General features: G+C 39.4%; 5 protein-coding genes across 5 annotated transcripts; 2 read left to right on the plus strand and 3 right to left on the minus strand.

Moving 5' to 3' along the window:
• Positions 1-23723: 23723 nt before the first annotated feature.
• hs3st3b1a (heparan sulfate (glucosamine) 3-O-sulfotransferase 3B1a) lies at positions 23724-35261 on the minus strand. Its single transcript, XM_014987794.2, has 2 exons — positions 34405-35261; positions 23724-25524 (listed from the first exon to the last, which is right to left on the minus strand). Exons 1-2 carry the CDS (start codon positions 34896-34898, stop codon positions 24906-24908), a joined length of 1113 nt encoding a protein of 370 aa, XP_014843280.1. The 5' UTR covers positions 34899-35261; the 3' UTR covers positions 23724-24905.
• Positions 35262-57426: 22165 nt separating this feature from the next.
• On the plus strand, positions 57427-74911 carry arhgap44a (Rho GTPase activating protein 44a). The gene is made up of 21 exons (XM_088007890.1): positions 57427-57531; positions 59397-59516; positions 59618-59694; positions 59802-59913; positions 59995-60071; positions 60211-60325; positions 60464-60532; positions 60977-61058; positions 61357-61484; positions 61673-61784; positions 62686-62767; positions 62943-63023; positions 63400-63513; positions 63598-63689; positions 64904-65093; positions 65878-65895; positions 66002-66190; positions 67278-67790; positions 70311-70474; positions 70558-70944; positions 73516-74911. The coding sequence occupies exons 1-21, from the start codon at positions 57427-57429 to the stop codon at positions 73668-73670; spliced, it is 2982 nt and encodes a 993-aa protein (XP_087864016.1). The 3' UTR covers positions 73671-74911.
• A 3868-nt stretch (positions 74912-78779) lies between these two features.
• rnf222 (ring finger protein 222) lies at positions 78780-79948 on the minus strand. Its single transcript, XM_015000454.2, has one exon. The coding sequence runs from the start codon at positions 79701-79703 to the stop codon at positions 79077-79079; it is 627 nt and encodes a 208-aa protein (XP_014855940.2). The 5' UTR covers positions 79704-79948; the 3' UTR covers positions 78780-79076.
• A 1466-nt stretch (positions 79949-81414) lies between these two features.
• On the plus strand, positions 81415-90854 carry ndel1b (nudE neurodevelopment protein 1-like 1b). Its single transcript, XM_015000452.2, has 9 exons — positions 81415-81584; positions 83471-83567; positions 86058-86211; positions 87456-87604; positions 87692-87828; positions 87928-88095; positions 88175-88266; positions 89057-89202; positions 89286-90854. Exons 2-9 carry the CDS (start codon positions 83482-83484, stop codon positions 89365-89367), a joined length of 1014 nt encoding a protein of 337 aa, XP_014855938.1. The 5' UTR covers positions 81415-81584; positions 83471-83481; the 3' UTR covers positions 89368-90854.
• Positions 90855-92139: 1285 nt separating this feature from the next.
• Positions 92140-98057, minus strand: LOC106925888 (medium-chain acyl-CoA ligase ACSF2, mitochondrial). The gene is made up of 16 exons (XM_088008400.1): positions 97450-98057; positions 96921-97146; positions 96706-96834; positions 95452-95505; positions 95240-95358; positions 94322-94484; positions 94128-94223; positions 93901-94052; positions 93734-93822; positions 93587-93663; positions 93406-93513; positions 92996-93147; positions 92773-92914; positions 92564-92674; positions 92413-92481; positions 92140-92305 (listed from the first exon to the last, which is right to left on the minus strand). Exons 1-16 carry the CDS (start codon positions 97545-97547, stop codon positions 92255-92257), a joined length of 1836 nt encoding a protein of 611 aa, XP_087864526.1. The 5' UTR covers positions 97548-98057; the 3' UTR covers positions 92140-92254.
• Positions 98058-103497: the final 5440 nt, after the last annotated feature.

Below are 103497 nucleotides of genomic sequence, written 5' to 3' on the forward strand. Positions count from 1 at the left end.
TCAGAAAAAAAATGTTTAAAGGAGTGAAGATAAGGCTTTCACAGGTTATACAATATGACAAGCATCGTGGTGAGGTCACCATAATGTGGGACAGCATCACTGTTAGAGATATTAATGTGTTGCATAAAGGAAACAAATCTGATGAAGGAGGACAATCAACATTGGTTGACTCCACCTCAAATCTCTAACTAGATCTTTCAAATTTGAACATCAGTGATTCTGGTAAACCATAAAACAATTAGGAATGTATAAAACAGACTAGCATCAAGTTGAATTAGTGTTCCCCAAGCTCTGACTTTGAAATTATTTTAAATTTAATTGCTTAATTACTGTTAAAAACACATGGCTAGAGAAAGGAATACTCTTGTTAAAGGACAGTTGTAGATGTGATTATGCGTGTCCACATCTGAGCTTCTTTTTGGATCTGCTTGGATGAGGGGAAAATCCACAAGAACTTCAAAATTTTGAACCATCTAATTTTTTGTTTAAGTTGAAGTTATGTAACCAATCAAATCTGGAAAAATAATTACATACATAATGCAATTTGACAACAATTAATTGTATCAATTTGTAGAGGTTTTGGATTAAAATGAATTATTTACCTATGAAATTTATCAATGATTGACATTTTGGTGATGACATATTGAAATAAATTGCAATTAAAAACTACATTTTAACATGTGATGCCACACTATGAGATATAACAGAGACAAGATTCAAACTTTGAATTTTCTAACAGCGCCCCCTGGCGACAGACATACAGTCAACATGCTCATCAAATGCAGATCCAACTTGGAATCAAATGTGAAAACATTATTTCATCAAAATAGCATCAATCAATGAAGATATACAAATGTGATTCACATAACTGCAAACAAGGTATTTTGATGTATTTGGAGCTCTGGCAGTTTCACAGATGTCCAAACCTTATCTTTAAAAGCTCCGATTTATATGATATAGTTCTAAATTTACATCTTCAACATTTGCAAACGTTTAATAGCATTACTTGTAGTTATTGCGACCTGTCTCTACTGTTAGTGTAAAATCACTTAATGCTGACTTTCCCCAAATCTCATTGGTGTGTAGATTCATTCACAACAGAAGAATTTGCTGGATAATGCACACATGCACACGTATAATGCACAGTCTCCTTTAAATCAAATTTGCCAATTTAAAAATACATGGTAAAGGAACCATAATCCAGTTTATAAATGTGGACGTAATGCAATTTTCTGAAGAAAGCCTGTATTTCCACTAGATGGTGCCTACAGCACACATTTGCAGACATTACAGCTTCTTTAATTAAAAAAAACAACAACAAACCATTTGCTATAAATATTTGACATTTTTTACAACATGGAGCACAGGAATTAAACCAACCATTATGTAATGTGGTTGTTGCATCTGACCATAACATTTTTTAAAATCTAAGAAAATCTTTAAAATCACCACAAAGAAAATCAAACAAAGTAAATAAATCATTAGGGACTAATAACTCGCAATTCTGGGTAGATCCAAAGCTGATCCTCTCATGCTAACACAAGGTGGCACTACAATATGTTGGTATATTTGGTTTCTAAATAAGACTAAGGTTAATTAAGTCTGATTAGAGATTTATGGATGTCAGTTCTCAAATGTTCAAATGTTCCACTGGCTAAAATGAGAGTAAAATGACAAAAAAAAAAAAAAAATCTAACAATAGTAAGAGTTTATGTTTCTTTCTAATTAGCTATTATGAAGCTAGCTTCGCCCCCAGGCGGAAGTATAGCAAACCTCCAACAGTGTTAGCGGGAAACAATGGCGAAATCCGAGGAAGAAAGAGGGGCACATACACTCCTTACCAGTTGGTGGCGGTAATGCTCAGCTTACGTTTCTTGCCAACCGCCAATAAATTTCAAGAAGAAGAAGAATTAAGGCGTAAGATTTCAATAATATCGGCTTGTGAAAATCTGCCTTCTGGAAAATGCTTAAAAATAAATAGTAGCATGAAAAGCTTAACTGTAACTTTACTGCGGCACATGGTTTCATGCTACCATAGAGCTACCATTGGAATTTACACACAAATAAAGCATAACTGCCTTCACTTATGAATGTCTAACAGGTAGCACCACAAGGTGTCACATCTTCCTTATAGCCTGACCTTCGATAAAAGGGAAGCTGGCAGGGTTGTGACCAATTTCCTGTTTGTGTTACCAGGTGTGTTTTGGGCCCATGCGTTCTCCATTGTTTGGCGACCATGTTAGGTTTGGAGGAAAACGGTTTTAAATCCACAGTTTTTATAATTTAGCATGTTTTTGCATGTATGTTTTTTATAATTTTTATATAATTATATAATTTATATATACAGAGCCACACTATTAGTGACGTTCCGGATGGTAGCATTGCCTGGTTGTGTAGCTGTTCGACGCTGCAGGTAAGCTTTATTGATTTGTGTTTTAATCTGATTGCATTGTATGTTTTTGTTTTTATACTGCTTTGTTTTTTTGTTTTTTTTTTGTTTGTTTTTTTTTTTTGTCAGGTAGTGCTACACCAGATCCTTTGGATTTGATTTTCAGTGTTGGCTTATGAGACACAGGTATGCAAGTGTTTTTCATTTGTCTTAGAATGATTATATTAAAGTGTTCATTATAAGCATTTAGTAATTTTTGTATTTTGTTTTTACAGTTTTATTACTTCCTGCTGTCCTTATAGAGTTTTGTTTTTTTTTTGTTACACTGCCCGGCTTCTGGATTGTGTTTTCTCCTTAGTAAATGTAAAGGTGGACTAACCATTCATTTTTTGTATTTGTATGTCCTTGCCTCGTTTTTGGGTCACTTCCCAGAATATCAGCACATCGTGATTAATCTTAAATCTTAATGATATAAGTTTTATACATTAATAACTTTAGTGTGGCTTTAAAGGGAAATCAAGCTGTTTTCAATAAAATAATATTTAATGGAAGAACAAAAAGGGGAGAATGTAATTTTGCATCACATGAGTTACATCAAAGCGTTCAGTGTATAGCCTATAACATATCCAATTGAGCATCTTCAGAGATGTTCACCACACAATCTGGCTAAGCTGAAGCTATATAGTTTTTTTTTTTAAATAACAATATAAAAACATTTCTACTTTTTAAATGTAGAAATGTATCCCAAATCAAGTCCTCGAGTGCCGCCGTCCTGCAACTTTTGGTTGCATCCCTGCTCCATCGCATCCGAATTGAAAACTTAAGTAACCTCCATGGCATGTCATCAAGTTTTGTCATTAACGTTTTATTTGAGTATTGGAGCAGCATTCATCCCAAAATTGCAGGACAATAGAGGATCACATTTTTCAGATTAGTTGTAGAAAGTTACTATATGAATTCTGTTGAAATTTAGCATTAGCTATACATTTTCTGTATAGCACTGAGGTTAGGGGTTGAACTTGAAAAGTAGAGGGAGTGCGAATACTTTTTCAAGGCACCTAATGTTAGATTACACAGCTACAAGCTGAGGCAGCTGAACATGGATCCACCAGATTAACATTGTTTTCACTGCTTGATGGTTAAAGAGGTTCTCTCTTGAATTTATCAGACCCGACAAAAAGAGCGAAGCCAGCTAATGTTGGTCTGGTAAAAGTCCCTGGGCTCACAGATAACATATTGAGGATGTCAAGAAAACTCTGGAGGCCGATAATGGCCTCCCTGCTCCATTTGAAATGTAGTTAACCTTAAGGGTTATTTATCACTGTGTGGGTCGCAGAGGGGCACTTGGTATTTACTGCAGGACATGGAGGATGGAGGAAAGGAAATTGGGAGAAAGACACCCTTATCACCATCCTCTGGGTGTTGTGATGGCTGTATACACATACATCAGCGCTGTTTTACTACTTGATAAAGGCCAGCATTTTTCAACCACATGGCTGACTCTCCTTAGAGTAAGATTGTTAAACAGCAGCTACTGACATTTATCTCTTGGCTGCCAAGTGTTTTCTTGGTATCCCAGGAATCATTTTGTCTACACATGGGAATTTTTTTCAGGAAGGCAAGGATAGCTGAGAAGCAGGACTCACAATGAGGTGGGAGAGTAGATGAGTCTCTGAATGGGACATGAGGAACTTCAAAAGGGGCTGCAGCACACCCTTTTCTTTTTTTCTCTTTAGATTTGCTGTCTTTTTGGAGGGGGATGTTTGCCTCCTTGAACAAATCCAAGTGACTTCAGATGTAGCTAAACGATTGAACAAATGGGCAGGCCCAGCTTATTCAGAGCTGATTTCATCACGCCTATAAATCTCAGAGAAATCAAAGCCCATCTTATGCCTTCCTCTCTTCTCACCTTTTGTCTTGCTAATACACATTAGAGTGCGGCTGGCTGCCCACTTTGACTGCAGTCGGCACAGTCTGGGCGAAGCTACAGATGTGTACCTTTGACCTAAGAACCCTGCCATTACATCCTGTCACTGGACCCTCGCCGCTCACAGAAGACTCCATTCAGAATTCACAGCCATATGGAGACATAAGCATATATAAAAGTTGACAATTACAGTTTTTTTTTCTTTTTAAATCCTCAAACTGGCAAAACTAATTGCACAGACATGCACTCAAATGTGCAGAGCTTACCTCATGTCACTTATCATTCATAATCAGATGTCAAAACAAACGCAGCCAGAGGAAATGAAAGTTTGCTTTACATGTTCTGTGACATTTGTGAATAAAGGTCAAAAATCTGTGCTACGTTGTGCAGTCGGTCACCTCAACTGGAGTAAAAGTTGATTCAATGCATTGCTTCTGAAACTCTAGACTTAATTAAAACAAGATGTTAATTTAGCACCTGTGGCAACATCCCACCTGTCATAATCACAGAATGGGAAAATAATAAATGGAAATCAATTGTAAAATTACATTTTTGCACAATAAAATTAAATATTATAGTTTGTACTGTTTCAAATGGGTCTGCCATCTTGATAGTTATTTGGACATATTATACGAATGCTCTGTGTAGGACCGGCACTCAGAGGTAGATCGTTTGGGTCTTTTTAATTTTTTTATTATTATTGGTCTTTTCAACTTATATTTTTAGTAACTAAATATTTGAATTTAAGAAAGTAATACTGACATTGTACTTTTCTATTTATTGATACTTGTAATTTGTAGGTTCTAATATGGAAATTGAAAAAGCATTCTTACATGGGTTTAGTCATTATGTTCTAATACCGTTGCAGCAAATTTAAAATACCTGGTTGTTATAAATCAGAAAAATCACTTAAAAATTGGACAAGTACAAAAAAAGTCTTGCTGGCTACTGGTTCTGAATTAGAATAACCTTATTTATGTACTCTTTTATTTATTTCAGATTGGATATACAGCATGGAAAAAAATATTAATTTGTCTTCTCCTGTCTGAAATAAATTAGTACAAATATAAATAATTTCATCCTGATTCAGAGCTAGAGCCTAGCAGCACTTTCCAAATTGGAGAAAACAAGTTACAGAGACAAATGTTACTTGTGTAGTTATAAACTCATAAGTCTGACATGTTGGTTTCACATCAGAGCCGACCTCCTCTAAATTAAAGAGCAACGCGAAAGTGAAAAGATGCTCCAGTTCAGGAATACTGGAGCAGTGGTTACACTGCTGCACATCCGTTTATGTGCTTCAGATGCTCTCCCCACATTCGAGCTGGAAATGAAAATATGTGGATAATTTAAGATGAGCTTGTGAGAGCATGCACATATGAGGATAATTACACAGATAAAATGGCAAGAAAATTATTTGAAACCATGGTACAGCTGAGGACACGAATGTTCAGATGAAAACGAGGATCTCAAAGTAAAGATGGTGAGTGGGTTTATTGGTTTTGTCCATTAAAATGTTTTTTTTTTTCTTTTTTTTTTTCTGTGGCATAAATTCTTCAGTCAGTGCCAGGCGACTGGATTATTGATTCATAAGAAACAAAAGGAAACAAACTTTGCATGAAATTAACAATTTTCTAGATTGTATCCATTAGTCACTGCAGTCAACTGAAGTAAGCCATGTCACATTTAATTCTGGCTTTGCTCCAAACCTGAAGTTGTTTTTTTTTTTTTTGCAGTCTCTCCGTGTGGCTTCTTGGGGGTGATTCCATGAGATGGGTTATAAGATAAACAATGAACACATTCTAAATCTATCACTGAATGGACAGAGACTTGGTATCTGGTGGGAGATCAAATGAGAAATGGCAGTCGTGCTTTAATTGGGTGGGTCAAACTGAAGTAGTGGTGTTATTTCAACCTCAGTGACCCCATCCGATGGCCCTGGACTTCCACAGTGGAGGGACTACGGGTAACCCAGGCGAGCTGAGCTAAAGGTGTTTGGAGTGGGTGTCTTTGTTTGCCTTCACAGGACGAGCGCTCCTTTCTTGATGGTGACTGATGACCAGAGACCTGGTGGTTGCTGAAGTATGGTGCAAGGAAAGCTAGAATTACACCTTTAGCAAACACTCCATAGCTCAAAGTTCACAAAAAAGGTGGATGGATCGAGGTTTACTTCAGCAACAAGCTTTTCAAGCTGATGCTGACGCAGATAAAATCTATGCTAGAGAGCATTTCTCATTTCCCCAAGCTTGTGACTGCATTTCCAGGCCTTGGTCTTAGGAGTAAAATCCTGCCTGTGACCCCTTGTCTCAGCTTAGACGCAGCAATCTTTTTCAATATATTCCTTAGTATGTCAATCAGCCACAATGGGCATGAATCAGATATTGTTTTTATATGTGAACTATTTTTTTCTTATCAAAAAACAAGCCTAGCTATATCAACAATGGGCTTGTCCACTACTGTCAGGGAAGACTGTCTTTTGAGCAAAGGGATTTATAGTGTACTTCAGTCAGCTTTGTTAAATTTAGATTTTTGTCAATGATGTTACAGCTGGTTTCTATTTTCTAAAAGAGTGCTAAATAAATAATAGTTTAAAAAAAATCAAATATTCCAATGTATATATGAGCAAAAACAAAAAAAGCACATTAAGAGTAGTAAAGAGTGTTGATGTTACAGAGAATGGACAATGTAAGCAACATGAAATCCAGGAAATCCTTTTAAAACTGCTGGCAAACTTTGTAAACACTCAGCAGTCCTGGTCATAAGGAGTCAGTCTAAATATTGTTGTTCTGTAGTTAACCCTGTCAGCAAAGATGTTTCGATACCAACACACAGAGACGGAAAGAAATGGCTCAACAAGTGCGGACACCCCCGGTTCACATTTAGCGGATTAATAGGGTCCCCTTCATGTCTGCGTAGTGCAAATGTTGACAGTGACTCCATCCTCTCGTCTAATGACCTGGTGCATGTCGTGTCTCTCCTCTGTCATTTTGCTTGCAGTCTAAAGAGTTCAAACAGCTGCTCCATGTCAGCTTAGTCGGAGAGTGAGGAAATCCAGACATGAATCTATTGAGGCCATGTTGTAGGCAAAGCTTTTGAAACTTGTTTTCCAGAATCCTGTCTGCCTTGAAGTGTATGTGGACACTTCTTGGCGGGTTAGAATATCATTAAAATGTTCATGGATTTCAGAAATTCAAAAAAGGAAACTCGTATATTACATAAATTCATTAAACACAGAACTATTGCATATCTGGTGGGTTTGCTGATTATAGCTTGAAGTCGTAGTCATAATAATTTATCTGAAAATTAGATTTTTGCAGACTGCTTAAGCATGAATGTGCATAAAACACATTGGACCAACACCAGCATAAGACATGGCTCACATTTAGCAGATTAATAAGATGAAATGCAAAATGTACTGAAAAACCTTGGACCACTGGTCAACAGTTACATATTTTTTCTTTTTAGCTTACAGAAGATGATTCTGACATTGTCCCTGAAATGGCCTAACACAAGCAATGTGAAAGTTGTAACCTATATCCTAGATAACTGTGTGCCTCTTGAAGCACAGACACTGTAGTCCTAAACTGCTCCACTGTTAAATCTGTTGCTTTTGAATCTTTTCTACCATATCTTTTCCTTTCACTCAACTTTTTATTCATATACTTGAATACAGAATTCTGCAAAGAGAGTCAGTGAATGCATATCTACTCGCACATTTTAATTTGATGGCAACTACTTGATTATTTCTCCAACAGAACAGTATAACCTTTTGTTTATGTTTAATATTTTGAATAAGATTTGCAAATGTCTCTTTTAGTTTTTTCCCATGGATGTGAAATTGTTACAAATTTGTGCAAGCTGAAGCACATTTTTCATATAAAGTCTATAAAAACTTCTCACTCTCTCTCTCAGAATGTTGATTGGCTTTTAAAGAAATGCAAATCCAAACGACAAACTTTCAAATCTATTGTATTTTTTTTAATTGAACCCAAAACTGTAATTTATTTTTTTTCTGATTGATCTGATTTCATCATTTGAAGTATTATCTACCTAGTCAACCTTTATTTATGAGGTAAACGTTAGACTTTCATTATTGTTAACTGGACTGTGTCTGAGAGATTCAATTTCCATTCACACCTTTTATTTCTCCTTTAATTTTAAGTCTAGATTTGGATTCAGATATATATACATATATGTACTTTTTTATTTTATAGATTATGCTTATGGAAATGGAATATTTGCCATGTTGGACGCAACAAAGGCTAGGTAATCCTAGTATGCAGCTTTCACCTAAAGGAGGAAGACATGGAGAAACCATAAACTTCATAAATGATTGACAGAGCCATCTGTTTTTCGACACACAACAGAATGGCGTTATGTGAATAACAGCAATGTTTACAGAGTATAAGCTCCAAAACACCCCTGGCTATATAAAGCATAAGGAGTACAGACCATGTAACATGAATAAAGTTTAATCTATTCCAGTTTAGCTCAAGCCATATCTTAAAAGTTATTGTCCAGCTGGACCTCAGCCCCACTCTCAGTCTTTCTCCCTGGATCTTTCACTCCGATGGTTTTCCTTTATTGTCCTTGATGGACAAAATCCTCCTCACAGCTTGATCCTGCCAGCACTGTTTCAGTGAAGAGGTGCATTTATAAAGTTAAGCTTTCATCACACATGCCGTTTTGATCTGTAAGATCAGTGTCGGTCTCGTCTGGCCAGGGCGTCTCCCTCCACATATTGCGGTGTCCCCAACATGACTTATAAACTGCAAATGGGATTTTTTTATGGCTTTATTTCAAAGAAAGCTTTCTTCTTGGCCCTCTTCCATAAAGATGTGATCAGTGAATGCCAGACTAATAGCAGTGCTGACAGATTCTCCCGCCAGAGGAGTGGGCATGTTTGCCAATTAGATTACTGACCGAGATTTTATTTAGGTGCATCATAGTGAAGGGGAGTGGAGGGTGAATGCAAAGACAAATGCACTCCACACTTTTCCAAGTTTCATTTTGTGAAATATTTGGAATACCTTGCTTTATTTTCTGTCCCCCTCACAGTAACTTGGCACTTTGTGTCGGTCTCTTTTTTTTATCTTTCAAACTTCAAATTAGCCTAATGTGATGCACAAAAGAACATTTGGATCACCCTTTCAAGTATACATTTCCGTTTTGCAACAGCATTTAAACAAACCAGGTTTTTCAAATATCTATGTTGACTAAGTGCCTCCTGTTTAATTCCTCACTGATGGTGTCTGGCAGACAGAAGTGCCTCAGGCACACAAGGCTGTGAACCCTTGAAATGTGTTTTGGAAAAAGTCTGAACTGGTGAATGCATTGTGGGCTGCGCCAGAAAAACACTTAAAGATGCCTCTTACAATAAACAAGCACATGGCCTCTGCAGCTGGAATAAGTTTTAAAGCTGTCATATAAAACACTGATGACCAAAACGGAACCATTGGCAACCACTACTTCTCAATATCTAACAATACTGTACTGCAATAGTGTCTTTATTTAAACACAGAGATGGAAGTGGAGCATATAACAAGGATAACATGAACATAATGGCTATATTGATAAACATTAATGCCTCGTATGATTTATCAACTAACAATATAAATCAATATGTCTTTAGATATCTTACATAGCCTCAAGTGGTTAAACACAAACATTGGCAATCATTAGCTTAATCATAAAGACCATTGACTAATGAGGGTGTTAACCTGCTAACCTCTCAACTTTTCAACCTGGACAGAGGAAGTTGAGCATGAAATTTAAAGGTCACTTCAACTTGTAGATTTATGCGTCTCCGCCTCCTCCACCCTCCTTTTCGACTGCTTTTGTCTAAATTTAGAGAACATGAAGTTCATTCACTCATTTCAACTTGCTTTTGCTGAGCTTCATAATGCACATAGTGACTGATACAGTGCCCTCAAATGTATTGTAGTGCTTGTCATGTTGAAATGTTTCAATATCAAACACATTCCAGAATCAGACAAACTTATAAAAAAGGTTTTCAAATGATTAATGTATGATGGGGAAAATTGCCATCCAAATTCTATTTAAGTGATTTCTTTATTCTGCAGGACAGAAATCTAGCTTGGTTTCCCTTAATCATGGCTTGAAAACTGCTTTTTTTTTTTCTTTAATTGCATTACATTTTCTTTAATATAAATCTTTTGATGATCTGAAGCAATTAAGTGTGATATATGACAGCAAAAATGTAAAAGTAATCTATAATATGTTTTTTAGAGCAATGCAGTTGTTTCCCTCTGAGAGGGTCCTCAATATGAGGACATAATGACTTCATATTTTCAACATGTGCTTTCCCTTTTCTCTTTTCCTCTTGGCTTAAGTGTAATTGCAAAAAAAAAAAAAAAACTGGACTAAAAGCATCTTGTAGTTAAGCTCAAACAAACATCAAGCTTTTGAAATCACTCTTTTGTCAATTATCACCAAGCCCATTTTGAACTTTTTCTACAAGCTTGTCTACTGAAAAAGGTTGCAATTGTGTTCTCTTCAGCTAGTTGCAGAGACTAAAAGAAGTCAGAGCCTTGACCCCTTCATATTATCTGCACACATCCCTCTGACTCATCCTACAGCAGCACTTTATGTCTATAATTAAAGATTCTTTGTGAAGTTCAGGTGCAGTACGTGACTCACGTTTTTCAGTATCTTCCATTGACGAGCCAAAAACAGCCAGGACTTTTCTGCGTTACAAAAAAAATGTAAAACAAGTAAATATGTTTTAATGGCTTCCAGGAGTAGCTTTAGCAAACGAGGCTGACAAAGTAACTGAGGCTTTAACAGCTTCATTGACACCCTTAGTGAGCGTGAGACCCCGGAGGTTACGGGGTTTTTTTTTTTTTTATCTGTTGCTGTCAAGGTGTTGAGAGGCCTGACAGCTTCAAAGTTCGCATCAAGCTCATTTTGTCAAGCACAATCACATCTCCACCAACCCTCCACCCTGATGTCGGCAGCGCACTGAAACCCACGACCAAAAACAAAAAAACTAACAAAAAAAGCAGCTCAGTTTTTAATCAGAAGAGAGCTTAAGATGTGGTCCAGTTCTATTCAGATAGGTCCTTCAAATCTTATGTTTTAAGCAACAATAACTATTTATCATGGCATTGCATTGTTGAATATCGGTCACAAATATGCATATGAAATACTCATTATTTCATTTTTCATTCAGTGTATGAAAGTGGCTAGTAGTGGCAGGGCCGTGCAGAGACCAATAAAAGGGCAGGTCTATTTTGTTATAGGAAAGTATTGCAATATTCAAACCCGCAATTTAGCAAGATACGCAAATCAGAGCTGGCGGTTTAGCTCTGATTTACATATTTTGTCTTTACAGAATTACACTGTAAAGACACATTTATTACAAATGTAAACAAGGGCCCGATGCAACCTTTTAGTGTACTGTAATCTATAAAAAAAGAACTGCCCGTTTGCTGCAGTGGAGATGAAGATGGTCCATTCAGGAAAGCAGAGCTGCATCAAACTTTAAGGTGGAACTGCAGAAACAAAGAAAAAAACAAAAGCAAAAATTGAATGTCACTATGCATGTCACTACGGGAAAAGCCTACTGAGTTTTGCTTAAAACTTTTTTAAACATTTAAATCACACATTTGTCTCATGAAGGGAATTTTTTTTGCAAAACAAACTTATTTGTGCATGTCAGAAATCTTTTCTTGATATTCTAAGTTTTTGTTTGACTCAAAGTTTTGCTTGTGATCCTCACATAACGTCATGGGCAGGACCCAAAATCGCAACAAAAGATTTCTGATATGTGCAAATAAAAGTTTATGTTTGGCAAATAACTTTTTAAGTTCACAAGACAAAAATTAGTTATTTAATTTTAAAAAAGTTTTTTAAACAAAACAATTTGTTTTTTAAAAAGAAATCATTACAATTCCAAAAGTTTTGATTACAATTTTAATTTACTTAAGTGAGGTTAGTTTATTTTTTCCCATTTAATAATTGGGGGAAAAAATTAACTACATACTCTGCGAACCAGACCCTAAACTTAAAGTCTGGGTTGAGTTTTTTCCCCTTCATTAATGACACACATTACATCTATCATGGTAATTCAGGGTGAGTTATTTTTAATTCTAAATGAATATCCTTGTTGGACTTTTATTTAAGTGCTATTCTCCTTCAAGATACATTTACTTAACGCCAGAATAAATGCAATGTACATTATGCAGCAAAGGAAATTAGAAGATCCGACATTTATCCATTACGGAGATGATAAGTTTTGGACGGGCGATGTGCCTGGTACACAGGGAAGAAGCTTTTCAGTTATTTAGCTTTGCTAGCAAAGTCGTTAGCTAGCAGCTAGCTAATGGCACAACAACAACAGCCTATTGTCTGTATGATAAAAATACTGAATCGATAGATAAGAACAGTTTTTCCTCACCTGGCTGTCTCCTCTCGTTCAGTGGTTCTTCAGAGAAAAGCAGACGCAGAGGCCTGTCAGTGTCTGTTGTATTTCATTACCTCTCTGCTTAAACCGCTACTCCGTGCTGAAGCAGAAACGATACTACGACGTTTTCCGTCATCTGACAAGAAGCAGGTCTACTCCACTTTATTCACCAAAAACGTTTTTTTATATATAATTCACCAAAAACTGTTCTGTAATCTGGAACGTTCACTACGTTGAGCTCCAGTTAGCCGCCTCATCTCACTGTGCGAGAGGCAACTGCGTCATGCGTCACGGGCAAAAGGTCAAAGGTAACAAGGTGACCGGAAGGCTTATTATGTTGTACAAAAAAAAATAATTTTAGTACATGTCATTATGTGTCAGAAGAGGGCTTAGAAAATAATAATGCCAACAAAAAAAAAAAAAAAAATTGACCAAAAGGGCACTTTGGGGCAAGGAGCAAAAAGGGCAGCTGCTCAAGCACCCCCAGCCCCCTCTGCACGTGCCTGAGTAGTGGCTCAGTTCTCAAGTCTAACATCCCCTGACGGCTGTTGCTCACAACACTCTGCTCAGTGTGGTTTAAGCCTGCTTCAAACACTTTAAAGGATGTTACAGGATAAAACAAAGTGGTCTACATGTTGATGCCAAATGACATGGTGATAGAGCAAATTAGAGCTGTTTGTTGCTCGTTAAAATCTAACAAGATTACACTGGGTTTTTAAAAAGGTCTATCTGTAGATGTGATACTTACAGGGGCATGGGGAAGTTGTAGTTATACTACCTTGAGAGTTTAACATAGAAGAGTATAATTTGAACACATTACCTGGAGAAATTAAGTTTATTCGTCTTATTTTAAGATCTTGATTTATTAATCATTTGCACTACCTTCATAAGAGTCACTAGTTTGAAATCTAATGCATCTCCACTTTGCGACCTGTGTGATGTGAAAAGCAGAAACCTCTACTGTGCAGATAAATAATTCTGATTTATGATAATGTTTATATTCATTCATCTTCATCCCTTTCATACGGTGGATATTTTCAAACTTTTTCGCCTCACTTTGAATGCCAGTTCCATAAATGTTATGTTCTAATTATTGCATTTGATACAATGATCTAAACCAGACAAACTAAGAGAAAAATAGACTAGGTTTGAAGTTTCATGGAATGAATCATCTCTGATAGGTACATGTGTAAAATTAACAGTATGTGAAATGCTTCCTAAAGTGGATAACAGGTAAAAGACACAATAATCCTGTTATTTTGTTCTACATCCACACAGGATCTGTGGTGGCCTATTAATCACGCCTGGCTGATCCATGACTTTATTATAATCACCGACTTAATATTAACTGCAGTTAGTAATAAACAACCTTTCTAGTGTCTAAAGGGAGTTAAGCTCCTTTTTCCTGTACATGGAGTTGACATGTTCAGTTTCTTAACACAAAATCCCTTTTAAATGCGTTTCTGCACTGTGACTGTCCACTCGAGCTGCACACATGGAGCCACTCAGGCCCTCCTGGGACCGCATGAGGACTGACGTACCATTAAGGAATCGCTTTGCTGCATCCTCGTTGGTTGTTCAGGAGGCTCCACTTCTTCTGCTTCTGGGTCTGGCTCAAAGTCAGTGACTCGGTTGTGCAACAGCACATCTGTTTGCACCCATTTTCATGTGTATGAAGTGTAAACACTGAGTCGGAGGGTCACAGCTAGCAGCAGCTTATTTGCATTATAGTGCGCATCAGAATGAGGTGATGTCAAAACAACTCGTTTTAGAGGCAGAACTGACCTGGTGAAATCTCACCTTACCACATGATTTTTTTAAATTAATTTATTTTTTGCAAAGAAATGTAATGAACATAATTATTTTTGCATAGCCCACAGCCCTATCCTAACTTGTTCGAAGAAGCATAGGTCTCCCTTTAGTAGTGCACAAACCTTCCTGTTTTAAGAGGTTTCTTGAAAAATTAATTGGCTCCTGCCACACTGATGTAATTTAGAAAATATATAAGCTGATATTTTTATTCAGATTTTGCTAAAAGTAACATGGGAGGTAGAGGAGGGAAACTCGGACGGGAGGAAAGGAGGGAGCTTCTTAAAGGGAAGAGTGCCTCTGAAACTTCAGAGCTGCAGTTATCTTCTGCATGGGTGGAAACTAGATTCCCCGTGGACAGAAAATGATTTTTCAAAGATTGCAAGGCACAGAGCCATTTTTAAAGCTGACAGTTCTTTGATCCAGTGGTTCGACTTGATTCGTCTATGATTAATGTGGATTTTAGTTCTTCATGCGGATACATCACACACACCACACACACGCACACCCACACACACACCACACACACGCACACCCACACACACACACACACCACACACACGCACACCCACACACACACACCACACACACACACACACACACCCACACACACACACGCACACACACGCACACGCACACACACACACACACACACACACACAGCTCCGGCACTCATTTTGTACTCCAGCTCGGATTCCACACTGGGGGACTAAATAAGAGAGAGACACCCACACAAATCTCCTGAAAGCAGCATCCCCTTGCTATTGGAAGCAAAGTTTGTTTTTCTTCAACTTTCCTGTAGATCACGGAACGTGAATATCACCCTAAAGGCAAATGCAAGAAAGAAAAACTATTTTGGCAGTATTTTTTTATGTAGACATTCTCTTTTTATCTCAAATACCTTTCCCATCAAAACTTATTTTTTCACCAGCTGTATTTCTGTACAGAGTTGCAGGCCCTTTATGATGCATTCAAGTGCAATGAATATGTTTTATTATTATTATGAAAAGTCTCATCCAGCAATTGATAAATCGCATCCCCAACTATTTTGAATAACCTTACTGCTGCTGTTCAGCAATTTTGTCTAAAGATCAAATCCAAACTAAGCTCCAGTCTCTTCTACAATGGACACTTTAAAAATGATGCAATGCAGAAAATGTCCACAAAGTCTTAGTCTAAACCTCTGTGAAAGCAAAATACAAAACCAGGGAGGGGCTCTTTGCATCATAGTTTCTTTTTTTATTATTTTGTGTTCCTCTGCAGGTAATTCTTCTGAAGGTTTTAGTGTCCGGCTCTTCTGGATTCTTACTGACTATAGGCCAAAAAAAATTTAAGAGTAACTAAATAAGACATTTATGGGATGTGCTGATTCCTTCACAGTAGGTTTCCTTAGTAAATGGGGCATCAGAGTTGAAATAGTCATAAAGACTACTCATGTCTGGATCTAGAGACTTGCTGCATATGGTAAACATCAGCAGTCTTCCATTTAAATTTTAACCTGCCCTTTGGGATGCTGCTGTCTGAGGTACCGGACGGTGAGTTTGACCTTGGAGAGTAAAAAATTAAATGATGCTGCTGAAGGAAAAAAAATTCACAATAAAACCATGTGTGTTTTATGAATTATTGCTAAAGGCTGTTTTAAAGTCTTATGATAACTTGGTTTTATATATTAGAGCATTTTAAAAAGTGAGGTGTATTTGTACATCTCACTTCACATCACTGATCACTCAACTGACCAAAGCTCCAAGGACTCCTAAGATTTTCGGAGAGTTTTCCTGAAAGCCTTTATGATGGTGATCTCCAAGGCCTCTTGAGGTAGGAAAATATTGGTATAAAGTCCTTTTATGTTGGCCTCTTGGGATCACATCACAGAGGGCCGGCCACAGTTTAACTCTGATGGGAGATGCTCACGTTTTCAGGTGGAGCTTGGTTAGCTTCAATTATCGGCCAGGCAGAGTATTGTTTGGCAAAATCTCCCAACTTCAGGTGTCCCTTGCTTTTCTGCCACAATATTGTCAAACAAACTAGTGGTCAACTAATACCAGATATGTGTCTTAGACATAGGTTAGAGTTGTAAGTCCACCTCATCTAAACTCATCACACTTTCAAACAGAATCATAGTGGGGAAAAAATTCACTGCAGTCTTTGACCAATCAAAATAATTGCTCTTTTAAAGCTTTGCCATAGCAATGCACTATGACGTTAGGATTTAAATGATTCAGGTCAAATCAAATCATTAAATAGGGCACGACAAGAGTTTGACTAATTCAACCTTCAAGTTCATAAAAGTAAGATTGCACAATTTTGTCAACGAAGACGGGATATCTGCTTGGTCATCGTTTTGCGTCTATTCTGAGTGATCATTATTCTCCTGGTACTCCATTACACCGGAGGTGACATGGTGTCACATCCTGAAAATCTCTAATGATATACCTCTATCTTCTTTTCACACTTCACTATCAGTGCCATTGCCAGTAAAACATCAAATCTCCTAATGCATTAATTAGTTGAGGCTTTATTGATTTAATTGTCTCTGTTGCTGTTGTGGAAGTGTTTGACTAAAACACATCCTGATGGGTCCAAAGGTTCACTTTCTCAAGCTTGACCATCAAATGCAACACTCAGCAACTGAAGAGATAAACAAAAGGAGACACTTGAGCAAAACAAGGAAACAAAGACTGTTTTTTTTTTTTGGAGGAGGTGGGGGTTCGCCTTATAGATGTGATGTGATGGGATGGATGGCCTAGATAAATCTATCTCCTGTGGCAAATGCTGAAATTAATTCCATACCGCTTCGGCCTCTCTGTCCCAGTCGACAAGCTCGTACAGGAGAAGAAAGAATGAGGGCATCTTGACAGAGCTCCAAAGAGCAGTAAGCCAATTAACAGTAAACCAGCACTTTAACGCTACTGGAAGGAATAGTTAGGGGTTGACAATTATGCAGAGTTTCTGAGTATTTACGCGTTGTGAGCAGCTCATGGTGCTGTAAGGCAGGAAAGCAAAGGGGATCAGGAGAGGTTCTGTAACTCCAACCAGCTGCCGCACGCCCACCAAACGGAAAAGAAAACTGAGCTTTGGGGTAAAGTTTGTTGTCTCACATTGTGACTTAATCAAATTCATCAAAGGGGAAAGCGCGTAGACTGTAAAGTACTGAATGAATTACAAGATCATTGCTGAGGCTTTTAGATGTGGTAAGGTGCAATGCACTGACTTGCAATTGGGAAACAGGAAGACTAGTAGGAGTATCAGGAGAGCAAATTGTTGGTAATTTGGTGAAACTCCTCACCCCAGCGGTCAAATTGCTTATGGAAAAGACAAGTCGTTCTAGCTGCATTTCAATTAACCATAAAATTGCGCAAATGGGAACTACAACAGTAGGCTGAGTGGAAGCACGCCAGTTCTCGAAAGAATTTTGCTAAAAGTTGATACCGTAGATGAGGTGGTTTTTCAGCCATATCAAAAATTTGTGTTTTTGTGTAAAACAGTCAACGGCGTCCTTGGACAATGCACGGCTTGCTCCAGCAGAGGCTTCACATCATTGCACAGTTCATCAAAAGTCAAGTTTGTCATTTGAAAGTGTTGAATCCATAGCTCTTCTGTGAAATTGTTGTAGACAAATTCCCTAAAAGGCTTTATACAGAACTGCTTCCACGTACAAAGGGCTTCTTTCCATAGTCACATCGATATTGATTACTGCAGCTGCGTCTTCGTGGATCTGTCAATCAAAAAACTGCAGCTAATCCAAAATGTAGATACTTGCATTCTCATTAAAACTAGAAAAAATGATCACATTCCCCTGGTTTAAAGTTCTTACACTGGCTCCACATATTTCAGAGAATAGACTTTAAGTTATGCTTTTTAATTTATAAATTACTCAATGGCTTAGCACCAAAATACATAAGATTGGTTGTTTTTGTATCATTCAGAAAGAAATTGGAAAATGTAACGTTTGTGCTTAGTTGCTGTTTTATGTCCTCAACATAATTGTTTATTGTGTTATGCTTTTTATAGAGTCTTTCAAGGTGAGAAAGATGCTCGTTTCAGAATAAATTTTGTAACAATGAATGACAGTACTGCCTTGATACCATGGCAACACAGAGTCCAATGGTAAATCAACATCTGGAAGTTCAAAACATAACACATTTTGGTCATTGAAGAACAGATAATATGCTAATTTATTGACATATCAGTGTGGAAAGGGTTGCAGAGTTCTTTCTACGACTTTGGGACTCCAGAAAGTCACAGTCCGAGTCATTATCCACAAATGGAGAAATGGAGAAAACATGAAACAGTGATATATATATATATATATATATATATATATATATATATATATATATATATATATATATATATATATATATATATATATCAACTAAATAAAGTAATAAAACAGAACATGACCTGAAGCAATACTGGCTCCAGTGAATCACAGTGGTAATTATTCAATAACACTAACGAGAAAGAGCAAGAGTGATCAGCAAAAACCCTTGGGAGCCAAAGACAACTCATAAGGATGAACTCATATTTTCCAAAACATCTGGTGATCTTCCAGATTTTTGGGAATATTTTCCGTGGTCTGAGGAGGCAAGCATCAACTACAGGTAGTGTAAAACAAACACAAAGATTCTTGAATAAAACATCCTACTTACAGTCAAGCACGGCAGTGGTAGTATGATGGTACTTGACTTTGCCACAGGTCTCTCCTCTTGGTTTTCTTCTGTGGCATGGCATCCCATTTAATTTATATGTAGATGACTGTCAAATCTACTTCCCTTTAAAACATAATGGCACCACTGATCCTGTCCTGGACTTTCTTGATGACAACAGGAAATGAATGGCACTTAATTTCCTCTCAGTTAAGGAAAACAGATGAAAATGATCTTTAAATCTTGCACTCCTAGCAGTGTGAAAAATGTAGGCGTAAAAATGAATCCCAGCCTAAAATTCAACTGCCATGTCCACACTGTGGTTCAGTCCTCTTTCTTTCAGGTGAGGTCCCCATCAAACATTCAGCCCCTACTTTCTAGGCACTACGTAAAAGTTCCTCAAAAGGACTTTTCACTGATTTTCATTTCATTTTTCACACGTTGAACTTGTTTTATGATCTAAAACATTTATGTTCAACCAAAAAAAAAGCAAAAACGTATAAATCTAAATTTATTTTAAAGAAAAATTGAAACCAATGTTTTACAATTAGTTGCAGCACCACCATGCAAAAGGTGGTGCTGTGAGCAAAGTTTGTTTAAATAGTTTGCCAGTCTATACACAGTAATGTCTCAGGAACAGCTCAGGCTTTACAAATAGTTTTACACCATCAGCAGAAGGATCCCCCATATCATGAGCTGGTTTCAGACAGACAACAAGACATGCAACAGACAGTAAATCCTGCTAAGGGTCCTGCATATCTGCCCCCTCCCAACCCGTCATGGTCTGGATCTGGGATTATGACTGTGACATTGGTGCATAAATGGTGGAGGGTTACACGCACCTCATTAGAGAGAAAGCAGGATAAGACAGGAAAATCACTGACATGTCTGAGCTGGTCATAGTGTGTGAAACCTCAATGTTGATTTTTTTTTTTTTTCCATGTCTCAATCGATTGATTGTTATTCAGGAGAAGGAAAGGGAATGTTTACAATGGTTTGAAGCCATTAAAGGAGAAGTTGGAAACTCTGTTCATAAACAAAGTCATTCCAGTGTCATGCCATTGGGATTTGAAGAGGTCTGGTCAAATGATGAGTCCAAAGTGGTACCAGGCAGGCTGGCAACAGCAATAAGTAGTACTGGGAGACCACAATAAGAGCATTAATGACAAAACTGCTCGTATTGGTTCAATGGCACTCCTTCTTCCATAGCTCTCCTCCAGGAATTCTCTGGTTACAACAAGCGGATTTCAATGGCAGTGATGCAATTTCCAGTCTCTGCCACGTCAGTGTGTTTGTCCTCTCCAAAACATTGCTTCTTACATCACCGTGAAAGCATGAAATCAAAGTTATCAGTGAGAAAAAAAATATGTATATATATATTTATTTGTCTCGTCTGTTTGAAGTAATTTATAAAAATGTAAAAAGATTAAAAGCCAAACGTTTTAAAGAGTACTAGCAATATAGCAATATAATTAACATAAGGGTCAAATGAAAGAACAAAAGGTTTTACTCCTTGCACCAGAACAACCAAATACTCCCCCACAAACCACAAAAGAACATCGTTAGCTGATTTTAAAACCAACATATGGACGCTTTGACAAACAAAACAGGAAAATATGCCCGCATTTAAAGAGCTTATTAGAATCAAAGCAGTTAGAAAGTGAAACATGACTGCAGAGATCTGAAGAGCTTTTTAAGAATCTGTGTTTCATCGTAGTTTAAACAACAATTGCTCAGTTTCAAGTTGCGTATGATGTTAGCTGCATGCTAAAATGTTTAGCATGCAGCTAAATATTTTAGCGGATAAACGTTTAGGAGGGCTAAATGTTTAGCCCTCCTCCAGCAAAGTAAAATGAAAAATATGCCGTGTTATTTTAAGGTGATTGTGCTCACAAACATTTAGTCACGCCATGTGTTTTCAAAGAGTGTATTCAGATGCAGCAGAGCATCCACGGGCTAGATCCTGCCCTGCCCTAGCCAAGGTACAATAACAACGTATCAGAATCTGACAGCGGTTAATACGGTAATTAGATTTGACCTCGCTGGCCCTGGGCGTTCAGAGCTTGTGTGCTTTGAACGAATATGTCGTTTAGAGAAACATCTGTCTTGACGGCAGGTATTTGATCTCTTTTGTATTTGAAGTTACATAAGTCGATCCCACACAAAACCACAGGCTCTTTCAGAAGAAGGATTAGATTTGAAAGCTATGTCAGCACATACTGTCAACTCCACGTCTGCTGTCTCGGATTAATGCTTGTCCTTCTCACTGGATTAGGATTAAGGTTTTCACAATGGTTAATAAAAGATTAATGGACAGGGTAGGAGGCAAATGCATTTAACATTTCTGAAACAAGCCAAAGTGACTAATTGTTTTTGTCTTTTTGATTAGATTAGTCCAATGATTTTAAATTGATGGCTGTGTGTTGTTGTTGCACTTTGTAAAATTGTACAGTATTAATCTTCATCCATCCATCCATTTTCTTTACACCCTTGTCCCTTGGTGGGGTCGAGAGGGGTGCTGGTGCCCATCTCCAGCTAACGTTCTGGACAAGAGGCGGGGTCGCCCTGGACAGGTCACAAGTCTGTCACAGGGCAACACAGATACACACAGGACAAACAACCATGCACACACTCACACCTGGGGGCAATTTGGAGAGGCCAATTAACCTGACAGTCATGTTTTTGGACTGTGGGAGGAAACCGGAGTACCCGGAGAAAACCCACACATGCACAGGGAGAACATGCAAACTCCATGCAGAAAGACCGGGGCCGGGAATCAAACCCAGAACTTTCTTGCTGCAAGGCAACAGCTCTACCAACTGCACCACTGTGCAGCCTCAGTATTAATCTTTTAGAGCTTAATTAAACTTTGAACATTGAATCTTAACTCAAAAAAAAAAAACATTTAGAAAACAGTGTTTTACCTTCTGCAACACTAACTTTAATTTTAACCAGAAACAATTTATTCTAGGTAGTGCTAGGTAGTGAAAGTTTTTTTTTTCTTTTCTTTTTTTTTTTTTGCAAATTGCAGTGGAATTAACTGTTCAATTGAATAAACAGAACTATAAATGGATGGCTGACTTCAGCATCATTAAGTCCTAGAAATAGACAGACACATTAGGGATAAAGCTTTGGAAAAGTTCAAGGCTAAGGTATAAACAAGATCCCAAACTTTGAATATCTCAACAACTCATTGGTCCATCATCAACCAATGATTGATCAGTTACAAGCCTGCAAAGACATAAAGCCTCACCTAAACTGACAGTAATCAGACTGAAGAAGATTGTGAGATTCAGTTGGGATGACTTGTAAACATCTGTGCACACTCCAAAAAGAACTATCAGAAGTCCTCAGTTTGCAGTGATCTATTTAGAGTACATACCAAACATGTACAAGATGCTCTGGTCAGAAGGGACCAAATGTTTTGGAGAGGCTGGATACATATGCCACCCTTCATTCGCACAAAATGTTGAAAACTACATATCGCTTTGCTTCCACGCTATAATTATATAAGTATATATAAGGCACTGCACATAAAAGAAAACTTCTACTAAAATCCTAATGAGAATAGTTTGCTCCATTGCCCCAAAATTCTGCACCGCTGTTCTTTGAACCAAGCATTCTGTTGAGATACTTTATATCCCTTCACTTTTACTCAGAAGCTCAGATTTTAAGATGTTTAAAGCGACTTAATTCTCCAGGCTGCCAGATGTGTATTTCCCTTGTCTTCCCAGCCTTAAAACATGAGGAACCTTCCTTACAACAGCCTGAAGGGATGTATGCTAACATTGATTTCCCAGCTGGGAGCCTAGCAATTATAGCACACCTTCTCCATCCCTTTAATTGCAAAGGGAGATGCTTCCTGGGTGATCAGACAGCCTGCCCGACACCAGGGAAACTGGTTTCATCACCTTTGAGAGTCTCAGGTAAATGAAGGTGTTTTGAATGCCAGTTAAATAAAGATTGTTAACAGAGAAAGCTGATTCATATCTTCTTATAGCATCAGCTCTTCGTGATGGGAAGCACTTGCTTAAAGCAAGCCTCAGAAAACGCAAGACTCCTTCATGAAAAATGTCGGAGTATATTACAATAAAAAATATTTGTGAGATCAAAACAAATACTATGTTAGTCAGCAGCTCCTTAGAGGTCATTAGTGTTAAAGGACATGGCTGACACAATGTTACTGTGCAAAGTTAAGTGTCACCAAGAGGCATAAAGTGTGTTGTAATATCTCCTTGCTCTCCAGATGGGAAACCTGACACTTTTATTGTTTGTTGGGGTCATGGCAACAACATCCTTTCAGTGGCAGCAGTGGGAGGCTGAAACAGCTAAAAAGTAGTTAAAAGCACTCTGCTAATTAGCAAAATAATGTGCAAGACGGTAAATTAGACACAGCAGTCTGGTTTTCCCTGCAGGGATCCAGCAATGTAAACAGGTATTAAGAGGATAGCCCATTAGCAACACAGCAAATTTAACAAAGGCCCCATTTTGAAACAACATCACACATAAAAACATGACAAAGTATACTGGCAAAACAGATTTATTTTCTACTTCATAAAACCCACATGACTGCAGATTTGCATCAAGATCTCATTTGAAACCATTTGATTTCAGTGTTTGTGTTGTAAATCAGTTCATACAGCAAAAATAGTACCTTTCCCAAATGGCTGCAGATCATGAATAGTGAATACTGGCTGATGCCAAAAAAAAGCTCGCAAAGGCATGTCAATTGAGGCTGAATAAAACTCAGCCATAAAACCAAAGTTAACAGAAAAACCTCAGAAGTAGTAGAGCATGTATTAAATCCTGTCAGGTGTCTCCGAAGGTTGAGAAAGAGATGCTCGTTTTTTTTTGTTGTTGTTTTTTTTATGGGAACAGTGCATAATTAACACACTGCAGTAAAAAAAAAAAAAAAGCTGCACAGAGCAATCAATCCCAGCAGTTTCAGTACAGATCAATACATGTAACTGAGCGGTATGGCTTTTCTCATAAAATAATCTTGTGTTTAGGCATTATGAAAACTGAGGAGCAATTTCATGAAAAATTGATAATAATATCCCCCATAGTGTTGTGCCTGGACTCCCTTTTGGATAAATATAATAAAATAATAAAGTTAAAAAAAAAATCTGCTGTCACATATAATTTTATATCAACTTGACTTTGGCTTACGGCTCAACCAAAAGCATTGTGCTACTGATAGACAGATGTTATATTGACAAACTCAAGATCAAGGTGATGCCATCACTCAGGCCTAATTGACGTAATGAGGACCTATTACTGTATTGATCCACCTGGCGAGTTGCACAGGATCAGCTGAGGTCTATATCGACCCACCTAAGTGGGTGGACAGTCCTCTGAGGGTCAGGCTAATGTTAAAGGGATATTACCAGTTTGTTGGGGAGCTGAATCCTAATCTGATTAGGGTGAAACAAAAGGCAAACGACTTTTAGGTTAAAAATACCTTAAAATACCTGTGCTTCTGGAAAAAATAAAATAAAAATAAAAACACCTCATGGGACTTGAAAACACGAATAACCTGATCAGGCAGCTCTGTGACTTAATATCCTAGCAATAAATTATTATAAAATAGACTTCTGAACTTTTTACACACAACTAAATACTGTACATACACTGTATCGCAATATGTCCTGAATGATTATTAAAAAAACACAGACAAAGAACCAGCATTAGTCTGCCATATCTTGCTTAATCCCAACCAAAGTCGTGACCAGTCATCTTGTAAAACTTCCTATTGAACGGTTTATAGAAATCCCTTAAAGTCTGCACAACCTGCGGGTCAATATTTGGATGGGTCCTGCCTTTCGTTTTTCCCAGGCAGTGTGGCTTGGCGTTCACCTCCGGTCTTTTAAGGCAAGGGAATCCTTTTGTTGGGTTAAAGTGGAAATACTTCTCTGTGACCACCCTCCGAAGTCCAAGGAAGTCCTGAACACGAGCCATCTCACCTGCAGGGTCGGTAATGAGACGCTCTCCACTTACAAACAGCAGCTGCTCCATTGGGAAGAATTGGAGCCATCGTTCAAGGTGTCTGGCATACATGCCGATCTGAACAGCGCTCCATGTGGTGTCAATCAGACCTGCTGATATGTTCTTGAAAGTGAGGCTCTCGAAGGAGGGGATGTCCGGCTTTTTGGAGCGGGTTTGGGTGTAGTCCGAGATGGCTCGGGTGACAGGATTTCGTACAACAACGATCAGTTTGGTGTCTTTAGACATGGAGTAGATCCGAGACGGGACTTCCCTTGTAACAAAGTAGCTGGGGGTCTTCTCCATGGTCAACTGGTCCTCTGACGACTTGGGCATCAGTTCCCTGAAAAATGAAACAAAGAATGTCAAAGACCTATTCCTTTCAACAACACACTACGTGGGTCTTCCTCAACACCGTCAACTAATTCAAACACAGTACAAAACCAGAGGAAGACAAGATTAGCATTGACACAGTCGCTTTGTGTCAGGCTTTAAAAATGCTGCCACACCGGAGCTATCATCATCAAGTCAATCATCATCAAGATGACAATTGCTGACGTCATTAGCTGCATTAACCGAGTCTTTGAATGTACATAAAGAGACAGAAAGTGCCAAGAAGAGAAGAAGTCCTGTCAGTCATAACTGATTCCCTACAAACACAATTTGAAGTTGAAGATGAGTTCGACCTCCACTTATCTCTTTTTATTTATTCTATTTTAAGAGCTAAATTCTGTCTTAAAAGTTGACTATGAAAGACTCCCTACATTTATTAAAACTGACATTAGCCCAACTAAAAAGAGGCAGCATGCTTTGTAAGTCTCTAATGATAAACTTTTGCATTCCTTTGAAGAGAATGCAGAAAATAATTGAGTCTATACCTAAAACTGCTTAATCTATGCTCAAAGACAGCTCATGCTAGTCATAGCTAAAGCCTGTTAACTGCAGCCCTGACTGGATAATGGCTAAAGTGACCCAAAGGGGATTAGGACTAAATCTCACAAGGAAGAGTATTAAAGACTGTTGGACTGCCTTCCTGGCAAACTGGGTGGCTGGTTGGTCTCTAGAGAGAAAGAGAGAAGGATGGATGGCCACTATGATGAGAGTCAATGGTTTGTGAGTAATTCACTAGGGCAAGCAGAAAGAAATTAGCTGCACGGGTTGTATAAAGAATAAAACACGCTACAGGTACAGGTGCATTGTGCTGAAACGATGAGATGATCATTTAGCTTTTTCATTCCCCCAACCACAAAACTTACTTCCCGCAGGCCTTCATTAGAGGATGGTGGCTCACGCTGATTTGACGGATGTCTTATGCTAAGTGCTGTGTGCAGAATATTTAATGGAACGTTTTGAGTATTGGCTCCCAACATATCTCATATAGGCTTCACAGCAGGCAAAAATATAAATTCTCATATATTACAGCGCTTACCAGTATTCCAAGATTGTGATTGTTAGTGCTTGATCTAAATCAAGCGACAGGAAAACTGAGGAGCCATGTCATTAACTTGACTACCATCATTTCCAAACATCTGTTGGTATCCACGCCCTGAGTTGCATTACTCCTCTCCAAACCAAACCCAGCAGCTTTTATCTAAAAAATTTATGTGTATGTGGAGGAAAAAGACAGAAAACTGTCTATGTGATTTTGTGGGTAAGAGAGAAAAACTGATTGATTATCTTGGTATTGCATTTTTTATTATTTCCCCCTAAACTCAAAGGGATGATGACATGAAATCCACCCATTGCTTCATATGCACATGGTAAACTTGAGAGAATATAAACTTCCATTATAAGTTGAATGCAAATATTAAAACTGACATATAATGGTGAGAAGTGATTTTGTGATGATGTGGACGTGCCGTCATGAATGACATATCAACCTAAAGGTTTTAAAGATGCTTCAAAACTGTCTTATTTTGAGAGTTTGTTTAGTAAACAATTCATCAACTTCAATTATTTTAACACAAATTTTGAGTGTGCAATTTTGTATTCATTGTGAATTTTCTCTTTTGTGCACAAAGTCAAAGTTACTTAAACAGGCTGTGGCTCAAATACATACACACACCTTCTGCATGTCCATTAGTAGGTTGAGAAGAAACAATATGCTTTTTGTCATCAAGCATGGTCAGGTCTGTGTTAGTCCACATTAAACTGTTACAAAACTGTTTTCATGCGTGATTTGGTTCAATGTCTTGTAGTAACATTTAACAAAAGTTTCACTACTGGGAGTATGAGACTCCCAACACGATGCTGAACAGATGACACAGTGTATCTTGGATTAAAAGCTTCACCAAATACTTTATAAATATGGTCAGGTATTTCATTCTGATGCTCTACATAAGGCTGAAATTGTGTGTGAACAGATTTCCATTATATGTAGACAATAGCTAGCAATGTTCCCTGCTCCGTAGAGCCTTGGTAACCACTGTTTGTGTTGAAAACCACAAGCCTAATCAACGTAACAGGTACAAGTGACACACACAACTCGATCAGAACCATCTGCAATTATCTTCTGCCTCTCTTGGAAACACATGTCGTTACAGGCCTTTTCTGAAGCCAAAGGGACGCTAAAACCTTACAGTCAATGGCACGAACAAAGCGTGTGAAAAGTACAAGGAGTACTAATTTTGCTGCAAAACACGGCAACATCTCTGACTGGGCAAGCTGGGATAACGATGTTTTGAGAACGGCAATGTGGAAAACGGACAAGAGCTGATCATTATACGAAAAAAAAATCTGTTTTCCCAAATAAATCCACGTCAATTTTTACACTTTCAAGACAGGGGAAGAGGAATTACTGAAAGCTTTGGATGTTTTCTACCAATGAAAATTCTTCTAGACTTGTTGCAAATTAAGATGAAGGCAATAGGAGGGTAGTGAGGGCTCTTGGAAAAGGTGGACAAAAGGACTGACAAAAACAAGAGAGAAATGAGAAACAGCATGAGTAAAGAAAAGATTTTTAGAAACAGGTTTCCCACTAACACTGAAGCGAAGCTGTCATCCCAGACAATGCCTTTACTTTTTCCTTCCTTCCTTCCTTTAGACATAACCCTCAAGTGTAGTGTGTTGTCTTTATTTTGGCTCCCAGACATTCAGGTGTGTTCATTTATAAAAAGCTGCAGGAGAGATAAAACGAGTGTTGTTTACATTCGCGTTTATCAGGAAGCAGGTTCAAAGGTAGGAATTTACGACGTCAGTGCATGCAGCTTTATGCTTTTGTCAGCTCGATGAAGCACTAATTACCTGAGTAAGATCAAAACTGAAATAAGATCAAAACTAGCAGCGTTCTCCCTTTTTGTGCTGGATTCATCTGAACTTACTCTAATTGATATCTGCGTTACATCTTTTTAGAGACAAAGGGCAACACCATAAAACGATCCCCTATTTCCTCCTGCTATTGCACGTTCTTATCCTACCCTGCTGCTCTGTGAAGGATCAGGCTACTCTTGGAATCGTCTCTCTTCTCAAAGGCAAGACGAGAAGTGGTGGTATGCAGCCACTTGGAATAATCATACTATTTTACTGTGAGAAAATGCTCAGACAGAAAGGGATTACGTCTTGAGGAGGACCATCCTCTGGACACTGCAGCCAGTCTTATCAGGTACTGAAAGGCATCTTCATCACACCTTACTGAAATGACCTTCTTACTGGCATTGAAGTGTTCCAGAACAGCAAAGATAGAGACGTTTTTTGTTTTTCTTTTTTTCTCTCCAGCCTCTGCTATTACTGTCAGTAGCTAAAGGCCACATGGAAAGAAAGACATAAAAAGCACAAGAAGGAGAACAACGAGCACATAGGTCATCCTGGAAAAACAAATTAGAATCCTGGAATTTATTTACTTTTAAATGTTGTTGTTGTTGTTATTCTCAAAGAAAATTGAGACAATTTAGTGTTAAGTCATCATAAAGCTTAAAGCTTTAAATGTGTGCAAAACTAACACAAGTTTTGTAATGTAAACCAACACCTTCACCTCTGTTAATTTAGTACAGAGGTAGAGTATAAAGAGAAGCCTAGAACATTTTCCCATCCTGTTTTTACTTTATTTCTGCCTTTTGGTCAATTGTGCAGCATTCAGACTGAGGAATGTGGCATGTTAATGCACTACTTTTGAAGTGGATTATAAGAAGTCACATTCTCACTGAAATGTAATGACCATGCTGAGTTTAATGGCTTAAATTCAAAGTGCCACATCTCTAAATTTGTGTTTTGTATTTTCTCGTTCCAATGAAGAATGTGTTTGTTTTCTATGGCCAGTCAGAAGACATAACAATAAACAGAAAAATCTTGAAATATGAAGCATTTCTTGCTTGATATGAACATTAATATGGAGACCCAAGAAAACGAAGAAATTGCTATATTGCAATACATATCATGTACGTCTATTTACTGATCCACCATCAACTATATTTGAATTAAAAAAGACTTTGATCTTTTATCAAATATTGCTAGTTTATAAAAAATAGGATTTATCGCAAATGTTCAATATAATAGTGTCTATTTTCTAAAGCCTATAATTAATGAAATAAATGTAAAGTAAACGTAGGTTGGATGGATGGGTGGATGGACGGACGGACGGACGGACGGACGGACGGTAATTACCAATTATACATCAAGATCCCTGACTGACTGATTGTTGCATGACTATCAGTGAGTAAATAATTTTATGCACACAGACTTTCACAAAACATTTCTCTCATTTATCCAGAAAAATGTATGCTACATGTAGATGTTTTTTTTTTTGTCTAGTGCTTGTGTGGCCTTTTTTCTGATGCAGTAGGCAACTGTCCTAAATCCATATCAAAAACCACCACTGGACTACACATTTCTTCTGGTCTGGCAAAAATGTCAAGCTGACGTATTATTAAGACAAACAACAGTCTGCAAGTCTTTGTTACTGAGCTTGCGATGACTGAAAACACAAAAGCACTAAAATGCTGCTTGAAGTATCACATTGAATCATTTCAGATAGCGTTGCTGGGTTCTGCAGGAGTCTGAAAATGCATTACGATTGACTGAAAGACGAGAACAAAAAAACCTTCAGCTAAAATTTTAAAAATCTGTATTGTACGTCATAGTTTTTCCAAAATGTATCCTGTTGGAACTGTTACAGAGATGAATTGCAGTTTTTGCATGTGCATTTTCGACTTACGGAGTGGTTTGGAACCATTAAGTAATTCCCCGAGGATACATACAGGTCTGTGAAAGGACCAGCTCAGGGCAAAGCAAGGCTTCAAACAAGCACAACAGGGATGGCTTAAGCGAGCTGCTGCTTTCTCAAGATGCTCCGACTTTCTGTGCAGCGAGAGAGACAGACAGAAACTAGAGACCCATTTTCTCTGAAGACTCCACAAAGGCCTGACATGGAGAAGTGAAAACTCAAGGGGACATAATGGAGAAAGCTTGCTTTGTTTCAGTTCCTTTTTCTCTCAGAGTGCAGCAATAAGTGCAGCGGTTTGACAAATTGCTTCAAGACAGAGCCCAAAGGGGTTGAGCCACAAATGTCCACTGAAGTCTTTGAAATCAGAGGGAGAAGTGTTACTTTAGCAGAAATGACAATTGAAGACGCACCAATAAGGCTCTTACAGATTTCCTGATTTCTTAAAGGTCAGATTTTGACCAATTTCCATCCTTCTGAGGATTATCTGATGAAAAAGATTTTTTTTTCTGAATGATTTTGGTTTTAGTTACTATGCATTTCATGAATAGGGGAAAAATATTTTTTTCGTCAGTCAAGGGAAAACCTGACAGTTTCAATTAGTAACATCTAACTGCTGCATCTCTACTGATGATGTAGATCACATATCTTAAGGATGCTCCTAAAATACATCTAAAATTGGTTTGTACAGTAAAAACTAGTGGATCTGAAACCTGATTGTCTGAATTCCTACTTTAAAGCATCTCATTGTCATGCTGTTCCCCATTCTTTTCATGTCAGTGTGATGCTGATGCATTACTTTGAATCAGTTGATCTTAGTCTTTTCAGCTAAAATGGTCAAGTAAGCAAAAAAAAATAAATAAAAAAATAAAAAAAATAGAAAACTTCCTGGACTACAACTAACCTGCTTTGGGGAAGTCCAGCTCTTCAAACACTGTTTTCTGAAAGTCAACTTTGAGACTAAAAAGCTTTTGAGAATTTTTTTTTTTTCTTTTTTGGAGGGGCAGGTTCCAATGACTGCTTCTTTCTGATGAACTCCTACTGGGCTTCGTCAAAGGACACTTTCACCCTTCTGAACACATTTGCATACAAAGTGAAGGCAGAGAAAACATGTTTCACACTAATTGTCTGCTCCTTTATTGTCAGGGTTAATGCAGTCCTCAGGGGTCCTCCAGCATCCCCTCTCCCTTGAGCACCATAGCGCAGCAGTAAGAAAGGGCTCTGTTTAAATTTACTGCCCTCTATCTGCCACTGGCCTGCACTAAGCTCCCCTGGGGCTCAGAGGAGGATTAGGCCATCTTCTTTTGACACCCTTAGTGAATTTGCGAGAAAGCTTCTCTTTGTTCTTTTTTTGGAGTCTCGAGAGGAAAAACATGATTACAGCAATTAAGTCACATCTACTGTATAAAGCCCAGAGGAGCCTGATCTAAGACTTGGTTCACTAAATGAGTAGTTAATCTGTCCAAAAAAAGAAACATAGGAGGAAGTTATCCCATTGATGAGAAAAGGAGGGGGCGCCAGAGGGAGCCGTTCCCACGGCTTTTGAGAGTTGAGTCCTCCGCTCCTGTGTTAGTAAGCGTGCACAATCGCCTATCTGCTTCTGTTTTTCTTCCAAAGAGTGAAAACATTTTAGAATGTGCACAGCGTCCTGCTGTGTGAGGGCCCATCCTCCGTGTGGGGCTCTCCAACGAGGATGGACATAGAGGGCTGCCAACAGCAGACGCAACTCAATCCCACCGTAGGAGCCGACAAGCCCACCCAACAGACAGCTCCTCTCCCCAACAGATTCCTTATCATTAGTCTGGGAGGCAACAAAGTGAAACATGTCGGGGGACAAATCACTAGACATCTTTGTGGGGTTCCCATATTAATGACCGAAGGGGACATAGGACTTCAGGATGAGTAACTCCACCTTAAAGACAGCAAGGAGTCTTTTCTATATAGTTCTTATCAGATGGTTAATTTGTGAGAAAAAGGAGACTTCATTTAGAATGCATTGATATGATTTTAGTGATTTCATAACCTTATGTAAAAATATCACAACTTTAACGTGGCACTGTATGTTAGCCAGTACAGCATGATTTTATTAAATGTTGTTTTAGAATAATAATATTTTCTACATTATACAAAATAAAGTTATTTTGATTATGAAATAAAAAAGAAAAACTCTACACAATAAGACAGAACAAAGCCTCAAATTTGTCATTCTATTAAGCCAGCCTGCTGGCAATAGGAGCTACAACAGATGAGGAAGAGAATCCTCTGCAGCATAGACAAAACTCTAAAATCGCCTTTCCTATTTGCCATCTACAAGAACTTCATACTGTTTGAGTGGTATGACGGACAACAATAGTGTAGATGTAGCTATTATTTGCAGATGAAAAGTAGACGCTAAAAGTGATTGATTCCAAAAAGGTGACAAGTGTTTGAATTTGTCATTTAGCTAGAAATGCCATGGATATGAAAACAACTCTTAGAAGACTGGTGTTTATACTATGGATGTTTCCAATCTATTCTGGATGCCCAGCCAGCAGCACAGGTGAAGCATAGGAGTCACTTTTTCACACGCAGCAAATGTCCAAAACCGGAAATTCTTACAGGAGCTTAAGCGCGAAGTCCCTTGAACAATGCTTCACTTCCCCCATTGTAGCTGCATGGAGCCAGCTTTGAAACGGTGTCTAGATCCTTTGACACTGCCTTTTGATCCCTCGGCTCAGTCACCTGAGACAACTGTCTTTGATTATTTCTTAATAACAATGTGGCTGCTCTGGTGTGAGATCAGACCATTTGTGGGAACATTTTGTATACATGTTTCATCAACAATTTTCAGAAAATATAATTATTTTTCACTGAGCTCTTTGCAGCTAGCAAAGGGTCTGCACACTGAAATGCAGCACAAGGACACCCGTTGCCATGACAGGGAATAAAAATGTTGCATTACACAGTGTGGAACATGCAAGCAACTCCAGATTCCAGAAAAATGTTCTAAAGAAATTACTGAAGCTTCATTAATACCCTGTGACTTCTTGAATTAGATACACTCAAATAATCACATGTACAACTTATCTGATTCTCTGATTCTTCTCTCAGTGAGAGTTAGAGGCTAAACTTCAAGACACACGGTAAGAAAAAAGGGGAAAAAAAAAAGAAACCTACTACTGTGTTATTTGGTAATTACAAATCTGACTGAACAAATACCACATGTGGGATTCCTCCAGTGGTCCACTTTAATTCATTATCTAAAACTAAGGTTACTAAAATTTTGCACTGCTTCATTTTTTTACCATATGAATGCTGATGACTCAGCTTTATATTTCTATGTCATCACATGATCACAGACCATTGCAGTCACTATAAGACAATTTCTTCTTGCTTTTGATGAGTTCCTTCCTAAATGTATAAAAACAGAAGCTATTCTTCTACTTCTTCTTCTTCTTCTTTTTTTTTTCTTCCATAACTGGATGGTTAGAAGCCGGTGCTAAATTAGACTCAAAGAGGCTAAAGATGTGAGAAAATGCAAATACCTTGGTAATCAAACAACCAGCTGCAGGACATCCAAAATGCAGCTGTCAGGTTCCTGAGCAATACAAGCATTTCCCACTAGTCTTTAAATCACTGCACTGACTCCCCTGTTTGTGTCAGAATAACAGAGAACTAGAAGCAAGGAGAAACAGACTTTAATTTCTATGTTCCTCACCACTGGAATCAACTGTCTCAAAACATGGAAGTCCAAAAACATCTGTTTTCTAGAGCTTATTCGTGAAATTCGAAGATTGTCTTTTCAGTTTAATTTACGTCTTGGTTTAATTAACCTGTCTTTCTGATCACGTGATGGTTGGATTTTGCTTTCTTTTGTGCCCCGTTTATTCTAATTTTCTTTACTTCTGCTTCTTCTGTCTTCTTGAATAATGTTATGCAAACAAACATCTCTTTCCCGGGTGTTCGAATATACAGTCACTGAAAATTTGGGCCTGGACTTTGTTTTTTTTTTTTTTTGTTTTGTTTTTTTAGATCTAGTGCAGTAATAAGTCTAATGCTAATAATAATAAAATGATTACTAATATATACCTGTACCACTCCAGTCCCTTGTCGTAGTTGCGGTCGAAGAAGTGCGGCTCTGCTCCCACCGCCCTGATGTCTGGATGCAGCCGCAGAAACTCCAGCAGCGCCCGGGTCCCTCCTTTCTTCACCCCGATGATAATAGCTTGGGGCAACTTTTTGCTCTCCGTCTCATTAAGAAAACCTGACATGGCGCCATCGTCCACCGCCTTTGCCTCGCTTCTTACTTCGTCCCACTCGTCTCCCCTGCTGTCCAACTCATTCTCGTTATTCAGTAGGTCCCTGGACGCTCCCAGAGATGAGTCGCGATTGTCAGTCGCAGCGTCGTTCTCGTGTCTCCTCACCGAGCTGTACGTCAGGTTTGGGACTGTAGAGCAGTAGCCAACGCAGCAATATATCATGTAGACCCAGAGGGACAACATGATGCAGAAAACAAATAGTTTGTTCCTCACGTGGGATGATGGCACAACATGTAAGCTGTGTAAAAATGGACTATATTCCATAGGAACTCCGTGGAAAAGTTAAACTCCAGCTTTAAGGCATCTTGATGTCGCAGCCCGACTCCTTTTGACGCGGTTGAAATCCTGCACGATATTTTTTTCCAATCACAATTTCTGCTCAAAATGGAAAGGAAAATGGGGAAAACGTGTGATAGATGCGCCCTTTTCTTTAATCATGCCCCGAGAAGATACACGGGTTTTTTTTTCTTACTTTTTTCCCTTCTAAATATGCGAAAACAAACATTCAGGATACCACCAGTTGAGCGGCACCCTGAGCGCAAAGGAGTTTATCTCTCATCACTTGTTCTCAATGTATGAGCGCTCAACCTGAGAGGCACTAATTATCAGCTGCGTCAAATGCAAGAGAATGAGACGTGAAATTGTTTCCTGTGCAACCTATCAAAGTAAAAGCACCCCGACATGCGATTTAACAATAAATTAAAAATTATTCTTAGAAAAGCATTCCCTTGCAACAGTTATCCGTTTCAGTGACTCGTTCAACTGTGACTTTAATGTTATAATTAAAGTAATTAATGAAATAATAATAAAAACCTTTAATGCAATATAAAAAAAATGCTAGCACTTCATGCTAAATAAATTTACTCAGCTTTTAGAGTTCGAATTTGTGTGCGAAAGGTTCAATGATTAGAGTTATTTTATTTTGAAAGATGAATGTTAATTTTCAATTTTGCCTTTCTGTCTTTGCCTAATTATATCTGATTGATGCAATGACAAATGGCAGCAGCTGAATTGTACAGGACTTAAACATATAATGTCACGATGCATACAGCATTACACAGTTAATGTAAGTATTAGGATTTCTATTATTATTATTATTATTATTATTATTATTATTATTATTATTATTATTATTATTATTATCTTCTTCACTTTTTAAATAGAAATTTTAAACTTAAACAGGGTTATGTGTTAGACTTCTGCTTCTGCTAAATCCTCTTCAGCTATTTAGTGTGGGGTATACAAAGTACAGCTGAAAGTATTGCTTATAGAACGATATTGATGATAAAGTATTCTTTAAAGCTAATTATCAAAATTATTTTAAGTCATTCTAAAATGTCAGGATTTCTCTCTCTTCATGAAGAGAGTTAAAGTTCATTTTCACCTGGTATACAGTTGTTCCTTATAGGTAATCACACTACTTGTCTTGTTTCGTTTTTAAATTTGTGTTTAGTTTTAAATTACCAATATTTTGTTTTACTTCACCTTCATGATGCATTTGAAAAACCATTACAGTTGACTGCTTATGAAAAACATGTAGTAAACAAGTAAATTATAGACTACTTGAAACACTTCCAACATTGAATATTATCTCCATGCTTATCACTGGTTATTTGCCAATTAGATTATGTTTCCACAAAGACCTGAGGTTAATTGGAATTTAATGATCTGATACCTGCTGAGAGCAACGTGACACAGTAAAAAGGTGCCACGCATCAGCTGTTTGGTAACGTCACGCAGCATAGTACGATGACTGACTGACTGGGTCAGAGGGAACTGGGCGCGACGTTATCGGAGATTGCTCTCGTAATTTTGCCAAATGTGGACACGCAGTTCAACAAAAACAAACGTTATCAGCTGATTACCAGGTATCTACAAGGGTTTATCATTTACCAGTAGAGGCTGTGGACGTGCAACCTATGCAGTTTATGGTAAAGTTGCGGATGTTCTTTTTTGAATTTCCTTCAGATGACACCAGAAATGTTTGGCGGGTGCATCTGTGTTAACACCTCCTTTTGGAGCAGGGTCAAAGGCCTTCGGTCCCTCTGCACCCCTGAGCTGGCAGAGGATTAGCAGGATTACCCCAGAGCTGCCATGTCACTCACAGTTCCACCAGAAATCACCCTGCCCCCTCCTTCTAAGTCTCTTATCACATCTATGTCAGACGTTGCTATATATGACATACTACTGTGTGTGTGTGTGTGTGTGTGTGTGTGTGTGTGTGTGTGTGTGTCTTTTGTAAGCCTAATAGTTGCTTTTAGGCAGTGCATGAACACAGATAACCTGCAAAGAGAAAAGCCTGCGTCTACAGATTTATAAGACCCAGAGAACTCTTTAAAGGAACCTTTCTACCCTGCAAAAAAATAGAAACAAACAGTTTAATTGCTGAAGTTGTATAATTATATGATCAAGTCCAAAGAATTACTTTACCCACTGAGATTTCTGCAATCAGCACAATCTTGGTTCTTAACTCTTTATTTCAAATTAACCTCAAAATAAAAGAAAACGACTAGAAAATGCAGCAAAAATGACTAATTTAAATTTGTTTTAGTGAATGGAAATGTCATTAATAGCAATCTACCCAAACAACACCCAAAAATGGTATTGTCACAGAATTTTATTTGTAAAAAAAAAAAAAAACGATTGAAAATTATTGAGTATAACACATTTATTCTTTTTTTGATACATTAACATTTTTTGGTTACTAATTCAAACTGTGGCAGCGTTTCCAGGGTAATTTTCCCTTACAAAAGCATTTAAATTTAATAAATTATGTTTTTTGTTATTTTCACAATGTACCAAAATATAAATGATAATTAGGAAATAATTAGGTTACTTACTCAGAACTGACATGACACCTAAACATTTCACAGTGTCTACAAACCAATTAAACTATTTTGGGTGCATTGCTTCAAACACCAGGCTTTTGTTTTCAAGTGAGAACACAACTGACCCCGAGGCAGAAAAACTCCGAGACGGTTATAAACACGCACTAGCGTCATGTGAGAAGGCACGCCCTGTTTAGAGTTTCTGAACGGTGTGCCTTCACTTATTTGTTTCACCCAATCGTGAGCGTCAAGTCCCCGCGTCATCACACAAGGGCTGAGGAGAAGCCAACACTGGAGGAAGTGCTTGACTTTGACTGAGATTGCACACACTGAAATTACACACACTGAACTCTTTCAACATGCAGCACCTCAGGAGCCTAAACAGATGACATAAACAGCACTTAGCTCATACATAAAAGCCAGACAGTCAAATAAAGGCCCTGGAGCTGGACACACTGATCCTGTCGTCACAGACGCTAGTGTGTGTTGTCTGCTGTGCTATGTGACACAAACAGATAACCTCACCCTTTTGTGTTAGCCAATGCACAACTTGAATAGCATTTTGATGCAAGTTGCCTCAAAAATATTCAGGGATGTTGGTGTGAACTGCTTCCACAGGGATGTTTACTCATACCTGATCTTTCTTCTCACCTTTCCTCGTCATTATGCATTCTACGTTAAATTCTCAGCATCCCAGCAGCTGCGTGAATAGAGAGGAAGGCAGGTGGAAATGAAAGCCATCTGTGTTCCTGTGAGCTGCTGCGTGAGCAGTTAAGATATGCTGTAACTTCTGACTGGAACATATAGTCAAATATGCAAACAAGCATAAACAGTCCTCACGCTGCGCTGCAGCAGAGGCCTCCAGATGTAGGAGATCAGAACCAGCTAAAGGGGTAAAAGAGGATGGATGATCTCATCCTGTGCTCTGTCACAGAAAGACTAAACAAATGCAAACAACAGCAGGGACTGAGCCTTACACACGCAAAGCCTTGAACCTAATGACAGGGTTATTAGGTGAGCAGAGAGACAGATCAACGCTGTTCTGTCTACATTAGCCCTCCATCAAGGTCTTGAGCTCCAGCTAAAGCCATTTAAGATGCCTATAAATGCTCCAGAGCCCTGCTGCAGACCATCTTATCGTCTCTCAAGGAATGAATGTAGCCTGAGCGGATTTCCTTACTTGATCCTTTGGAAAAAAGTCTTATCCCTCTGGATATCGACAAAGCCATTTGGCAGGTTAGAAAGCTCAAAGTGGCTTATTTTCTGGCTTTGCTAAGTCTTGCACAATGTTTATTCTCTCAGCTTTTTTACAGGTTACTGGAAGAAGCATCCGCTTGGGAATGATGATTTGTATCCTGATCTGGCACAGTGTTGTTTGACTTCAATGTACTTTTCTATAGAAATGAAAACATGTGTTGCATAAAACTCAGATTTTGCCTGCTGGCAAACATTTACAAAACAACATATTTTTCTGTGTTTTTTTTTTTTTCTTTTTCTCCCTGGTTGCTCTCCAAAGTAGCTTCATGAGTAGCTTGTGCACTCTTGATGTGTTTGTTTGAATCTTATTTTTGCAGCATCCAGATGGTTCACAGGTTCACTCTCAAGGTTGGAGTGTCTGTTATGCTGCAACTTTATCGCCCCATTTTCATGTCTATTTTAGGTTACATTGGACACTTATGCCTATAAAAAGTGAAAAAACAACAACAATGGCCTCTCTCAACAGCTTTATGAGTCTAACTGAAATACCTTGAAGGGAGTTATTTTACTCGCTGTCTATTTTTTCATTATTATTTCTGTTCTGTCTCAACAGTGCCTTGCAAAAGTATCCATACCTCAGGAAATGTTCCATTTTTTCTGATGTCACCCAGGAGAGTTTTATTGCTTTGCAGTAGAACCAACAAAATTAGTGAGTAATGGTGAAGTAGAAAGATGAGGATGCATGGCTTTAACAGATTAACATTGTTTATGTTCTACACATAAAATGTGGTGTAAATTCTTGTTGGATCACCTTTTACTCTGATTACAGTAACAAGTCTTGATATTTATGTCTGTACAACATTTGTGAATTTCGGAACAGCGTCACCACAGAACAATGTCAAGACTGTGATTAGTATAAAGGATGTGTTCAAGCTGCAGCAGGTAACTTTTATAAAGAAAGAAAAAGAATATGTCTTTTACATATTTGCTAAAACTGTCACTATGTCGTGAAGCAGATCGAGCTCCTTTGTCGTCTCCCTGTGGTCCTACTATCGTCTGCAGAAGAAATAAACCACTCAGTCAGAAACAACCAATCAGAGCCAGGAAGAGGGTTTAACCTGCTGACAGCCTCAAAAAAAAAAAAAAAACATGCAATAATTTTATTGTTATCTTTCATTACTGGGTTGCAGAAATACAACAAAGCCTAATATGCGGTTGTGTGATTCAGAAATAATCATTTGATCTTTATCCTAAGCCGGTATTTATTTCACAGCAGAGAAACGCAGCAGATCAGCAGTCTTCTGAGCTCAGGTCTGAAAACAGGACTGTGGCCAAGAAAAATTTCCCACTGCAGCATGCCTGGGTGGAGGACCTTAAAAAGATGCATCTTTCGGCACATTCCCACCGTTTCTCCTTCCTGGTGCTTTTGTTTCAACATTCTTCTCATGCTTCGTCCCTCATTCCTCTTTTCCCATCTGTCCAGATTAGAAGACCTTGAGGAAACTTGGTCAAACGCCGCTGTATCTGAAGTTTCTTCATGCGTGGCGCCCAGTACAAAATCCCAAGGTGCCGAGCGGCAGCCACTGTCCAACTCCATGCTGTTCATAGCCGTTAATGGGAGCCTTGGCAGCTGTCAGACTGGAACAGGGTCCCTCTCATCTGGGCTAAAGTGAGGGGACTGCATGTTCCCAGAGCCTCAGGAGTCCTGCGTCACCAAAGGAAAACCCTGACAAGGTCAATCAGGGGAAGTCCGAGGGAATGTGATCATTATACCCAGTTGTGACTTTATAACTGGGATGTGTCAAAACAAAAGAAAAGGCATGAAGCCAAAAATACTAAATATGCACAACCACAGGAGAATACAGTTAAAACCCTGTATTTACACACACTCTATAAAAAGACATATTTTTCCACTATCTGACATTGAATCAGATTAAATATTTCCCATTTTAGATGAGTTAGCTGAATGTTAATAAAAGACAGAAACATGAAAAGTTCAATTTGATTTAATTTCCAAAAGTTAGAGAAAACACATGTGTTTTTTTTTTATACAGTCTGTAAATATCTAGTTAAGCTGTTCAGTATGTCGGAGTGAATGTAGTGCAATAGTTAAGCATATAAATGTCAAATGTGTCTGAATAATTGCACCAGTGTAGCCTTATTCAACAGTCTTTGCAAGCTCAGAGTTGCAAAAGCAATTATCTCAAAACTCAGTGTGCATGCAATCAAGGACTTCAAGACATTTCTAAGTTATCCACTTAAATAAATCAGAAATGACTCCCGGGACATGAAACAGATCCTTGAATAGTACAGATAGCAAAAATATAAAGAATCTACATTTAATCCCGTTTCAGTCACGTACTCATCCTATCTGTTGATTGTGCTTTCTGCAGAGGGTCCGCGCTGCTGAAATGAAGTAAAGCTGGTTTGTGGGCAAGTCGTCAACCCCCTGAGGAGGAAACAAGACAAACACGATAAGAGGCTGTCTGTAAAATTACAGATTTCAGGCAGCTCTTAATGGAGTTCAGCTCAGGGTTGAGAAAAATAAGGTCAGTCCATCACTTAAGCTCTTCCACGGAGGGTGATGCCTCCCGCATTCCTGCACGGGAAAAGAGGCTGATTATTGGGCTCAGTGTTTGCAAAAACAAATCCACAAAAGACCAGTTCATCTTTCCTGGAATTTATGTCCAGAAAAACATTAGTTTTCATAGGGATACACTGCGGCAGACTCAGCAAAGCAAGGGGAAACTCTTTGACGCCAGTGAAAGCAACATTGGATTCACTGGATTTTTGAATAAATCACTACTTTATGAAATTTACATCAAGTTTTATCATTTAAAATCCAGCATCTAAGCTGTATAACACAACCATTGCTGGTATATGGTAAAAAAAAAAAAAAAAAAAATGCCACACAGATGTCATTAGTTAAGTTCTGATAATAAGTTCATGGACTTTTTAACTGTCCTTTTGGCAGAACCGTCTTGTTGCTCAAGGATCAGACTGCAACAAATGAAACAAGATACAACCTTAAAAAGTCTGTGCAAGAAAACACTGTCTTTCCTTTTTCCTTTTCTTGATAGTTTATGAGCTATCGAAAACATGCAGGCAACATCTTGAGTGTAAATCTTTCCATTGCAAGTGGCTGCCACCGCATCACGGAGCTGGTTGGTCCCTCAGGTTGCTCAGTTTGCATCATAAATCCTTAAGCATCTGAGGTCAATCTGCCTTTCACATCTATGAAATGCCAAGGCTGCCTCAAGGCCGTAGTTTCCAAATGTTGGTCTCATATCAAATGTCCGGTGTGTGTGGCTGTGCATGTGTGAGCAATCTGCAGGAAGACATTTCTGTACAAGGATATTTTTTTTTTCTTTTTTTGGACTTAACACCTGCAACAATATAAGAACGAAGAGCTAATGGATGCCGTCTTTCTTAATGTTTATAGATCAGTAAAAAGCTACAAAAGAGAAGTGTGTGTTTGTGTGCCTCCAATTAACTCGAAGAGGCCCATTTGACCTATCAAAAGTTTCTAAAGTCATTAAATTAATAAAACAGTTTGTGTATGTTGGCAGAGATTTACTGCTGACGGAGGACGCACAAAGACTAAAACATCAAAAGAGATGCATGTCCTTTCCTGAAATGATAGTTCGACTGCTGACTTTACTAGAGCTATTTGTCATCACTGTGGTATGAACTGAGTGGTAAATTATTCTTTTAAGTCCTCCGTTTGTTAAAGCCAAGATTTTTTTTTTTTTTTTTTTTTTACATTTGTGCAGAAATAATTGTTTCATAATAATGGTTCAAACAGAGACCGCTTTTGGTGCGATGATGAGAAATCCAAACCTCTTCACCTATTTACTATCATAAAGCCCATCTGCTTCTCCTGTTCAACATAAAACAGTAAAACAAATACTAAACCAACAAAGGCACTGCATCTCAGTCTAAATTGGAAAAATATTGTTTATTGAACTGTGGGTCTCAAGGTTTTAACTCAGCACAAATAAAGGAAACCTCCTGGAAATGTCTGAGGGAACTCAACATCAAAGATGACAGATCTGGGTAAGAGAGAAATCAGACAAAGTTATAAATATAATAGCTCAAAACTTCTACAAATCTCCATGCATGGATACCCAGACGTAGATGGCACTTGCTCTGAATTCAGTCGTATCCGAGCCAAACCCCTTGCATTTATTCAATGTGTTTGCAAGTTTATACATGCGTCAGCTTCCATCTTAAAAGATTCAGCCTGCCGCACCCCAACAAACAGTCACCAAATTGGCTTTCAAAAGAGGGAGCAGTAGCATGCCAGGAACTTTGTATTATAATAAGTCTTGTTGCATCAAAGAGACAGCCAGAGGCAGAAACATGTCACTGCAGTGAAATATGAGGCCTTTTAATCACAGTAAGGTGGTAAAACATAATCAAGTTTCTTTGCATGATATTGAAAAGTTATAGCTGTCACTTCAGTCATCAGAAAGAGAGCTTTAGTTGTCAGTTTGAGCATAGAACAAAACCAAATCATTACAGTGTTTTCAATTTTTAATCATGCGTACACTCCAATAATCTTTACAGTTTTAATACTTTAATTTGCGATTGGTTTTGTGGGGGTTTGTAGTCTCATACATTGTCATAGATGCCCTGCAGCCTGATTTAATTATAAAACGTCGATAAGAAACTTTGAGAAACATTTGGGTGACATTGTTGGCAATCTTTGTGGTTTTATCCTCATATCGCTTTAAAGGTAACTCCTGCCCAGACACAGTCGCTAACTATCACAGCATAGTTATATCTTAGAACATCTGAGTTCTGTCCTGTGAAAGATAACACCTCAGTAGCTGATGTCAGCACCGTTCTGTCAAATCGGCATCATCACTTTACTGTAAAAATAGAATCCATGAATCTTAACACAAAAGCCAACAAAGTCTCCTCTTTGGTCCAAAGCAGGGCTTTTCTCTGTCCTTTGGTTAATTGTCTCTTTTGTTTACTTCTACACCATCCCAGTGTTTAATACCCAGTTTCAGTCTTTAAACTTCAGCGGCGTTTGCAAGCAGACCTGCATTTAGTGTGTCTGAAAGGTGTTTGTGATAACCATCATTTTGTGCCACTTGATGCACGTTAGACCTGTAATACCTCTGTCCCTCAGATGTCACAATTGTTTAAATTAGGACTGGCGCTGGGCTTGCTGGGACGTATTTTGGCTCCAGATAAAACGACTCTGCAAGTCTGGTTTCAGCTCTCAGACTCCACTGAAAGGTTCTTGTCGTTAATGCCTGTGGTGAACTTTGTTTTACAAAACGAGTCTGTGAGAAACGAGAATATCTTAAGAAATGACTTAAAATGTGTCTTTCAATAGTATTCATACCTCTTGAACTTTCGCACATTTTGTCACATTACAACATCAAACTTCAGTGTATTTTACTGGGTGCTTCTACATCTTGAGGGAGGGCAGCTATTTGGATGAATATAGACAGACATGCGTCGTACTTATTTCTACATAGCCAAACATATTATTTTCCTTCCACTTCATGGTTGTGCACAACACCATGTTTGAAGTGTGTGCTGGTTTCATAATAAAATGTAAAAAAGGTTACATTAACGATTTATTAAATGAAGGGTTTTCAAGTTCTCCAGCTCAGGCCTCCTTGTTTAATACATCACACTTCTCTTAGATGACAGACCAAAGGCTTGTCGTAACGCCCACCTTGCCTGTAAACTGATTGATCTGGGTAATATGATGCTACGTGTTTGAAGATAAAACACAAGCATGAGGTGACCACCCCACCAATCTTCCTTTTGTTGGAATTTGCAACTTTTAACCTGAGCTCACAATGTCCCATTAGGTCTTTCCCAGCTCTGCACGTTTGTTGGTTTTTTGAGCAGGTCTATCATGCACCATCATGACCAAACAAACTATAGAACTACATGTTGCCAGGAAAAACATATGGGTTACAGGCTGGGGACAGAGACCGACAGCCGTAACCCATATGTCATATTGGTAGTAGCCAAGGGTCACTGGAAGAGGCTATGACCTGGGCTTCATTAGGCAAATTGGAATCCAATTAGCCCCCAGCTCCCCAGCGAAGAAGCATTAGAGAACAAGGAACACAGTCATTCAAGCTAGTGTCAAAAACAAACAGATAAAGACCCGTGATGCAATCCTATTTTCTAGTAGCGTGGGGCAAACAGCTTATGAACATCAGAGCTTTGCTCCAACTGCTGTGCTAAAATGCAAGTCAACATTGTCTTTTAGCATAACTTAAGGTTAGTGTTTGCTGTCTTCCTACCAAAAGGCAAACAATTGATGCTGCAGAGCATGGACAAGGCTCACCCCTTTAATGATTTAGAAGTGTCCATTGCGACAGTCTGGACTGGAGCTATAAGTTTCAGAGGTTGGGTTTGGGTGAAGAAGCCCCCAAGAGATATTTGCAGAAATCCTCCCTACTTAAGGGGGCAGGGTGGGTGTCTTGGCTGGGACTGGCCAGTTCATCTGAGTGGGGACTAATGAAAACAAATGATCTGACAGGGTCCAGAGGTTGAGATCAAGGCTGAAGGTTTCCCCTGCCCCTCTCAATTTCCAGCTTTGGGAGATTAATGAGGGCAGAAACAGTCATTGCTCTATATCATTTACCCCCCCGGAGGCCCCTGAAACCTTATGGCTTCAGTGTGCAGCCCACCTGTTGGTCCATTATGACCTCATGACACTGACCTAGAGGGTATTGCCTCTGAATTGGGTGTGTAAGTCCTCTGTCCTGATCACAGTTCAGACAGCAGCATATTGTGTTAAATAGGCATGACCAAATAATTTCTTGTAACATCCTGATTCCAGCTCTTCTAATAATACAGATAGGGTAATAGTCATTAGCGTTCACTTTGAAAAAGGGTATATAAATAACTTGAACCGGTGATTAACATTATAGAAAGAAGCATTTTATGGCAATGTAAGTAAATTATATGTACACAAACTGATTTGTGATGAAATCAGTTGCAGTTTTGTTATGACATTTTGAAGGGATTGATGTTTTGATCGACATTTTCACAGATATTAGTATTAACAACACAGACACAGATATACAAATATTTTTTTCCTTGCTTGCTTTTCTTGTCATAAGGTAAAATTACCCCAGAAGGTCAGTGTGACTTGCTATATGAATAAAATTCTAGAGTAAGAAAGTTCCCGCCTAAAAAAAACTATTATTTGTCATTGACGTTGAAGATTTTCGTTGTAGTGCTGAGTTTTGTGGTTTAAAAAAAAAAGACGACTGCCCTCTTCTGGACAGTTTGCAGGAAAGCAGCAGCGTACAAAAATGCTGCCAAAAGCTCTAAAATTAACACTGGGTCGACATTTTTCTTCCTTAACATTTATTTTTCTTAATAAATTTCGTTGACACACAACGTCTGATTGTTAGAACAATATATCAGTCGTTCTAAAAATATTTTAAAACATACTATCTTCAGTACAATTCACAACCGATCAGCTGAAAAAAGTTTTATTCTGAGCGTTTGCATTAGCAAGTAAATGCCACTAGATGGGGCTGCTATCCAGGTTCAGTCAAAATAAAAAGAGGTTTTCGTTTAATTTTGCTTTTTGGTAATATACAACCCTGATTTTATAAAGATATGAGATAATAAAACAACTTCCAACATTGGATTAAATGATAAAACCACAGCAAATATATCAACTTCTTTATGAATTTACAGTGGTTTAGCATTTGTGAACTTGTTTTTTTGTGTGTTTGTTTTTTCTGATTTCAAACGTACCTAATAAATATATAATCATGCAAATGTTTTAAAAACGGAACTTTACTATATACCGAGCGATTGGAGGAGCAGCTCATTTGGAGAGACATCTTACTACATTTCCCATAAGGCATTGCTGCGCAGCCGCTTCTTGTCACTGCTGTCGCCCTCAGCCTGTGTGTGTGTGTGTGTGTGTGTGTGTGCCCACCGTGAATTGCTCCAGCATCCCTGCGCAGGCAGCAGGGCACATATTGATGTGGGGAGAAATATATATATATATATAAATATATAATCTAAAAAGATGTAACCGTGGCGTCCGATTTCGCGCTCGGCTGTTTGCAATGACGGACGGAGGATATGGAAGAGAGGATTTTGTGCTGCGCCTCTTTGGAGGACGGACCGACGCGCTGAGAGAAATAATGCGGAATATTCCCTCACATAGGTGTTAACGCAGAAAATACAAGATGAAGAAGCAGTTCAATCGAATGCGACAGCTCGCCAACCAAACGGTGGGAAGGTAAGCAAAGCCTCTCAGTGCGCTATTGTCGCCGGGCCAAGTGAAATTGAAAAGAGACCCCCCACCCCCCTCTTTTTGGCCCCGTTAGGATTTTCATAAAATCCAGGCAAATGGGATGTAATTATTTTATGCGTGCACTTATGCAGCCTGCTTGTGGATAATTTATTACTGATTGTGAGGCGCAAAAGTAGACCCCGTGTTCAAAACAACACCAGTGTTGCTATGCGTAATGTCCAACGGTATATGCTACTGCATAGGCAGCGTGTAGGCGCATTGCCCCAGTAGCTCCAACCTGCCCACGGAAAGACATTAAAAATAGACAATCGCAGGAGCGCAGTCAGCCTTACCGACACACCCCCGATCCTAAAGCAAGGTATCAACTCTGAATCGTTGCGAAAATCATATTGAGAGGATTATGCTGTGCTTAAAGATTCTGCCTGTCGCCGAACCTGTCAATAGGTGGACGTGATTCCGATGGATGGGGTTAGGGCTGCGACGTGAAGGAAGTGGCGGTGCGGGTGGTGGTGGGGGGGGAATGGAGAAAAGGCGCAATGTTGCCTTTACGCAGCAAAATCAGCTGTGAGGAGGGAAACACCTAAGCGTGGATCATCTGCTCTGGTAGACGTGGGCAACACCTTTTCTAATGCTCCTTTAGAAGATCCATGTTCCATTTTGTTAATTTAGCACATTAAGTTCTAAAGACTGCCCATGAGGACATGTAGGTGTCTCTGAAACTCCCTCCTGTCTTCAGGAATGGATGTGTTGTGACCTTTTGCACAGGTCCACTGAGCTTATCGCCTCCCTCCCCTTTCCCGTGCGCGCAGGGAGAGCAGCTTGTCAAGCAGCACTAGGCCAGAAGGTGTTTTCTGCTTAGCACAAGGGGATTAGGACCAGAAGGTTGGGTCATTATTACTACAAGGTTGTTTGAGTGAAAGGCTCTCCGGAGGAGGGGCACACCTTGCAAGGCTGTTTGTGCTATCTTTATTAATCAGCCTTTGGTTTGATTTTGCTTGCTGCAGTCTAAGGGTTTATGTGTGTGTTTGGTAGTTATAGGTGGTCAGGCTGGTTTTAGGATCTTCATATGACCAAAAAAGGACATCTTTCTTAAATTCTTTTTTTTTTTTTTTTTGCATTTTGTCATGTTACATTTTATCGGGACTTTTTACTGTAGCTTTATGCCAGTTTGTGGAATGCAATGTTGATATTTGTCCTTTAAAAATATTCTCACGCTTAAACTTTGGATCGCTGCAGTTCCTCCAGAGCTACCATCGGCCTGGCCTGTCACGTTAGGTACACAACCTTGTCCTGACAGGTCTGTAGCTGTTCCGAAAGCTCAAATGCTCAAACCTTCAGATACTGTCTTCCCATCTAGCCCTGTTTAAAACTTCTCCACAACTTTACACCTGCACTGTCCAGTGTGTTTCTTAGTTTCTAGGTGACTGTTTTCTCTCTAATGTTCTCTGTAAAGTTTTGGGGCCTTCAAACAGGAGCTGTATTTGTGCCGAGATGAAAATAAATTAATTATCCTAATTACATAAGATATGCAGGCAATGGATATGCATTTATTGCTCGTATTTTAATATGTCAAATGAAATCTAGAAAATATGTATCCTTATTCTCCCACAACACATTTGTTTACTTTAGCTTTGGTCTATAACATAAAATCCACACACACACACACACACAAAAAAAACTATATTTGTGACAAAAGGGGAAAAGTTCAGGGATATAAAAACTTTTACATGGCACCATTTACTGAACAGTGGTATTGCATTACTTTCTCCATCGTTGCAAGGCAGTTTAAACCAGCATAACGCAATGTATCAATTTCTCCAGAATGTTAACATGTTGGCGTGAAGTAAGCGTTTGATATAACTTTTTTTTTCCCCCTTTGGCTCAAAGATAAAAGTATCAAGGTTAATCCAAGATTTGACAAGAAACATTACATCAACTTAAAGGCTGAGACATGTCTGTTTGAAAATGAAAGCATGAGCGTACCTGAGAAAGGCCCCCCAGCATGTAATAATAAATCTGTAAATGAACATGAAATTGACATTTTAATGCGACAGTAAAGCACAAGAACCTACTGTTCTCTTTAATATTGACAAGAACAGTAATTTATGATGACAGCTTTGACATCTAATGCATTGAAAATTAAGTGCACCTAGAGGACAGGGTATGGAAGTCAATTTATTATTTCTGTGTATGTTTGCAGTACTTAAGTTTAACCATAAAGTCTAAAAAGCCATCAGTACGTTATCCAAAAAGTTTGTGTGCATGGATGGAGTTTCCTGTTGAAGCAGCTTTAATGGAGTTTAATGCTGCATATGCATGCACGGGTAATGTGCCCCTGCACCCACGTGCGGTACGCTGTAAGTGTGGATTCAGTGGGTGGGTAAAGATGAGCATTTGCAGATTAATCAGGCATTTTTAATGTAAGCTTTCACACCTCAAATAGCCACATGATGCTAGAGCTCTGCTGTCCTTCTGCTCATTTTCTAGAAGGTTTCTTTATTTTTATTTATTTATTTATTTATTTATTTATTTATTTATTTATTTATTTATTGCTCTCCAGAAATGACTGGATGTTTTTTATTTTAGCTTTTCCGTCATGATTTGAAATCCATGAGCGAAGCAAGACGAACATGAATTAGCAAGTCACAAGAGCAATTTAATGATTTTTATCTTCCCCTCCTCTGCTGACTCAGACTTCAGCCTTCTCCAAACTGTGTCACGATTGCTCCGCTGGTTTGAGCTTCCGACCCTCCTGAACTCCAGCAGTCTCTGTGGAGCAGCTAGCATAGATGCACAGTTCTCACTGTCTTTTCATCCAACTCAGGGGGCAATTGTACGCTTTCTAGACAAGAATATTAATCTCAAAATAGCTTTCAAACATTAATATTCATGGATTTGTTAAGTATGTGTCTATATCGACCTATTTGCCTCTACCTATTAGATCATAACATGAAGAGCCACCCCTGTCGGGGCACATCTTTCTGCCTTTACTGTCTTCTGTCTCATACATCGCAGACAGAAAAGGTCTCCATCTAGTGGAGTGGGTTGGTGTTCAGGTGTGCTGTGTCAGCAGCACTCTGACTCTCTAAACCTGCTGCTGCTGCTGCTCCTGCTGCAGTGGGTGAGATCCATGTTATCATCAGTTGGACCAATTACCTCTGCAAAACACAACTATACAGTGAAGAATGATCTGTCAGGCACACCTCACAATTTAAATGAAACTTAAAGTATTGTACTGTGAAAGAGACCAGACAGGACCAGATAGTGTCGAAGTGAAAGGAAATGATAACTGTTTTCATTTTGCTTTTTGCAGTTGCTCATAAAACTGTCTATGGAAGACATTGAATTTATTATGTCCTCATGCATGCAGACTGAACAAGCATTGTATTACACTGGTTCAGACAGCTCTCACCCTCCATTTGTCTTGACCTATTTTGCTGCTCCCCTCTCACAGTCCTATTTAGGTCCACAGCAGTATGGTAGGATATGTTTTTTTTTGTTTTTTTCAACTTAGTTAAAACCAAATATTGATACAAAATATATGAAGAGACAGTTTTTATTCTGACTTTAAAATAGACTTATATTTTCATGTTTTCAGTCAAGTAGGAGGACTGAAAACATGACAAGTTTCCATAAACTGTTCAGTCCAGTTCTAATTTTTTAAACATTTGAAGGAAGATAGTCATTGGTAGGTGACCCTGTGTTCATGGAAACAATAGAGATATCTGTATGCTCTATTTAAAAATACATGGATTATTACAAACTATTGGAAAATGTGGTTGTTACATAAGATCAGACGCCTCATCAGGCAGCAAACAGGCAGTTTTTGGTAACTTGGTTGACTTTGTTGTCCGCCTGAGACTCTGTAGTTTAGACAAGGGTAGCAACACCTTCCTTTATTCCATTATTGCTCACTAATAATGACATCTAGGCAACAAATCTACTTTCTAGACTCAGATTGATATCGGTATTGGTCCCTCAGACAAAGTTAACAACCAATATTTGCATCTGGTTGCTGTTTGTATGCGTGTTTCGGGGGAGAGAGTGGAGGGAGTTGGCCATTTGGTGTTATGTTTGGGAATGTGGTAGTGATAGTGCAGCAGCACAGGATTGTGGAATGTTTAAGTGAAGCAGAGAAGCAATGTCAGCTGTGTGGTCAAGTGGTACAAATGTGTGGTTCATATGGTGTCTGAGAGCTGGGGATCATATTACATATGCTACAGTATCAGGCAGGTTGAAAAGCCTTAAAAGTTACATATCTGCATTCGCTACAGGACGTAGTAGAAGGCTGAAGTCTGTCAATCATAAGTATTCACATATTTACAACATTACATGTTTTTTTTTTTGTTAACACCATTTTTGTGGTTGAGACCTAATGTGAGACAGACTTAAGTACGAGTCAAAAACACTCCAGCATTCTCACCCTGTTTATCTTTACCCTGCACCTGTACGACGTTCACCATAACACTGTGGTAATGCATTTTTTCTACTTGTGCCTTTAGGGGTAGGCCCGAATAGCTCCACACTCCACAATCCAATTATCAGAAAATGGCAGCTCTTTGTGGGCAGTAGATGTTCTTTCTCTGCTGCGTTGCCTCGCTCTAGGTTTCCTTTTCTGGTCTGACACATTATGGGAATGCATTACAGAACAGCTTGTACGCTGGCTCTGAAAGATGGGAGAGTGGCACGCAGAAAATCTGAAATAGAGGGTCACGGGAAGAGAAGGAATAGCTTGAACAAATGTTACTTAAAATATGTCTCAGATTTTTTTTTTCCATCTGTAAACAACAGCTTGTTGGCATCTTTCTCTCCAAATTGAAAGAGATTCATACTGGAAAACAAATACGTCAATCTACAGGTGAGATGCAGAAGGTTTCTTGTTGAGTTCCCATGAAGCAATTGTTTTCACTCTGTGTCCAGAGTTGACTTCTCTAGACTGTCCAGCTGAAACCATAACTAACTGTTAGGCGTCTTGTTGTTTTATAAGCCTGCAACATTAATAAAAAATAATTACATGACATTCTGTCTTATTGGCAAAGTTGTTGCTGCTAATGCATTGAGTAATTAGGTGATGACATATACAGTAGGATCCATGTTGCTAACTCTCTGTGCCTTTCAGGGACAGCATAATGGCGATGATAAAGAGCCTTTGTGAAGGGGCCAGGCATTTTGGCCAACAAAAGCAAGATGATGTAATATCAGACAGAAGCCCAGTTTCACCATTTGAACGCTGCTATTTCTCTGTAAAAAAAACCAAAAAAAACCTGGTCTCTGATGGAGACCCTGTAACGGTGGTCAACCTCAATCCTTTTTGGTGGGTTTTAAAAACCAAAGGAAGCAAAACAGCATAACATTAAAAGAAAGTCCATGTACTGTGAAGAATAGGCACCAAATACTTGACCAGGTCTATTTTTGCAGAAATTACTGTCAACAAGCCACATGGTCATCTGCCACTGAAGACGTGTTAAGAAAACCCAGGTTGTTTAATTGCAGCCTTGAGTGTGTCTGCATTGTTAGCACAAGTAATGCTCATTTTCCGCTTAAAAGTACTCCACAGATTCTCCATGGTGGGTTCTTATCGGGCAAGAGTAGCTGAAGGATACCATGGTCATTAAAGTGTTGGTACCACACTTTTTCCTTCCACTCAATTTTCTATTTATTATTGAACAGCCAGCTCTTTAGCAATGACCTTTTTTGACTCATTGTCCTTGCTGAAGTTGTCAGTGACTATAAAGACTACAGTATTCCCTATGGCTGCAAGGGTCTTAACATACCATTTCAGTCACAAAAGTCTCTTTTAAATGGTCTTATGCAATGTTTTCATTTTCTGTAAGCTATGTTTGTCAAAATTAAGAGATATAAACAACTGAAAATATTGAAGCTGTGTGATATTGAAGTTTCACGGTTGGAGCTGAACTACTGAGATGGCCAAACTTTGTTATGTTGCTGATATAGAGACACACAGATTGCCTTTGAGAACCATTGTTCTCAAACATGGTGTTTAAAAAAATAACAGGTAGTTATTTTTTAAACACTAAAAGTATTCAAAAACTGTCTTATAACATTCAATAAAAAAAGAAAGAAACGAAAAATAATAAATGTGGACTAAAGCGTCATTCCTGTTAGAAAGAAACTCCTAACCAGACGAGAGACTCCCTGTCAAGCATGCCCACTTCCTTCCATTCAGCAGTGCCAGTCTCCTGAAAACAGGAAGCATTAATCCGCCAATAAAGTTCCTGTTTTGTTTACCTCTTTACTTCCATGCCGGGTGTTCTTGTTTGCCTTTTTTTTTATTTTATTTTTCATAGGAAAAAAATAGATCAATACAGTGATTGCAACTTTTTTTTTTTTTTTTTGGTCTGGTTGCCTAGAAACCCTCATTTGGAGTTATGTGTTTCATCACATTTGCCTGCCAGCTTACATGTTAAAATTTCAAAGCTGTGAAGAGATTTGCAGAAATACAACAAGAAAATCAACTGAATTGTTTTCTTTATGGTGTGTATTTTGATTTTATTCACATTTTTGCTTTGTTTTCCTCGTTTCCTTTGGCCTCTCTAATGAATATTTGACATCATTTGCATGGGAGGTGTGTGATTTTGGAATACATATGAATACAATGAGGTCTTAGTGCAGAGAACATTTTGAAATTATTTACCATGAGTAAAGATATTAGGGATAAGTCACTGATTGTGTTTCCAGTGAAACGTGACAAAAAGGCTGCAGGCTCTCTTGCTCTTTTACTTTCTCTCCGGACATATGTGCATTTTCTGTATGCACTGCTTGCCTTTATGCATGTCTACGCGTGTGTGTGTGTGTGTTGCCTTCTCCCACATTTATTCTTGCATACTTGACAGAACTGTGACCTAGTTTGCTGGACAACTACAGTAAGTGGGTTTCTCTGTTTTAGTAACCTCATATCACATTGGTCCCCCCCCTGCTTTCCTCATATGGGAGAAACCCAGGCGAGCCTCTAGAGGCACGACAGTGCACTGCTGAAAACAAATGGCATCGAATGGAGAAATATTTTGAGAGCATTTCGAAGCACAGAACATGCTGTGAGTTTGCCTGTGTGAATGCACGACTGCATGTGGATCTCATGCCAGCGCTCCAGGCTGTGTGTTGCCCTGCTGAGGCCCAGGGCCACCATTCTGCCGCTCTACCCTCCCCAAGCAGCAAGGGGGCCGCGCATCTATAACTCCCCCCCCTCACACTGAGCGGCTTTTTTAGCTGTAGCAGCAAGCTAACGCACACCCGCTTCGCTTTTTGTTCGGAGGACGCTCGGATCTCCAACAGCAGACAGTTGGCTTTCTTTTGATGCAATATGCTTGCTAGCGCAGAAGTTATTTTGTTCACATTTTGTCCACGTTCATATGGATTATGCAGGCTTTCGTAACCGCGCACTGTGCTGAGGGGCAGGAGATGCAGCTGTCCAACATTAACATGTCTCAAGATAGAAATATTTATTATATAAGTTATGTTTTATGGGGAATGTGCAACTGAAATGGTCAGCTGTGTACTTGACGGACTCTTTGGCTTCAACCTACTGGAATGTCCCAGATGCGGAGTGAACTGCATTTCTCCCCAAACAACACTACTTTAGCCCAGATTTCCTTAAGCCATTCAGATATTTCTTCTTAGTAACTTTGTTAATTTTGTCGCCCGAGATGGCATCTATGATATTTAAAGTGATGCAGACAGTAATTTTTCGTGTTAATTTAATGATTCTTCCTTTAATTTAACGCGAGAAGCATACAGCAGTATGTTAGAGCTTAGGAGAATGACTTAAGTCTGTAAACTGAAAGCAAATTTCTTTCCTCTAAAGTGCACGTCTGCCCATGCACATCTTTGTGTTCGTGCTCGTTCTGAATCATCAGAAGCTTTAGGTAAAGGAATGCCTGCGCTGTGGCAGATGGTTGGCATAAACCTGGCAGCGTCTTCCTCCCTCTCCATGAGTACACCACCCACATGGCTGCCAACTCTCCCACGTGTTTACTTTTCCTCCCAGGGCTCAATCTGCACACTGTTTGCTGAGAGGAAAATCACTCCTCACCTCAGCCTTCTCCCGCAGGCTTTAGCCTGATATCAGGATCTTTAGTACCAAGCAGGCATGTCCAGATGTCCAGCGAGGGGCTGGTCCTGCTTTTCATCTGTGTCCTCAAGGGCCGATTAAAAGAAAAAAAAAACAAAACAGTTTTGTCTTCTGAAGAGGAAATGCCATCGTCTGACAACAAACGCGAAATGAGACAATTTTCTCTTTGAAGACAGGTTCCTATTTTTTTTTTTATTTCCACCGTGATGTCAGAGATATTTACTCTTTAAATGTCACTCACTTGGTTTTCAGTGTAAAATCTTCCTGATAGTTTCCTTACTCCTTCAATTTGCACATGTATATGTGTTTTCTAAGAAAATATTTTCACAAACCTTAACAAGTTAAGCCCCATTTACACCAGATAAAACATGGATTCTAAGACTGAACATGATTTGGTCACAACAAAAAAGACTTGTCAGTGTGTAGGCAAGCGATTCCCTACCAACCACCAAAGTTTTCCCTTTTTGGCAATCATATGAGGATGATACTTAATGTTCTTCACAGTTATAATAATTTTGCTATGAATAATGATACGTTTTTGTTTTTTTTTTACTTGTTCATCAATTTCAGTCTTACAGTGGAGGGGGAAACATTGTGAGAACTGTATTTATTTCATCTTATCAGCAGCCCAAGAGGATGCAGGTGAAGGGTTTCTTTACAGGCACAAAATGCTGTTGTGTGCTTTTATGTTGGCAAATGGAGTCTGAAGGATTGATTTTGAAGAAAATACAAAATGCTTCTTTATCTCTGAGCTGATGTCACTGAACCTCTGTTGTCCACACTCATTTTGGTTATTATTATTCTTTTTTCGTAATGAATAGCTTTTCTGTTATTTCTATCATAAACCACATGAATCACTGTTGATTCATGTGTAATGTGTTTTCTCTGTTCTCACCCCTTTGCTAAATGGGATACCATTGCTTCTCTTGGACAGCATGACAAACACAATTTGTATTTCTACTAGCAACTTCTCTTAGTGTCTAGAAAATCCAAATAACTTCTCTCAATATTCCAACAGCCAGCCTCTATGCAATTTGGAGGTGTGTGCGCTTCTACTCTGCTGAAAACTTTACTTGATAAACAGCACAGCATGCTGACTTTTTAATTTCAGTTTCTTGGTGAGACTCATTCTGTTGTTAGCACACAGCCGTGCTAAAAGTTGCACAGAAATCAAGCGGCATAGAATCCCACGAGCCCAGTGTGGGCATGATGATACATCACGATGTGACCATTAGAGGATAGCGCCAAAACTCTGTTTAGTCCTCCAATTTTATAGCTGATCTTTAACATCATGTTGCTGTCTTAGTCCATCTGAAAGGTGCCTAAGCAGTTCCTAGTAGCTTTCACAGGCTTTCTTAGTCCAACAAACTGTCTTCTATTGTCATGACTGCAGTGATATCCAATCAATCTACATATTTCCTAGGCATTCATGAAAGCATTTCCTGTATTTTCCACTTGCAGTTCAGAGAGTGGAGTGGTCAGCTGAGAGAAGAAGGACTGGCACTTGGTGTGACCCAGTTCTCATGGCTCCATATTCACATCTTGGTCCAGAGAGTATATTAATAACTGACATCATTGAGGCGCAGTTCTGACTTGTCAGCAAGATTTTTTAAATATACTAGAATAAAAATATAAGTCAACAACAAACAGCAGCTTCTCGAGTGCCACGGTGTGCATTTAGCAAACTTGCTTTTAACACGAAAAGAGTATTTCAGCTCCAAGTTGCTGATTTTATGTTGATGAATATTTGACCAACAAACCGAGGTCTTGCCCATTCTTTTGCTAAACACAAATTCTCATTCATTATTTGCTGCTGAGATTTGCATGGTTCAGGCACAATTGCAGGAAGGGGCTGTGCAGACAGGAAGTTGAAGGGCAGAAAGAGCATTCTTACTGGATTCGGGGGGTACACAGGTGTGGTTCGTTCAGACGCTCTGCAGGCTCCTGTAAGCCTGAAGCCGTCTTTTTTTTTTTTTTTTCTCTAAACAGTAATTTCTCAACAGAGTTCTCTCTGATTGGGTGGGGTTAGACATGTAATTTGCTATAAAAATATATTCTGGAATAGAATTCAACTTATTTTCTTCATTCCTCTAAATCAAATGAGAGGTTTCTATTGAAAACACCTTAATCGCTAAAGGGCTGAAGTTATCAAACACAAGCTGCCTGAACAGAGCAGAGAGCATTTATTTCTGACTTCCACTGGTTTGCTTGTTCTTAAGCTAATAACCTGGCTCACTTCTTTGACTGAGTGGCTTTATCAGCCTCATCAACATCGCAGCTCTGCCCTCACTTACGGGCCCGAGTCGAGCCCCCCGCCTGCGGGAGTCACAGTGGGACGCAGAGCACCTCAGTAGGAAGTGGCATATTGAATCAGGGGCTTTAATAAGCTGTTGTTAAGTGGCGCTTGAGATCATGAGTCGCCGGAGAGGCAGCCACATATACACACACTCTCGTACAGGTGCGGGGAAAGTGGGTGACCCATTTGGCAGCAACTCCCACACGGATGATGTTCAGAAGGTTAATGAGTTCATCCATGTTGGGACATGTGAAGACATAACGACAAAATAGAGCCAAAGATGCTGCTCTAAGAATAACTATCATGGAATGTTAAAGTCATGTCTTTATGCATTTAACAGTTCAGCTTTAAGTTGAAATGTGCTAAAAAAAATATATATATATATATAAGCCTGAATCGACTAATATCCAAACTTTGTTTCAAACTTTTATCCATACAGGGCAGAAAAAACCGAGGTGCTGAGTGAAGATCTTCTACAGGTGAGCTGCAGTAAAGATGTGTTTGTGTTAGAAAAGCGTGGCTAACAGCATGAACTGGACTGAAATCAGTAACCTCACATTAAGGACTCGGTGTCCAAGCCGTTTTCACTTAGTGTGTATGAGGCATAGGACAGATGCCAGTGTCAAGATGGAACAAGCCTGTAAAAATTATGGTTTCCAAATTGGTAAAAAAAAAATTCCCTCATACATTTTGAATGTTTTAAGGCCTTTTTAACAAACTGCAGAGAAAGCGCTGGATTAACTGGAGTTTGCAATATTTTCACAGAGCACCAGATAATACAGCACTTTCCCACATTTTGCTGTGCACTGCCAGTTAGCTGGCTGAAAAAAGGGAGGTACTACACTTTAACCTTAATAACATGAAAGGTTACTGCAGCTGTAAGGAAATATAGCTTGAAAATAAAGGAGCCCCACCCTTAGCACTGTTTTAGTTGGAACGTCGCTGACTGCAGCTCCTATGTTCAAGCAGATAACCTGACTAAATGTCAAAGTAAAATCATCTAGTTAGGTAATAATCACTTGAAAACTACTAACTTTATTTTATTCTGCATATTTGCTTGTGGTGTGAAGAACAGTGGTTTGCTTTTGAGTCTTTGCACCTTTATTATTTGTTGTGAGATTTATCTCAACAGAGTGAGGAAGTGAGAAATATAAGAAAAGCTCAACTCTCACTCCAGGTGAGTGAGAGTTGACAACTCTACAGTTTTGTTCTTTATAAAGCAACAGTGGGAGTAAAGCAAAGCAATGTTAGCTAGTTTATTAGTCTGTCTGCTGAGAGTGGGGACAGTTTTCCACTGCTGCTTAAGCCTGTCCTAATAAGTGATTAATCAATTAATAGCATTTACATTGTGTTGATTTATATTTTTTGAAGGGTAATTTTGTTTACAGATACTTCCTAATTCGTTTTATTAATGGGTGTGTGCGTGTTTTTTTCATTTCTGTTTTATTCATTATTGTTGTTTGATGTCTTGTTTTATTCTGGAAATTTTAAATATCTTCCAGCACTTTGTCAGCAATTCTCCTTTACTGCCCTCTAGAGTCAATGATTTGTGTAATTAGAAATATTCCTAATTGCTTATTACTGAGTTTAAAAAAATAAAAAAAGGATTTATTTTTCAGTCAGCTAGACAGCATTATTTATAATGGAAGTGCTGCAATACTACATGTAGCGAGAGAAATTTCTGGCACACCTAATTTAAATTTTAAACTGTAGTAGTGGCATGACATAAATGTGGAAGAGGATTAGGTTCCACTGGAAAAAAAAATCTGACTTTAATCTCAGAATTCTGACAAAAAGGTCAAAATTCTGAGATTAAAGTCAGAATTCTGAGATTAAAGTCAGATTTTTTTATTTTTTTTCCCAGTGGCCCTAATCCTCTGCCGTACATAAACGTTTAGTGATTACGTCTTAGAAAGTTTTAATACCCAAAGGCAGTTATCATGATGCTGATCTGAAATGTAAACTCCTGATGAATTGCTAAGCTTGCAGAGAGGTGACAGACGTGTGCAGCTGTGAGAACATCGTTGCGTCCTCGCGCAGACATTAGCACTCAGCTGCTTTCCTGCGTGTGGCCGCCTGTGTGCAGGTGGAGAAGCGTCTGGATCTGGTCAAGCAGGTGACACATAGCACTCACAAGAAACTGACCGCCTGCCTGCAGGGTCAGCAGGGCACTGACACCGAGAAGAGATCTGTCAAGTCACCTTCTGTGAGTGCCCGCCTCTGTGACGGTGATGGAAAGCTGCACGGTGACTGACGATGATGTCTTCGTAACGTTATCTCTCTCTTTCTCTCTCTCTCTGCCGTCAGAAAAAGCTTCCACTCACAATCTTGGCACAGTGCATGGAGGAGGGAGCGGCGGTGCTGGGGGATGACTCTCTCCTGGGGTAACGCACACAGTCATCTTTAATTACCAATTTATTTTCTTTCCTTCTTTCTTGATTAACGTTTTCTATGTCATTGATCGTGTATTCTCTTGGTTGCCATGCAACAGAAAGATGCTGAAGTTGTGTGGGGACACAGAAGACAAGCTGGCCCAGGAGCTGCTGCAGTTTGAGCTCCAAATAGAAAGAGATGTGGTGGAGCCTCTTTATGTGCTTGCAGAGGTGAAACTAATACAAACGTTCAGCCTCATGCGCTTTATTTCTCGTCCCTTACATCGCAATTACTGGTATTTTCATCTGTAGGTGGATATTCCCAACATCCAGAAGCAGAGAAAGCACTTAGCGAAACTTGTTTTGGACATGGACTCAGCGCGAACAAGGTGAAAGACGTTTATGTTTAAATCCCAGGCTGCAATCCGCTCCTGTTAATGTAACACTCATGGTAAAAAATGTCCCGGATAAACGACATATCCAGAGCAGTACTTCTGTTTTGTTTTTGTTGTTTTTTTCCCACCGCAGATATCAGCAGTCATCTAAGTCATCCAGCCATCCAAGCACAATGCAGCCCGGCGCCAAGTCCGAGTCCCTCAGAGAGGAGATGGAGGAAACAGCCAATAGGATGGAGATTTGTAGAGTGAGTCACCAGACGGAGCAAATCATTAATCATGTCCTCCTTGGTGTCTTTTCCTCTCTGATTTATAAATGTTGTGAACACATTAGACATAAGTGGACCACGCTGCCGGGATCTTTAATTCTCCACTTTAATTTTTAGGATCAGCTGTCAGCAGATATGTACAATTTTGTGGCCAAAGAAATAGACTATGCAAACTTCTTCCAGACAGTGAGTAAATCACATTTTTAAGCTACTGATTTTTTTTCCTTTTACTCAAAGTCACACACAGAAGCAAGTGTGTCTTTTAATGAGATTATTAGAATGTTTATCCACCACAATCTATTGCACAATTTATCTCATTAAAGCTATAATGTATTCCGCTGGGATTTCAGAGGGACTAAAACAAAGTCATGCATTATTATGAAGTTGAAGAAAAAAGAAGTTCCTCAATGATGTGTATTGCATATGTTTTGCCAAAAAAGGTTTAATTTAAATCTGATCTACTTTCTTTTGGTCTTTCACATAAAATCCCAGTAAAATATATAAAAAGTTGTTGTTTTGCATGAGAAAATGTAAAAAAAAAAGAAAGTTCAAGCGTAAGAATACTTTTTTCAGCACTGCATATGCATTTCTGCGTGTTGTGATTGCCTTCTCCCTTTCACCCCTCTCTAGCTAATAGAAACACAGGCAGAGTATCACAGGAAGTCATTAGAAATACTTCACAGTGTCCTGCCCCAGATTAAAGCTCACCAAGGTGAGTCATCCACAGAGCGCGGAGGTGTCTGAGCAGAGCTCCGTTCTGTTTCTGCACCTGAAGCTATATAACGGCAGCTTTATAAAAAGAGAACTTAATTTCTCCAAGATGTCAAATGACTCCATAATTTAGCAATAATTATATACTGTAATAATTAAAGCACACTGGCTTAAACACAATGCAAGACTGGATTCATTTGCATATACAGTTCACATTTTTAGATTTTATCTCCTGGAAAATGTTCTTTGTGAACAACTTACGTCGTCTCGCATCTGTGTTTTCGCTTTGCGTGTTGCAGAGGCGTGGGTGGAGAAGCCATCATTTGGCAAGTCTCTGGAGGAGCACCTGAATATTAGTGGGAGAGAGATTGCATTTCCCATTGAGGCCTGCGTCACCATGCTGTTAGAATGTGGCATGCAAGAGGAGGTACAGCACAAGCACGCCCTCACACTCATGCAAAACTTACACCTTGTGGGTGTGAATTTAGTTGTGTTTTGTTTGCTGCGTTCAAAATGAGCCCAAATGCATACAGCTGTAGGATTGCACTTAAAGGGTTTAAAATATGTATTTATTCATGTCGTGTTAATGCAATTTCCATGGTGCGTCGTCTGCAGGGCCTCTTCAGAGTGGCTCCATCTGCCTCCAAGCTGAAGAAGCTGAAAGCTTCGCTGGACTGCGGAGTTCTTGACGTCCAGGAGTATTCCTCTGACCCGCACGCCATCGCAGGTGAACGTCACCCACACACATATTCAAAGTCCTTTGGAATGAAATACAAAGATTTTCATGCGGGAAAAGATTTGTTCTTCAGTTTAGTTCCTCGTGGGTTTTGGACATAAGGTGCTGAGAAAGAAAATCGTTTGTAGCCAAACTTTAACTACCACAAATCTAAAGGTGCTTTTTTTGAAGCTTCCTAAATTTGACACAAAAAAAAAAAAAAGTGCATGTTCAACCCCCTTTACTCTGATTCCCGCTAAATAAATAAAGTCAGTTGCCTTCAGGAATCTTTCCATGTTATGTGAAGGCCTCAGAAATGTATTTGGGGAACATTAGCAAGCACACCATAGTAAATACCAACAAACACATGAGCCAGATCAGGGAAGAGTTGTAGAGAACTTTAAACGCATCAGAAAAAACTTTGACCATCTTGCTCAATTCAACAACTAAACATAACAACAGCATGACTCAACTGCAGACCTGCCTACTCATGGTCATTCACAGAGTTCAGTCACTTCTTCCAGGCTATGCACTGCTCTGTGCTGAAATAATCATTAAACCTCAATAAAATATACTGGAATGGTTGTGAAGTGAGATAAAAGGAAATATTAAAGAAGTATTGGAACTTTTTCGAAGCGCTGTAAGAGGGTTGACAGAAGCTGTTTAAAGACTCGCCATAATCCCGACCAGATAACGCTGTCTTTTAAACGTATGAACACATGAAAGCTGTGTTGAACGAGCTGAATCTGGAAGCTGTACTAACTACAAGGGCCCGCTGGAGGGGAGGGAATATGGGGCATGGCCTCACAAGCTCTTGAAAGAAAGAGAAAAAAAAAAAGAAAACATCCCTCCACCCTCTGAGAGAGCTGACCAATTTTTTTTCCCTCCTCTTTTTCATTTTTTACGTCCGCAGGGGCCCTGAAATCATACCTCCGTGAACTCCCAGAGCCACTAATGACCACTGAACTTTATGATGAATGGATTCAGGCCTCCAAGTGAGTTGATTTTCTCTCGTTAAAAAACATTTCTTGGATTATGCCATTGGCTATGATGACTAGAAAGTAGTCCAAAGTCTTCATAAAGAATGATGACATTTAATAAAACGTGGAACCAAAATAAAAAAAAATAAAAAATGTTAGAATTTTATTTTTGTCGTTAATATTTCCACAGCATTCAAGATATGGACAAGAGACTACAAGCCTTAATGGCAGTATGTGAAAAACTCCCCACAGACAACCTAAACAATTTCAGGTGAGCTGTTTTGTCTTTTTTTAGCAGATTGAATGGTTTTGTTATGCCGTCCATAATACGAGTGAGTGTGTATAAATCTTCCCTAAAAATTTTTCTGACTTTCTAAATGTATTCCCTTCTTAAAAGTTAAAGCAGGTTTAAAAGGAGATAGTATAGTCAGTCTTTTTCAGTATTGACAACCTGAAGACAAGAACTGCTGTATTTTTTCCAACATGTAATTATAAATATTGTAAGGTGTCTTACCAATAACATGACTGGAATGACTTTTTTTTTTTTTTTTACAAATGAGAAAAACAAAACAAACAAAAAAACAGATTCCTTAAGAATTGAAAAAATATGTCACCTTGACTTTGGACTTTTCTGTCCAATCCTGCAGATATCTTATAAAATTTTTAGCCAAGCTGAGTGAATATCAGGACTCGAACAAAATGACTCCTGGTAACATGGCCATTGTCCTCGGACCTAACTTGCTGTGGACTCAAACAGAACCGTATGTATTCCTGCTGCATTATTGATTTACCAAATGTTGGGTCTGAGTTGCGTGTAAACAAGACGCTATGTTTCTTCTTTCTAGGAACATGACGGAGATGATGACCACTGTTTCTCTGCAGATTGTTGGCATCATTGAGCCGATTATTCAGCATGCCGACTGGTTCTTCCCTGGAGGTCAGAATTACATTAATACATAGAGGAGGGACCATTAGAATGAGGCTAGGAAACATAGTTTGTAGCTATGCAACTATACTGGGTTATCAAATCACCTTGGTGAAGATACTTCCTTATTTTGTTGCCCTCTTTGCTTCTGTGTATTAGATCAGTATTTCTAGATCAGACACATCTGCAGAAACTCTTATTTAGACAATTCACAGTGCAAATCCATTTTTTTCTTTATGTTTGCAGCATATTACTGTACATTCATTTCAATGCTGTATTTATAATACAAAATGTCATCTATATCTTCTGTAACTTTGATAAATAAAAGTCTATGTATGGGTGTATTGGACTCATCTAGATATGAAAGAGAAATGATACATGATATGAATCAAAAAGTTATTTAATAAATGTATTCTGCCTTTACTGATAACTCCAAGTACAATCAGGTAGAGCCTATTGCTTTCAGAAGTCAACAAATTAGTAAATAGTGCCTCTGTGCAGTTTAATCTGAGTATAAATACTTCTGTTATGCGAAGGCCTAAGAAGTTTCTTGCAGAACCTTCTGGCCAATACTGAACATCTTGAAGACAAAGGAACAAATGGAAACCAGGACATGGCTACTTACCTAAACTAACAAGCCTGGCAAGGAGAAAATTGTTGAGAAAAAGCCAAAAGACTGATGTGGCAGAATGTGTTAATCGGACATCTATTAGTCACGCAGTCTATAAATCAGGAAGAGTGGCTTGAAAAAAATCCATTGTTGACTGAAATACCGACTGAAACGACCTCCATAAGGACAACAAGCCTAAAGATACTGGTACAGGTGTGTTACAGTGACCCAGTCAAAGGCCACATCAAAATCCAAAATCCTGTTTTGCAGGAATAAGGTGTGTTCAATCCTGACAGAGACATCACTCAAAAGACTTGCAGCTGTAACTGCAAAAAGTGGATTTTGAGTATCAACTCAGCCGCGCCTGAATACGTCCAGCTTTTTAGATCTCTTTTGCTTAAAACAATTTGAACGTCACAGATCCCTTTTCCTTCTGCTTTACGGTCACTTTGTGTTAGTCCACGACATAAAATCTCAAGAGAATGTGTTTGGATTGAAATCCTTTCAGATGGCCCTGTGTTACAGTTTGCTGATGTGTGTGTGTGTGCGTGCGTGCGTGCGTGCGTGTGTGCGTGTGTGCGTGCGTGCGTGCGTGTGTGTGTGCCTCCGCCCGCAGAGATCGAGTTCAATCTGACAGGCTGCTACGGGAGCCCGATTCACACCAACCACAACTCCAACTACAGCTCCATGCCCTCTCCGGACATGGACCAGTCGGAACGCAAGCAGCAGCAGCAGCACGACCAGAGCCGACGCCCACTGAGTGTCGCCACTGACAACATGATGCTGGAGTTTTACAAGAAAGACGGGTATGATGGCAAGTGCTGCTTTTCTCCCGCCCGTCTTGCTCGCTCTCGCTCTCTCTCTTTCTCCCTTTCTTCTTATCCTCGTCTCGTCTCATGCATCTGAGATTGAATAGATGTGCCTAAGTGGGGAAACGTTCAGAAAACATTAAGAAAATCTACATTTTGTGCCTCATGTCTTTGAAACCTCCACACGTGACAAGACAGATGAGCATCCTAGTATCTGCCCACTTATCATTCTCCTACATAGAAATACACCCCCATGTTCTCAGGATTCATCAACAACGGGGGTCTGAATTGCCTTAGTATCATCGTCTCTATAGCAACAAGCTGCTGATGGAGGGCTGCTAGTGTTTTTTTTTTTTTCTTTTTGTTTTTTTTTTTCAGGGAAATATTTTTCTTGACTTATCTTCATGTCCTCCCACACCAAGCTCCACCCTCACAGTCTGGCTAGTGCGTCACCTGGCCTGACTCATTCACTCTGCCAGTGCAAAGAGAAAAATGATGATGAGAAATAAGAAACCAAGTTAGTAAAGCAGTAACAGATACAGGTTACTGAAAGGCAGCTAGGATTCGTTTTCAGTTCATTTCAAGTCATGAATATGTATGGAAATGAACTGGATTCTCCACAGGAGTCAGTTGTTGTCGTGAACCTCCTCTCGCCTCCCGAACTTCCCTTCTCCTTGACCACCGCCAGAGTGTCTCATCTTCTACTCTTGTACTGTGAACCGTATCTGCATCACTTATGACCTCATATCCCTTTTGCCTCTTATCTCCCCTACTAACGCAGCATTAGGAAGATACAAAGGTACCGTATCATTCCGTTGTTCCCACTTCTTTCCCTCCCTCCCTGTCCCAGCTAAATTCATCTTAATGTTGCCACCGACGTGCGTGACTCTCGCGTTTCTCACCAGCATGGGCGTCAGAGTGATGGATACCTCCTGGGTGTCTCGCAAGGGTTCCTCCACGCTGACGCGCAAGACTTCTTCCACCCCTCCTGGCATGCAAGGACCCGGCTCCCCCGCTGACACGCTCATCCCCGAGCAACCCGGCGAGCTCGCCACCTCGCCCTCCGCCACGCCGCCGCTTGGAGAAAGGGTTTGGTAAGTCGCCGCAGGGACGCTGTCCCCTTGTTGCTCACGTATTCGCAGCAGGTCATTCTTACTTTCACCACCATCATCACCACCATAAGCATTCTCAGATGGGAGGATGTGTCACCCATTTTTTTCATTAGTTTGCAACGTCTCCACGATGTCTCGGTCTAAATCCGTTCTGTTTCTCTCTCTCTGCATTGTTAAGTGCTCACTTCACTTCTTTGTCATGTATTCGTGACTGTGTAACTTTTTCCTTTTTTTTTTTTTTTTTTGTCCAAATTCCGTGGTGAATTTGGATCTACGTTTATGGCGCCAAGCTTCAATTTTTTTTTGGTCCTCGCAAGCATGCTAAAATATCCTGTCTGTCAGTAATGCTTTGGCTTTTTAGCTTGCAGTTCATTTATTTCTTTTTTTTTCTGTTTCGACACACTGATTTCAACATTTCTGGGCTTTCATTATCACCTTCAAGCACATGAATAATCAACCCTCAGTCATTTTTTCGGCCCATGTGGCAGACGAGATAATTTGGCTTCTGGTTTGGCTTGCTTTTATCCTCATTTCCCGCGGCTCTTTCAGCCATTGAAAGGGTTTTGTGTCTGTTTCACACTGCCCTGGGCTGACTGCAGGACCCGGGATGCAAACAAGTCATATATTGCGAATTCCGGTTTCCATTTCCAGCAGTGAGGAGATCCGCTTGATAATATTGTGAGCTGCGGATGAACGCTTTGGCTCCCAGAGAAAGATCCTCAGAGCTCTCTGCAGTGTGCAGACACAAGGTGATCACAGAGGAAGTGTTACACGCTGTATTCTTTTCCTTTGCCAATAAAACACTCTTTTTTCTGCTTTTTCTTTGTGCTTGTCTTTGTATTTGCACTTTGAACTGGGCTGGCTGTGTCTGAAGGCTGGTGCCATAACCTTTGCCTAAAATGCTTTTTTTTTTTTTCTTTTTTTTTTTTTTTACACCGTGTTTGAGCAACAGACCAACTAACACCGAATCATGGCAGCAGCTTTATTATTCTTTATTTCTCCTCTGCGATTCCCTGTTCAACCTCTAGAGCTGTTTTATTTGTGCTGTCTATTCTCTTAATGTCTACAGCTCAGAGAACGTGTCGCTCAATCGGCCAGACACCTCTTTTGCCCACCCAACCCCTGGGGAGGACCGGCCGCCCCCTCCTTACCCTTCCTCCTCGTGCCACTCCGTCCCCCACCACTTTTATCCCAAACCCCCACCTTGCGCTCGTCCTGTGGCACCAGGTCCCGAGTCCCAGCCCCCTGGCTCGCCACCACCCCCAGTGCGCTGGTCTGGCTTCACTCCTCCCGCCCCGCCCCCTTCCTCCTCTTCTTCCTCCTCCTCCTCGTCACTCGACATCAATTCAAACCCCAAACCTAGCTGCCTGCACTTCCCCAAGCACAGCCCGCCAGGCGACTTGTCACAAGCCCCTCCGCTCGACACTAACGCTTCTCCGCTCTATGTCAAAACCCCCCTGCTACTAACCCGCCATGACCAAAGTCACAGCAACCCCCCTAGCCTCCCTTCGTCCGCTCCCCCACCCCCGCCGTGGGCTGCCTGTCCATGTGTCCGAGAGAGAGGACCCCCCAGGCTGACTAGGTAAATACAACACTCCTGTGGCACTGTGGGTGCATCACAGAGCGCCAGCTGTTTTTCTCTTCTAGCTCGCTGGCTCAGATTTTGCTTTTTGCTTTTTCACCCCTCCCCTTTCAGTTGACTTCTGGTTCTTTGACGCTCAGGTTGTCTGGAAAAGTGTTTTGAAGTGGGATGTCTCTCCAACCAGAACAAATGATATTTGGTTGTTTTAATGTTTACGTTTACAGTGTTTTTTTTTTTGTTTGTTTGTTTTTTAACCAGCTCATTCAAAGCATTTTTAAGTATTGTTAAACCTTTTAACTGAGCTTTAGATGCCTGATCAAAAGCCTATTTGAGCAAAGCTCCTAATTTGTAGTCTAATGTTGACTTTGGCCTTTTTCCTAACTCGTTGTTTTGCTGGTTTTACTTATACACAAAGAAAGGAGAATGTGAGTCAACCAGACAAAACTTTGTCATCCCAGTCACACCCCTGCTTGTGACACACAACTCCTCGGTAAAACTCGAATAACAAAAATCTCACCAATGTCCGAGCGAGGTGGAGATCTGCTGCGGTTAGAAATTTAGCTGAAACACAAACTGAACCCACAGAAAAAAGCCTAATTGAATTTTTATCAGGGGGATTCCAAAGCCAGTTCTTCAGCACAATTTCTCCTAGGAAATTATTATTATTATTATTATTATTATTATTATTATTATTATTATTATTATTATTATTATTATTTATCTGTTTGTTTTTACTGGTGATACTAAGTTGTTTAAGAACTGCAGTTTGCCTCTACAAAGAGGCGACATTAAAACCAATGCTCTCCAGGCCAACGACTTAAAAACTCAAGAGCTTTAAAGTTATTTGAAATAAATGTGCACATGAATAATTAGCCCTCAGTCGTTTTTTTTAAGCATTAAATTACTTAAACTAGTTTTGTTATTTATTCTAATATGGTAATCTGAAAACTGATGTTTTAAATGCTACAATACGTCTTGAGAGCAACTGATATTTCAATGGTTTTACTAGGACTTTTTCATGAATATGTGACTCCACTTCTGTAAGCGCATGTCTTGTTCCTGCTAAAATTATTCACAGGTTGAAGTTTGCTGTAGTGATAACATAACATTTATTCTTTATGTTGATATGACTTGTTGATATTTTTGCCTCATAATGCTTCAAGTTAATTGTCTGCTTACAAAACATTGAGAAAGGTCATTTTTCAGCTTTTTAAATGTAGTGGTTTGCTTTAAACATAAAATCTGATGACTATCATTTTAGCTTTTCTCTGCACAGCTCATTGTTTTAATATGGACATCTGTCTGACTGAAGAGTACAGCACACAGAACAGGTGAAAGCATCAGGGTGGCATAAAATAAACCCACTACAGGTATCGACTGCACCATTATTTCATTTGTTTTGACACTAGATGCAGATGTTACGGACTTAAGATATTTCATAACTTCCCTGATCAACTTTAATCCGTTTGTTAGTATGTATCCTAATCTGTGTGCTAAATCTGCAACACACTGCAGAAAAACCTGAAACATTAATGAGACAAAACATTGAGATGCCATTGATTTCTAGCCTGAAATAAAACTACAATCAAGCCAAATGTAATAATAATAAAATTATTTGAATTTGATGCTGCATTGACACTTCCATCTACAATTTTAAGAAACAGTCTCGAATGAAGGCTGCAAATTTGCATTTAACCTCCAATCACTGAGGGAGTTCATGAGACTTTTTTAACCATTAATTGTTCTTTTAATTTGTGCTTTAAGTAGGCCATTCTTGGCCCTCTGAATGTCTCTGTGTTGTAGGTTCAACACAAAGTATATGTCTCCTACTGTCCGCTTTTATTTTTTGCTTTTATTAGTCAATAGGACAGCAAACCTCCACTTACTTACAGTCAGCACACTTTTGAAAAAAAAAGTAAATCTAAATGTAGCAATTTTTTAAGAGTAATAATAATACATCTAACCAAGAAAATAAATAAAATAATTAAATCTCAAAAAGTCAAGAAATTTGTATTTATGTCGTTTTTAATAAGTCACATATATCTACAATGATTTACAGGTCTGCAAAAATTGGACTACTCTGTTTATTTCAAGAAAGTATTGCATGTCAGTGTATTTAGTAGGTAAAAGTGAAAAGAAAAATCAGCTTCCTCTGCTTTTTCATGTCATACATAGTGTAGATATTTGGAAAATGTTGCAGCTTTGCACGATTATAACAACTATCTTTGAGGCTTTCTTGAACTTCTAACATTATTTACTTTAAGCATGTCCATAGTCTTATGACTGTCAAGTTTTAACTGTTAGTTGTGTTTTTGTACTTCATATATTGTGATTTTCAGAACCCATTTTTAATTCTGGTATAATTTATCTGTTACAAGTGATGGTGATGATGGTGGTTATGGGTGTTTTGGTGTTGAGGTGACATAAAGCAGACAGTCCAGTTTCTTTCTATTCTTTTTTTTTTTTAATGATTTGCTGTTTTCATCCTGGTTCACATGATAATATCTGCCTACTTTTCAGTTCGCTAAAGAGTAAAGAGCTTTCCCCTGTGATTGGGCACAAAGGCATCCAGGTGGCAAGTCCAACAGTGCCCCCTAGCTGCAGCCCTCAGAGCAGCAGTCAGTCCCCCCACTCAACTGAGCACAGCCCTCACGCCCTCCGCAAAGGTTACTACCTCTCTTGCTGTGAGCTCTCACTGGCTCCCAAAACCTAAAAATGTTTTGTATTGATATATTCAAAGTAATCAAAATGCTCTCTGTGATTTTAGGTTCCAAGAAGTTGGCCCCTGTGCCTCCAAAGGTCCCTTACGCCCAGTCTGGAGGGATGTCTGACCAGTCCACAGGTCAGCCATCACCTGTAAGCCTGTCCCCTACACCTCCCAGCACCCCTTCCCCGTACGGACTGACCTGTCCTCCAGGGCAAGTACCCCCGTCCTCCCCTGGGCAGACTCCACTCGGGCCAACCCACTCGCTATCATCTCCGCCCTCTCTCTCTGGGACACTCACCAAGTCGCGGCCTGCCCCTAAACCTAGGCAGAGACCAAGCCTGCCCCCTCCTCAGCCGCCCCTAGCGCCCCCGCCCCTGGCTCCAGTCCCTCAGCCTCTGGAGCAGGGCCTCCTGGATGGACTGTCTCCTGGAGAGAGCATGTCTACAGGTAAACACCAGCCTCTGGAAACCACTTCCCCACCGCCACCACAGGTGGGGCTGCAGCGGCCCGCTCTCAGACTCGCTGTGGCTCTGTCGAATGGAGACGGTGGACGAGTGTAGGACCCTTTAGGACTGTAGACGCAGAAGACCCCTTGTCCCTTTAAATGACTCCTCAAACAAAAATCGGAATGAGAAAACAAAGTGGCCTCTTAGACACAGACACCTGAGAATTATGCAATGTGAACGTTAGCATTTTTGCGCCTTAGCGAGCAGATCTCCTAACCTATGTATTCATTGCTTGTGTTATGTGATGATGTTTCTGGGTAACCAGTGGAAACATCAAAACAGCATAGCTCGTCCTGCTTGTATGGAAGTTTGCCATTAGATTCATCATGTGCTCTCTGTTTATCTGTGTTGCCCAGACCCCCCCCCCCATGCGGCAGAGGTAGGTCAGAGGCTTACACAGTTCACTCAAGACAAGTGTCTCTCTCCCTGTGAGCAGACATGGAAACATAGCCAGAGAATCCCACATTATATTTACAGTATTATGTTCTGATGATCAGGTGTTTTATTAATATATATCAATCGTTTTTTTTTTTTTTTGTTATATTTATCATTCTCTTGTCCCCCCCTTGCTACTATTGTGTACTTTGCAGCTGTGTGAGGCCAGGGATTCAGTGTGGGCTAAGTGTGAGGGGGACTTTTAGGGTAAGCCAGACCGCCCCTCGCCCCATGCACTCCATCTCACTGCCTGGCCTCGTAGTGTGGATGCCTCTGGGGTTTCCTGCAGCCTGCCTCAAACACTTACCCCCAGCTCTCAATCAGATCTTCTATTACCCTCTTAACAGCAATATTGTATTTTTGCACTTTGTTGGTCAACCAGTGGTGCATGGCTCAAGGATTTCCCAGAGTGCACCACACTGAGCTCACATTGCAGTAACCATTGCTTACAAAGGTCCATCCTAAACAGCTCCCTCCCCCCGCTCCCTTCCTGTGCCTTTTTATTTCCGAGTATCGTGCTGGCAGGCATCCCCCTGCCACTTTTTTCCGGGGGTCTTCAGGTAACCCCACCCTACCCGCTCCTGCTCTTCTACTCGGCCGGTTCATTGCTTTTCGTAACCTCTGCTTCCTCTTCCCACGTTCCACCTCATTCCTACACAGGAATAGTCATCAGTCTGTTTGGACGTGTGGCTTCCAGTAAACGGTGCAACACACTAGATTAGCGACAGTTTCTGCAAATACTGTGAGCAGAATTAATGAGATTTCCATTGTTACTTTAAGCCACTTGGTGTCTCGGTGCCATCTTTCTCCACAGAGTTCCACACACACACACACACACATCTTGTTGCCTCTGTGTTTTGGCTGTTGTTGTAGACGTGTGGTGTGTCACCGTGTTGTTGGATTTTTTTTTTTTTTGCTGACAAAAAAAATGTGTTGCTGTTCTTTGAAGTTTCAAAAAGCTGTGACATACTTTACTTTACAATAGTTATCATCCCATGAACCTTTGACACATTTTGTCGTATTTTAGCCGAAAACCTTTCAGATTTATTTTATTGAGATTATGTAAATGAACTACACAAAGCAGAGCATAGGTCTTGTTTAATAATTCTTTTGCAAATAAAATTCCAAAAAGTTGCAAAGTAACTCAGTCTCAATCTTAGACAGCAGTAGCTTTTCAGCAGATTCTCAATTGAAAAAAGATCTTTTTAAATAACTGCAGCACACCATTGTTCTTATGTTGTGAATTTGTGCATACGACACAGTATGTTTTTCTTATTTTTAAATTTTTTAACTTTTGTGTGAACATGGTGGTCCCGCTTGCCTTAGTTAGCTGATGTGATAACTGAATTTCCCCACTGTGGGACGATAAAGGATATTTCTATTCTACTGTCATTTAAGTCAGGCCTAAACTGACTAAAACGTCTCCCCGCTTAATTGAAAACCATGCCTTACTTGTTGAATGTATTCCTATGTCTTTATGATAGAGTTTGCTTATTAATATTCCCTTAAAAAAAACTCTGAGGCCTTGATATAACAATTGGGTTTATACTGAGTTACATACAATTCATTAATTAGATGTCCTCTTAAAACAGTTTTATTAATGGTTATCAGATAAATGTGGCAGAGTGCACACACAGGCCGCACTTTTCAGATTTTATGCCTAAATGACTTTGATAGTCATACTGTATACCCTTTCCACTTCGAAACGATGTGCTACTTTGTGGACGTTGCAATACAGTAAAGTTTGTGGTTACAATGTGACAAAATGTGAGAAGGTTTGTGGAGTGTGAATACTTTTGGCACTGTGCAACACTAACTGTTTGCTACGGTTAACGTCAAACTGGAAACATCCCTGTGTAGAATGTGAAGCACGTATAATCTACTGAGTTCTTTAAACCACTCACTATGAGTTCAGATAAGAAGCATTAATATTACTTCTGCTTTCTTCCATTTTTTTTTTTACTTCATTATCATCATCATATGCCTTCCCCTTTCCTCTTTTTGTCACTCACGATTACCATTTTCACTATTTCACTCTTCACACTTACCTTTTCCCCCCCATCATGCTCACCATTAGATATCTTCAATTATGAAATCCCCTCCATCAATGTCAATCTGGACAGCCTCATCGATGAGTTCAGCGGTGCCCCCTGCAGGAGGTCCCTGGCAGTGATAGACTCTCCAGAGGGGGACGCTGTGCCTGAGGAGGAGCCCCAGAGCACCATTCTATGACCTATAACCCCGAGGCATCATTTACCAGCGTCCCAGTGGCTGTACATGCTTTGAACTGTCAACACCAAGGCCTGACGGAAACACAATGACTGGCCTCACCAAATGCCCACCTGAAACCAGAACATGAACCTTTCCTCACATCCTGCTACAGGCTGCAAAGAAAACTAATCTTTCTCAGCTGCTTCTTTTACGTTTATGTGACTACAAACAAAAGAAACAAACAAAAAAAAAACACCAAAATGCCATAGTGGATGAACTGTTGCCTTTAAAGAGAAAAGACTGGGAAATAGATAAGTATTACATAAAGATATTTTTTATCACCGATTTCTTTTTTGCTTATTTGCTTTACTTTGTCATTTTGTTTCACGGTGCAATGCTCTACGTTTCTCGATCTTTTGGTAGTTATTTTGTTTTGCCTTATAAGAACATGCAATCAAATTGCAATATGACGTCCGCAGGTTGTGCAAACGAGTGGCTTTCGGGAGACTGGCATGGTTTGGAGCAAATCTCATCCTCAGGTTGAAACACAGACAGAGTGGGAGCGGGGCTCACAGGGTATTCAACTTTGCACACGTCGGAAACACACTGGGCCCTTTAAGGCAGGCTTTCCATGCAGGACGGAACATTTAACTCGGCTTAAATAAAGTCCCTTCATTTTTACTCCACCTGGGAAAAAAATAGGTGTTTACACATGTACAGGTAAAACTCACCTAAACTCACTCTGCATTGTACCAGCACATAATCAGAAGAATGTTATTGTAATTTAAGCTTTTTCTACTTGCACCCGTTGTTCCGTTTGGAAGAAGCACCACGTTGTTTTTGCATGACGAACCGATGTGAGTGATCTGCTTGATCGGGATTCAGGGCCTCTGAGTGATTTTGTTTTACTTTCTAAGTGTTGATCTTCAAATTTTGTTTCCCTCGGAGAGTAAATCCTGACCCTCACGCCTGCTAGGATGCTGCAGCTTGACGATGACGGATGAAGGACTACACTGCCTTTATGTTTGTGTGATTCTCTCTCTTAACTTTGTTTCAAGTGCTTCAGGTTCAGTGACCTTTGACCCCTGAGTGTAAATACAAAGACTGTACATAGGTTTATGTATATAAAATTGAGAGGAAGATTATATGTAAAATGCATATCTGGAACATATAATGATATTAATATATGTGCTGATATTTATCGTGTAGAAAATGACATGATTAAAATTTTGATGTTATATTTTGTCCCTGCACACAATGAACAGGTTGTACTGTAGATTCACATTGTTGTTTTTTTTTTCTTCACTTTTACACCGTTTTACTATAGTGCTGCAGCAGACATGCAGAATGTTCCCTCTGCAGCAACTCATCTGAGATCTCCAGTCCTGTTCTAGCTCTTAACGATCGGCTTATGATTCCTCCATCTAAAATGTTCAGGTCTATCTGCATTAAAAAAAAAAAAAAACATTACTCTTGAAATACCCAAATAATTTTTTAATTTTAATCCAAGACGTTTATAAAGTGCCTTACAGAAGTATTACTACATCTTGAACTCTTTCTCTGCAGCAAACTTCACTTTGTTCTATTGACCAAAACATGGCAATGCATAACAATGAGGGGGAAGATGCAGAGACATCATTTTGGGGGTTTATATGCTTCTGTTTCTTTTTTGGGGGGGTTGTTTTTGTTTTTTGTTTTTTTTTTAGAATAGCTCAATCTTAGGCAGATTGGATAGAGAGTCTGTTAACCTCAGTTTTCAAGTCTTACCAGTATTTCTTAATTCTAGATCTTACTAACACATGGATATGCTTTGATGTAAATCATTCCGCGTTTTGTTTAGAGTTGGTATGCCACTGAAAGGTGAACATTCACTCCAGTCACCAATCTTTTGTGGCCTCTCACAGGTTCTCTCCCAGTTTTTTCTCCCATGTTCTCATCAACTCTGACCAGATTCTCTGCCCCGTTGGTAGAAAAGCAACCCCCACTGCATGATGCTGCTTAAACCATCTTTTATAGTGGGGTCTTAATTTTCTGTCACACATAGAATTTTGCATGAAGGGATTTAATGAACTCTGACCCGAGCATCTTCTTTCATATACCCTGCATTTCTCTGTTGCTGTGGATCTCTGTTGCTCCTCCAGAGCCCCCATGGGCCTCTAACCTGCTTCTCAATGCTCTCCTTGCCTGCCTTGTCAGTTTTAGCGGAGGGCTATATATTGATAGATTTGCATTTGTGCCATATTAAGTTGTTCACTTAGAATAGCTGAACAACTCTATCCCTGACGTTTCTTTCTGTTCCTTGATTGTCAGGCTGCTGTTTTGTCGTTAATGTTCTATAACAAATCTTTGAGGCCTTCACAGAACAGATAGATTTATACTGAGATTACATCACTCACAGAAGGACTCTTTTTTTTTTTTTTTTGCTGATTAAGTGACTTTGGAAGGCTGTTTGGTGCACTGGCTTTCACTTAGGTTAGAACTAGAGGAATATGAAATATGAAAAAGGTTCCAAGGGTATTAATGCTACTGCAAGGCACTGGAGAATTTTGAAATTTAGCAGATGGGAGCTGCAGCAGAATCACTTTTCTATGTAATACTAATCATCACAGAGCAGTGATGGTGTTAATTAAAGCACATTTACAGAGTTTACTGGGCCACCTTAGTCCAAAAAAAGAGCTCAAGATTGCCTTTTTCCGAACCTACTTTAAAGAAGCCATTGCGTTCATAGTAAAGCATTTTTTTAAGATGAATCCAAAAATTAAGTTTAGTTTATGTACTCCCAATATGGGATCTATGGTATGCCTCAGTGTGTGTGTGTTCTCAATAGACTGACTATCTGTATGAAGATTCTGGTGATGTTGATTATCTTGATAGTTGTGGTAACTTTATGACAATAATTGCAAGTGCCCTCACTCTTTGTTACTTTTGAACAACAGGAATAATCAATGTGTGTTAGAAGTTTTTATTTCGTGTGCCGGATCCATATGTTCATGCGCAGAGGCAAAACTATCTCTGAATGTGACTGGTGCAGATTTTATTTTAGTGGTAGACTGCTCTACAGGTTAAGTGAGTGTTAGGATTGGATGAAGTTAGTTCAGAACTGTTGGCATGTGTTGTTAACAGAACATGGCAGTATTACTCTAACGCTTTTAGGCATCATAACTGGAACTCACAGCCAAGCTGGAAGCATGCACTTAATTCATTATAGGTGTGATAATTAAGCTACAATCAAAACAAAACAACAACAAAACATCTGTACTTTCCCAAAAAATGTGAGTCCTTATTTTTGGTTGCTGCTGTAAACTAACTACAGCTATGTTTTTAAGTGCATATTAGTTAGAGCAACTTCTTCCACCTAATGATACACAGTTCTGTTGCTTTTAATGGCTGTAGGTCTATTTCTACTTTATCACCAGGTATGTCGCGCCAAAGCAAAGCCAAGTTTATTTGCATATTGTGTGGATTTAAATCAGGAAGGGACAAAAAGAGTCATGCATGCACTTGGAAAATATTTTTAAACAGACCACGTCCTTTCGTTAATCACTGTCGTGTCAAGGGATTGTGAGAGAATGCGAAACGCAATGGACGCTCTCTTGTGGGATTTTGAGCAATACAGAGGAGGAGTGTAGGTTGCCTGTGGATGTACAGCCTCCTTCTGCTTTCACAACTAATGTATAAACTAAATCTGCCGCTTGTCGAGCCCACCATGCCCAACCCTTCATTCTCTGCTTAGCATAATGAGTGGAACACAGTGTGTACTGTGAAGCCTACCTGCAATCCTTATCAGAATGTCAGAAATAAATATATATTAAACTCTACATTTTTAATAACCCCACTTGGTCATTGCTGCTTTATTTCCTTCCATCAACAAACATCAACCCTCTGTGGGTTTTGTTGTGAAGGCATGTCTTTTATATCCTGCTACTAACTTAGGAGCTAGAACATTTTGTTCACTGAGCCTTGTCATTCTCTTTGGCCTTATTTTGATACCATCTTCACGCTCTTTCTCTCCTTCTTCTCTCATGTAACATGTGATGTATTTTGGGGGGGGTTCAGTCTGTTGAAATGGAAGGTAAATAGGGAAAAATTTTTTTTTTTTTCCAGATTATTACTAACACTACTAACATGTGAGAAACAAATCTGTGATTAAGTAGCAGAAGTCTGTTGAGGTGTGCAACCAGCGGAACTGGCCCAGCAGGTTGGGTGAAGAACTGCAACAGGAAGATAGTGGGGGAAATAATGGTGATTCATACAGAGGATGAGTCTAACCTCTCCGAAAGCTCAGCCACAAAATGCACAATGAACTGCCAATGCTTGAATTGCAAGTTTGTTAAAAATGGTCCTTTTAGCAACTGATTGTGATCTAACGTTCAAAATTTTTGTCTTGATCTGATGCTGTGTATCCTGAAGGACTCTTGTAATCTAATCAGTCAAGCAGTGTCTCTCCTTACAGTAGACAGGTAAAGCTCATCTCCTTCAGGGTACTGTGGGAGCATGAATTATTTCTAACAGATCCTTCAAAGGTGTCTCCCTTTACATTGTCTTTATGAGTAACTGGTTAAAGGATTCTTGCTGGTTCTCATTTCTATAATTCGTAAAGATTAAAACTTCAGTAAGACTCGAAGGTTATCGTTGGATTCATCATTCCCTGCTTTATGATCATAGTTTGCTACAACCACACGCTTCAGTTGATATTATTCTGACTTTAATCCATAGATCAACATAAATTAGTGCCTAATTTTATGTTTTTTTAAATGATCACATGTGAACTTAATGTTCCTATGAGTTCCAAGGATCAGCTGCTTTATCCCTGTCACGTGTTGTCCCAGGAAAACACTCTGAAATCTGTGTTTGTAAAGTCACATAATGTGAAAGAGTACTAGGTGTGTGAATACTTGAGCAATGCAATGTTTCTACCTGGAAAAGTGGGAGGCTGTGGCTTTACAGGTTCGGCCACAAACTCGTGTATTGCTTCTTGGAAACACAGCAGACAGCAACACACCACAGCATTACCCGGGCCTCTTTAGCAACATTCTGAATGTCTAAGGATTGTTTGTTGAGTTGGGGTTACAAGGCTGGAAAACAGAGGCTGTTATTCATGATGAGCATGAATTTGATGACTAATTCATCTTGTTGTCAAGGCAAAATTTTAATTTAGACTGTTGCTTAGCAATATACATTATGTGGCAATATAAGTCTTTGTTTTATTAATCACTTTAATCGAGATAAATTAATTAATTTGTCACTACAGAGCTATAGTCCAATATGACTACAACTAAATACTTGAACATACAGTTCATATCTTGATACATTGCTGATCAGTGAAACTCACATGCACAACAACGTTGATTTCCAAGAAAACATTGTCCCTATAGGTTCTTTAATCGTTTCCACTTGGATCTTGTATGTTGTGCATCTTCAGCAGCACTATGCCAACAAAATCCAAGGTAAAGTCGCGGCCACCAATGCCAGAACAGTAAAGGCTGACAGCAGACAGAGCAAGCATCGCGCCGTGGTGCAGACCCTGCGACTCTCCCTGCGCTGAGGGTGAACCACTGTCATCACAACATCGAGCGCATCCTCCTCTGCCATCGGTCGCCCCTGGGCACTTATGATGAAGATCTGACACGCGTTGTGTTTGTGTCCGTTTAACCTCTCCTGATGGGCTCGTCGAAAGATACTCCCGCAGCAGTGGGCTATCCGGTTAACTCCGCTCAGTAAGCTGCCCCCGGAGGCGCGCCGTGCGCTCCGGAGCTGCGCCGCCGTCGGAGGAAGAGGCACCTCCAGCGTCTGTTCTTCATCTGGATACTTGGTCGCTGAGAGTGCCACCAGCGAATCCTTTTGCCTCTTGATGAACGTCAGATGTCGGCAGATGGGGCAGGCAATTGTGTCCCTGATGACTCCGTCGCTGTTAATGCTGACCAGCGTTTTGACCAAGCAGTCGTGACAGAATACATGTCCGCAGCTTAAAGTCCGCTCAGTGCCCGACAGGATCTCGTAGCATACTGGACACTCCGGTGTGTCGTCTTGGCTGTCCTCTTTGAAAAGTGCCATGTAGAGGTAGTAAATACTGAAAACGGGTTGTCTCACAATAAGAACCCTTAGTGAAGGAGCACTGAGGTGCTCCTAGTTCATTGTTCCTCAATGACTGCGCCGCGGCTTTGGGTGGAGGCCAGAGAGTCTTGTAAAACAGGGCCTGTCACCTGTGACAGCAGAAACCTGTCCAATTGGATCCAGTTCAACGTCTTAAGTGGTACATATTTTATGATCCTCAACGCGCGTCTCTCACTGTCAGTGGTGCTTGTTTGGCTATGTAAACTATGTTTGTCCAATAATTTGTTTCATTAGATTTTTCAAGTGTTCAACAAAAAACACTGAAACTTTCAGAAGAACTTCTGACAGGTGAGACAGTTCTTTCGTTGTATTCATTTTCGTATGGAGCATTTTGTTTTCTGGCTGTTATGCACCACCTTGTGGTCACTAAAAATAACTACACCTAACTGTGTTACAGGAAAAAAAAACTTTACATAAATGTATACCTGCAAAATAAAATGGCCTCCACAACGACCAGATCTCACTCCAGCAGAGAACCTTTGGGATGTGATTGGAGATTCGAATCATGGATGTGCAGTGCAGCTGACAAATGTTCAGCAGCCACCTATGCTACCATGAACAATATGGATCTTTTAAAATCTCTGAGTGATGGTCAGATACCTTGTTTAATCTATTCCATTAAGAATTGAGTCAAGATTTTAAAAAAATGGGGTTATTAGCAAAGAGTCTTAATTATATTCAGTTCAATTAAAAAAGAAAAAAAAAGAAAAAGAAAAAAAAAGAAAAACGATTTTATTGATCTCCAGGGGACAATTACAGGAGGAACGTGGAGCATACTTAGTGATACAAGATAAAAATAAGTAAATAGGAGGAAAGTGCAATATGCAATGTGTAAGTCTTATGTAATAAAATAAATTGTGAGTGTATTGTGACCAAATGTTTACATACACTGCAAAAAAGACCTATTTGATTTCACCTATCAAGAAGCTTTTTGTGATTTAGGTCAGTCTGCATTACTGATTTCTTTTCTGTGAATATGACCAGATGGCTAAAGAATGAGAAAAATACCTTTTATGAGTAGAAAACAATTGTGCTAACTTCAATTGATTCAAGAAACATACAAGTAACTTTGGAACATACAATGTGAAACATTGAATACAAATTTGTTTAATTTCTGCATCTTGAAAGTTTTCATGTGCAAACATTTTTTTTTTACTCTTACAAAAAAGGAAATTCTCTAAATTTGTCCACACTCCAGCCAATGGATGTCCCTGCTGTCTTCCACAGTCCACTAAGCATGCATGTTAGGGTTAGCCCCTTAGGGTAGGAATGTAACGCCACATGTAAACTATTCTAAACTGGTTTAAATGTGAATGCACTGTTTGTTCTGTGTACTTTGCTAGCCATGTTTTAGTTTGGTGAGCCAATGACATGGATGGATGGATGGATGGATGGATGGATGGATGGATGGATGGATGGATGGATGGATGGATGGATGGTTTTGAATGAAACGTATATTTAATCAAAAACATGTATTTTGTTTCTCATCTATCACTAGGGTCAGGTTAGTCCGCTTGTGGACGCCACCTTGTGGTTATTGGCATAACTCCAACACTTCCTTGGAAAAGAAAAGAAAGAAAAAGGAGTGCCTCTTTTAGTTTCAGACGTTACGTAAAGTGAAACTACGTCACGGCGTACGTCTTGCACGAGGACATACGTTAGTTCCGGGAGACGCGTTGGCAATTTCCTAAACACATTCCAGTTCCCTCAGTCAGTAGCAGAGGCCCGTACCGGGAGAAGGACTGCGTCTCGTTGTATATTTTACCGGCTGAACGGAGTATTGTTGAGAAAGAGGACCAGACAACGGGTTGATATGAGCAGGTAAGGATTTAAGTGTGATTTATTATTGTCAATTTTTGGCCTGTTCGTTCAACGTTCTCCGGTGCTGTCGTTTTGTGAACGTTACCAAGATAAAAGCTCACATTTCGACTGTACTCCTTAGCTTTTACATTTAATTTAGTCTCAGTCCGCTGTATGTGGAACCTTCTGGTGTCTTTAAACACAGGACTGCTTCAGTCTAAACGTAGGGTATCAGATATCGACATGTTTAAATTAGCGACCTCTTCTCTGCTTGGCTAAATAACTTTTCTTAGATAATATACGGTCAGTATGATTCGTTTTAAATGAATACTGGTCGTTGGTTTTACGTTCAGAATCTGTTAATGTTTGGAGTCCCCCCACCCCCACCCCTAATACCCAGTTCACAAAAGATGCTAATTTAAGGCAGCAATCTAGCAGAATATATTAAGCATTACTCAAAGATTTGAGGTGTAATATCACCACCACACCCTTTAAACCTTCAAGGAGTGATGCTATTCCGTGCAGATTAAAGCAGTAAGACTGAATAAACATTAATGGAAAAGAGTTTTTGTAATACTGACCTCATCAGCTTCCGAGGTTCTATTAAATATGGAGTCATCATTCTTAAAGCATAAGCTTGGATGGTGGTAGAGGACTTTCCCTTTTAGTCCTTGTTTTGTCATGACAAAGAAGGAGGGTGAAATTATCATCCCTCCTAATGCAGGTTCCCTCCTGTCCTTATTCTTAACCTGTTACATGATCGGGCTTGACCTCTTCTGCTGGTGTGTTATGTTACCTGTACACTCTGTGTTGACAACAAGGCATTGCCGATCTGAAAAGGCTGCCTCTGTACTTCTCAATGTGCCATTGACTATCCAGTTTTCTACAAGGCTTCAGCCTGTTACCATGGCAGCTCTTGATTGTCACATGTATTTGGGAGACACAGAATCCCCTTGACATTTTTTTGGTACTTTCCTGGATAGCCGATAAGTCTCCCCCTATCACATGATGCACCCAACTTGTTTTGTCAGTGGTATTTTGGGAAAACCATCCAGTTTTCCACTGTTTTGATTTGTGAAGCTGCATACTAACACATGCTGTCAGTCAGTCAGTTGCTGATGAGGCCACCTCACAGGAATGTTTCAACGGAAGAGCAGTCGCCCACCCGCTGAGTGGAGAAAATCACACATCCTCTTTAGTCTAATCTAAGTCAGAGACTAAATCTATAGTCCCACAAAACCCAAAAGCAGTTGCAAATATTCTTAAATTTTCCTGAAAACATTCTATTTTTATTTATTTATTTTCAATTCTGCATGGATTATGGTAGCAGCTGTGTGCTATAGTGCTGCTCTTGCAAACACAACAGCGGATTAAACACATAAAACATCTGTTTTACATTAACTACTCTTTATGTGGATGTTTTCTGGGAACTGGTTGTCTAAAGTTGAACAGCAAGCTTTATAGAGGTGTAAATACAAAGTCCTCTTTTATTTAGCAAATGGCACATTATTTAGCACATTTATACACTTAAACACACATTGTTGTTTTTTAAACCAATGAAGCATTCCTTCATTAAGAACTAGCTGGCATAATTCAAATTCAAATTCAAAAATACTGAACATACTGGCCATATCGTGACATGGTCAGACGTACCTGGAATTATTTCTCATTTTGGACCTCAAAAATGTGTTGTTTTCCATTCAGGTGGAAAATTTAAAAACTGGATTTCATTGGTTGCTCTGACTTGAGATAAGAAGGGAATGCGTCATACTTGTTTCGACATGCCAAAGAACACAAAAGATTAAATATTTAGTGCCAGACGAGGGTAACCTGCTTGTGTTAAAGTGTTTTTATTTTTTTCTTATTTTACCAGTCAGTGTATTAAGAATGTCTTTTTTTGTTCTTAGGTTGCCCTGACATGGACACAGAGATGATTCCTAAATTTTCATCAAAGGATGAGGAGGTTGATTATTGGAAAACTCAAGCCCTGAAATATAAGAAAAGGTAGGTTGTGCTCCTGTGACTTCATACCTTGTGTCATATATTTTATATGTCGGTTGTAAACAGTAAGTTGATATTTTTAGTAGGGCTGAAACGATTCCTCGAATGATTCGAGTACCTCGATTACTAAAATTCCTCGAGGAAAATTTACCTGCCTCGAAGCTTCTTTAATTTATGTTTTATTAGTTAGCGCACTGTGTTCCGGCCGGGACTTCATTTGCGTTGCGCGGAGCTCTCACTTCCGCCTCTGAGTTGTTGACAAAAGCTAAGTCTCAGCGGCATAAAGTCCAATCTTCAAGATTGGCCCGTGGGGATTTTATTGATTGATGATAATGCCTGACTTTTTATCGTTTTTGGGGAACCAATAAGCATCCTTAAAATGACTGGGGGAATGCCTGGAGTACGGCAGCATTTCTCCTCCGGGGCTGCTGGTTGAAAGCGAACGGCGGGAAGAGCGCTGAGGTGAGCGGATAGCCTGAACAGGGCGGGCGGCTGAGTAGCTGATGCTTACCGTGTAAATGTAGCTTTACCGACGAACCGCACAATAAATTTCATATCCCGGTCTGAAGAAACGGGTGGCGGAGCGCATCGTACATGGCTGGTAGATGAGTTTCTGAGTGTGACCAGTGAAGGTGTCGTAAATATCCCGTATTGCTTCCCCCCGTGTTCGTCCCCCGGTCTAACGGTTCGTCAGTCCGCTGGTCTATTTCCTCCCCTCCACCCCATCTTACGTTCGTTCATTCGCCCTCTCTTCCCACTCCAGGCGGCATTTCCCGTATTTTCAAACCCAAAGCGTGACAGGTTAGGTGGCAAGGTGAGTTTAATTAATCTATTAAACTCACTGAAGATGAATACATAAACTAAAAGCTGGATTGTAGACATTTTTTATAAGCATATTTGTGAGCCTGCCTCTTTGTTATTAAATTCAATATAATTTCAGATTTTTCTATAACTTTTCTTCTGGTTAACTTAGAAAGTGAGCTATTATTGTTACAGGTTAGTTTTCTAAACTACAATAAAGCAACTGTTAGGGATGCTCAAATATGAAAAATTGGACTGATATTGATATCTGATAGTAACACCGGTATTATGCCAGATTTACCAATATTTCATTTTATAATTTTTTTTTATCCGATTACTCGATTAATCGTAAGAATAATCGATAGAATACTCGATTACTAAAATATTCGTTTACAACAGCCCTAATTTTTAGCGTTCTGTTTTTATGCGTGACCTTGAGATGCACGTTTCGTTTTGTTCTCAGCGTTTTGTGTGTGTAATTACAGAATAATGTTTTTGCTCAATAAGCTCATCTTGCAGCAACATAACTGTGCTCATTTTGTAGCTGGCAGCAGTTCCCCTGTATTAGCACAAAAAATAAAAGCCTACCTCAGTTGAGAAATGCTTGTGGGTTTCAGCGCAGAGCGACTGGGACGAGCCCAAAAAAGGCAAATGGCTTGCCGGGGCCCTTATGACATAACAAACCGCAAACCTGCTGACTAATTCAAGAGGAAATGACAAAAGCTTTGACTGCTTTAGCAAAAGCCACAAGCCTTTCTGGGGTCTGCAGCTGTGCTGCGTAAATCTTTTTAAACCCTGCTTGTTTCATACATGAAGCTGAGAGCCACTCAGGCGAAGTGAAAGGTTGCATATAAAGGGTTAAAGACATGGTGGTTTTCTGAGAAATTCCTGCAGTGGGTATATGGGAAAACATCAAGCCACGGAAAAACTAACTTCAAGTAGGTGGCTTGTTGCACGTGTTTCAAGCATGTGTTTTCTCAGGCGGACTTTAACACCAACCTATCAGCAGCAGCAGCTTGCGTTGTTAATAAATTACCTTTTTTTGAAATGTTTAACTTCCCATGTTTTGCTTTGCTACATTTGACACTTGTATGAAATAGTAACTTCTTGTAGATTTGCACATTGAGAGTGTAGTTTTAAATCGACTGCCTGGCGCTGGGCCCGTTGGAGATCCCTTGTGCTGACGTCACAAGGCTCTCTGACATTGGCATGCGTGGAACGACCACGCACAGAAACTGATTCATGGATTCCAGCTCTCTCTGAGAGTATTATCGCAGTGCAAGTCAGCTGAACTCACCGTGGCATTAGGTACAGGGTCATCTGATCAGGAAAAAGGTTATGTAAGAATGAGCTTTTCGGTTCCAGCTTTGGTTGTTAATACAAATGTACCTTTTTTTATAGATATTATACAAGTAGCACGCTTATGTTAATTCAGCAAGCCTGAGATGGGATTGATGTGGTATAGTTAAATCACGAGTGAAAGTTGGGCCTTTTTCAGGTCTATTTCTGTCAAAGCTCCAGGAACATGCATGAGCTAAACTCTTCCTGCAGAACAATAGCCTGGCCGTTTTCTAGAACCATTCAGCTCTGTAAAGCTGAATGGTTCCAGTGTTGATCCGTAATGCAGATGTGAAACAATGACAGTTGTTTTTGTTTTTTTTCCTCCCTCTTCTCTGTGTTTGTATCATTTAGTTGCCAAGATGCTCAAGAGGAGCTGCAGGAGTTCCAGGAGGGGAGCCGGGAACTGGAGGCCGAACTGGAGGCTCAGCTCAGTCAGACTGAACACCGCCTTCGAGATCTACAAGCTGAAAACGAGAGACTGAAGAACGAGTCGTCCAACCTAAAGGTAAACCGCTAGATTAGAAAATGATGACATTCTTTTAGAAATCTCACAGAAGTAAAAATCTGACACAAAGAAAGCCCTTTCAAATCAAAGTTCTGCAACACAGACAACCACAAGTCCTTCATTATGGAAAATGTCCTTTCACATCATACAAGTTCCCGTGTTTGCTCAAAATATTTCTCTGGTCAGATGCCTCTGACCCTAAAATAAAGAATGTTTGTTCACACTAACGTCTACGTAACGGTCTTGCATTGTGACAATAAATTAATGAATGACTTGGCAGTCAAACAATTCAACACTGGAATGCAAATCGGGGTTTTTCACCCTCAAAAAAACCAAGTTGAAAACAGCTGTTGATCATTTTGAATGGATCTTGTGGGGGGGAAAAAAAGGCAAATGTTTGCTACACGCTGTCTTATAATTTAGTTAAATACATATACAAGATGCAGAGAGAAACATCAGTCTGCTTTTGAGAAACTCTTGTATTTTAAAACAAACATTTTATAGTCAGGACAAGATTTTAAAGATTTATCCAGGAAAATAAATAATAAATTGCATAAAAGTTAAAAAAAAAAAACAATCAGAATTTGCTAAAATAGGAACCTGGAAGGTCATAGGTGCATCTCCAGTTGGGACACCAAGCAGAGTTACTTGAGTCATCTGATCTGCTTCCTAGGACAGAGTTTATAAAGCATGTTATGTAATCCTGTGGCAAGGCTTAATTGGATGTCAGGATAAAGTAGAAGGAAATAGGAAGGACGAGTCTCGTTCTAAATCAGAGCGGGCCTGAGTGCCGAGTTCTGATCGTTGCCGGCTGTATTTATGTGCACACAATGAGAAATTCACCATCAACACATTGTGGTTAAACATGTGAGCCCATGTGCCACACCTAACTCTAAAAAGGAACACTGAAAATGAACCGGAGAAGGTATGAATGATTCCTTCCTGTCTTTGTGCGTCAGGGGCCACAGTAAAGGCACGCAGCAGTGCCTCTAATTACACGTAACCTAGCGCAGGAAGTGGGGCCAGGGGTCTCCCCTGGGAACAAAGGGGCCTTTTGACAGTGAAATAACACCAAAGAACATCTCGACTGTCTTGTGACTCGCCTCGTTTCCTGTGCTGTTGTTTGTGACCATCAACCGAATGCATAAAATAGTATTTTCAAACAGTGCACTTTTTGTGCTCCAGGTTCTCTACATCGGCTCACTCCCGGGGCGTTTTCTTCTCTTTATTCTATCTGTTGTCAGGAAAAGCTAGAGCAGCAGTATGCTCAGAGTTACAAACAGATTTCCATGCTGGAGGACGACCTGAGCCAGACCCGCAGCATCAAGGAGCAGCTACACAAATACGTACGAGAACTGGAACAAGCCAATGACGACTTGGAGAGAGCCAAAAGGTCCGAATGAGAATAATGCATTAAGACACATTTAGACTGTTAGATTCTCTGCTGTGTTCACGAAACAAGCCACATTTCTGACTTTAGGGCAACCATAGTGTCTCTGGAGGACTTTGAGAGCCGTTTGAACCAGGCCATCGAGAGAAATGCTTTCCTTGAGAGCGAGCTGGACGAGAAGGAGTCGCTCCTTGTGTCAGTGCAGCGGCTGAAAGACGAAGCCAGAGGTAAGGAAGAAACCTTTTTTTTTTTTTTTTAGATTGGGCTTGTGCTGTTTGTGGCATTTTGGATGAGAATTTTATTAGTCACACTTCAATCTCCTGCAGATCTGCGACAGGAGCTGGCAGTACGAGAGCGGAGCACTGACAGGATGTCGGCACCGAGCTCGCCAACGTCAGATATAGACAAGACTGATTCTGCAGTCCAGGCCTCTTTATCCCTCCCTGCAACGCCTGTAGGGAAGAGTATAGAGCATGCATTCATCAGCCAAAAGGGTAAGGGTTGTTCCCACTCTTATTTCTGCATATATTTAAAAATATACATATTTTCATTAATTTAATCTTTTTACTGTAGGACTGACCAATGGCTGCAATGGCTCAGCTCTAACACCTTCTGCCAGGATCTCAGCTCTTAATATAGTTGGAGACCTTCTGAGAAAAGTTGGGGTAGGTTTTATTTATTTCATTATAAATGTATAGCTGATTTACTCCTTTTGCATCTCTCTGTGAGAGTTTAGAGACAGATTCAAAAGTGCAAACTGGTCCTTTGAAATTGCTTGGCTTTCTAATTTTGAAAGAAGGCAAAAATAGTAGCATCAACACATCTCTGTCTGGCCACAGAGCAATGACGCATTATGCACGCACTTAGAAGAAGGTCAACACAGAGGGCAAATAAATTAACATTTTTGAAAACTTGAGCCTTATGCGAGCACAACTTTCACTCTTCCAGTGAGATCTGTTCAAAATAGTTATATAAATTTAGTTCAATAAACGTAACTGATAAATTTACTCTGTGACAAAGGTTTGCTTGTATTATGCAACATGGGTGATTTTACAAGTTTTATCTTAAACCAGTGGATTTTCTCTGCAAATGTATAATTATCCTTCCTTTTCCAACCTGGAGCGTCATATATTGATTTAGAAACAGTTCTGCTATTTAAAATAGCAGAACTGAATAAATTAAAACAGCCTACTGTATCTCTTTGATTATTTCTGCAACTGTACCGATGCAAAAATAGGTGCAGTAGGGGCTCCAGCATGCTGGGCCTGGTGGCTGTGTTGCTGTCTGTATATATTTGGTGCAGAAATAATGTGGCAGCAAAGGAGGAGCAAAACTATTGCTACAAAAAAATCAAGATATAAAATTCTACGTCTCATTGTTTTAATTTGTGTTTAAGTCACAAGCTTTATTTTTAAGGCTAAATTCAGCTTTTTTTCCCCCCTGTTTTGTCATTAGGCTTTGGAGACCAAACTTGCAGCTTGTAGGAACATTGCCAAAGATCAGGCAGCGCGAAAAAAATACTCCACAGACGTCGGCACAATCCTCAACAGCAACCCTACAAAGTTCCCACACCCTCTGCACACGGCCTACTTTGAAACAAGGTAAAGCCTCTCTTGTAGGTTTGGTTCTGCTACGTCTTAATTCACACCCGCTAACAAAGTTCATGTCCTGTTCTCATGTGCAGCACTGTTAATGGACTGGACCCGAGCTCCATGGCAACCAACAGAGCCATCCCTCCTCCAGGCATGCTGCCTTTAAGTGTGTGAGGACCCAATATGCCACTCAAACCTCCGCTCAAAGCCCATCCAACACAACATGGCTACAAATAGGACTCATGAGCTGCTGTGTGTGTGTGTGTGTGTGTGTGTGTGTGTGTGTGTGTGTGTGTGTGTGTGTGTGTGTGTGTGTGTGTGTGTGTGTGTGTGTGTGTGTGTGTGTGTGTGTGTGTGTGTGTGTGTGCGTGCATGTGCGTGCGCGCGCGTGTGTGTGTGTGTGTGTGTGTGACTGAGTGAAAGAGCATTGACTGGGTGAGGGAATGCATGACTGAATTTGACAGATGCACGAGAGAAGTTAAATAAACTTGCCTCCAGGTTGCAGCTCGGAGTGCAGCTGGGTAGCCATGCTCCTACCTGATCCCTGCATGTGCCTACAGCAGAGCTCTTCAGTGCTTGTTTGCTCCATTGATGTCACTGTTCGCGCTGCAGCACTAACTCAACGGCTCTAACGAACTTCTTCTTGACAAAGAGGCCCTCAACCGACCACAGCTTCTTTTTGATTTTTTTTCTTCATGTATTTTCTCCTGAATTGCACAGTTGAACTAATTTATATTTTGAATGTTTAATATTTAAAAAAAAAAAAAAAGGGAAATGCTTATTCTAGCCGGTTTGTTTTGTATGCTTTGAAATGCATTTTTCTTGTTTGCTGCTTTTTTTTTTTTTTTTTTTTTGCATGTCTACTTATGGTTGCAGGAGTGCGGGTCGGCCCTGCGCTGAGCAGACAGACCGAAGTGAATGTTGATTGTCCAAAGTTATGTAGCGCAGTAGTTGCCATGTTTTCTGTTGGGTGAAGCATTCTTCTGCCGCCCTGAGTTGTTTTCTTTTTTTCTACTTATAATTTAAGAAAACAGTTTTGTCTTTATTATGTTATGACATGAATTTGGCCCTAAAACTCTCACCACCTGGAAAGGATTGTCAAAGCCAAACAAAATATTGAAAAATCTTCCTGGCAGTTTAAGTTTTACTGAAGCAAATCTAAATTCAATGGATCTTTTCAGGGTTTTGTGCAGTGCAGCACAGATTCTGTTTTTCACTAATATTAATTTGGTATTAACTTTTTTGGTTTTTTGTTTTGGTCTTGGCAGCTTTATTAGGCCCGAGCAGCTAAGCACTGCGAAGGCCTATTATTATTCTAATTGACTTTGTATCCATTTTTCTTCTTGCAGCTCACATTTTTAAACCCTTAGTAGCCTGAAGTATAATTTAAAGGTTAGTTGTTGTTTGTATTTACGAGATCTCAGTTTACATGAGAGCCTGTTACTGAAGCCACTTCAGCGAGTTTGTACAGTGGTATTTATAGATGGTGAAAATTTGCTTACCTGTATATACAGACATTTGGCATTAAAGTCCTATTTATTTCAGATTCTGTATGGCATGTGTTGAGATAAGTTTTACTTTTGTACAGTGGTTACAGCCATTGTAATATGCTATTAAATTTTCAATTGTTAAAGTAAATAAAGATTGAGATAATAAATATGTCTATGGTCTTGGTGAAATGAAAGCATATTGTTTTTTTTGTTTGTTTTTTTAAGAAACCTATTATTATCTAAAACTTTAACTTATCACACCTTTTGATAATCTAAAAACATGTCTAAAAAGTTGCTTGTTTAAAATAATTTATTGAAAGTTATGCAGTTAGGCCTGTCGCGATAAACCATAAATCAATTAATCACACGATAAATTAAACCTATCGACATGTAGCCCAAAATAATGGCTACAACTCCAGTTAACTAATTTTTAAATCGGGCATTAATCAATGCTTTACTAGAATCTACCTGTGACGCATATGGCTAGAGTCAGCCTAAGTCCTGACTGAATGAAAATCATTATAACCTATTTATGTCACTTTAACGAAGAGCAGCTAAAAAGTTACCAGGTTTATCAACTACGTAGCAGTTTGGCTCCAACTCCTCCACTTGTCCTTTCTATATTCTTTGCATGAAATGTTGAATAAATATTAATGTTTCCACATATCATCTCCAATGTCTGCTGGACTTCGGGTTGCGCCGTGTCAGCTGTTTGGGATTCCCCTCCATAATTTCCCCTCAGAAATCAGGAGGAGAATCCGCGCTTTCTGATTGGCTACCTGTCACATTCAGCGTTAAGCTCCCAGTCGGGAAAAACCCCTGATTTAGATCGGAGCGGCCACGACGATCTAAATCACACTAAATGATGATCGGTTCACCAGCGACAATCTTAGATCGGCCAACGTTCTAAGATTGTCGTAAGGGAAAAATGGGGGCAAAAAAATCGTGTGTGAACTTTTGCATTAGGGTTAGGGTTTAAATCTAGTGATTACTGAAGGGCAATACAGACTTCATAATCTGGACTCTTTTGGTTGAATGCAGTATTTATTTCCACTATTGCTTTATATTGTTTACTTTTTATTCAAGTACGTTTTTTGTTAATGGAGACTGAGAATCCATTTTATTTTTGTTTTTGGTTGTTTTGTTTATTTAGTTTATCAGTTTCTTTTGAAAATAAAGTGCATCTATCTATGGCAGGAAATAGTATGCATTATTACGTCATTTCCATTAAATCAGTGTCAGAAGGTCTTGAAACAATATTATCGCTTATCGCAATAATTTTTTTAGACAATTAATCACTCAGTAAAATTTGTTATTGTGACAGGCCTATATACAGTTGATGCTCATTTTAAGATGTATGGCGGGACAATTAAAAACTGAATCATTCATGTGCTTCTTTTTTTTTTTTTTAAAGCTTAATATTGTTCCCCAGGTCAAGAATAAATCAACAGGCTGCTTTAATATTCCAGCACAATTTAAAATAAGGCATAAATTATTCAGATACATAAATTAGTTTCAGTCTTTACTCATTTTACAATGACTTTCTGTAAAAGCTAAAATAAAATAAAAAATCAAAGACCCAATTTCTTCTCCATTTCCTTCTTTAATATGTTCTTCTTGATCTAGAGAAACAAACAAACAAAAAAAAAAGTTTAGCTTTACTACTCAAGCATGAATTATGTTATATTGGCTACATTTGTAAATAATGGCATTAAAGCAGCTCTCCTACCTTCCCAGAGACAGTTAGTGGGTAACTGTCTACAAACACCACATAGTGTGGAATCTTAAAGTGAGAAATCTAAAAGAAAAAAAACAAACAATTAAATAATTAAAAATCATTTTGGTCTGTTTGGATGTACAGTATGTCCATCTTTTCTTACCTTCCCTGTGCAGAAATCTCTTATCTCCTCCACAGTGGAGGTCTGGCCCTCCCTCAGCCTGACGCAGGCGCACACCTGCTCACCCAGCCTCTCGTCTTTCACTCCAACCACCTGGGAAGCCGAGCGTCTCTTTAGTTGTGCTGTAGTTTGCGCTAAAAATAAAATATTTAGCGCAAACAGCTCACCCTCGGGGAGTTTTGAAATCTCACCTGCACCTCCAGAACTTTTGGATGCTTGTGGAGAAATTGTTCCACCTCAGCGGGGTAAATGTTCTCCCCTCCCCGAATGATCATGTCCTTCATGCGTCCCTCGATGTAGCAGTACCCCAGACTGTTCAGGCTGGCTGTGTCGCTGCACGGAAGAAGTAACTCACTCATAACTTTAAAATTATTACAAAAAAAAACCATCTCTAAATTTAAAAACTCATCTTACCCAGTCCTATACCAGCGATCCTCAGAGATGACCTCTCTGGTTTTCTGAGGATCGTCCCAGTACCCGAGCATCACACAGTAACCTCTGGTCATCAGCTCCCCGGAGGCCCCCAAAGGGACAATCTGGCCCGAGTTGGGGTCCACTATCTTGGCCTTGAGACACACATTTTGGCATCTTGTTAGAGTGTGAAAAAGCTCAGGGTTTGAGCAGCTGCACTGTTTCTTTGCACCAAAAAGGTCCTCCAGGATTTCCTTCTACCCATATTCCAAAACATTCTTGTTGTTCTCCAAAATTTGCCCTTAGATGATTATTTGCATGCAAGGTTTTCTCTTTATTGATGGACTGGTGACCTGTACAGGGTGTGAGGATTGAGTAGGAACTTAACTGGATGGATGCAAAGGAAAGCATACCTCAGTGTGAGGCATGATACACCCGACAGTGTTCATCTTCAGATCATCATTGTCTTGAGGGAACCCCAGGAACGTAAGAGGGCTGTTTTCAGTAGTTCCGTATATAATCTGTAAAAAGATTAACTTAATCTACTCTCAGGAGCTCTTTGACTGTCACACATTAAAACAATTAAATCCTCACAGTTATTTCTTTCATGTTCATGTTTGATATGAGCCGCCTCAGGATCTCAGGGGGGCACGGAGAGCCTCCTATGAGACCTAAAGCAAAGACAATACGTCACTCCAAATTCAACAAAACCAACTAATCTTGACTTTTTAAGTCTCTTACCAGCTTCGACTGATGACAGGTCATACTTGTGTAAATCACGACTGAGCAAGTCAGTGTACATTGTGGGAGTGCCATAGACAAAATTGCACCTAAAGCGGAGGAAGGTATGATCAGCAATCATTGAGAGTTCTTGCTACTGGACGCACTATGGACTCTGAGGAGCACACTTTTCATTCTGGATGGCCTCTAAATTGGCAGAGCTGTTGTATGCAGAAGAAGGGAACACGAGCGTGATGCCATGAACTGCCATGCTCATCCCTCCAATCACAGAGCCGAAGCAGTGGTACATAGGCACAGGCACACACACTCGCACCTGAGGCTGATTGTCAATAATAAACACAGTTATTCAAATCAAAATGTGTGGTTTACATACACCAGACAAGTGTGGACTCACTCTGCGATCGTAGCCCATACGGAGGCCCACGTAATATGCATTATTTACAATATTGTTGTGGGAAAGAGTGGCTCCCTTTGGTTTCCCAGTGGTACCCTAGTGCCAGTGAAGCAAGAGAAACGTGCGTCTAGGTAAATATGTCTCGATATGCTATCACATCGCTGCATGTGAAAGGTTTCGTAATGCAGTTTTACTGAAGTGAACTGGATGTTGATGGGATCGTCAAAGGACAGCTGGCTCTGCAGGTCCGACAGCTGCTTGCAGTGCCAACTCTCCGCTGCCTGCATCACGTCGTCCACGTGCAGCATCCCTGGCTGCCTGTTGTCGGTCACAATGATCATACGCAGCTCTGGCACCCTGGAAGATCCAGAAACAGATTCTTTGAGCTGCTGACAGGATTAATATGATTATACATTTTAAATAACTAGGGCAAGATGTCCAACATCCGACTCTGGTGCCGTTTAAATAATTTAGTGTGGCCTATGACAGCAGTTCAGAAATTATAAGAATTTGGCTCCCTGGAAAAGTGAATCGGACTCGATGCAACATGCTGGGTTTCCTTTCAATAACTAATTGAACATGCTGATATGCTTCACACCTAGAATCAGTTGGAATGCATATATGATTGAACTCAAATTATTATTTTTGTAATGTGCCTTGAGACAACTTTTGTTGTAAATTAGTACTACATACATAAACTGATTTGATCTGAATTGAATGAAATTGAATTGATGAATGCACCATTTATTTATGCTGTTGCTAGAAACTGTTGAAAACAACCTGGAAAAAAAAAAAAGATAAATGCCTTTTTAATTTTAAGGCAACTTTGCAAGACTCTTTTGTTTATGTTTCAAATCCACAAGGGTTTTCCAAGTTCTATTCACAAATTTTGCTGCTTAATTTAATTAAAATATTGCTTTTTGAGCTAGCTGATAGGCTAAACAAACATCATTTTTAATTTGGGGGGGAAAAAAAATGCAAACCAATTTATGACCCAAAATACTTTTGACTTGACAAGTTTGTAAAAAGTTTGGACATTGTAGATCCTGTTCATCCCTAAATATCAACAGTGGAAGGACCATAACGTAAAATAACGTTTGATTGTGTCAAACCTGGAGCTTTTGATCGTACTGGGTGGCATCGACTCGATTCCTGGACAAATCTCCCGCAGCATCTCGCAAAAGTTCTGGCTTTTAAAGCTGGTTGGACACAACACTGCTTTACACTGCACCTACGTACAGGCAAATCTCGGTTCTAATATCGATTTGAAATGATTTGTTTAAAAGAAAAATCACTCTGCACTTCTTCTTTTTTTTTTCTTTACCTTTTGCAGTGTAAACGCCAATTCGTCTACTTGATAGGCTGGGTTCAGTGACACCTGTAGGCACAGCAACAAGGTTTGTCAGGGTGGAAAATTTAAACAGCAAACAACTTCAACACATTAGAAACAAAGAGCGAGGGCACACGTTTGAATCTGTTGCCTTTTCATTTTTATTCCGCATGGTCTGAATTATACAACCAAGTAATGACGTCGGACTGTTGTAGACATCAGACAGCTTCTGGATATTTAACCAAGTAAAGTACATTTAGGTTTTATTCCACTGTCTTGTCTTTCTCCTGCAAACATCACGTTAGTCAAAGATCAAAGTCATTTAACTGAATGTTTAAAAAAGAAAATTGTTGACTTAGGTGATCAGTTGTTCTTTGAGTGTTTATCTGGTTAGAGGTGCATCATGGTGTCTGCTTTCCTGGCTCTCTCCTCCACTCATCATCTTCCTCTTTCTATCATACACACACTGCGCTCAAAAGATTCCCGCAACTACATTAGATACCCTGCAGTAAAAATAGATTCTGCAGGGGTTTTTTTTTTTTTTTTTTTCAAAACGCCGTGTTGACTTTTTCAGGGAGAGATTGTGCTAAAGATAGATGATAAGAACTGGCTGGGAGCGGATATCAAGGACGTTGTTTTAAACCGGGGGGGGAAAGTACAAGATAACATTCTGTTCTTAATGTTTGCAGAAGGAAACGTTACCTGTTGTGAATTTTACTAAATGTTTTTAAGAAAAAGTTTTATAGCTTCTTCACAGGCGTCACTTTTGGTGTTGAATATAATTATTCATTATTAATGCAACTTGGTCCAAATAAATAAAATCAAACAAAAAAAATGAATAAACAATGCAACTAGAATTATGTTTGTGGTTACCAAACCTTGTGGTAAGGTACAACTTGTGATTTTTAGTTATCTATTTATTCATTTGACCAAATATCAGTGTACATGTATGTCCATTTTTGAGTTTGCATGTTGCATTTTGTTTGGAGGAAATCCACAATAAATTCAAAGCTGTGCCTAACATTTTTTAAATTCATTGAATATGTGTTCAGAGTTATAATGAATCAGTAAAATTAACAAACCGCTGTTGGGACTTCTAAATATCTGAATAAAATTGCATTTTATGGGAAAATGTCATATGTGGAAAATGATAACCTGGTAAACTTCCAGCAGCACAACTCTCCCCGTAAGTCACTGAAAGGTTCAACGTCCATCTGACTTGTAAATACAGACAGATTCTACACTGACCAGGATAATTCCGGCCTTAGCTGAAGCAAACTGGAAAAGGATCCATTCGTATATGTTGGGAGCCCAAATCCCCAGTCGATCGCCTTTCGTCAAGCCCAGAGCAAGCAGGCCAGCAGCAGCCGTGTCCACCTTGTCAGGAAGAAATGGTAGAAAGTGGGTTGACTGCATGCAAGATTTAGAAAACCTAATCAAAACGGGTTAAATCTGAAACCCACATCTGTCTGGAACTCAGCAAAGGTTTTCCTGATGCCGTCCTGTAGAAACACCACGGCTTCACGGTCAGGATAGTGTCGGACCGTAGCTTCCAGGCTCTGACTTACAGTCAGGGGAAGCAAGGAATAGGAAGAGGTGCCGTGGACGTAGCTGGTGGTCAGGGATGGTTTGTGAGGTGGACTGTCTACATGGAGAGACCTGGCAAAGATCAAATTCACAAATGTGTGCCTTGTCATTTCAGGGTTTTGACTGACTGCAGCTTTAAAGATTTTTTTTAAGCAAATCAAACTTGGGGAAATTTGCAGGAAACTGATTCCTTAATTTGCATGACCACAAAAAAAAAAAAATCTGCTTTTAATTATCTAAGCTGATGGGCAGAAATCACAAGTTTTCTGTTTGCAAATGCAACATTTCTGACACATTCTGGCATGACAGAACTTAAACACCACTCAACGACCTTATATGCTGTTAAACCCAAAACACTATTTATTATCATTATTTTTTTTATCTTTAAGAGTAACTTACCGAAGCAAAACCGTCCCTCCCGGTTTCCACGCCCTGCCATCCAAACGTCGGAAACCGTAAGCGCAGCAGAGCCTGAGCAGTGGGGAAGAAATCTGTGCAGACATGGCCTTCAGGCGCCGCAGCCAGCTGGATGTGAATGCAGTCAGGGTCCGTCTGAGCAGCAGAGTGTTCTCTGCAACGCTGCTGGTTCACTCTGGTTTGATTTAATTACAGCATGTGTAATAATTAACTTATATTCTCAGTCGCTGCATAAGTACACACTTGAAAAGATAACAAACTCCTTTTTAAAAAAAATAAAAATAAAAAAAAAATTTGATTTCACATACCAGCATCTTTCAACCAGATATTTGTTCATCAAAATCATTTTCCAACAACAAATAAATATTGTTGTAAACAATATTGTCAGTTTAACCCTTTTTGGAGAAGATTAAGCAGGTACCAAACTCTGAAAGAAAACAGTCTCGTTTGCAAAGAAAATATTGAAATATCCACATCAGTTTTGAAATATGATGTTCCTTAAAACTTTTGGAGTTTAAGAAAGGAATCGGCCCAGAAAATGTGGCGAACTGATATGTTGGTCAGAATATTTTCTTTTAATAAACAGCAAATATTTACTGTGAGCTAATAAGAAGCTAACACAACAGGAGTAACCATCTCTAGAGTTTTTCTAATTTTGTCTCGTTTAGGAATGTGTTTATGTTTTGTTTGTATGTTGACTTGCGTAGACCTCGATCGGTAGACGGCGACTTTTCAAACACTGGGTGTTCTGTTTACAAGACATTTCTTGTTGGTTGTTTGTACTTTAGAAAATTGTTTATTTTCTTTTTTTTTAAATTAGGTTCTGAAACATGAATCTGAAACAGACCATGCTTCACAGCGAGCCGTCAACTCTCTGGCCTTTGCTCAGAGGATCGTGTTTAACAACTTCGAGATAAGAAGTGATGCTATTTCTGCAACGTTTAGTCATAGAAATGAACAAGTTGGCATTTTAAGTTCATGCTCCTACGTACAACGTGCATCTATCTGCTATGTCCATTGCATAACCAATGAGCCCAACATGTAAGTTATTCTACAGAGGAAGGAAGCCACACATGCATGGGGGAGATCATGCAAACTGTGCACACGAGGCCCCCCGCTGGAATTTGAACCAGGGACTTTGTTGTTGCAAAACAATGGTGAAGAAAGCTGCTATATCATGCAGCACATGAAGGGCCAAATTGTTAATGTTCTACTGTATACTAATAAAAAAAATAGCAATGTAATAATGCAACAATGTAGATGTTAAAAAAAACAGTTAGGTTTATTAAAGAACAAAATTGTATTAACCTTTAAACACCAGACTTTACAGTTTCTACCTTAAAACCTTTGTAATGGTCAAGCCAAAGCCTGATAAAACTACACTGGCATGACGTTACCTTGCAGTCTTTTGGTTTAGCTTTAACTTTCAGAGGCAGCAGGGAGAGCTCACCCATTCATGCAAGAATCTCCACCGGCTGGAGCTTTTCTGAAAGACCTGATGTGAAATTTACGGCCGACGAATTTGACAACTTTACTTTTTGTGGCGCTTTATGTGGCACTGAAAAGTTCAAGAACCGTTTCAATAATTCTTTTTAGCGGCATAGTGCTGGTTCTGAAATAAAGTATGTGCTATGCATCACTTAATGTTATTTTTATTATTATTATTATTATTATTATTATTATTATTATTATTATTATTATTATTATTATTATTATTATTATTATTATTATTATTATTTAGTTCAGTCCCTTAAAGACTCGGTCTAAAAGCATGAGCATGATGTTTGCGATAGCATGTTAAACAATAACTGAATTGATTCAACAAGTGCAGCAACAAAGACTTGAAATGTGAGACTGGTTTACATTTACCTCTGTAAATGTAAACCAGTAAACTTTGATACTTGGCACACATTTCCAGTCAGCAAACCCTCTTTGCACTCTTTCTTTTAATCCTTCAAATCAAACCCTTCCTGAATCTGACATGTGCTGAAATATAATGAGGTATTTTAGAGGAGACTTTCAGTTTTCTGTACCAGGAGCACAGAAGCAAACGTCTCCTCTTTATTTAGTTTCCTGTGTGACTATGGTTACCCTCCCTTGCACTTAAATTAATGTTTTACTCTAACACAAAGTTTACACAGAAACATTAGACAACACCAAGTCATTCATCAGTCTTTGGGGCCGCTTGTCTGCAGAACAAATTATCTACCAACCCGTCATTATGCTGTGTCAGTCTTATTCAGACTTTGTTATGACTACAGCATAAATCTACATTTCACCACGAATGGAAATGTGAGCAGTCTCTCTGGGACTGGTGCAAAGGCTTTATATATATAACGGCCGTTTCCTGCACACGCACTGCACTGTCATTATGGCTCAGGCTGTGGGTTAATACTGTACATAACTCCATTCATCAGTGGAGAGTTGACCTCAAGCTGGGAGGAAACGTATCTGGAACTCACTCAGCATTGTTATTCATTCTCTGTAAGGTCACGGCAAAACTCAGAAAATACCTGAGCCAGTGCTCAATGCGTCCTGCAGAGGGCGGCAGAGCTACAGGAAAGAGACAAGCTCATTGCGGTTTAGCTGCTCATGTTTTTATTTTGCTCTGGTCGATTTAAATGAAAAAAAAAAAAAAAAAAATTCACACCCAAACCTTTGCAAAACAGTAAATTGCTGTAATTTCTCTCAGATTTTACACATTTCCCCCCCCTGAATCTAACACTTATAAATTAGGTACAAAACTTACAAAACTGTCATCATAAAAAGAACTTTGGCATGCACTTAATAAATGAAATGTGTTCACGGATCTGCAGCTTTAGCCCAAAATCCTGCATGCCTCATGTGTTATTTATTTGTAGGATGAAGTAAGTAAGAACATTATTTACTTAAGAATGAGGACATACAAAGTTTTAATACACACATAAAGGATTTATGTCTCAACAAAAAGCAGTTCCTCTGAGTTTCCTCAGATTTTTATGTTCCAATAAAATCGAATTTTATGGGGGAAAAAAACTTCAACAGGCTTTTAGCTACATTTGCATATAATACAAATAAATGCTCATTTGTTTGTTTGAAAATACAACGGTTTGTGCCACTGATTTGTATTTACCCTACAGATTAATTGTTTTTTTCTGCCATTATAAAACTATGTCATCTTTTGTGTTTTGGTTACTCGTTTAGATGGCTGCTCTTACTCTCCGCTATCACCACATGCCTACTGAGGGAATGCTGCACAGTCAGTAAACAGATGCATTTCTCTTGGCTTCTTTAGACAGATGACTGATCAACTTAATTTGACTGCAGGCACTCTTCTTTTTCTTAAATTGTATGTAAATTGATTTGAATCTGTGATTAAAATGAATTGGAGTGGGTTTGTATTCAGTTTGACCCAATGGGATTCTCAATAGTTATGTATGAATTAAAAGAATTGTCTTATAACAGGCACTAATGCCTGTAGGGACAATGAACTGGACCATTTCTCACATCAGTAAACAAATCCTCCTAGTAGTTTGCACTTAATGCTAAACTGTTGCAATAAGTTTTTCAAAAATCATATATTATTCAATTCATAAAATGTTTTAAAAATAAATTACTAATTTTAAGCCGTGCATGTAATTTCATGAGGATTTTTTTGAGTTCAGAAGATAACGGCAGGTAAAAAATGATCAGAGTTATCCCTGATAACTACAACAGCTTTTATAAATGGGAGAAATACAAGGGTAGAAATTATCAACAGGTTGCAAAAGTAGCTTCTAAGTCCTTAGAATTTCTTTTCATTTTCAGAGTCCAGTTAAACTGCAGTCTCAGCAGGACCTTTGAAGGTCTAAATGTGAATAAAAGGTTGATTTTAGCAGGTATTCTGTTTATTCCCACAAAATATCTAAGTACAGATTCCACAACAGAATGAGCACAAAGGATTTAAACACATCCAGACATAATAATAAGGGGGGGGAAATATGCATAATCTCATTAGCCACACCTCTGAAGCATTTAGTTAAAGGAATACAACCACTTTGGTATGATTGCACAGAAATATGGAATGTATTATGGATATATTTCCACACACTCAGTTAACAAACACATATAAAGAAACCATAAGCCATAAGCGAAAAAAAAAAGAAAGAAAAAAAAAGAAAAGTCCCCCTCTTATAATTTCAGAACATTTCACATTTTAATCAGTGCTTCTCTGCTGGTGCCAGACACAATGTCAATGTCTCAGTCTCCGTGATGAACACAAACATTTTGGTCCCATAAAGAGACGGTGTTGAAGTTTGAGAAGAGCCCCGGCCTTTCAAATGACCTGACGCTCTGATATCGTCACACTTTTACTGTCATCACACTTTGGGTGGCATCTGTGTGCCTTTCGTGCCGCTCCCTCGCTGATTCCCTATTTCAGGCAAGTTGGGCATTCCACAGCAGAGCGGCGATAATCCACCTAAAGCTCCACAATATGTCACCAGGGAACACTTGTCTCTCTTCAGTCTGTAACGGAGTAAACTTTCATGACTGTGGTTCAGCCTGTGGATACCATTCCAATGAGATCTCTCCAAGAACTATTTTTCATTAAGTTTTTTTTTTTGTCTTCCGGCTTTATTAGGACCAAAGCAAAACTCGCTCGAGGTTTTGGTCGTTCGCTGTTCTCAGTAATCAGGTCAACCTTTGACCCTCTGCGACGCGAGTGGCTCGCGAGCAACCCGACAGGTTCCTCACCCCCCTAATCGAGGGTCACTTGCTGTCACCTGTGCTTTTTAAGCTGCTATGCATGCATGCGTGTGCACATACATGCAAGCGTGTGACCCCCTGCAACTCTACTTTCCCCTGCCTCAGCCATTCTTTCCCCCCGATGAGCATTCAGCTGTTGCCAACACTTGTCCACTTGATAACTGTTGCCATAGCTCAGGAACTCGGCACACTGTTTAACAAGCAGTAATGGTTTTAATGAAAACCTCATGTGCCTGAAAGTTCTGAGTGATAGATAATGCGGAGGTAAGACTTTAACACGCTCCACACTTCTCAATTTGGTTTTGAGCTAAAATTGCACAGTTGCGCTTCAAAAAAAAAAAAAAGTATTCCTACTTCTTAAGCGTTTTTGTTACATCCTAAGTTACAACCGTAAATGTCGTGTCTTATTTGGACTTTAAATAAAGCAGTGCATAATTGTGGCTTGCAGGAAAAAAAAGAAACATCATCCATGCTATTTAGAAATAGTCTGAAAAGTGTGGCATACATTTGTATTTAGCACCAAAAAGACTTGCAACCTTAACTGCAGCCAGTGATGGTTGCTGTGTTTCTGTCAGCTTTGTCTTTTATGTTTTTTTCAAAATGACTCGGGTTCAGTTGCATTGGCTTGACAGTGTCTGTGTGAACATCATTTTTTATGTTCTCTCTTAGTTAGACGGTGACTCGGTTTCAGTCATTGTCCTGGCTGATAGTGTGCCTCCAAATCTGACGAGTGCTGTACATTTGTCCATGAATTGATACCCCTTTACTCTGATAGCCCTAAATAAATTGCATTGGTACTAATTCTCATCACTGGTCACTCAGTTCGAAAAGGACATTTGTGTGTAATTTGGTCTCAGTATAAGTTCAACTTTTCTTTGAACGCTTTTTACGATGTGAGCAAAAAGCATCATAAGAGCCAACTAGGTAAATATACCAGACAGTTCAGGGTGAAGACATTTTAACCAAGGTTTCGTTATGAAACGTGCCAAGATCTGAAAAGGTCAAAGTAGAAAATAGAAAACTAGATCAACCCTTGCTTGCAGTTTAGAAGTTAGAAGATGAAACCATAACCGAGCTTGCAAAGTTTTATGTCTCGCAGAAAATTAACCTCAGATTAAACTGTGAAACATGGCAGTGGGACCATCGTGCTCTTGGGGGATTCATTTTTTTCTTTGCAAGCAAAGGGAAGCTGGCAAAACAGAACAGATGGCACGAAGTACAGGTCCAGTCCTGGCAGAAAACACACAAAAAAAGGAGGATAACTACATTAATATTAAATGATGCATGTTTATGTGTTAGAATGGACCAGTT

This window comes from Poecilia mexicana, unplaced genomic scaffold (genome assembly GCF_051168715.1).
Source record: "Poecilia mexicana isolate PSO_F unplaced genomic scaffold, ASM5116871v1 scaffold_8, whole genome shotgun sequence".
NCBI lineage: Eukaryota > Metazoa > Chordata > Actinopteri > Cyprinodontiformes > Poeciliidae > Poecilia > Poecilia mexicana.

Bases quoted from the DNA above. Each gene is read 5' to 3' on its own strand.
- ndel1b (XM_015000452.2), top strand. From the start codon at position 83,482: ATGGACACAGAGATGATTCCTAAATTTTCATCAAAGGATGAGGAGGTT. The intron at 87,605-87,691 runs GTCCGAATGAGA...TTCTGACTTTAG, and splicing joins GACTTGGAGAGAGCCAAAAG to GGCAACCATAGTGTCTCTGG. The intron at 87,829-87,927 runs GTAAGGAAGAAA...AATCTCCTGCAG, and splicing joins GCTGAAAGACGAAGCCAGAG to ATCTGCGACAGGAGCTGGCA.
- hs3st3b1a (XM_014987794.2), bottom strand. From the start codon at position 34,898: ATGGAATATAGTCCATTTTTACACAGCTTACATGTTGTGCCATCATCC. The intron at 25,525-34,404 runs GTATATATTAGT...TTCATTTTTCAG, and splicing joins AAGGGACTGGAGTGGTACAG to GGAACTGATGCCCAAGTCGT.
- LOC106925888 (XM_088008400.1), bottom strand. From the start codon at position 97,547: ATGTCTGCACAGATTTCTTCCCCACTGCTCAGGCTCTGCTGCGCTTAC. The intron at 96,835-96,920 runs GTGGGTTTCAGA...CTTCCTGACAAG, and splicing joins TTGCTGAGTTCCAGACAGAT to GTGGACACGGCTGCTGCTGG. The intron at 95,506-96,705 runs GTCAGTGTAGAA...CTGTGCCTACAG, and splicing joins CTAAGGCCGGAATTATCCTG to GTGTCACTGAACCCAGCCTA.
- arhgap44a (XM_088007890.1), top strand. From the start codon at position 57,427: ATGAGTCGCCGGAGAGGCAGCCACATATACACACACTCTCGTACAGGT. The intron at 57,532-59,396 runs GTTAATGAGTTC...GCCTGTGTGCAG, and splicing joins ACACGGATGATGTTCAGAAG to GTGGAGAAGCGTCTGGATCT. The intron at 63,024-63,399 runs GTGAGCTGTTTT...CCAATCCTGCAG, and splicing joins GACAACCTAAACAATTTCAG to ATATCTTATAAAATTTTTAG.
- rnf222 (XM_015000454.2), bottom strand. From the start codon at position 79,703: ATGGCACTTTTCAAAGAGGACAGCCAAGACGACACACCGGAGTGTCCA.